At 38.7% G+C, this 144,179-nt stretch overlaps 3 protein-coding genes and 1 long non-coding RNA gene across 13 annotated transcripts; 2 read left to right on the top strand and 2 right to left on the bottom strand.

Moving 5' to 3' along the window:
- Positions 1-15,315: 15,315 nt before the first annotated feature.
- Positions 15,316-51,019, bottom strand: LOC113921008. The gene is made up of 3 exons (XR_003519469.1): positions 50,941-51,019; positions 17,212-17,325; positions 15,316-15,346 (listed from the first exon to the last, which is right to left on the bottom strand). It is a non-coding gene; the product is annotated as an uncharacterized LOC113921008 (long non-coding RNA).
- Positions 51,020-51,148: 129 nt separating this feature from the next.
- Positions 51,149-59,754, top strand: LOC113920434 (regulatory factor X associated protein). Of its 2 annotated transcripts, XM_027590683.2 has the most exons (3): positions 51,149-51,898; positions 56,264-56,371; positions 58,278-59,754. In XM_027590683.2, exons 1-3 carry the CDS (start codon positions 51,416-51,418, stop codon positions 58,386-58,388), a joined length of 702 nt encoding a protein of 233 aa, XP_027446484.2. In that variant the 5' UTR covers positions 51,149-51,415; the 3' UTR covers positions 58,389-59,754. The 2 variants fall into 2 exon arrangements, with proteins under 2 accessions (XP_027446484.2, XP_035582604.1); XM_035726711.1 differs by lacking the exon at positions 56,264-56,371 and having other exon boundaries at positions 58,278-58,406.
- Positions 59,755-68,552: 8,798 nt separating this feature from the next.
- SMAD9 (SMAD family member 9) lies at positions 68,553-143,817 on the bottom strand. 9 transcript variants are annotated; one of them, XM_027589555.2, is made up of 9 exons: positions 143,688-143,817; positions 133,258-133,471; positions 100,672-100,707; positions 94,805-95,441; positions 88,826-89,089; positions 85,069-85,179; positions 83,121-83,342; positions 76,686-76,942; positions 68,553-72,088 (listed from the first exon to the last, which is right to left on the bottom strand). In XM_027589555.2, exons 4-9 carry the CDS (start codon positions 95,214-95,216, stop codon positions 71,945-71,947), a joined length of 1,410 nt encoding a protein of 469 aa, XP_027445356.1. In that variant the 5' UTR covers positions 95,217-95,441; positions 100,672-100,707; positions 133,258-133,471; positions 143,688-143,817; the 3' UTR covers positions 68,553-71,944. The 9 variants fall into 9 exon arrangements, with proteins under 9 accessions (XP_027445356.1, XP_027445350.1, XP_027445354.1 ...); XM_027589549.2 differs by lacking the exon at positions 100,672-100,707; XM_027589553.2 differs by lacking the exon at positions 100,672-100,707 and having other exon boundaries at positions 133,258-133,464; positions 143,688-143,751.
- Positions 140,830-143,527, top strand: LOC113920435 (extensin-like). Its single transcript, XM_027590684.1, has 2 exons — positions 140,830-143,055; positions 143,144-143,527. The coding sequence occupies exons 1-2, from the start codon at positions 142,828-142,830 to the stop codon at positions 143,525-143,527; spliced, it is 612 nt and encodes a 203-aa protein (XP_027446485.1). The 5' UTR covers positions 140,830-142,827.
- Positions 143,818-144,179: the final 362 nt, after the last annotated feature.

Here is a 144,179-nt window from a genome sequence, read left to right as displayed (position 1 = left end):
AACAGTTTCTTGAAAGAAACATACTCTAGGGAGAGTATTTTGAACAATGGATGTTTGAAATTATTTCCATTATTAAATGATCATATAACAGACAATAATGTATGCCACCTGTAACAACTCTCTCATGTGCTCACATTTTAAAAGTTGACAATACATTTTTCAAAACTGTTTCAAATCGTCCACATGTGGAATTTCAGTGAATCTATACCCACTTATAAAAATACATAAAATTCAGGACCTTTGAATGAGTTTGCATAAACAACTGATTGATATCATGGAAGATGGACACCTGGTGGGTGATTATAACTAAAATCTTTGCATAATTGGTGAATGAAATTAAAAAACCAGCATTGTGATTGAGCAGGCATAACCAACAATGTACATCTTCAATCTGGATATATGTGTCTTTGTGAGGTATTTTTCTACCATGACCACCATTAGAAACAACTATGGAAAGAAACTGAGTTTGTTTGTTTGTTTGTTTGTTTGATTATTGAGAGAGGGAGAGAGAATAAGGGCATGAGCAGGGTGATTAGCAGAGGGAGAGGGACAAGCAGACCCCTCGCTGAGTGCAGAGCCTGATGCAGGGTTCAATCCCACGACCCCAAGATCATGACCTGAGCCAAAATCAAGAGTTCACACACACACACACACACACACACACACACACACATACACACACACACACACCCCAGAACATTATTCAGCCTTAAAAAGGAAGGAAATTCTGAACAAGCTACAATATGAGTGACCTTAAAGACATGTGACATGAGATAAGCCAGACACGGAAGGACAAATATTATATCATTCCACTTATTTGAATATTTGAAGTACCTAGAGTAGTCAAATTCATAGAGACAGAAAGTAGAATGGTGATTGCCAGAGGCTGGGGCTAGGGGAGAATGAGAAGCTGCTGCTGAATGGACAGAGAGTTTCAGTTTGGGAAGATGAAAAGTTCTGGAGATGGCTGTACGATAATGTAGATGCACTTAATGCCACTGAACTGTGCACCTTAAAGTGGTTAACTTTTATGTTATGTCTATTTTACCACAATAAAAATAATAATAAAATAATAAAAAAGAGTATATGACTAAAATGTCTGTACATCTGAATGTCAGATGGTGTGGATAGATGATGGAGCATTCTTCCTCCTCAGCACAACTGCAAATGCTCAATTAATGCTTGTGAAAGGAGAAAGGAAGGAGGGAAGGAGGTCTACCTTGGAATTAAGAAATGGAGGCATTATGTCCTGTGTATCTTTTTGAAGGATACAAACATTGGGCACCCTGGAATATACCACCACCATGTTCTAGAACATGGAGACTTTTCTTGACATCTAACCTGCCTTTCTCCATCTTCCCAAATTCTGTCCCCATGGTGTTTTCAACTTCACAATAGCTGCCCAATTTGTAAATGCTAAGTGGAACTTCTGATAACTGAAAAGCATGCCTCAGTGAATACAGTAGGAAATCCATACTACTTTTCCCAAGCTGCAAAAAGAGCTGCATTCAGGCAAAAGTCTCCATTGATATCATGTACAGAAAAAAAGGGAAGTCTACCCACATGCCTAATACCATCCACAGACAGGCTCAATGTAATAAGTATCTACAAGTTTGCTGAGCCATGATCCGGAGCCTAATCATGATGAATTAAAATAAGCAAACTTTGCTCATTTTTCTCCTCCCAAATTCTATGTTTGGGATCTTATTTTAATTGAAATCTTTGGAATTAAATGCTATTAACATTGATATACAATATATGGTAATTCTTTTAAAAGATAATGAAGTTTAAAACTCTGCAGTGGTCTCAACTTAAAATATTATTCTATGCCTAGGGCAAACCTCAAAGACAACAGTCTCCTTTTATTAAAGATCACCTGGAAGACAGATAATATTTAATATGTGTGATGATAAATCTACAAAGAAAAAGAAACATCAAAAGGCTGCTGCTAGAATCTATGGTATCCTAGTGTTTAAACACTGAAAAACAAATAAAATGTCATTTCATATTTAAAGCAAGCATGCTAATCTCCAGATACAGGAGTTCTAGGAATTCTTTCTTCCTTTAAAAGGAAAATGATATTCTGACAGTAACTTCTTATATTAATATTAATGCATTTTCTTTTACAAATAAAATTAATGCTGGCAGCTCTGCTGGCTAGGAAACAAAATTTAAAAGCAAAGGGAGGAAATAAAATAGGAATAGGGGATGGAAGAACCCTTGCTTTGCCATTATTTTAAAATCTCCTCATTTGAAAGTAACTCTATGGGGGCAGAAGCCATATCATTTTGCTCATTTCTATATCCTCTCAACAATGCTAGCACATAGTAGGTATTTCATAAATATTTGTTAAATGGATAAGTAAAAGTACAAAGTTAGGCCTCCATTAAATGTATTTCAAAGAAAAAATTGCCAAAAATAGGCCAAAAAGTTAGTTAGTTACAGAACTGAAACCTCATCTCACTAGGATGACATGATTGGCATATGACTAGTTAGTGGCAGAATTTCAACTTACACTAGTGTCTTCATTCCTTTCCCCAGAAATTTATGCTATAGCTTACAGGAGCAGAGTGAAGACTGTCCCTCTATGTTGCCACATCAGCCCTTCTCTAGCTATTCTCCAACAGCAGAGATAGGAAATGAAACAAGGAAGGATGACTGTCCAGTTTTCTTCAACCACTAAGAATAAAGGGAGAGAGCAAAATGTCAACAGGAGTGGAAGTAGATCTTGAAAGAACAAGGGAGAAGAGGAAAGGACCAGAAAGAACCATACTTACTAGATCTGAAGATTTAGCATCATTTCACAACTCCCTTCATTTGTTCTGAATTAATGTTCTCTGGGGTCCTTCTCAATACTAGCCTTCAACATCAAAGAACTGATTACAATGCTAAATGTTTTTTCCTACACCAAATGTGTACCATATTATTGAGCCTAAAGGAGATGTACCACTATACACCAGGCCAAAAGTAATGTTTCATACAATCAGGATTTTATTTTTCCAACTACATACCAAGGTTACATCCCAAGGTTCCAACTACATACTTTTTTGGTAACAGATGTAGTTGCATCCTTACTAAAATGACTAAACAATTTCTACTTTACTGAAAAAAAATAGAAGTTTCTATTTTTATTAAAAAACATGTCAGGGGAAAGAAAAACAATTGTAAAACACAGACAATATTTAGATGCCAAAGAAAATAGGAATATTGCATTTGCTTTTAAATAAGCTATAAAAAGAGATGATCTAGTTAGAAAGCACTGGTCAGTGTACATGGTAGAAAAGCAGTATCTGTCCTCTGTTCTGTCATCTCTTCAGTTTTAGTAGAGCTAATGCTAAGATTTATCATCAGTCATTACCCAAACCCATCTGTAGGATTTCCTAATTCAGTCATGAATATAAGCATAGAGTTCAGGTACCAGGGAAGCCCTCTTCCTCTATGTTGCAATTATTATTATTATTATTCAAAAGTTTTAAAGACCCTGGCTTAAAGAAAATTAGAATGATTTGTTTGCTACCAGCTTTTCACACTCCCTTAATAGGCTAATGTGAATAGAGAATCTCCAAAAAGGGATCTAATATGAACTGTTTTCCAAACTTTTTTGGCACCTTTTTTTTCTCAAAGCATCTTGGGAAGAAAATGTCTTTCTCTCTTTGCCTGTGTCAGAAAAGGCACCTTAAGCCATCCTTAGCTTTAACTTCCTAGTGGAAATCAATTCTCACGTTACTTCCCTATTTAAAATATGTCAGCAGTTTAAAATACTTCAGGTTAATTTAAGAACATAACATAAAATCCTGATTTGGGCTTGTAAATCTGACCCGTAGCTTCTTCCCTTAACCTCCCCCAGTTAAGCCCCTAGAAGGTGCCCTGCTGTCTCTGCGCACGGTCATTCCACTGCCTGCAAGAGCTGCCTTCCAGGGAATAGCCCCTCCTGGTGACCTGGCCTGGCTGATGTCACTGTGCCCAGTCTGGTCTGGGTTCCTCCTGCCTGTGTTTCCATGCCTGTGCTTCGACCACAGTTCTAGTGACTGTTCACTTCTGTCTTTCACATGCCTTCTGCATAATAGGTACTGGATAAATGTTTGTTAAAATGGTGGATGAATGAAGAGTTCTCTCCTAACACAAATGATGGGGATGGGAGGAGGGATTTAATGTCAACAGACTGTTAAAGAACACTCTGCTGCTAAATTCTTGGTTTTCCATGTGGCATATTGTGTAGCCTATTTAGATCACTAAGGAACTGGCCAGAACCCTACCCATTTATGGTAAGAGAAAATTTTGCTTTTATTTTTAACCATATTAGACATATAAACAACCTATAGCATAAAATCTACACACATATAATCTTCCATCCACTGGTGAGTCATTCATCTATGATTCTACTTCTCTATTACTACTAGATTCCCTTTCTTGACATTTGAGGATTCTAATTAGCAAGAAGCTGAATTTTTTTTTTCAGTATCGTAGAAAAGGGAAAGGAAAAACAACGATTCCAAATAAATATCAGACCACTGTAGAGTGGTACATTTATGCCTTATGAAGCAGGACATACAGGTCCCAATGGGTTCGGGATGTAGAAACTAGGATACTGTCCTATGCAAATGAACTAACATGGCCAAAAGTCTCTGACTGCATGCTTGCATGAAGCCTCCAAATCCTAACGAGCTCCCTCGCTGCAGCCAAGAGCTGCAATCTGACAGGGCTGCCAACAGCACTACCGAATTGCTAATGGATTTTCCTGCTTCTCTGCTCAAGTACAACAGAAAGGTTGTGTGCTAAAACTTCCAATTAGTAAGAGGGAAGAAAAAGAACAATAATTTTCTGAAATCATAAACTAGCGGACTTTTTACTTCCTCATCCCATTGCTTTTGTTTCCCTCTTCAGTTTAATACAATCCTGAAGTCTAATTTAAGACATTCCTAACTTATTATTTATATGGATTATGGTAATCAGAATCAGGATTACACTTATACATGGAGGAAGTAATCATCCATTTGGTGTGACCACCTGTACGATGTACTTCCCTTCTCAAAAATAATACCACTTCTGAAAGCCTGAAGAACTGAGAGCTAGAATATAAGATATTAAAGGCCTATCTTCTTGGAGAAGTCTGTTGGGTTTGGCCTTAGGCAGTATAATACTTTATACTAACATGTTTGACATTCCTGTCTCTATATACACAGTCCCACAAGTATGAAGGCATTAGATACCTAAAGGGTCAAATTGTTTTGGGAAAATAGAACTGTACCCCTAAAGACTTTACCTACTTCATAGTTTTGCTTAGTGACAGAATTTGTTTAAATTACATATGTACATAATTCATTTTTGTCTGCCCATTTAATCTATCATAGTGCTAAGCACTCTCTAACTATGTGGTGAATTGAGTAAATCAATGTTTTTGACAGACAGGATTTAAAAATGTTTAAAAACAAAATGAAGCAAAATCAGAACATTTTTATACAAAAAATGTTAAAATTGATTAGTGTTAAATGTGTCAGAAATTTTGATTCACTGTAACTTAGAAGGATGGCCCTTGGAGTTATGGGATGAGTATGTCCTGATCTTGGGATAATGCAGATCCACTACACTGAAAGAAGCAGGTCTGGTTTGATTCTGCTCTGAGCATAAGGTAATGCCTGGCTGGTTTGTCCAATACCATATCTCTGTGCTAGTTACTGGACAGAACATTGAATTAGGTATGATCTTTGCTTTGTATACACTGATTTAGCACTAGCTCTATTTCACCAATCCTGAAGCAAAGCAAAATATTTCAAGTTGAAAATATTACTCATGACTCTTAAAAACACTTATTCCAAGATGTTGTGGTAGATCGAAAAATGGCTTCCCAAAAGATGTCCATGTTGTAGTCCCTGGAACCTGTGAATATTACCTTATTTGGGAAGAGGGTCTTTGCAGATGAGATTAAGTTAAAGATCTTGAGACAGGGAGGTTATGCTGGATTATCTGGGTGGGCACTAAATGCCATCACATGTAACCTTGTAAGAAAGATATGAGAGGGGCACCTGGGTGGCTCAGTCTGTTAAGCGTCTGCCTTCTGCTCAGGTCATGATCCCAGGGTCCTGGGATCAAGCCCCACATCAAGCTCCCTACTGATCGGGGAGCCTGCTTCTCCCTCTCCCTCTGCCACTCCCCATGCTTGTGCTTTGTTATGCTCTCTCTCTCTCTCTCTTTCTCAAAATAAATAAATAAATAATCTAAAAAGAAAGAAAGAAACAAACAAGAGACAGACACAGACAGGAGAAAGTAATGTGAAAATGGAGCAGATCCTGGAGTGATGCGGCTATTAGCTAAGGACTGCCAACTGCCACCAGAAGTCAGGAGGGCCAAGGGAGGGTTCTTTCCTAGAGCTGCCAGAGGGAGTGTGGTCTTGCTAATACTTTGATTTCAGACTTCTAGCATCCAGAACTGTGAGAGAATTTCATAGTTGTTTTAAGTTGTGTTGAGCCACCAACTTTCTGGCAATTTGTTGCAGCAGGCACAGAAAACTATGGTATAGTTTTCCCTAAAAAGAAATTACAGACAAGGAAGGGCAATAATACAAGTTCTACATAACAGTATGAAGTAGCAAGTCACAAGTACCCCAAGAAAGTGCAGAAGGCTATTCTTGGAAGTTTACTCTTCTAGAAATATATAAGATGGGGGAAAAAAAAAACCTAACTGCCAATAGGAAGATCTCTTTGAAAAGTATGGTTTTACTGCAACATACTAGATAAGTGCCTAAAACTTATCATGTTCAGTTTGAAACACACTAACTGTAAAATGTTGGCAAGACATGTACACGATAATGAAATTCAGGAAGGAGGAAATGTGGAATGGCCCAAGAGAGAAGCTGGGGCTGGACATGTAGGTGGGAACATCATCTATACATGTGATTGTTACAGCCAGTACATTGGGTAAAACTTATAAGAGATAGAGTGTAGAATACTCATTCTTAAGTAGAGAGGGAAGTATGGAGAATGTCTCTCTGGGGAATGCAACAGAATTACCCTGGATTTTTCAAAGATATGCCACTGTGAGTCAAGGTGTTACAGACCCATCCCTCAGGTATACTGAGGAGGAACAAGGCTGAGAGGAAATGGTATAGACAGAGCTTCCCAATCAGCATGTCCATGACACTCTGCCTTAAATGGGCTGCAGGTCTGTGGCAAGAAACTTCAGTATGGTTAGCAGATTTTTTTTCTAGTAGATTCTTGAGGGGTCAGAGTTCTCCAGTCTCCTTCAGCCATGAACAGCTTCAATGTGAAACTCTTTGCAGAGTGGCCAAAGCAGAGCAGGATCCGATGATGTGCCCTGTGGAACCCTCACTCTTCCATGGTAGCCATAAAGAATTTGAAGAGATCATCATTTTTTTTTAAATGGTAGAATTTTTTTTTTTAAAGATTTTATTTACCTGACAGAGAAAGACACAGTGAGAGAGGGAACATAAGCAGGGGGAGTGGGAGAGGGAAAAGCAGGCCTCCCGCCGAGCAGGGAGCCTGATGCGGGGCTCGATCCCAGGACCCTGGGATCATGACCCGAGCTGAAGGCAGACGCTTAACGACCGAGCCACCCAGGCGCCCCGAAGAGATCATCATTTTAAAAGTCTTGGTTAGAGGGAGACAAACCATAAGAGAGTCTTCATCATAGAAAATAAACTGAGGGCTGCTGGAGGGGAGGTGGGTGGGGGGATGGGGTAATTGGGTAATAGGTATTAAGGAGGGCACGTGATGTAATGAGCACTGGGTGTTATATGCAACTGATGAATTACTGAACTCTACATCTAAGACTAATTATACACTATATGCTAAATAATTGAGTTTAAATAAAATAAGTTATTAAAAAAAAAGTCTTGGTGAGGAATTGCAAGCCATCCAAGTTCATTCTATGAGGCCAAGACTACCCTGATACCAAAATCAGGTAAAGACTCCGCTAAAAGGAGAACTACAGGCCAATATCCCTGATGAACATGGATGCAAAAATTCTCAATAAAATACTAGCAAACTAAATCCAACAGTACATCAAAAGAATCATCCACCACAATCAAATGGGACTTATTCCTGGACTGCAAGGGTGGTTCAATATTCACAAATAAATCAGTGTGATACACCACATTAATAAAAAAAAGGATAAGAACTGTATGATCCTTTCAACTGGCGTAGAAAAAGTATTTTACAAAGTACAACATCCATTCATGATAAAAAAAAAACCCTCAACAAAGTAGAGATAGAGGGAACATACCTCAATATCATAAAGGCCATATACAAAAAACCAACAGCTGATATTATCCTCAGTGGAGAGAAACTGAGAGCTTTTCCTCTATGGTCAGGAACAAGACAGGGATGCCCAATCTCACCACTATTATTTAACATACTACTAGAAGTTCTAGTCATAGCAATCAGACGACACAAAGAAATAAAAGACATCCAAATCAGCAAGGAAGAAGTCAAACTTTCACTATTTGCAGATGACATGATACTCTATATAAAAAACCCAAAAGACTCCACCCAAAACCTTTTAGAACTCATATACAAATTCAGTAAATTCGCAGGATACAAAATCAATGTACAGGAATCTGTTGCATTTCTAAACACCAATAATAAAGCAGCAGAAAGAGAAACGAAGGACTAAATCCCATTTACAATTACACTAAAAACATAAGATACCTAGGAATAAACCTAATAAAAAAGGCAAAGGTAAAAAGATCTGTACTCTGAAAACTATAGAACACTTATGAAAGAAATTAAAGATTACACGAAGAAATGGAAAAACATTTCATGCTCATGGTTGGAAGAACAAATATTGCTAAAATATCTATATTACCCAAAGCAATCTACATATTTAATGCAATCCCTATCACAATACCAATGGCATTTTTCACAGAGCTAGAACAAACAATCCCCAAATTTATGTGGAACCACAAAAGACCCTGAATAGCCAAGGCAGTCTGGAAAAAGAAAAGCAAAGCTGGAGGCATCACAATTCCAGACTTCAAGTTATATAACAAAACTGTAGTGATCAAGACAGTATGGTACTAGCATAAAAATGGACACACAGATCAATAGAACAGAATAGAAAATCCAGAAATGAACCCACAACTATATGGTCAATTAATCTTCGACAAATCAGGAAAGAATATCCAATGGAAAAAACACAGTGTCTTCAACAAATGGATTTGGGAAAACTGAATAGCAACATGCAAAAGAATGAAACTGGACCACTTTCTTACAACATACACAAATTCAAAATGGATGAAAGACTTAAGCATGAGATAGGAAACCATTAAAATGCTAGAGGAGAATACAGGCAGTAAACTCTTTCACATTGACTGTAGCAACTTCTTATGACATACGTCTCCTGAGGCAAGGGAAACAAAAGCAAAAATAAACTACTGCAACTACATCAAAATAAAAAGCTTCTGCACAGCAAAGGAAAACAATCCACAAAACTAAAAGGAAACCTATGGGATGGTAGAAGATATTTGCAAATGACATATCTGATAAAGGGTTAGTATCCAAAATACTTAAAGAACTTATCAAATTCAACACCCCAAAAACAAATAATCCAGTTAAAAAATGGGAAGATGACATGAATAGACATTTTTCCAAAGAAGACATACAGATGGTCAATAGACACATGAAAAGATGCTCAACATCACTCATTATCAGGGAAATACAAATAAAAACTATGATGAGATATCACCTAACACCAGTCAGAATGGCTAAAATTAACAACATGGGAAACAACAGGTGTTGGTGAGGATGTGGAGAAAGAGGAACCCTCTTACACTATTGGGGGGAATGCAAACTGGTGTAGCCACTCTGGAAAATAGTATGGAGGTTCCTCAAAAAGTTAAAAATAGAACTACCCTACAATCCAGCAATTACACTATTTACCCAAAGGATACAAAAATACTGATTCAAGGGATACATGCACCCTGATATTCATAATAGCATTATCAACAATAGCCAAATTATGGAAACAGCCCAAATGTCCATCAACTGATGAATGGATAAAGAAGATGTGGTGTGTATATATACAACAGAATATTACTCAGCCATAAAAAATGAAATTGTCATTTGCAATGATGTGGACGGAGCTAGAGAGTATTATGCTAAGCGAAATAAGTCAGCCAGAGAAAGATAAATACCATATGATTTCACTCACATGTGGTATTTAAGAAATAAAACAAACAAACATGGGGAAAAAGGGGAAGAAAACCAAGAAACAGACTCTTAATTATAAAGAACAAACTGAGGGTTACCAGAGGGGAGGTGGGGGGGGGGGATTAAGGAGGGCACTTGTAATAAGCAACACACATTGAAAGTGTTGAATCACTAAATTCTACACCTAAAACTAATATTATACTGTACGTTAACTAACTGGAATTTAAATAAAAACTTGAGGGGGGGGGAAGGAATTGCAAGCCATTCAAGCATAAAACCTATTGTAAAGAAGTTACAGTCACAGAAGCAAACTCCAATGTCTCAATAAAAAGTTTAAAAATGTTTATTTTGGAAGGTTTTCATTCTATTTTTCTTATATATATGTAATATGAGGAAAATACAAGTTGTTTTCTGCTAAACCTCCCACACAGCCACCTCCAAATCCCCTCCTGTTTACTCTCAGTGTGCTATATTATTATTTTATTGGGTGGACCATGATATAAAAAAAGGTTGAGAAGCACTGATAGAGAGAGACAAGGGGTATAAAATCAAACCCAAGGAAGCAGTGAAGACAAGGCACAGAGAGTAAGTATCCAGCATTAGGGAGCCAAGCCCTGCCACTAAAGGTATAAAATTCCCCAAAGGAAATGGATTTAGATGCTGGGCCACCAAAACAGATAATACTTGTCCAAAATAAGCGAGGACTGCCAAATGTCAGAGAAAAGTGAAATAGACTGAATCACTAGAAAAGCTAGCAAGGTCAGTGACAGGACAGTTAAGGAAAGGCCACACAACAGGGAGCTGCGGTATAGATGGGAGAAGGTGTGGATAGGAAGAATAAACTGCTTTTTTCAGAAGGTGATTGTGAAAAAAGTAGTGGAAGTGGAGGGGACCAAGATCAGGGAATAGCAAACTTGAGTGTGTTTCTACCATAAAGTAAATAGCCAGCTCAGAGGCAAGTTTAAAGATGAGATATTTGTAACTGCAGACGAAGGCATATACTTGATAGAGGAAGTTCCTGAAGAAGCTGGAGGAAATGAAATTGAGCCCAGGTAAAAGGACAGATCTTGGATAGATGTCCACTGGCTCAAGAGAAGGCAGACAAGGACAGTACAAATAACTTTACCGATCGGAAATTAGGAAGTTGGGGTGGCTGTGTCTGGGATATCTCTTTTCTCTCTTTTCCAGGGATATAGACAGAGACATATTAGAAATGGAAAAACTGGGTTTGGCAATTAGAAGTTCATTTGTGACCTTTGCAAAGGCAGTTTTAGTGCTTTATTGAGCCAACAGGTATTTATCATACTAGTGAATGGGATGCTAGACTAGAGGTCCTGAGACAGAAGTCCTGGATTTTAGATTTAGCTTTTCACTGAATTAGTTCTTCATATGTAAAGGTACCTTCTTGGGACTTATTTCCCCAGAATGAAAGGGTTGGAGAAAATGATGACTTCAGCCATGTCCAACACTTACAATATTGTCTAATATATATAAGGCACAGGGCTGGCCAAGTATGAAATACAGAGATGCAGTAAGAGGCAGGGATTGGGCCCTCAAGGGCACTGTCACCTCCAAAAGCAAATTATTACTAGTAATAAGTCATCTTGTTCCAAGAAGTGCTCCTTCCTGGGTCAAGGTCAGCTGACATGGAAAAAGCATTGAAATTTATATACAAAAGGAAAAAAATGTGACCAATTTCTAGTATGATTTTTAGACCTCCTCAGTATCAAACTTGGACTGAAAATTTCAAGACCTTTGGCTACCTAATAAGGTTATTTCTCAACATGAGAAATCTGAGAAAGAAATGAGTCACAGATTTAGGGGTCTTAATAAGTGGGAAAATTTGGTATTAATTTCAATACCCTGAGTATTTTCTGACTCTGTCCCCTAGATGTGTAGCACAACACACTAAATGGAAAGTTGTGACTGCACATGTTATATTTTTTTAAGATGAAATAGATTCTGCCAACTCCTGAGCTAAAGGAACAAAAAATATAGGCACACATAATGAAGACTGTTAAAATTTGGTGTAAGAAAAGATGTATTATGTTATCTGATACATCTTCCCATCAACATGTTCATTATAATGCATTCTTTTTTTCTATCCTATTCAGAATTTCTAGCTGTCTGTACATTGATTTTGCACCTCCCACCACAAATCTTAGAAACATTGACAAGCATCTCCCCATACTCTAAAATGCTGCAGTATGAGGAGGAGGACATTTCCATTGCTTTACTCTTCATAAAAAATGCTCACGTGGCTAATTCAGTTACAAGTCTTTGGTATCTTGTCACTCCTTTTGAATATAAGGATGTCTATGATGAGCTCCTTTTCCCAAAAAGGATCCCTAGTATAGCTCTGATTAGATTCAAGGTGCTACCAAGCTCTTTGTAGAAGAAAGTGTACAGATTATTCCAGAGGTGTGTCCATACCATTCCAATCCATCATTATCAGGATGTGCAAATCACCCACCATCGGTAATTAATTCTCTATTGTGGCAAATTAGTTTGTGATCTTTTACCTCACCTCCTCCCAAAGTCCCTGCTTCTATGTCAAACATCTCTGAGATTCTCCCTAAGGGGATGGAGTTGCTTCCCTGTTTCATGTCCAACACATGACTGTGTTGAATGAGAAGCAGTTGGGCAGCCAACTGACTGCAGAATTGAGTTCAGAAGACCTGACTGCAAGCCCCTTTCCTGCTACTTAGTAACCTTATCAATTACTTAATCAGAAACTCAATTTATTCCCTACAACAGAAAGAGTTATAAAACCCACCTGATCTACAACATGGGGCTGCTGTGAAGAAAAGGCAATGATTGACACAGAACATGTTATAATCTATTCTTATGACCTGACTTGCTATGGTAGGACAACAAAGGCAAGCAACCTGAGCACTGGTTTTCTTTCCAAAGTAGACCAGACCTTTGCTTCTGCCTGGACTGCTTCCTCCTTTGAGCAAGACCACCTGGGACCACCCCCTGAAGGTAAATGGATGCAGGGCCCAACCATGCTTCCTACACGCCTATCCTTACATTCTAGTGTTGCTGGGTGGGTTTTTTGGTTTTTGTTTTTGTTTTTGTTTTGTTTTTTGAGTAGTTTCAAATCTTTGTTCTGGAGGCTTATTTTTCAGAACTATGGAAGTCAGAATAGTAATTTTAAACAGACTTTTATCTTCTATACAAGAAAAAACACTGTTCAACAAGGAATCATTGGTGTTCACATCAAACAAAATTATGACATTTAAATTGATCAAAAGCCTCCTGTTTCTGTTCAATGTACTTATTAAGTCAGTGCACAACACCATCTCATTTTGGAATCTGATATGAGACCAAACCCAGTCCAAGAGTAGCAGAACATGACAGACTATTGGAATTTTTCCCACCAAATTCACTGCTGTTACCTCTATATAATCAGATGAGCTTCAATTAAAATTCCTGAAGAAAATTTTCAAACATTCTGAACCCACAGTTATCCCCTTAGTCAAATTAGGATTCCAATGATAGACAAATTTGCTATGTTAGTCAAGATCAGTTATGACTGTATCTGTAGCTATCCCTGGAGTAAAAGTTAAGCCATTACAACTTCAGAAAATAGCATCCAGTATCATCAATGTGAATTACCCTATGAATATGTCTAACTTCTAAAAAAAGAGCTATTGTCTCAAAAATCAATGTTTTTTTAAAAAGTTATCCTGTATCAGTCTTTTATAAATAATATGAGACATTTTATGATGCCAGATTACAGTATACAATTACTTCTTTTAGAAAGTATTTTTATTTTTTTCAATTTCATTTTCACCACAATTCAAAATAAATAGCATTCAATTATAAACAATGCTGTCAGATGTATTACCTCATTTTAATTTCAAATTACTGTCCCTATCTCACAGATAAGGTCACGTCATAGCACAATGCTGGTGTAAAATAGATATCTGAATGAATGAATGAATCAATCAATCAATCAATCAATCAATCAATTTTAAGTGACTTGCCCAAGCTTTAATAGCTAGGAAGGTCAGACTTAAGCCTAACTTTGGGCCACTATTCTTTCCACTGTATCATACCCCCTCTGCTCTTGCTAACAAAAAATGTTCAAACTAATTGTCACATATAATACAGATTTACAAGCACCTGATTATACTTCCTCTTGAGCACACATGGAAGCGTTGATTCCAGATTCTAAGAGCATTTACTCAAATGGAGTTCGTTATGATTAAGAACTAGAAATTCTCTTGTCTTTATCTCTTCCCTGGATATACTCCAAAGAAAGTGTAAATTTTATTATTTTTTTAAAAGATTTTATTTATTCATTTGAGACACAGAGATACAGAGAGAGAGCATGAGCAGGGAGAGAGGCAGAGGGAGAGGGAGAAGCAGGCTCCCCGATGAGTCAGGAGCCTGATGTGGGGCTCGATCCCAGGACCCTGGCATCATGACCTGAGCTGAAGGCAGATGCCCAACCATCTGAGCCACCCAGGTGCCCCGAAAGTGTAAATTTTACATTTCAATACAGATTATTCCCTTATTCCAATCCTAGAACTATTACCATTGTTGAGAATCCCAGCAAATCACATGTAGCCATGCAGTTGTGGGCTCAGGAGTTAGGTGGGAAAGTAATTCAGCAACAACTGCTTTAGAAATCAGCCAGATATGTTATATAGGTTGTGCATCTCTTTCTCAGTAAGATCTAATGTAGGAAGGATATATAGCAATAGCAATCATGGAATAAAGAGACATCACTCTCCTTCCCAAAGAGCAAAATTTCTTCAAAAATCTGAAGGCCATAATTGAGAGGACTCCTTTATCAGGAGTTATAATATCATCACACTGTCATGTTATAATTTATCATGTTATAAAATCATCACACTGAACAGAGAGAGAACAGAATATAAAGCATGATAAGGAACAGAATGACCACTAAGGAGGCCAGGAGTCCAGTTCCTAGCCCTTTCCATAATATTTTAAGTATAATCACAAAGCAATCTGGGCAAACACCAAAATGAAATAAAGTACAGCCTGATACCTCATTACATATCTTTCACAAAATGATCTATTTTCTCCTGCACTAAGGTCAGATGAACAAATAGCACTACATTACCTGATGAAATCACACCCTGAAGAACATAACTTCAAGCATACCTCATTTGTTGACTGGCATTGAAAAGCGGGTAAAATTTTACTTTCTGAAAAAAAAAGATAATCAACAATCTGTATGTGCTATATACATTTTTTTAAATTTTATTTTTATTATGTTATGTTAGTCACAATACAGTACATCATTGGTTTTTGATGTAGTGATCCATGATTCATTGTTTTCGTATAACACCCAGCGCTCCGTGCAGTACGTGCCCTCCTTAATACCCATCACCAGGCTAACCCATCCCCTCACCCCCCTCCCCTCTAAAACCCTTTGTTTCTCGGAGTCCATAGTCTCTCACGGTTCATCTCTCCCTCTGATTCCACCCCCCTTCATTCTTCCCTTCCTTCGCCTAATGTCCTCCACGCTATTCCTGATGTTCCACAAATAAGTGAAACCATACGGTAATTCACTTTCTCTGCTTGACTTATTTTACTTAGCATAATCTCCTCCAGTCCCAACCATGTTGATGTAAAAGTTGGGGATTCATCCTTTCTGATGGCTGAGTAATAGTCCATTGTATCTATGGACCACATCTTCTTTATCCATTCATCTGTTGAAGGGCATCTCGGCTCTTTCCACAGTTTGGCTATTGTGGACATTGCTGCTATGAACATTGGGGTGCATATGGCCCTTCTTTTCACTACATCTGTGTCTTTGGGGTAAGTACCCAGGAGTGCAATTACTGGGTCATGGGGTAGCTCTATTTTTCATTTTTTGAGGAACCTCCACACTGTTTTCCAAAGTGGCTGTACCAACTTGCATTCCCACCAACAGTGTAAGAAGGGTTCCCCTTTCTCCACAACCTCGCCAACATTTGTTGTTTCTTACGCTGTCAATTTTTGCCATTCTAACTGGTGTAAGGTGGTATCTCAGTGTGGTTTTGACTTGAATTTCCCTGATGGCTAATGATGATGAACATTTTTTCATGTGTCTGTTAGCCATTTGTATGTCTTCTTTGGAGAAGTGTCTGTTCATGTCTTCTGCCCATTTTTTGACTTATTTGTTTTTTGGGTGTTGAGTTTGAGAAATTCTTTATAGGTCTTGGAAATCAGCCCTTTATCTGTAGTGTCATTTGCAAATATCTTCTCCCATTCTGTGGGTTGCCTCTTTGATTTGTTAACTGTTTCCTTTGCTGTGCAGAAGTTTTTATCTTGATGAAGTCCCAAAAGTTCATTTTTGCTTTTGTTTCACTGGCCTTTGGAGATGTATCTTGAAAGAAGTTGCTGTGGCCAATGTCGAAGAGGTTACTGCCTATGTTCTCCTCTAGGATTTTGATGGATTCCTGTCTCACATTGAGGTGTTTCATCCATTTTGAGTTTATCTTTGTGTATGGTGTTAGAAAATGGTCAAATTTCATTCTTCTGTATATAGCTGTCCAATTTTTCCAGCACCATTTATTGAAGAGACTGTCTTTTATCCATTGCATATTTTTTCCTGCTTTGTCGAAGATTATTTGACTATAGAGTTGAGGGTCCGTATCTGGACTCTATTCTGTTCCATTGGTCTATATGTCTGTTTTTGTGCCTGTACCACGCTGTCATTTTTTAAAGCAACAGAACGCTGAGATCAATTTTCAAGTTTTTACTCACACATTCATAGACTCAGAGTGAGAGTTAGGACTCACAACCAATTCTTGAAACATATGGGCCAAATGGGATATTAATGAAGCCCTAACTATGACCTTGATATTCTTTATAACCAGTCACCAAACATATTGGATCCACTGCGATGTGGTTGTTATTAAAGACATTCAAGAATGGAAATGTACGATTTTTCACTTTGTCAGAGAGCTCCATCCCACCCTCTCTGCTCCAGTAAAATGTAGAGAAACACTCCATACTTGTGTTGCTCACTTCCATGAGATGTTGCCCTGAGCACTGCAAAGACTTGGACTGTGCATACACTTACAGAGTTCCTCTAAGGAGTGGGCTGTGCTGGGAGAATGCATGAGAATCACAGACTTATGTGGTTTCCAACTGCAAATTTCCTTGGCAGCTTCCTGGATTGGACAAGTGTGCAACCCTGTAGTAAATGAGTGAAAGGGCTATGGTAAGTCTAAACTTGATCCTCAATTCCATATGGAATCTTCTTCCCCTTGCTCCCCTACACACAGAAAAAAGGAATAGACATCATACGTAATACTGGTTCATCCTTGATCTTTTAAAAATTAATGCTGATTGTCAAAATTGTAAAGATTTATTTTTATAAGTCAAAATCAGAGATTAAGTCATATATCTTTTAGCAGCAACAACTATAAAATATGCTATGACCTAACTGAGCAAATTAAAAAAAAAACACACACTTAGGTGACAAATTACTTTGGTTATGGTATTTTCCAGCTAATTAAAGATTTAGCAGAAAACCTTGTTTAAATGCTTGTTGTTTTACATATTTCTACACTCTATTAGTTGTTCTCCTACCTTAATACATATGGTATATTAAAACTGCTCTATGACAGGATTACATAGTTCACAGGAAGAATGGAGATGGTACCATGATGAGTATCATACAAGGTGTTAAGACTGAGTGTAGACTAGAAGCAGAGGATGCCCATCAAACTCAAAGGGGGTAAAGGTGCAGGGAGAGGGTCTCTATGTTTCTAAGACAGTGGTTCTTAATGTTCTGATGGCCATGAATCCCTTCCCTACCAAATTGTATATACAGATGAAATTCTGCATATAATTCCACCTGAAGCTATCCATGAAAACTGGGTCATGTTTCTTTACTCTTAAAGTTCCTTTATTTATGAAATGTATAAAAACTAACTTCCCATTTCCCATTTCTCCAAAGGGTGACACACAGGAAACAAAAACAAAAACAACTTCTCATCTTCATTTCTAATTAATAAAGCATTAATTTTAGCCTTACATTTGCCTAGTTAATTTTCTTTACAAAATATTTATTCAAAGATCCTTTTTAAACTCCTCCAAGAACCCAAAAAAGCAGGTGGGGAAAGCAGTGTTAATTTATACTTCATAGGTCAGACAACAGAGAGCATGGAATTAAGTTTCAGAGATAAGACTAAGGCTCTTTGCCCACTGGCTTGGCTTTCTTTCTGCTAGGTCAGCTTTCAAACTGCCCTCTGAGCACTCCTTTGGGAATCCATGGAGATGGGGAAACTCGGTGTTTGGGTTTTACCCAGGATAGCTACTTGTTTCTTGGTTTTACATGTTGGGTTCCTATGCTAGTATTTGAATAAAGAGCTAAATTTATTTGGTTACATTAAACATTTCTTAATGCACTAATTCTTTATTCCATATGGTATTTATTATTTACTGTATAATGTGAAAAATGTAAACATTTGGGTAAAATATCAAACCTATGATATAAAAACTACATAAAGTATCATCATAAAACCCCAGATTAAAAGAAGCTAGGCCCCTTCCTTGGTAAGATTCCTGAACTTGCAGGAATGAACAAGTTGAAATGAAACAAATCCAAGGACTGATCCTTGTCTCTGGGAGTAGTGGGTGCTGAAGTAATGGGCGAAGTCTCAAGTACTGCTCTCTTTCCTGGATAGATCAGACCAAGCCTACAGAAGGCAGCAACCAAGCCAAAATGGAATAAAGAATCATTAAGAAAAGAAGGAAAAGTGCAGGGAAAACTTAGGCTGGTGTTGGGAGGATGGTGGAGTGTGGGAAAACAGTGCAGAAAATTGATAAGAAGGAAGAAAATCGAAGAAAAAAATAGAAAAATATATGAGGAATTAAACAGGATAGATTTATGACTCATTGTTTATGGGAGGGAGAAGGAAAGAAAAAGGAAAAGAACAATTTCCCCATTTTCAGTTCCATGGACTGGGTACGTGCTGACAACTAAGACTGGAAATAGCAAGAAGTGAGTTTGGGGACGAAGATGAAGAATTTAGCATGGGATATGCTTAAGGTGAGTGGCTGTAGGATACCCATGGAAAGATGTAGATCTGACAATAATGTGTATGAATACCTAATGGAAAGGTCTACTGAGCTGAAGATATTTAGGAGTCACCAGCATCCACATGCCTATTAGAACTATGACAGCAGAGGAGGAAAGCCAGAAAGTATGTGACATGAGCAGAGAGGAAGGTCACAGTGAAAGCCAGGGAACACCATAGCAGGGCCTGTAACAGAAATGATAAGGGGAAGCCTAAGAGACAGAAGAAAAAGCAACTAAGTAGTATAAGGGAAAAGGGCATTTCAAGAAGAAGAAATTCACATTCAGCAGAAAGGATTGTTAAGCATCAAAAAGAACCCTTTGAATTTAGTAATTAAGAAACTCTTGGGAAACTTACTGAGGGGCAGATTGATAGAGTGTGTGGAATGTTGGAGTTTAAGAAATTTGAAATGAAAACTTCAAACGATGATAAAATCCAGTGGGGAGAGGGGTGCCTAAGGGTGCCATTTCCAGAACTGAAAATAAGTAAAATCAACAGAGTTAAAGTCACAGAACATAAAACTAGATGTGCTGTTGAACTATCCCAAGATGGCTGTTTGTGTAGTTGGGAGTGGATGAACAAAGTGCCAAAGTCTCCAGTGGAGGTTGCAGATAACTGGCCCACCTATCAAAAGAGTGAGGAGGAAGGGATAGGGTGTAGTATGGTCACATTGCCTAAACATTAAAAGAGGACAGGAACTGACATGAGAACAGCAGTAAAATAATGGGAATCAGCAAATGAGGAGCCTGGTTGATGCTGAACACTCCTACCCTCCACCACTAGCAGCAAGCCTGAAATTTCTTGGGTGTGGGAGAATAACAGTTCCTCCCACTGGAGCTGAAAAAGATATGGTATCTTGTAGGAATGACAGGTGAAGAGAATGTTCTATGAAGATGTCAAAGAAACAGAGGGTGTTCCTTATAACAGAACATTATTCCCCAGTAGCTAGTTGGAGGATGTGATCCATTAAAGTGTGAGAGTCAGAGGGATGGGGCACTGAGCTGAAGAGTAGTGGGTATGTATACAAGACATGATAGGTGATAAGGATGAGATGTGGAGGAACTTGACAGGAAGCACAGATGGAACTGACTGGCCTCAACCTCCCAACACAGGCTGTTTGGGTGTCCAAGTGGACCTGACATCCCTCATGGCTACTGGACTCAGATGGGATGGGAGGGATGGTGTGCCCCTTCTAGTTGCCTGAATTTCCGTGCTTCTGACCCTGAGAGAAAATGGTCAGAAGGAGAAGGGAGATTTCACAATTGCAAGTTTTGTCTCTAGGACAGTTAAGTAGAGAACAGTATAAACAGAGACCAAAAGTTCATCTCAGCATTTGCACATCCTTTCTATTCCCTTGGGGTTACTTTTTTCCTCCTTAAATCACTATCATGACACTTTTTCATAAAACTGGTTTTCGTTTGTCAACATGGCTTCTTTGAGGTCAATAAAAGATGTATCAGGTATCCATCCCACCCCGATGCCCAGAAGCCAAGGAACAGTAATTGACAGGAGAGGGAGAGGGGAAGGTCAGTGGATTCCTAAGGGGATGGTCTAGATGGGAAGATATCATCATTAGAGGTGCAAGGTTTTTCCTTCATTCCAAATTTTTTATATTTTACTGCAAAGATCAAGATCAAGAAAGAGTTCTCACTACTCTTAAGAGTCCCATTTGCTTTTTCTCATCAAGCCCCTTTCTTCCAGAGTCCTCAACAGTCGCCCACCATCCCCCATCCTTCACGCATATCTCCATACTCACTGGGTATTTTTGCCTGAGCATAGCACTGAGCTCAATGCTGAAGCGAGCATATCAAAATGTCCTTAGTGTAAAGGGGGCAATGACGGCTGAGAGGCAGTGGGGAAATAGAGCTCTGGAGATGGAGTAGGAAGGTGTGAGCCCTCCTATTCCATTTAGTAACTTTATGGACTGGGGCAAGATAGCTAACTGGATTACTTCAATTTTCTCATTTATCCAGTGGAGATAATAGTATGTACTTCAGAAGGATTTTATGACAATTACATGACATGTGCTTTTGAAATTATAAAACCCCTACAATGGAGTATGGTAGGTAGAAGAATAAAAGTCCAAATAGAATTGTTTGGATATTCATAGAAGAGAGCACACTCCCCACTACATGTCACAGCTGATACTTTCCTTATGCTTTTACTATTTATTTAGTTAGTTCGTTAGTTATTTTTAAGGATTTTATTTATTCATTTGAGACACAGAGACAGAGAGAGAGCATGAGCAGGGAGAGAGGCAGAGGGAGAAGCAGGCTTCCCACTGAGCCAGGAGCCCGATGTGGGGCTCAATCCCAGGACCCTGGGATCATGACCTGAGCCAAAAGCAGACACTTAACCACCCAGGCGCCCCATGCTTTTACTATTTATAACAGAAACAGAAAGACCTAAAGTCACAGTTCCATGTAAACAGTCTCAGAATTTCTTCTCAGGTAAAGAAGGCCAACAGTTTGCTCAATAGTATTTTGTAAGCTAAAACTGTAAGTCACAAATACTTATTCTCTATTCCTAGTAAAGGGCTTAAATCAGGCAAGATTCAAATAAATAACTTCATTTATTGAGTCATGGGATAGATAGACCAAAAAGTTCCCATAGAGCTAGGAAACTCTTATATGTCCTTAGCCTCAAAGACCTTTTGATTGTTACCATATAAACGTCATTGTAGGAACTGAACTTTTTCATGTATTGATATCCTAAAACCCCTTACACCATTGTAAGGTCCCTTCCAACTCTAAAAATCTGAATACATGAATAATTTTTGAATTGCAGCAAGTTTTCACACTTGTGAGTAAAAGCCAACCTCATTAAAAAATTGCAAAAGAATACTGATTCCAGTCCAAGAAAGGCACTTTATCTGAATTGCTTAGAGCACTCCTTATTCATAGTTGTGAATCAAGGGTATAAAAATATAGACCAAAAAAAAAAAAAAACCCATCAGAAAATGTGAATGTCTTTAAAAACACCTTTATGTGAGAAATCATTAATGTAAGATGGTGAGGCATGAAGTAAAAATGAACTTCACAGATAAGGATAAGCAGACGTTATTCTTAAAACAACTTACGTAGGATTTGCATTTATTTAAAATTAAATGATTGCTAACATGTACTGACTATTTGCCTTGTAGTAGGTGTAATTATAGCCACTATACCTTTATTAATTCGCCAAATCCTCACAACAACCTTCTGGGTTTGAGGAGCCACCAAGCTGTTTTCCACAGTGGCTACATCATTTTTTTTTACTTCCTTTTAAGGTATTCAGTTTGAACATCGTAAATAATGCAACATAGTATTTTGATATTACAGTATTAACATAGTGCTTGATTAAAGATCTGCAAATCTTTGTAGTAACACATTTTAAGTTGAAAAATTACCTCAGAAGATATATATGAAATTGCCAAACTCACCGAAGCAGAGAGTAGAATGATTGTTGCCACAGGTTGGGAGGAGGGGTAAGATTTAGGAAGGTATTACTCAAAGTTTCAGTTACACAAGATGAGTAAGTCCTAGAGGTCTACTATACAATATAGTGGCTATAGTTAACAAAACAATGTACTATATACTTAAAAATTTGCTAAAATGGTTATCCTTAGCCTCAAAGAACTTTTGATTGTAACCATATAAATGTCATTGTGAGAACTGAACTTTTTCACGTATTGATGTCCTAAAACCCCTTACACCATTTTAAGTGTTCTTATCAAACACACATATAAAACATACAACAGTAAATAATAAGGGCAGGAGAAAATTTTTGGAAGTGATGATTATGTTTATGGCATAAATTAAGGTAATGGTTTCAAGGGTGTATGCTTACTCCAAACTCATCAAGTTGTATGTACCAAATGTATATAGCTTTTTGTATGTGAATCATACTCATAAAATCATGGGTTTGCACTACAAGAAGCAAATGACCACAATAATTTCAGGTATCTATTCTAACTGGTGTAAGGTGGTATCTCAATGTATTACACTGTTGGTGGGAATGCAAGTTGGTACAGCCACTTTGGAAAACAGTGTGGAGGTTCCTCAAAAAATGAAAAATAGAGCTATCCTATGACCCAGCAATTGCACTCCTGGGTATTTACCCCAAAGGCACAGATGTAGTGAAAAGAAGGGCGATATGCACCCCAATGTTCATAGCAGCAATGTCCACAATAGCCAAACTGTGGAAAGAGCTGAGCTGCCCTTCAGCAGATGAATGGATAAAGAAGATGTGGTCCATATATACAATGGAATATTACTCAGCCATCAGAAAGGATGAATACCCAACTTTTACATCAACATGGATGGGACTGAAGGAGATTATGCTAAGTGAAATAAGTCAAGTAGAGAAAGTCAATTATCATATGGTTTCTCTTATTTGTGAAACATAAGGAATACCATGGAGGACATCAGGAGAAGGAAGGGAAAAATGAAGGGGGGGAAATTGGAGGGAGAGATGAACCATGAGAAACTATGGACTCTGAGAAACAAACTGAGGGTTTTAGAGGGGAGGGGGGTGGGGGGAGGGGGTAGGCCAGTGATGGGTATTAAGGAGGGCACGTACTGCATGGAGCACTGGGTGTTATACAAGAACAATGAATCGTGGATCACTACATCAAAAACAATGATGTATTGTATGGTGACTAACATAACATAATAAAATTTAATTTTTTTTAAATAGCCAATAAACATATTAAAAAGAAAAAAATATTTTCAGGTATCTAGATGTTCCAAATGTGAAGTAATTTTGAAAAAAATCAGGAAGCTGCAATATGCAATCTTAATTTTTTTAAGGGATTGAGATGCTTCTAGTTACCTGACAATTCATTTTATCTCCTGTCTTGATTGTTGATATCTCTGGTCCTTCCAAGAGAACACTTGTTAGAGGAGAAATAAAATGATTCTTTCAAGGATCTGAGGGCCTCATTACAATCCAAGTCTGTTGTACATGACTACTATGGGGGTTTTGATAAAAATTCCAGGTATCAGCAGGGGAGTGTAGGTGGGGAGAGTGTTGCCTGTTTCTTTCTGGCACTCCTGCCCTTTCACTGCTTCTATGAAATCCCAACATCCTTCCCATAAACTGTTTTCTATAATCTCAGCCAGAGTGGGCTTCTGCTGTTGTCACCAGAGAAGTCACCATTCTCCTGGCCAGCTCCTACTGTTCTTTCAGGCCTCAGCATAGATGCTGGAATTTTTATCCTGCCTTGTACAAGAAGCAGAATTTCATCTGCCTTTACTTCCATTCCTTTCTTCCCCCACTTCCCAGGCTTCAAATGGTTAATGAGAGGAGTGAACCCATTTTACTTATATATAATTATTCATTCTCATAGCCCTGTGTTTCTTATTTTCAATAGTCTTGTTTTATATTGAATTTTGTGATTACATTCACTGTAGTTATTTATGCCTCAGTTCCTGTACTTCATTGATTTTGGTTTTTCTACTCTTTAATTCTTAATTTTGAATCCCTCAGTCAGCAGGGTATACACAAGTAGTTACTAGGTCTTGGTCTTTGCACAACAACTACTTTGGCTGAGAATGGAATTCTTAATTACATTTCCTCCTTTTAAAATATTTACAAATTTTCCATTATCTTTAGGAAGTCAGTATTGCAAAGAAGTCTGAAGAAAGTAACTTAATTTCAGTCTCTTTTAAGGAAAGCTGTTTTTCCTCCTCCCTGGTTGGATATTTTCAGAATATTATAAATATTTTTGAATTTTTTGACAAGGCATATCTACTTTGGATATTTAGAATTTAGAATTTTCTTTAACTATAATGCACCATTCTTCCAAAGTGATTGCTTTTTTTTTAGCATATTAGAATTATTATTTCTCCTATATCAGTCAGGGTATAACCAAAGATGCAAAACCAGAGGGGATATTTTTCATTACCAGGAGAGAGGCTTTAAAGCCTCAGGAAAGTCTTTCCTTAAAAGAGGCAGAGCTTTGGCTGCATTATTTCTCTCTTTCTACTATGGTTTTTCACCTAAGTTGGCAAAGATAATAAAGTTCCATGTATTTCACAGAATAATGGCATATGAGCTTCTGGCTTTAAATTGTTAATGTCAGGCTCAAATAGGTATTACCAGATCTTACTTCCCAAATTCTATTCTACATTCAGAGCAAAAGAGGGTACTTTAGAAAGATTAATCTTAAATTCATGAGGGCTGCCAACAGTCCTGAGTCACCCCAACTATGCAAACTCAAGTTGGCCCCAAATTTGTTAATTCCATGAGTTCAAACAGGTTTTGAATTTTAGGTTTCACCCTAAAATTATGGACTCAATCATAAAAGGATGATAGATTTTAATAAATCTAATAAAATAAGAACAAATGGGCATTATTGAAAAATGTCATCTTCTTAGATTACACTAGAGAAATAATTGAAAGAAATTACTACTGCTCAAAAGAAAATAAAAATGCTGACAGTTTTAGAATGCTATCTCTAAAGAACATGATTGCCCCAAGTACCACAGTAAAGAAGAGAAATTAAAATAAAGAAAAGGAAGAGACAGGTTATGATAGAGAGAAAATATTTCCTTAGAGTAAGGTTGAATCTTAGGAAACATATTAAAGAGAAATTAAAACAGAAAAGGATATCTTAATGGCCTTCAGGTAGAAAAGAGAAAGGAAAATGCAATAAGGTCTAACTGGTATTAAAGAGGATATCAGATATAGGGAAGATGTTTAGTTATTATTAGGTCAGAAACAATGAGTCCGGAGTTTTCAAAATTATCCTAAAAATCTCTTATGGACTGAACTGTGTCCTAAAATTTATATGTTGAAGTCCTAACCTCCAGTGTGACTATATTAAGAGAAAAGGTCTTTAAAGAGATAATTAAGGTTAAATGAGGTTATAAGGGAGGGTCACTTATTCAACAGGACTAGTGTCCTTACAAAAAGAGGAAGAGATACCAGGGATGTGGGCACAGAGAAAAGGCCATGTGAGGACACAATGAGAAGAGACACCTGAGCGCTCATGACCTCTCGCTCTCTCTGTCCATATGTGCACAAAGAATAGACTATGTGAGCACAAAGCAAGATGGTAGCCACCTACAAGCCAAGAGGAAAGGCCTCAGAATGAAATCTACCTTGCTAGCACCCTGATCTTGGACTTCCCAGCCTCTAAAACTTTAAAAAATAAATTTCTTTTATAAAAGCCATACAATCTGTGATATTTTGTTATGATATCTCTAGCAGACTAATACAAAATCTGAGAGGGGAAAAAAAAGTACACTAAAATAACACTTTTGAGAGAGCTAGGGTCCAGGAAAATATGAAAAAATAGATTCTTAAAATTGTTAATAGAGAATCTATAGTAAAATCAATTTATTTTCTTGTCTCCTATTCTATACCCCTCTATCCACTCATTTCTAAGAATCTGCCTGTTGTCAGTCCCTTACTCTAAACTCCACACGCACACACACAAAAACTCAAACTAAATAGCTTGGAAGATAAGCCTTTCCAATACCTGGTTTCTATGTACCTCCCTGAATTGTTTCTTGATAGATCCCAACCCTGCACCCTGGTTTCCAGTTGTACCAAACTATTTGCAGGCCTCTGAGCATTATTAACTTTATCATATAGTCCTTCTGTCTGATAGGCAATTTTATCCTAGTCTGCATGGATCTTGCAAGACTCAACTTAAGTATCACTTCTATGAAGCTCTTATTTACTCATCCAGATAGAATTACCCATGCATTCGTACCACCTATAACATTTTATTTTTCTTAAATATGTCACATTACATTTTAAGCCACTGGTTACCAAAGATGTGATACAGCCCTCTAAGAGGCATTCTGAAAATATAAGGGGTACTTTTTTTTATTTAAAAAATTTTTATATTTATTTATTTATTTAAATTTTACTCAGTTAACACAGTGCAATATTGGTTTCTGGAGTATAAGTCAGTGATTCATCACTTACATACAACACCCAGTGCTCATCACAAAAACTGTCCTCCTTAATACCCTTCATCCATCTATCCCATCCCCCCACCCACCTCCCTCCATCAACTCTCAGTTTGTTCTCTATTATTAGAGTCTCTTATGGTTTATTTCCCTCTCTCCCTTCCCCCCTTTCCCATATGTTCATCTGTTTTCTTTCTGAAATTCCACATATGAGTGAGATCATATGATATTTGTCTTTATCTGACTGACTTATTTTACTTAGCATAACACACTCTAGCTCTATCCATGTCATGGCAAATGGCAAGATTTCATTCTTTTTGATGGCTGAGTAATATTCTACTGCATATATATATATATATATATATATATATATATATATATATAATGTATGTGTGTGTATATATAAAATGTATGTGTGTATATACACACATACACACACACACACACACACACACACCCCACATCTTTATCCATTCATCAGTCAATGGACACTTGGGCTCTCTCCATAGTTTGGCTATTGTTGATAGTGCTGCTATAAACATAGAGGAGCATGTACCCCTTCAAATCTGTGTTTTTGTACCCTTTGTAGTGCAATTGCTGGGTTGTAGGGTAGTTCTATTTTTAACTTTCTGAGGAACCTCCATACTGTTCTCCAGAGTGGCTGCACCAGTTTACATTCCCACCCACAGTACAAGAACGTTCCTATAAGGGCCATTTTTGGTTATCACGAGATTGGGGGGTTGGAGGAGCACTATAAACATACAATAGGCTGTGCCAGGGATGCTAAACACCTTGCAGTATTCAGACAGTCCTCTATTTAAAAAAAGGCATCATGTCCAACTTCTGAATGTTCTTTTAGATTTTTACGTAGGTGAAAAATTTATTTATAACTATCTGAGCTGAGATTCAAACTCTGGTTTATATATCACCAAAAATATGATTGCATGCTGTTATATAATGAATTCACAGGAATATAACTACTATATAAACTGAGGAAAAAAATGTACTTGGGTTTTGTTCAGAACTTTACCAAGTTTCAGAAAGTCAGGTCACCGCCAGTAGCACTATGAGGGTATTTGAGTCACCAAAACAATACAACTAGATCAGTCCATATTTGTAGCTATAGAATCATGGTGATTCTAAGTAAATTTACAAATTCTCTTGTTTGGATCTTACTTCAAATATCAAACATAAATTTAAAATATGGGCAAATATTCAGTTAAATATTTGAAATTGGGTTTTACAGCTATTTGAACAAATGAATAGTCACCAATGGGCCTTCTTTGCCAACTCATTTTCCTAATCAAGCTAACGAACCCATCAAGATTAAGTGAATATTTTACAAAGGAACATGTTGATCTAATCGGAAAAGATACATATATATTTCATACATATATATATTGAAAAATATATATGAAAACTGCAATACCATCACTGGAATGTTTGACAATGTTCTATGCAAAAGAAGATAGGTCTCATTGTTTCCTTCAGAGCAAAGTAAATGATCACAAAATATGGTATGCTACACAGTATTCAAGAAAAATTAATCTTAACAGCTGTGTAAAAGACTACTACAAAGATGATAAAAATACATATTAAATGATTTCCTCTATTCCAGTGCACTGTTGCCTTAAGAAGTTTACAAAAGTTGAAACCAACTGAATAATAAATCTTTATTACAACTAGATGAAAGCATCCTGTCTCACAGAAAGGCTTTACCATTTGCATATGTCAAGTTTGTAAGGACAGAAGAATTTGTAGAGAAAGTGTTATTTTCAAAATTACTGACAATGAATAAAAAAGAATTGTCAATTTTGAAACCCCCAAAATTACTTAAAAGAAAAAAACACTTTTCCAACATCATTGCTTAAACAGAGCAGTAGTAATGAGAGTTTAGAGCCAATTTTAGAAAGAAGCACACACATACACACAAAACTCTCATAGAAAAGAAGATCAGGACTTGTGATTACCAGAGGCAGGGGATGAGAGGAGGGGTAACTGGAGGAAGGTGGTCAGAGGTACGAACTTCTAGTTATAAGATAAATGCGCACTAGGGATCGAAAAGAAAACACAGGCAGTAATCTCTTGGACATGGGCCTTAGCAACATATTTATGGGTATGTCTCCTCAGGCAAAACAAACAAAAGCAAAAATAAACTATTGGGACTATACCAAAATAAAAAGCTTTTGCACAGCAAAGGAAATCATCAACCAAATAAAACAGCAACCTACTGAATGTGAGAAAATATCTGCAAATGATAGATCCAATAAGGGGTTAACATCCAAAATATATAAAAAACTTATACAACTCAACAAAAAAATCAAAATCAAAAATGGGCAGGCAACCTGAACAGACATTTTTCCAAAAAAGATACACAGATGGCCAACAAACACATGAAATGATGCTCAATATCATTCATCATCAGGGAAATGCAAAATCACAACGAGATACCGCCTTACACCTGTCAGAATGGCTAGTATCACAAAGACAAGAAATAACAAGTGTTGGCGCTGATGTGGAGGAAAGGGAACCCTCATGCAGTGTTGGTGGGAATGTAAATCGGTGCAGCCACTGTAGAAAACAGTATGGAGGTTTCTCAAAAAATTAAAAATAGAAATACCATATGATCCAGTAATTCCACTACTAGAAATTTACTCAAAGAAAACAAAACCACTAATTTAAAAAGATGGATGCACCCCTTTGTTTATTATGGCATTATTTACAATAGCCAAGGTATGGAAGCAACCCAAGTGTCCATCAATAGATGAATGGATAAAGAAGAGGCAGTATACATATCTATATATTTTTATATAGAGATATATATCTATATCTACATACACGCAGCCATAAAAAAAATGAAATCTTGCCATTTGTGACAACATGGATAGGCCTAGAGGGTACTATGCTAAGTGAAATAAGTCAGACAAAGACAAATACCATACGATTTCCTTTATAGATAGAATCCAAAAAACAAAACAAACAAACAGACTCTTGAATACAGAGAAGATACTGGTGGTTGCCAGAGGGGAGGTGATGGGGGAATGGGTAAATTAGGTGAAAGGGATTAAGAAATGCAAACTTCCAGTTATAAAATAAATAAATTACAGAGATGAAAATTACAGCATAGGAAATATAGTCAATAAGTAACACTCTAATAACATTATATGGTGACAGATGGTAACATATAATGTAATAACAATATATGGTGACAGATGACACTTATCATGGTGAGCATTAATACACAGAATTGTCAAATTACTGTGTTGTACATCTGAAACTAATATAACATTGTACGTCAACTATACTTCAATAATAAAAAATAAGTACTAGGGGGGCGCCTGGGTGGCTCAGTCAGTTAAGTGTCTGCCTTCGGCTCAGGTCATGATCCCAGAGTCCTGGGATGGAGCTCCAGGTCAGGCTCCCTGCTCCCTGCTTCACCCTCTCGCTCTGCTCCTCCCCCCACTCCTTCTCTCTCTCTCAAATAAATAAATAAAATATTTTAAAAAAATAAGTACTAGGGATGTAAGTACAAGATGTGTCTATAGCTAACACTGCTGTATGATATATAGGAAAGTTATTAAGACAATAAATCATATAAGTTCTTATCAGAAGGAGAAAATTTCTTTTCTTTATTCTTTTCTTCTTTCCCTTTTATTGTATTTATACGAGAAGATGAATGTTAGCTGAACCTCTTGTGGTAATCATTTCACAATATATGCAAAATAAGCCATTATGCTATATGCCTTAAACTTTATACAGTGATGTATGTCAATTATTTCTCAATGAAACAGGAAAAATATATAGCAGAGACATTCCTAAGTTTCCTTTTGCTTCTAAAACTTTATAACGCCATTGGTTTTAAAATAGTGTGCATTTAGTTCAATAGAAAACAGTACTACTTTCCACCTCCACACATTTAACCCTTAACAAAATGTATGATTATATTAAACCTGTATCTGTAGAGAAGATGAGTTCGGAAAATGAGCTTAACAACACACAACAGTGTGCTTACTTTGGGAGTAAATAAAATGATGTATGAAAAAGTGTTCTGTTACTCTTACTTTCATCAACATGGTGCTGAGCTTTGCCTACCTGTCAGGAATACAACTGAAAATGATTTTAATATCTGAGATATTTCCTCATCTTCAGTCATTCTCATACACTACCACAATGTATACCTTCTTGGGCTACCACCTGGAAGTATTTTTAAATTCAACTCATGTTTAACTCAGCATTTATGTTAAATGCAATAGTCATAAGATCGTGAACTTGATGTGCTAAACTTGTATTACTCATCAAAATAAAACTATTAGTATTAAAATAAATTACAAAGCAGTGATCACCAAGACAGCATGGTACTGGCACAAAAACAGACATACAGACCAATGGAACAGAATAGAGAGCCCAGATACGGACCCTCAACTCTATGGTCAAATAATCTTCGACAAAGCAGGAAAAAATATGCAATGGAAAAAAGACAGTCTCTTCAATAAATAGTGCTGGAAATATTGGACAGCCACATGCAGAAGAATGAAACTCGACCATTTTCTAACACCATACACAAAGATAAACTCAAAATGGATGAAAGACTTCAATGAGATGGAATCCATCAAAATCCTAGAGGAGAACATAGGCAATAATCTCTTTGACATTGGCCACAGCAACTTCTTTCAAGATACATCTCCAAAAGCTAGTGAAACAAAAGCAAAAATGATCTTTTGGGACTTCATCAAGATAAAAAGCTTCTACACAGCAAAGGAAACAGTCAACAAAACGAAAAGGCAACCCACAGAATGGGAGAAGATATTTGCAAATGACACTACAGATAAAGGGCTGGTATCCAAGATCTATAAAGAACTTCTCAAACTCAACACCAAAAAAACAATCAAATCAAAAAATGGGCAGAAGACATGAACAGACACATACAAATGACTAACAGACACATGAAAAAATGTTCATCATCATTAGCCATCAGGGAAATTCAAGTCAAAACCACACTGAGATACCACTTAACACCAGTTAGGATGGCAAAAATTGACAAGGCAAGAAACAACAAATGTTGGCGAGGTTGTGGAGAAAGGGGAACCCTTCTTACACTGTTGGTGGGAATGCAAGTTGGTACAGCCACTTTGGAAAACAGTGTGGAGGTTCCTCAAAAAATGAAAAATAGAGCTACCCTATGACCCAGCAATTGCATTCCTGGGTATTTACCCCAAAGACACAGATGTAGTGAAAAGAAAGGCCATATGTACCTCAATGTTCATAGCAGCAATGTCCGCAATAGCCAAACTGTGGAAAGAGCTGAGATGGCCTTCAACAGATGAATGGATAAAGAAGATGTGGTCCACATATAAAATGGAATATTACTCAGCCATCAGAAAGGATGAATCCCCAACTTTTACATCAACATGGATGGGACTGGAGGAGATTATGCTAAGTGAAATAAGTCAAGTAGAGAAAGTCAATTATCATATGGTTTCACTAATTTGTGGAACATAAGGAATACCATGGAGAACATTAGGAGAAGGAAGGGAAAAATGAGGGGGGTGGAATCAGAGGGAGAGATGAACCATGAGAGACTATGGACTCTGAGAAACAAACTGAGGGTTTTAGAGGGGAGGGGGGTGGGGGAATGGGTTAGCCCGGTGATGGGTATTAAGGAGGGCATGTACTGCATGGAGCCCTGGGTGTTATATGGAAACAATGAATCGTGGATCACCACATCAAAAACTAATGATGTATTGTATGGTGATTAACATAACATAATAAAATAAAATTAAAAAAAAATAAAGTAAAATAAAAAACTTATATAGGTTAAAAAAACCCAACTGATTGAAATGATAAATAAATGACAGATATTACTTTGGGTAATTACAGTTTTATAAGTTTGTTCATTTTTCTAGTAAATTCACATTAAAATAAATGCCAATTTTGAATGTCATCATCAGTATAATTAAAAAGTAAAACCATAGGGAGCCTGGGTGGCTCAGTCGGTTAAGCGGCTGCCTTCAGCTCAGGTCATGATCCCAGGGTCCTGGGATCGAGTCCCTCATCGGGCTCCCTGCTCGGTGGAGAGCCTGCTTCTCCCTCTCCCTCTGCCTGCCTCTCTGCCTACTTGTGCTCTCTCTCTCTATCTCTGTCAAATAAATAAATAAAATCTTAAAAAAAAAAAGTAAAACTATATATATTGAAATATAGCTCTCTACAAAACTAAACACAATTTTTCTTATAGATGTTCCTTACTTCTCATATAACTATAGTAAAATTCTTAACTTAGCAGGGCAATTATATGTCAGATTTTAAAATTATATATATAATTCTATAATACATATATAATATGTATCACAAATGTAGAACTAATTCATTTCATAAATATATTTCTACTTTCTAATGTGTTCTGATCTATTATGTGTCATTAGTATTCCCTATAAATATCACAGTTTGCAAATAACTGAGGTGCATCATATATACCTAATACTTAAATTGAAGAACTGATTTTTCACAAAATGTATGTCCTAAATAGAAGAATAAAAGTATGCTTTTTGTATGTATACCTTATACTAAATGATAACTATATTTGCAAGTCTGAATATTAAAGGAAATCAGGAAGAAAAGCACCAAATGTTTTTAAAAAGTCATTTTGTGGGATGCCTGGGTGACTCAGTTGTTAAGCCTAGGCCTTCAGCTCAGGTCATGATCCTAGGGTCCTCGGATCAAGCCCCGCATCAGGGTCCCTCCTCAGTGGAAAGCCTGCTTCTCCCTCTCTCACTCCCCTTGCTTGTGTTCCTTCTCTCGCTGTGTCTCTTTCTGTCAAATAAATAAATAAAATCTTAAAAAAAAGTCATTTTGTCATTCATCAGCAATACTTAATCACTAAGAATTATTGAGATAAAGTCCACAGATCAATGAATGTTCAAAAATAATCCCTTCAATGACAGATTACCCAAAATCTATCAAATGTCACTGAAGAATCTGAATGTCTTATCCAAATAAGATGGTTCTCTAACAAATTAAAAAAAAAAAAAGATTTGGCTCACATTATGGAGTTCTGTGGAATTTTTGATATAATAAATGAAAAAATAAATATCAAATCTGAAATAATGCAAAAGAGTGAGGTATATCTTCCAAGCAATATTTGAAAAGGTCCTTCTCTTTATTCAATTTATAATTATTTTAATTTACATTTTATATTTTAATATGTATATTTTTTAAATATACAGAAAAGCTGAAAGGCCAGGACAATAAACACCTATATCCCCACTACCCAGATTCAACAATTTTAAGTATTTTGCCATAATTGGGTCCTATATGTATGTATGTATGTATGTGTATTTTGGCTAACACATTTCAAAATAAAATGTAGATATCATGCCACTTTATGCCTAAATTCTCAAGCATAAATCTCCTACATATAAGGATATTCTCTTACATGGCCACAACAGCATTATCAAATCTATGACAATTTGGAATAATTATCTAATGTCATTTTCAAATGTCTCCAATTGTCCCCAAAATACCTTTTATAATTATTTTTTGTTGTTTTTAACAGGGATCTAATCAAGGTTCACAGTTTGCATTTGTTTGTTATACAACTCTTCCAGTCTCTTTTATTCTAGAAAATTTCTTGAACCTATCTTTAAAAAAAATAATTAACACAGTTTTTTCCACTAGGCCACTTGTGTTTTACTATTCCACATTCTGGATGCTTCTGATTGTCTCCTTATGGTGTGGTTTAACTTATTCCTCCCTCTCTCCCCTGTAAATAGGAAATTCATTCTATAGGCTTAATTAGATTCATGTTAAACATTTCTAACAGAACACATCATATGCGATGCTTATCCTTCATATTCACTCACATAGGAGGTAGGAAAGAGCAATTCTTACCCTATTAAACTTAATGCTATCTCATGGGTAAAGAGGAACAGTCAGATCTCTCCATTGGAAAGGTACATTTATAACATCAGTGAGCTCCTTCTTAAACTTTAAGGAAAGGGGACCAATCTCATTAAAATTGAAGGGAATTCTTGTGGCTTTTTCAACAAATGAAATACTTAAAAATAACTTGCTTACTGGGGATTTTTACAGTTTTTAGCTTTGCAGTATAATCTAACATGAAGACAGATTAAAAGATACTTGACTCAGAAATATATTGCTCTCATTTGGATTCAATGATAATTAGACTCAAAGACAGTTAACATGTTACAATAGCAGACTGGGTGGTTTTAAACAGATGTGAAATATGTCAGCTAGCATTTTCAAAAGAAATTAATTGATCTTCAAAAGGACTTGAGGACAAACCATGATTTAATCAATCTAATTAAAAAGGTTTAAGATCCAGCTAAGACTTTCACACCCACCTATTTGAAAATAACCCAAATGATGACAGCATTTCCTGCTATCTATATAGTTGAGAGTGGTTTCAGTCAGTATGCTCACTGCAAGTCATGAAAACCAATTGCAAAGATGTGACAGGACATTTTAAACTAGCTTTAATAGACTCCATAAACAAAATATTAAAACACAGACATCTCACTGAATTTCAATGAAAGTTTTCAAATATTTCCTACTTACATATGTTAAAAAAATTTTAAGTACTCTTATAAGACATACATGTTATAAACTTACATTTTGAAACTATGTGTTTTATTTTTTGGTTACTTGTTTTGTTCTGTTTTGTTTCTATTTAACTCTGATATTGAGGCCCCAGAGAGAGGCATAATCTCACCATAGCCTCTGTATGACTACTTCTTTTACCAATCTATTTTTATTCATTGCTTCTCATTAAAAAATAGTCTTCAACATATTTTTAATTTCTAGAAGCTAGGTATATAACTTAATAAATTATGGAATCTTTTTTCTGAGATACTCTTACTAGTACTCCATGTCATAATATAGAAAATTATTTCACCATTCATTTATAAATAATGCCAACTCATTTTTTGTCATCTTTTTCTTTTGACAGCTTGACAGCCTATAATTTCTCTTCACATGTTTACCCCACTTCATTTAAATGTTTCTCCCTCTTTCCTATCACATACAAACAATTGGTTTGTTTTAGCTTATCCTAAACTATTCCTATTCTGGGGGCCACCCATGCCTCTGCTCTTTTTTGTTCTGTACCCCTTGTAGGGGAAGGCTTCTAACCTTCTTCATTTTAGTAGATGAAAGCATCTGACTACATCATTATATTTTCCAGCCTAATTGTGCCTGAAAATTAAAATGTTGGATACAAACATTATTTTGTTATATATTACTTTCTTTTTATATCTCTTTTATATTATATTTAGGACAATGTTGATTCTTTTAAAATTGTGGTAAAATGTATATGACATAAATTTTCCATCTTAACTGTTTTAAACATACATTTTAATAGTGTTAAATATATTTAAATTGTTGTCCAACCAATCTCCAGAACATTTTGATCTTGCAAAACTGAAACTCTATACCCTTTAAACATCTCCCCATTCCTCCCTGTCCCAGCCCCTGAGTAAAATGTTGATTTTTAAACTATGTGCATAAGTAAATTATGTTAAATGTTAATTAAATTAGATTAAAATTCCTTTTTGGGGTAGGAAATGAATTTTACAAACTATTTTTTTTAAGGAAGGAAGGAAGGAAAGAAAGAGAAAAAGAAAGAAAGAAAGAAAGAAAGAAAGAAAGAAAGAAAGAAAGAAAGAAAGAAAAGAAAGAAAGAAAGAAAGAAAGAAAGAAAGAAAGAAAGAAAGAAAGAAAGAAAGAAAGAAAGAAAGAAAGAAAGAAAGAAAGAAAGAAAGAAAGAAAGAAAGAAAGAAAGAAAGAAAGAAAGAAAAAATGGAAGAAAGAAAGACCCAACCTTGGGTCTAACAGGGTGTGATGGTTAATTTTATGTATCAAGTTGGGCTAAAGGATAACCCAGATAGCTGGTAAAACATTATTTCTGAGTGTGTCTGTGAGGATGTTTCTGGAAAAGATTAGCATTTGAATCAGTAGACTAGGTAAAGAATATTGCCCTCACCAATGTGGGTGGGCACCATCCAATCCACTGAGGGCCTGAACAGAAAAAAAAAAAAAGGCCGAGGAAAGGTGAATTTGCTCTCTTTTGAGCTGGGACATCCATCTTTTTCTGCTCTAGGACATTGATGCTCCTGGTTCTCAGGTCTTAGAACCTAAATGGAATTACACCACCAGCCTGCCCAGTTCTCCAGCTGGCAGAAAGGAGATCATGGGACTTCTCAACCTCCATAACTGTGTGAGCCATTTCTATAATAAATCTTGAGAACTCTAATACACAGGGTCAAGGACCACTACTCGAAGCTACTTGAAGGAAGAGTGTCTTATTTATCTTGGTATTTCCAAGGCTTATAGCACTGTGTAAATAATACAAGTTCAATAAATGTTGTTAAAAACAAAACCACACACTCCAAATGGCATCACTTAGGTTAAAGATAGACATCACAAGGTCCCAAGTCAGTAATCTAAGACTTAATATCTAAGTGTAGTTTCAACCCACCAGAAATACAACCTTTAACCAGTCAACATGGGGATTTCCTGGTCAGCACTAGGAAATTTACTGACAGACCCCTTTGATTCTCCTTAGGAGGGTGACTTTGACTAAAACTATGGGTTGTTTGTTGGTTTTCTTTTTTGCTAATAATTTCTTTATTTCCACTCCCTATCATTAAAAACCTTTCCTCTTCTGTAGCCCCTTAGAACTTTCCTCTTCTTGCTAGATAGGACGCTGCCCAATTCATGACTCAATTAATAAAGCCAATTAGAGCTTTAAAATTTAATCAGTTGAATTTTTATTTAACAATTTTATTGAAAAAACTAATTTTTGATATGCTAACTGAAAGAAACCAATCACAAAACATCACACTTTGTATGATAGCATGTAATGAAATGTTTAGAATATGAAAATCAATAAAAAACTTGATCAGTGGTTACCTGGGCCTGGGAGAGGGAAGAGAAGAGAAAGAATGGGGAGTGACTGCTAATAGATATTAGGTTTCTTTTCAAATTGACAAAAATGTTCTAGAATTAGATTATGGTGATGCCTACATAACTCTAAATATACTTTAAAAAAAAGCTGAAATGTATACTTAAAATGGGTGAACTTTATGGTATGTAAATTGTATCTCAAAGTTTTTTAAAAAAAAAGAATTTCTGACTGATTGAATAAACTGTATCACTTGTAGTTCCCATCCTTGACAAGTCATCTAGGACTTTATTAAACTCTGGCCAATTACGATTTTGTAATTTCATTTGAAATGTTAGATATTCTCAGATTGTAAGATATACAAATACATTTTATATCCAAAGCAAAATATAAATTATAATTTTATTTTACTTAGCCATTCAGAATAAACTTTATTCAATGCACCAACTCAGCAGGATAGTGTACATTCAAAAGAAAGGAAATATGGAGTCATTTCCTCCTCTATCAATAACTTACATGAAGCTCAAGAAAATTATACTTAAGAAGTAAGGAATAACTTGTCCAAGGTGGATGCCTTGCAGGTAGAGCTCCACAGAAACCTGTTATAGCCAAGTGCATGAGGAATAAACCCTGGTCAGTTACAAGGATTAAATCCTTGCCTCTGATATTACCTCAGGAGAGTGTGTGTTCCCAGCTGAGCTGGAGCCAAGAGTCTGCTGAGTCACACTTACATTGGGTTTTAGTTCCTTACCATGCCAGGGGAGAAGCTGGTGCCCTGTGCTTGCAATTTAAAGCCCCATAGCCCAAGGGCCTTAGTTGGATCCCTCTCCCAGTATCTGGGAGGTTAAATAACATGCTACTAATCAATGAATGGGTCAACCCAGAAATTAAAGAGGAAATCAAAACACACATGGAGACAAATGAAAATGAAAACAGAACAGTTCCAAATCTTTGGAATGCAGCAAAAGCTGTCCTAAGAGGGAAATGTACAGCAATACAGGTCCTCAGCCAGACTTATCAAAGAAAAAAAAGAAAAGAAAGAAGGAAAGAAAGAAAAAGAAAAGAAAGAAAAGAAAAGTGAGAGAGAGGACTCAAATAAACAAAATCAGAAGCAAAAGAGAAGAAATAACTGACACCACAGAAATACAAAGGATTATAAGAAAATATGAAAAATTATATGCCAACACATTGGACAACCTAGAAGAAATGGATACATTCCTAGAAACATATAATCTACCAAAACTTAAGCAGGAAGAAATAGAAGATTTGAAAAGACACAATTACCAGAAATGAAATTGAATTAGCAATCAAAAGACTCCCAACAAATAAGTCCCGAACCAGATGGTTTCACAGGTGAATCATACCAAACAGTTAAAGAAGAGTTAATACCTATTCTCCAACTATTCCAAAAAACAGAGGAGGAAGGAAAGCTTCCAAATTAATTCTATAAAACCAGCATTATCCTGATATTAACATCAGATAAAGACACTAAAAAAGAGAACTATAGGCCTATATCTCTGATGAACATAGATGCAAAAATCCTCAATAAAATTTTTTTAAAGATTTTATTTATTTATTTGACAGAGAGAGAGAGACAGCGAGAGAGGAAACACAAGCAGGGGGAGTGGGAGAGGGAGAAGCAGGCTTCCCGTGGAGCAGGGAGCCCGATGTGGGGCTCGATCGCAGGACACTGAGATCATGACCTGAGCTGAAGGCCTAGGCTTAAAAATTGAGCCACCCAGGCGCCCCCTCAATAAAATATTAGCAAAACAAATAAACAACACATTAAAAAAATCACTTACCACAATCAAGTAGGATTTATCCCTGGGATGCAAAGGTGGCTCAATATTTGCAAATCAATCAATGTGGTACATCACATCAATAAGAGAAAGGAAAAAAACCACATGATCATTTCAATATATGCATAAAAAGCATTTGACAAAGTACAACATCCATTCATTGATAAAAACTCTCAACAAAGTAGGTTTAGAGGAATTATACCTCAAAATAATTAAGGCCATATATGAAAAACCCACAGCTAACATCATACTCAATGGTGAGAAAAAAACTGAGAACTTTTTCTCTAAGATCAGGAGCAACATAAGGATGTCCACTCTCACCACTTTTATTCAGTATAGTACTAGAAGTCCTGGTTACAGGAATAGGATAACAAAAAGAAATAAAAGGCAGCCGAATTAGTAAGGAAGAAGTCAAACTTTCACTATTTGCAGATGACACGATACTATATATAGAAAACCCTAAAGACTTCACCAAAAAACTACTAGAACTGATAAATGAATTCAGTAAGCTCACAGGATACAAAATCAATATACTGAAATCCATTCTATTTCTATACACTAATAATGAAGTAGGAGGAAGAGAAATTAAGAAAATATTCCCATTTATAAGTGCACCAAAAATAAAGTATCTAGGAATAAACTTAAGTAAAGAGGTGAAAGACCTGATGCTGAAAACTATAAACCACTGATGAAAGAAATTAAAGATGACACAAACAAATGGAAAGATATCTCATGCTCATGGACTGCAACGATATTGATAAAATGTCCATACTACTCAAAGCAATCTACAGATTTAATGCAATCCCTATCAAAATACCAACAGCATTTTTCACAAAACTAGAAAAAAATAATCCTAAAGTTTGTATGGAACCAAAAAGATCTCGAATAGCCAAAGCAATCTTGAAAAAGAACTAAACTGATAATACCTCAATTTCAAGATATACTACAAAGCTGTAGGAATCAAAACAGTATGATACTGGCACAAAAACAGACCTATGGATCAACAGAACAGAAAGCCCAGAAATAAACCACAATTATATGGTCAATTAATCTGCAACAAAGGAGGCAAGAATATGCAATGAGAAAAAGACAGTCTCTTCAATAAACGGTGTTGGGAAAACTGGATGGCCACATGCAAAAGAATGAAACTGGACCACTTTCTTGCACCCTACACAAAAATAAACTCAAAATGGATTAAAAACCTAAGTGTAAGATCTGAAACCATAAAAATCCTAGAAGAGAACACAGGTAGTAATTTTTCTGATATTGGCCAGAGCAACATTTTTCTAGATACGTTTCCTGAGGCAAGGGAAACCAAAAATAAATAAATAAACTATTGAGACTACACATCAAAATGAAAAGCTTCTTCACAGCAAAGGAAACAGTCAAGAAAACTAAAAGACAACCTGCTGAATTGGAGAAGATATTTGCAAATGGCATATCTGAAAAACGACTAGTATCCAAAATGTATAAAAAACAAAATAATGAATATATAAACACCAAAAAAAACAAATAATCCAATTAAAAAATGGGCAGAAGACATGAACAGACGTTTCTCCAAAGAAGATATACAGATGGCCAACAGACACATGAAAAGATGCTCAACATCACTCAGCATCAGGGAAATGAAAATCAAAACCACAGTGAGATATTACCTCATACCAGTCAGAATGGCTAAAATCAAAAACACAAGAAAGAATAAGTGTTAACAAGGATGTGGAGAAAAAAGAACCCTCTTGCACTGTTGGTGGGAATGCAAACTGGGACAGCCACTGTGGAAAACAGTATGGAGGTTCCTCAAAAAATTAAAAATAGAACTACCATATGATCCAGCACCCTATTGGGTATTTACCCAAAAAATATAAAAACACTAATTGGAAAAGATATATGCATCTTATGTTTATTGCAGCACTATTTACAATAGCCAAATTATGGAAGCAACCCAGGTGTCCATCAATAGATGAATAGATAAAGAATAGGTGGCACACAATGGAATATTACTTAGCCATGAAAAGAATGGAATCTGGCCATTTGCAACATGGATGGATCTAGAGAGTATAATGCTAAGTGAAATAAGACAGAGAAGGACAAATCATATGATTTCACTCATATATGAAATTTAATAAACAAAATAATGAACAAAATAAAAAAGAAACAAACCAAAAAAGAGACCCTTAAAAATAAAGAACAACCTGATGGAGACCGGAGGGAAAGTGGAAGGCGGGGAATGGGTGAAATAAGTGACGGGGATTAAGAGTACACTTATTATGATGAGCACTGAGTAATGTACAGAACTGATGAATCAGTATACTGTACTGCTGAAAGTAATACAACACTGTATAGTAATTACACTGGAATTAAAATTTAAAAAAATAAAAATAAATAAAATTTCCCAAATTTAGACACTTAACAGCCATTCATCATCCAAAAACATACTAGTGCTGCCTACCTGTTTCTCTGTCACCTGTCCTTCTTCCCTCACAAAGAGGCTGACATTTGCTTAGCTTGAAGACTGACCCCATACAAAGTTTCAAAAGAAGGCAAGATTGGTTTTCAGTACTCTACTTTTCACAGAAAGTCCCCTATAATTTTGAAGGCAGACCTTTTGATCCACAGGATAAAGGGGTTTCTCTGACCTTGCAGGAACATTCGAGTAGTATTTTGACTGAAACCAGGTCTGTGGGTGGTATGGAGTCAGTGTTTTGGCTTGGGTGTTGTAAGACCAATTCATTTTATGTGTTTGATGGATTCCAGAAAACTCTCCTCTTCAATTCACTCTCCAGAGAGACATTTCTCTCAGTGGGTTGATTCCACCCTGCTCTGTCTTCCAGAGTAAAAATTACATGTGTTGCATACTTTCCAAGTCACCATTTGTACGTTCTCAGCTCCCTGACATATTTCTGTAATCGACCTTTGATCACCTTCATCTATACAAGATTATTCTCTAGTGCTCAGACCTCCTGGGAGCCTTCAGAATATTGCATTTCAAACTTTTCCTTGGTCACACTACTTCCATAGGGAGTCCATTATTTTTAGTCAGAAGGTCCCTATTCCCAGTTTAATTTGTTCTAGCTGTGTCTCTAATCTAGCCTCATATTCTCAGCTTTCCTCTTGGAATCACTGTATTCCCTACTGCTTTTGTGTCTTCCTAAAAGGTAGTATCTTCCTTCTCAGAGATGAAGGTCCCTTTTCTAAAGTCCTCTCATATGTAACTAATGAAGAAATTAGTCCTCTTATGGTATGGTTTCTAGGCTCAGCAGGTAGGGACTATCTGATGGCAATGAGGGGCCTAAAATATTTTTATTACCTTTTTATTACTTTCAAATTCAGTATTATCTCAAACTATTACCTCTCTCCTTTAGTGCAATTCGTGCAAAGCTGTCTGCACAGATTTGACGATAATGATGATAGTAACATAAACTGAAGGGACTGGGATTGCTGGTGGTGAATGGTATACAAACTGGGTTGATGAAGGGATGACTTAGCATTAGAGCCCTCCTGAATGAAAAATGGCAGGGATGAATGAGAAAATAACAGACCATGAAAAAAATATATGGACAATCTAAGTGGCTCAAGCTGTGACTTCCAAAATTACAACTACTTTCCTTCCTATTGTCTCACAGTTCCCAGTGAGCCCCCAAAGATGAGAACAACAGGTGGTAAGTGCCCACATAGGTGCCAGGACACCAATGAGGTTCCAAACTGGTTCTGTAACCTGAAACCCATCCCCCCCACTTTACATATAAGAGAAGTTAAGAGTGTAGCAAGAATGAAAAAGATTGAAGAGGACTTTTTTGAAGGGAGTTGCAGGTGAACTATGTGTTTCCCTCATTGCATCTTTCAAGATGAATGTGCTGAGCTTAAAAAAAACATTTCAGAGAAAGTGCACATATACCCTAGAGATTAGGGGGTGACAGGGATTGTTAACTGACTCTTCCTTAAAAATGCCTGAAGCTGTCTCCCTAACACAGTGAAAAGCTGGAGCAACAGAAACCAGCCACTCTTCTATCCATGATGGGGCAAGGTGGCTGGCCTTGAGTTATCCTGAAAGGACTGTGTCCTGTGTGCTGAGGTATACTGATCCACCAGCAGAAATGAAAATGGTATCACCAAAATCAGGAGAAAAGAACTCACTGAAGCACCCACTAGAAATAAAGCCAGCATTAGGGCATCTGCTACATGAAGGGCTCTAACTGTGGATTACAATAACACCTGCCACATAACCTTTTGTTCTTCAAAAGTTCCCCTTATCCCTATGCCTGACTTGGAGGGGTCAGAAATAGCAATTGTAAATAGGGGAGAAAGTGGAGGGTGTGAAAATAAAGAAACCAAGCACACTTCTGCCCACCACCACCCCCCTGCCCCAAACTTCAGTCAACCTTGAGTTATGGAGGAGGTGAGAAACTTTAAATGGAGAAAAAAATGAAATTTTTAAAAAAAGATTTTATTTATTTATTTGACAGAGAGAAACACAGTGAGAGATGGAACACAAGCAGGGGGAGAGGGAGAAGCAGGCTTCCCGTGGAGCAGGGAGCCCCATGCGGGGCTCGATCCCAGGACCCTGGGATCATGACCTGAGCCAAAGGGAGACGCTTAACGACTGAGCCATCCAGGTGCCCCAAAAATGAAATTTTGATATTAAACTTTCTTGGGGTTGTTAAAATCTGAAAATGAGACCATTTATTAGTGAACAGAAAAACAATGGGATATTCCCAAAACACTGTCCAGGGGTGGGAAAGAGCAGATACATCAGGTTTAAAGACCGTAGCAAGAGAACATGTTAGTACTTTCCAAACCCTACCAATTCAGCTCATTTAACAAACTGCTTATCCTGATGTTATCCTTAATTGAGCACTTACTAAGTGCTAGAATCTTACGTCACTTAATACTTACAGTAAATCTATGAGACAGGCCACTTCCCACAGTCTCCTGCTTATTTAGGAATAATATTCTTTTGGAGCTTATTAAAAAGAAATCTTAAGGGGATTTCATAAAGAAAGAAAATGTAAAGATGAGCTCCAATGATGAGAAGCCAGCACAATCATGTTTTTCAAAAGCTTGGATAATAGGTAATCCTTTCTCTAAGATAATTCCAAACCCAATCCTCCTAAGTGGACCCTTAAACTCAAAAGATTTCTTCTCTGAGAGGCAAAGTACTTATCTGGACAAAGTACTTATGAATCGAGGTGGATTTACACGCAAATGATGATGGCTAAGCTCCAAGTCTTTCCCTTTCTTCCTGTCCAAGGCTGGGAGGGCAGGCAGCAATGTATTGACATGGGCATATATTTTTGTAAAATTTGCAAAAGAAAGTAACTGATTTAATCTTAATTGAGACCCCTTGTCTCTTTCTACTTGGACCTTCCTCCAGTCACATTTCTTCTTGTACTGGGTAGTGTTGAAGAGGTTCTAGACATGTGGGGGAAGTTGAGTTGTGATACAGTTAGTTTGGGTTTAGTGAGATATATTTATGTGGTTCATAGTCAAGGGACTGCTAACTCATTCTGTCTCCCACTCTCCCATGTAGCAGAGGTTTTTAGGAATGTTCTTACAGCCTATACTGTACTGACTCATTGGGCATCAAGACAAGAAAGTCCTGTACGATCAGAGGTTAAATCACAATATAAATGTGACAAATGTGTCCTATGGTTTTTTTTTTTTTGATGTCTGATCTTATTTATTTATCACTCATAGAAAATCTCATTTTTGACTGAAGTCAGAGGTAGAAGCTCTCAAAGAGGACAGCCTCCGTCTCTTGCAATATGTTCCTGGTGTTTTTCTTTGGCCTCCTTCATTCTCTTGGCCAAAAGTTTAGCATATTCTGCAGCCTCTTCCTTATTTTTTTTTTTTGTGCGCTGCTTCTTCAAAGCAATACGCCGACGCTTGTGCTGGAAGACGTGCAGTAACAAGACGCTGAATCTTAGGCGCTTTGGTTCTAGGTTTCTTACCTTCTTTGTTTAGGGGCTTTCTCACAACATACCAGAGGAAATCATCCTATGGCTCTTAACATGAGACACTGGAGGAGAAAAGTGGTTTGAAAGGTATGGAGCCAGAAACCAATCTGTGGAAAATTATTCTAGTTATCAAATATGTCAAATCATAAGCACAGATTTGGTTTCCATCAATAGCTAGTCAAACAGAAGTTCTCTCCTGTTATGAAAATGGTATATGCAATTATAAACATAACATGTATTTTTTCCCTTTTTTGATGGGAATTGTGTAAGACAGAATTTACCAGAATGCTGTGATTTTAGGCATAAACCTAGCGATACTACCAACAGTAATTACATCAACAGGTGAAATGCATGTTTCATGGATCATATGATTGTGACTCTTTCCCCAGTTCCCTATTATATATCATGTGTCCTTTCAAATCACCTCAGATTCCCTTGATGAAGCTGTCATGCTAAGACTTATTCCAAAATAGAGCTTAAGGCCACCAGATTGAGGTGTCTCAGAACAAACATTACTTCATACATGTGCTACCAGAGTTAGCCTCTTTAGTCTGTAATTAGAATGTTTGTTTTGTCTAAAAATTATCTACTAGAATGGACTTTTGATAAAGTAACCTACCCATACTTCTGAAGATCTCTCATCTCTGGAAAAAGTAATGTTGCTATAAACTGATGGGGTGTAATGCCTTATTTCAGTTAATCTTAAAAAATCCAAATTAGAAAAACAACTGAGTTGTATAATTTAAATTAAATCATGAAACCTCCAGGAGTTTTTTATATCCTCCCCATCTCCACACATAGCTCAAGAAGGATGAGAAGATAGCCTGTTTCTCAATGGAACCCAGACTTTTACTGCCATAGCATATGGGTCCAGTTGCTAGCTCTACGTTCATATAGATCAAGTCCTGCCTCTCATTGTTCTTCCAGTCACACAATTTGCATGACACCAAACTTATCTGAATTACTTAGAAATAATTTTAAAAATATTTCCCTGCTTATGTTCAAATGAGGACTCAGCTTGGTAGTGTATCTGATAACATCACAAGTGTTATGAGTACATATCACAGGGGATAGAGGAACTCTCATTGTTGTAAAGGAACCAGAGAAGGTCATCTGGTAGATATTTCCCTACTGTTCTGTATTTTATTAATATTTAGGTAATACATTTGGTGACATTTATGTTAGACTAGATTCAAGGATGATTTGGAGTATGAAAGATCAAATACATAGGTATTTAACCTCTGAATAAAGTCAAAACGTCAGGCACTAATATCCAGGAATATTTCCTCCCTTAAAGGTTCTCTACTCTTACACTGATAATGTTATTATCAAAGTATTATGTACCCAGCAACTCTCCGAAATCATCTTTCAAAGGAGGTTATCTTCTGGCTCTCCTAAACAAAATGCAAACAATATAACTGGAAGTCTAAGCATAGTCTGTTTTTTGCTATAGTCATGCATTATGTATGGACTGGTGGGTGCAGAAATACAAATATGGGCTCATTTTTATTTTCTTACTATGCCTTTTACCTTTCTGGAAGTAAAGGATAAATTATTTTTTAAAAAACTCATTAAATAAAAAACTAACATAAAATATAACATGAAATATAGATTGTCATGAACAAATTTCTCATCTCATGATGACTCGTGTCATCAACAGAGTTCTCCTTGGGAAGAAAGAAGATACTAATGTGGAATGGGGGAAGGCAAGAAAGACTACTGGGGGTAGTATCTGAATTGGAGTTATCAGTAATCAGCATGAATTCATGATTAGATATAGATATATACATACAAATATACACATATTTGGATTGTTTCCCTGTATCTCTATCTGCTAAAAGTGCCTAGGAACAAGGAGCACATCTAGCACCCAGATCTTGGTGTCTAGATATCATTCCCTATGAAAAGGAACCAGAGATCCTAAGAGAAAGGAGAAATGGACTGGAGCTGGGAAGGTACAAGACAGGTCTGGAATATCTTCTTGTGCCACAGAGCAAGGGAGTGCTCTAAAGGATATAGGAGGCAGCTTGAAGGACTACTACCAGCCAAATCTAGGAAGTCCAGCCAAATCCAAAACAATTTGAGCAGCAACATCAATAAGGTAAGTAAGAGATTGCAATCCATTCAAGAAAACATTAGGGGCGCCTGGATGGCTCAGTCATTAAGCGTCTGCCCTCTGCTCAGGTCATTATCCCAGGGTCCTGGGATTGAGCCCCACATCGGGCTCCCTGCTCCACAGGGAAGCCTGCTTCTCCCTCTCCTACTCCCCCTGCTTGTGTTCCCTCTCTCACTATGTCTCTCTCTGTCAAATAAATAAATAAAATCTTAAAAAAAATAAAATAAACATTAATTCACGAGTCCATACTGATAGTATATAAACAATAAATATATAAAGTAAAAGGGAAGGCTTTTCCTTACAGTAAAATGCCAACTCGTAAATACAGAGAAAGTGGTAGAGTTGAAAATGATCATTTTGTAATGATCATAATATTCAATCAATACCACAAACATGATATATAGTACAGTTAAGTACTTATTTTCCTCTGAAATAATAAAATAAAATCCAAGACCTAAAGATTTATTTCCATACAAGTCTTCTTAGATAAAAATGAGGGTTATAATTGCTTTTAAGATCACTCTAATATGCTGTAATAACAATGATAAAGTTCTCTTCTGGTGAAAATTCGTACTCTGTGAACACCAAGTTTCATAGTTTGAAAGAACACTTAGGGTGACTGAAAAAAGGAAATTAGAATGGTTCTTTTTCTAAGTTCCCAACACACAGCATATATTACTTCTCAGGAAAGCATAAAACTGTTGTCTGAAAGCAAGAAAAGAAGAAAAAATAAGCTAGAGAAGGCGAACTAGTCTACAGAGTTTGAAATAGAGGAAAACAGATGTGGAACTCTGGTTCTAGGTGTAAAATAATTTATTTAAATTACAAATCACATAAAAATTAACCATACATCATTTTCTCTTATTTCGTTTTTATTTAAATTCTAGGTGGCTAACAAATAGGGTAATATTGGTTTCAGGTGTAAAATCTGGTGATTCATCACTTACATACAACACCCAGTGCTCATCACAAGTGCCCTCCTTAATACCCATCACCATATATCATTTTCTTAAGCAAAGGAAGAAGCCTAAGTCAGAATTAAATTACATTAACGTTGAAAAATGGAATATTAAAGCAGTACTACAGGTGTCAATTGGTCCCTGTTGGCCTATATCCATACGTTGTATGCTTACCATGGGTGGGCTTCATGATATGTAAATTCTCTCTCAATAAAATTAAAAAAAAAAAACCTTGTTGTCATTTATTGAATACCATAATAGGAATTTGTACTAGGATTTAAATAGCACTGCCCTCAGTGATATGCTGGTAAACTTTTAAAAAAGAGTTAACTGATAGAAAAAACGCTTAGCACATGATTTACAAATAATGATAAAAATCACAAGGCTCTTTATTGTAAATTCCATACACCCACACTTCAGTGTGACTTGCTACTTGCAAAATCCACTGTCAGTTTTTATAATTATTTCACCAACAGCAGTGTCATGAATTCAAACTATAAATAAATGCTTGATTTTTATCCAAATCAGTAAAGAAGTTACTCACATTACTGACAATGTAGTTCTGGCATGAATGTTGGCTGATATTTTTGTTTATATTGATGAGTAAGACAAAAGTGAAACAATGAAGATGTATGCCAGGACTTCACTTGTTCTTCAATGATGTAAGCAGCTACTTTGCTGAAATCATGATAGTTTTCATATACTGAAAGAATATTTCCTCAATTTTGGGAAGCTATTGACAATGTGACAGCCACAGATCAAACATTTTAGGTTTAATTTTCATTAACACTTTTACTATCACTTTAAGTCTGAAGACAAATGACAATAAATCAAGCTCTGCTTTGTTTCATTTGACAGTTTCCATACTGTAAATACTCTCACCATGGCTAGTTTCAAGCAACCAATGTGACATCACCGAATGCAGAGTTGAGAAGAGATGTGCAGTATCACATCAAGATCTCCATAGTATTTCCACATACAGATACAATAGACATAAATATTCTTATAAGCGTGGCTAATAGTAAAACATTGGAAAACAATTAGAAAGTGATGAGTTTTGAGGTTTTTAACTTTTGTTTTTAAAATAATTTAATTGTTGATATAATTTAATTTTTAATAATGAAAGTGTTTAACCTCCAGCTCATTAAACTCCTGATATTTTAACAACTGGCTCTCATCAACCTGGTCCAGCACACCACTGACTGCCCCTTTCACCACTGAGAAAGCCAAAGCTCAGACAGGCTGTCACTAACTAGGCCTGGTCACACGGGACAGTGCCACCCAGGTCTGTCGAATTTCAAACTTTCTCCCATCCACTGTGCCTCTCTTTGAAATGTAGTTGGCGATCTACTCACACATCAACACCCAAACACCTTAATGTGAGTGGATTTATCATTGGCTGGACAGTCATTGCTTTCCTTAGCAACAGGTGGAATGCAAAACCCGACTAGGCAAGGGAGGCGGGAATATACGGAAAGAGCACAACTCCTTGACAGTTTCGTTCAAGACCTGGCAGGATCGGTTCCCCCATGAGATTCGGTTAAGATTTAGCAACCAGCAACCGTGCAACAACTGGTAAAAATGATAGATCATTTATTGTTTTCTTTTTTCTGTTTGTCATTCATTGTTGCTCTTCACACATTGTCACTGTATTTAATGAAAACGTTGTTAAAGACTTACCTCAGCGGTCATAGCAAAGGACAAATATTAAAAATCAAATAAATAAGTTTCCAGGAGAGAAAGACAAATTTATCAACAAATCACTTAGCTCTCAACACAAATAGAACTTTGGCCCAAGTCTGGCCCACTCCTTCTCCAGCATATTATTTTCAAATACGCCGCCTCTGCCGTTCCTGACTGCTAACTAGCGGTCCCAGGCTGTGACATCACCACATCCCAGCGTCACACCTCCCACTTCAGGCAGTTAGGGACAAAATATTATGATAATTAGCGTCCGAACGACACAAGTCACAAAATCGCTCAGGAACAATCCTAATTTACGCTGTGGAGTTCCAGTTCACAAGTGTTTTGAAACGTTTTAAACACAGTAGGTTCCAGCAAAAAAGCGCCGTCTTACCGAGCGCCCCGGCCGCTTCACCTTCACACACACACAGCCTCCGCAGCGGCGGCGGCGCCAGCGAAGCGCTACGCCTCCCGCCAGCGGCAGAGCCGCGCTTGCGCAGTCAGTTCCTCCGCTGGCGGCTCGGCCCCGCCCTTCAGAGACGCCGAGTTCCCCGAAAGGCACCCGGCGTGGAAACGCTCGCGCGCAGGCGCAGTCGCGCTGCCTTCGCGGAGCTGGAAGGTTTTTTTTCCTGTCGCGGGTCCTGGGTCTTTGGTTTGCGAAGTGCCGTTGGGCCCTGCAGGTGCTGAAGGGCTGGGGTCGTGGACCCCCATAAGGTGTCAGCAGCACGGAGGTGCAGGGTGTTGTCGAGGGTGTGGGGCCGGGAGCTGCCAGCGGCGCCCTCCGCCCCGGGGCCCCCGCCCCTGCTCTGGGCCAGGCCCCGGCTCCAGCCCCCGTCCCGGCCCCGGGCTCGCAGTTTACTCTGCTGGTGATGCACCCCTGCGGAGGGCAGGACGACTCTGCGGCCGAGGGCGTCCTGAGGCCGACTCCGGCCCTGGGGGACGGCGCCGGTGCAGGCAAGCCCATTAGGTACCTGTGCGAAGTGGCGGGGGCTGGCGAGGAGGAGGCAGGAGAGGACGAAGCCGACCTGCTGGACACTTCCGACGCCCCAGGGGGAGGCGAGAGCACCGCTAGTTTGGAGGATCTGGAGGACGAGGAGACCCACTCTGGGGGCGAGGGTGGCAGCGGGGGAGCCCGGAGACGGGGCAGCGGCGGGGGCAGCATGAGCAAGACCTGCACCTTCGAGGGCTGCAGCGAGACCACGAGCCAGGTGGCCAAGCAGCGGAAACCTTGGATGTGCAAGAAACACCGCAACAAGATGTACAAGGACAAGTACAAAAAGAAGAAAAGTGACCAGGCCCTGAACTGCAGTGGGTCCGCCCAGCCTGGCAGCGCGGGAAACGTCAGACTGGAGGTATCAGACCTTAGCTGGGGTCTTGGGGAGTGGGAGGTGGTTAGAAGAAACTCCACTCTTACTGCGAACCGTATGGGCCAGGTTGCTGGGGCTGGACTTGTGGTTGAGAGTGAGTGCTTGTCCTGAATTAAAGTTTATAAACACGTGTGCAAAGCCTTAACAGTTCTGTTGCATCCTTGTGATGGATGAATAAATGTCAGTGGAAATGATGTGATATACATCAGCAGATCTGTCATTTCAAAGATCTGGGATATGGGCTGGAAGGACAGATAGTAGGTGATTGAGCTGGTTCATCGCCAAAGGAGGAGGCAAAGAGACTTAGGAACCTACATGAAATTGTAATTTGGAGAAGGTAATCTCTTCCTGATTTCATTACCCTATCCACAGCATACTGTTATCAGTACCCCTATTCTTAGTAAGCTGTTCTTAGTACCCTATGCTTAGTACAGTGTTCTTAGTGTCCTGTTCTTGGTTAATCTTATTTACTCTGTCAGTAATTCTATTCTCAGTAGCCTCATACTTAATAGACCTGTTCTCAGTACTCTCATGCTTAGTACCCTGTACTTTTAATACCTTGTTCTCAGTATACCTGTTCTTAGTACCCTGTTCTCACTAGCCCGTTTCTTAGTGCCCCTAGAAAAGAAAATGGAATAATAATGGGGTGTAAGTCTCAGGAAGATTTTTGCAATGTTTGATTTGAACTGGGTTGAAGGTTAAAGCCAGTGCTTTGGTGTTGGACTTCTGTCTACAAATCCTAATTCCAAATCCAAATCATTTGCTGGCTGTGTGGCCCTGAACAGGTTATTAAACTCTTAAGCTCAGCTTCTTCATCTGTAAAATGGCTATTAAAATGGTACCTGCTTCATAATGTTGCAGTGAATATGTGAGATATTCCATATTGAGTGTTCACACAGTGTGTAGCAGATAGTAAAAGTCAGGAAATCTTAGCCACTATTGTCATTATTAGTGGTATACTTTGAAGTTGTTATAGATAAGCAGATGTTTCATCCTGTGTGCTTTCCTCCTTTTAATAAAAGCTATAATCCCGCAGTACATTTTCATTGAAAAATTGAATCTTGTTAAAAATGATCCAGAAAATTTTTTAAACCGAAAGCTATCCTAGTATGTATTCTAAAACTCTTTAAATTTCTTAGTTTTTGCTGGACTTGAACAGCTGCCTCATTGCTAAAATTTTAGACTTTGGAATTGTTACAAATGTGATGTTCTTAATATTTTTAAAATTTATAGTCATCAGCATGTCACAATTCACACTGATTAGGGTCTGCTTTTATCCCACGGAGTCTTAATCTGTTTAGGGTAAAAGGACTTAACTGAGAATCTGATAAAACCTAATGAACCCTTTTCCCAGAAAAATACACATAGGTAGGTAGGTATTTAATTTTGCGTACACATTATAGAGTTCAGGACCCCTGTGGATCTTAGGTTTAAAACCTGTATTCACATCCTTGTAAAATACATTTTATCAAATCTTGAATTACAAGTAATTATGGAAATAAGCATCTCACTTATTACAGAATGAAAGTTAGTAAGGGTCATTGTTCTCTGTACATTCCAAATTCACATCAGAATTCTTCACAGAGGGAGAATATACTTCTTTTCAAGAAAATAAGTACTTTATCTATAGCTACCTTCTTTTAACTGTCCAGTTTTGCATCTACAGTTTGAGGAACATGTATAAAAGGCAAATAGATACTGAATTAAGTCTCCCCTTCCCCCTCCCACAGAAAGGATTTTCCTATTCTAAAATAATTTGCTTATTCTAAAATAATTTGCATGACTTTTTTAGGAAAGAGAAGTAACTGCTATAAGCAAAAATTAATACCCTCCTATACCATTTGTCTTATGTTATGGGACACTTGACCAGTTCTGAGGAGATTTCCAGAGCTGTCTTTGTCGAACTGAGTGTAAAGAAAATAACCAGCAGTTACCATCGGGATATAATAAGGGCCAACTGTATAATATTACTTTAGTAGTGGAGAGGAGGATAGATCATTATAGGCTGAGATACTCTGGAAAGGTTTTGCAGAGAAAATATAACTCAGTATATGCCAGAAAGGGTGGCTAATAGTTTAAGCTTAATCAGCTAAGTTTCTTATATGCCAGGCACTGTGCTAAGCTGTAAATGGAGTCTCACACCCTTCAGCAATGCTACATAGATGCTATATTTTACATGCATGGAAACTAAGGCACAGAGAGGTTCAGTAACTTGGCCTAGGTCATACAGCCAGCAAGTATTCAAACCCAGGCAATCTGATTTTAGAGCCTTCACTCTCTCCCCATATTATACTGCTTCCTTAAAATTTTGGTAGATAAAAGAGAAACACATCTTAGTAAAGAAAAGGAAGTGGGAATACAGAAGACACTTTTGGGAAGAAGCAAGGGGACGATTCTAACTAAAGCAGAATATTTAAGTGGAAAATTCATGGAAAATAAATTCGGAAAGAGAATTTGTAGCCGGTTTCTGTATGGTATTGAATGCCAAGCTATAGGATTTGGGTTTGGAGTCTTCAAACGAAGTTCCTAATTAGGAAGTAACAGGGGCTGTACTCTAAGGCCTGTAGATTTAGAGATTCTTTAGGAGATCATTATAGTAGGACTGATAAGTGGTGATAGGGGTTTTCTGTAGTGTGAAAAGCAAGATTAGAAATTAAGGTATTTAAAATCATTTACATAAATCAAGTTAAATAAGGAACAAATGTATATGACATTTAGTCCATGCACCAAAAAATATGCTATAGGAGAGACACATAAAGGAACTAGGGATAAAAGAATAGACTTATGGGAGTAATCATTATCCTTAAATATCTAAAAGGCTATCATTTGGAAGAAGCAGTAGGTTTATTTTGCATAGTTCTATGTAACGAGGACTTTTAAGTAAAAATCACAAGAGATATATATTTCAGCTCAGTCAAAACAAAAGCTTACCTAAATGTTGGATTTATTTAAAACTAAACGGGATGCCTCAAAAGTTGGTAAACTCCTTAGGGCAAAAGGTGTTGAAAATTTTTGAAAAGGGAATCCCCAAATTGTAGAAGTTTGGACTAGCTGACTCAAGGTTATTTCTACTACAAGTTTCTGTGATTTTGTGACATTAACATTGTGAATCTGCATAGTGCTTTATTTGGGGTTGTGAGAATATAGGGTACCCTGCCATCAAGTCAGTTTTGTGATTCCATTTCTTGTGCAAATAAAAATGAAACTGCCACACATAGTTAATCCTATGGGGAGAGAGGAAGAAATTATTTTTGTTTCCTTTGGGTATCAGAATGCTCTTTTTAGAGTTTTGTTTGTTTTTGTTTTTACATTTCGCAGTCTAAAATGTTTAGGGATTGAACATTTTTGTCACATTGGGCTGATAAACTTCCCATAATGAAAGAGAGAAAGTGGATATTCTAAGAGAACTCAGAGGCCAGGAGAGAGAGGTCGAGAGAAGAAAACAGCTTCAGTAACCATCTAAATGAAGAGCAAAGAGAGAAGAGTCAATTTATATATGACATGGCTTTATGGTAAAACATTTATAGTTTTATATTTGCTTAGTCAGCATTTTTGGATGTGATCAGTATTGTATCGTGGTTTTGTAAGAGTCAGAATATCTCAGTTAACTACAGTATTTAGTTATGCCAGGAAAATTGCGAATACTTAAGATTCTGTCAAGGAATCGGAGATCCGTATTTGGCAGTTAGGGCTGCTGAGTTTGTTTGGGTAAGGATGTCTCAGAGCATGGTTTTCATTTTAGGATGGTGGTAGGAGATTATTTATACCAGTGCTTTCCAGTCTTTTCAAAACCAGTTTGTCATTTTCTTCCTAGTGACTTCCAAATTTTGAAAACTTTGTCTATCAGTTGCTTCTTTAATATTTTACTGTCTACCCCCCTGTTTAATTGTTGCTGTTAACTGGACAAAAAACTATCAAAGTGTCTCTAGCAATATGTAAATTGCCTTTGAGTTTATGTCTTCCATCCAAAGGCAAGCAAACTTTGTTTTGGCCTGGAAAACTTCATCTAAAGAGAATGTTCAATTTCCACTTGGCATTTTTTGTAATATTGAAAATAGCTCCCAAGTAACTCTTTTCTCCTCCCACCTCTGCCTCACTATTGATTTTGAGAACTTCAAAAGACTGGAGATCTGAGGTTGGAAACTGTGGAGGGAGAGGGAGTGAGGAGTGTTCTATAAAATTAACTGCCAACATTTTATCTATGGGGGATTTTCCTAAAGTTTCACAGGGACTGGGCAAGAAGGAAGAGAAGCTGAGGACCCATTCATTACATCATTGAAAGCATACAATAACAGATTATTATATTATGTTAATTGTTAACCCTGTTTGCATTTTTATCATTTATCCCAGGAAAGTACAGATAATATACTCTCCATTGTTAAACAAAGAACAGGAACCTTTGGGGATCGTCCTGCAAGACCTACTCTTTTAGAACAAGTGTTAAATCAAAAAAGACTAGTAAGTATCTGTAAAGTACTTACAAATTTATTATCAGAAGTTGTTAAAATTATTTAGATTTTTGAGATTTTAGAATTTGCTCAGCTGGTCATCTGTTCCTCTGCCGGTACGCACTGGAATCTCATAATGCTGTCCCAAGACAAACCTTTATTCCTGACTAAACCTTGAATATCTGAATTCTGTGGTTTATGGAAAAATGCGTTAGTGATACGGAAGTAGAATGACACCAACATTTAATAAGGATCTCTATTCTAAATTTGCTAGAAGGCATCAGAATTCAATCAGAAAAGGAGAGATTTTTCAATAAATATGGAAATAATTGGGTAATAATTTTAAGACAAAAAGAATTTATCATGTCACTATACATCAAACTAAATTCCTGATAAAGATGTTTAAAATTAAAATTAAAAAAATAGAATTGAGACTTAAAAATCTTTTTCTAGCTTAAATAGAATTACAAAGAAATGAATACTGTAGTCAAAAATGGTGGTAAAAATGCAAACTTCAAACTAACATATAGGAAAAATATTTGCAACCCATATAAGACACTAATAGTTAATGTGGTTGACATTTTTAGTTTACAAAATAGTCATATAAATTGATGAGGAAAAAATGTTGGCTTCAAGTACATTGCAAAAAATATAAACAGGAATAAAACCAGAAATGCTACCATTAAATGATGTGAAAAGGTATTCAACATCAGTAAAAATCACAATAAACAATACAACAAATGAAAATTATTTAAAAGACATCACAGTGATGTTGGGGGTTTCATGAAATGGGCACTCTCATTCTGTTGGTGGTATCGTATATGTATCAGACTTCTAGAAAGCGGTTGGGCAGTGGTATCAGGAGTCTCTAAAATGGTCATCCCTTCAGCTCAGCAGGAAATAAACCCTATATATGGATAAAGTTAAGCATAAAGATGTTGCCAGAACTCTAATTATCACAAATAGTAAAATAGTAGTTAAAACAACCTAAATGTTCAAGTTTTATAATAGCTGAGTAATTATTGTGCATTCACTTAATAGAATATTGGTACATCTTTACAAATAATTTTTTATTTAAGTATAGTTGACAATAAATGTTTTAAACAAATAACTAGAAAATGTACTGTGCTCTAATGTTAAGTTTTAAAATCAGTGTTTAATGATAGTATTTCCACCTTGCTTGGTTTATCTTTTTTAATTTTGGGGGACCAAAGTTTTTTTTTTTCCCTCATCAATTTATAGAAGTATTTTATTAAAGTAAAAGCATATTAACTATAGTCTGTTACATTTGTTATATGACTGTATTTAGAAATGGTAGGTGTACAAAACTATTTTTTTTAGATCAGTCATATTCTGTCTTTTCTGAAATTTTTGTAATGTGCTAATACTATTTTTATTAATACCTGTATACACACACACACACACACACACACACACACATTCTTTTTAATTTCTTCAGAAAGACTTAATAGGCTAGTGGGAGAAATTGAATCCTTACATGGATTTCCAAACTGGCATCCAACTGCTATTTTCACATGTGGCCCCCGTTTCATATCCTTGTTTTTCTTGCTGTAATCCTGGGCCAGTGCTATTCTAGGCTGTTTGCCCTTATGAGATAGTATATATGCTGGCATAACATAAAGCATTTCCTTTGTGTACAAAGTCACCGATAAGATTAGCTTCACCCATTACTTTAGGTTTTAGTATTTTGATGTATGACATCAGATTTTATTATTACTAGTTTGCACTTTAACACACTGCATCAGGTGCAAGTGTAATTCAATTCAGGCACGTTTTGTTTTGTAAGCGTATTGTGCCTTGTATAGAGACATATCAGAGTAATTTTATAGCATGAAGACAATCTAATCCCATAAGAATAATGTTAATAAATATATTTTTTCTTTTTTCTTTTCAAGTCATTACTAAGAAGTCCAGAAGTGGTGCAATTTTTACAGAAACAGCAACAACTATTAAATCAGCAAGTTTTGGAGCAAAGACAGCAGCAGTTTCCAGGAACATCAGTGTGAAGGAATTTATCAAGACGATCCACATGTTTTTTATTTTGTTATAGAAGATGGACATATTTTTATAATAAAGATAAATGGGGTTAGATATGCCAGTAAAACATAAACAGTCATTTTCCTGTAAATGTATGTGTGCATTTGGGGGTAACTAAGTATTGCACTTTGTGCATCTAATCCTTTCAGATTACTATGAATTTGAAGAAACAGCTTACCTTTCCAAAATAACATTTAATTACAATTGTTTTTTTAAACAAAGTATTCCTCTTCAGTCATCGTTACTGAAGGTAATGAAGCAGTTACTTTCTGTGGAAGTCACAAAGTTAATAGATATTAATTTTTGATCATTTAGTTTAGTGGTTCTTATCAAGGGGCAGTCAGAAATGGATGAACATGTTTTTGGTTGTCACAGTGATCTTGAAAAATCCTGGTTTTTAGTGAGTGGGTCAGGAATCCTAAATGTTCTACAGTGTCTGGAATGGCCTTTCACAACTAATAATTATTTCACCCACAGTGTTAATAATCCTCCTCTTAAGAAACACTGACAGTTGTGATGCCACTTGTGATGGTAAAATGTAGTTGGGGCACCTAAAATTGGGTTCTTGAAATAACTTTTTCTTTACAGTTAAGACTGGAGCTGTCAAAGAGGTAAGCGAATTTTAAATGTATAAGGAAAATGATCATTGTTAATTATCTGTGAAATTAGGATGTGCGTTTCTTCTCAGAGATGTGCTGGTAAAACCTAGGAAAGGGGTTAACTAAGTACACTGGAATGAAAGCATCTCCTAAAGTTGGCCTCTCATTTCATGTTACCTATTAGTGTTCTCTCTTTTAAAGCAGACTTGTGTGTTGAACTTGTGTACAGTATAGATGTATCTCATTCCACCAGTGTCAGGACAAAAACGATTTTTTAATATGAATTTCCTTTTCAAAAAGAGATTCTGAAAGTAAGAATAACACTCCAGCATTTTGTCAATGTTTTTAAAAATTGAGCCAATTTAAGATCGTGTTATTCCTAAAATAATGTTCAAAGAATGATAGGTAATCTGGATGGGTACTTTTTTCTTGTATTGTCTCCTAGGAAAACTTTTAAAAGGCAAACCTTCCAATAAGAGTAACAAATCAAATGTCAAGAGAGTATTTCCAATGTTAGATAATAAATTTATGTCTCTTAAATGTAACTGTGCAAAAATGTGTTCATTTCTTGGGTTTTAAGCCCTGAAATATATATCAAGTTAAACTTAGTCAAGGCTGTTCTAAGAAGTACTTAAGGAGAGAAAGAATCTTTTCATCTTTTATGTGTGTTTTGTACCTGTGTATCTGTGCAAAACCACAGATTTTACCAAAATTATTCATTAAAGTCCAGTTGTAGACCTTTCAGTTGTCTGATTCACTTATTCTGTTTAGTTTTTTCATTCTGGATGCAAAGGAATTCATTTACACTTGTTATTAACTATTAGTTCTCTTACTCATGGTGTTGGAGCTTTATTGAATTCCTACAGTATAATTTTTATAGTGGAAAAAAAAATCAGGGGCGCTGGGGTGGCTCAGTCAGGTAAGCATCTGCCTTCAGCTCAAGTCATGATCTCAGGGTCCTGGGATCAAGTTGCACATTGGGCTCGCTGCTCAGTGGGGAGTCTGCATCTCCTTCTGCATGGTTAGCCTTGGGAGGGGGCAGAGTCCAGGAGGAGACATGAGGATGCTTCTGGGGTTTTGGTATTACTCTTCTTGTCCTATATGCTGGGTATGCATGTGTATTCTCTTAATGAAAGTTCAGCAAGCTAAACATTTTATACATCATATACATGTGATTTTTACATTTTTCCGTATTTTGTATGTCAATTTTTTTTTTTTTTTTGAGACTATGTCGGCTGCCCTTGCAGCTCATTGAGACCACGTGAGTAAGTTAATGGCCAGTAGGGTAGAAGCAAAAATGATGTGTGCAACTTCCAGCTAGTGCCCTCTAAAAGGAAGCAGGCAGCCCACTTTCCCCCTCCCTCTATCTTGCTCCTTAGAATGTGGACCAAGCAGCAGATCACCTGTAAGCCAAATGTGGGTAATTCACTGAGGATGAGGGAACAAGAGAGAAGGAAGCTGTGTCCTTGGATAGCCTCAAGGAGCAGAGCTACCATCCTAGCTGGAAACCGACCACCTGCAAGAGAAATGGAATATCCTGTGTCTGCCATGATCATTATGATGTCTTCGTTACATGCAGCCAAACTATAGCCTAAATAATACTGCAGGTGAAACTATATCCTAAATAATACTGCCGAATGGCATTAAAGATTTGGCATACTGGAAGCCAGGACTCTCTAATTCTGCATTCTGCAGTTACGTGACACTATTTCGTGGGGCTCAACCAGCCGTCATAGTAGGAAAGATGTATTGCAGGCTTGATCTCGGGTTCATTTAGTGGAAGAAGAGGACGGTATTAGGATGCTTTTGAGAGAGTGCTTTCAGTAACAGAGTTCAGGCTGAGCAGAGGAGAAACGAGGCCAACAAGGAATGGGGTTTTCTATGAGATTGCCAACCAAGTGTCAGAAGAATGAGCAAGCACGAGATATTTAAGCTAGGAAACTAGCAGTACTCATCACAATGGGTTAGCGATGGCCCCAATGTTATTACACTCCGTAATAACATATGTTTCAGTAAATCAAGCTCTTTGAAATCTTATAAGACCATTCCCAGGCTTCTACTTGAGTGTGATTCAGAGGGGTGGGTAAACAAGCCTCCAGGATTTAATGACAGAAACATCACTCCAGGAGGGCTCACTTCAGGGAGAAACCCAGAGGGATTTACTTCAGCTCTTCAGCTCATCAGCTCATCAGCTCTAGAGTATTGCAAAAACTTGCTAAAAAGTGATAACAAAAGAAAGAAAACTAAAAAATAGATCTTTTGCTTCCAAAGTAGTTAATCCAAACTACTGTGGAGAAAAAGAAGACGACCAACCAGATGGTTCTCAAAAGAACAGTCAATGGCAATATTGGCCAAAAATTATAAATGGTCTATAGTCAAAGACTTAATTATGAATAGGCAAATGCGAAAGTTTCTAACAATCTTACCAAAAATTATATATAAAGATATACACACATACAAGCTTGTATACAAAACTGGGAGTTGCTTCCATAAGGCAAAATTGGGGCACTGATGATGTAGAGTAGCAGAATGGGGGCGGGGTTCAGTGGTTAGGAGACCATTGTTTATCAAATAATCCTTTGTACTGACTGAATTTTTACTAGTGCATGGATAAGTTTTTCAAAAATGTTTTTATTGCAAACTGAAATCTTGTTACAAATTAAGAAGAGTACTCTGTTTATGCTTTTTTTCTTTGCTTTCTATTTCAGTTTACAGGAAGAAATGTTTTTACTAATAAATCTTCATTTCTATATATATAGTGCAGTTTCCCCCTGGAGTTTCCTACCATCCATTCTGAGGCCCACATGTAAACTTCCCTCCCAGAGGTGCATGAAGAAATAGATTATAATCTAAAGACAGCATGACAGAATGATTTTCTAGCGTTTTATAATTTTCTAGCATTTTATAATTTTCAAAAAACAATTCCGGCCAGCAGTTTATAATTTTCTAGCATTTTATAATTTTCAAAAACAATTCCAGCTACTTACCCTTCTGACAATCCCCTAGAGTATGCACAACAGTTATTTTGTAGATGTAGAAGCAAGCTTACAGAGGTTGTCACTTGCCCAAGACTGCACAATTAGCTGTATTCAAAACCAGGACTTCTGACTCTAAGTTACTTACTGCACACTGTTGTAAGTCGTGTGAGCCGTGTACGTAATCATGGCAAGGCCAGTGCAGTTTTAATATGGACTTCACATTTGACAGTAGATGCACTATCATAAATAAATAAAGCCTTTGTACACTAAGGAATGTGTTTAAAAAAGACAAATATTACTTACACCCTAATTATATTACTTTAGAAAGTACTTCCATGTGCTAATTCATTTGAACCTCAAAAATGGTAAGTATTGTCCCTGTTTTTGGATGAGGAAAGAAACTCAGGAGAAGTGACTTGTAAAACAGGTCTAACTGTTGGATGCAGAGCCAAGACTTGAATTAATTCTTGTCTCCAAAAATGATGCTCTGCCCACAGTAGAATGTTGTTGCTAAAGTAGGAGCTAACACTTCTAAGTGCCTGGTTTCAAACACAGTAGGCACTTCAATATATGCTAATTTTTTTCAAGTTTCTGTATGCACACATATAATTTTATATAAATACATCAATGCCATCATATTGTGTATACTGAGGATTTCTGGTTTAGGTTCTCCCTTTTGTTTCATTTTTTGGCTTCCCACCCTCAGTCTTCCACGTACTGCCCACCTTCCAGTATGTCAACAACCTAGCATGTATTCTTCCTTATGTTTTGTAAATCTTAAACACATAGGCACACATATAGCAGCTGTCAATTACATAAAAATGTGGGCATATTTACATGTCAGCATATTACTTTTTTATGCTCCAGTACTGTGTAGATCGAAGTCCCCCCAAGTCACTTCTATAGCTCTGATTCATTCTTTTAGATGGCTCTAGGGCATCTCATGATAGGAATGTGTCATCACATTCAATCATTCCACTGTTGATGGCATTCACTTGGTGTCCAGTTTTCGGCCACTATGAACAATGCCACCTCCCTGTAGTGTATCCTTATGTATTGGTAGGTACTGGTGGTTCAGTGGTCTTGGAATAGATTCTCATAATTGTTGGGTGGAGGGAAATATATAGATATGTGTTTTCTTTAGATGTATTTCTTTCCCCCAAAAAAAGCTCTAGCACTGCAAATGTCTACTAGCAACAAGGGAGAATTTCTTTCCCTCCTATCTTTGCCAACAGCAATTACTGTTCTTTGTTAACTCTTCCTTGATAGATAGGTACTGCTAATTGTTACATTTATTAACATTTCTCTGAATAGTGGAAAATTTGAGTACCTCTTCATACATGCTTGTTCATTATTTAGATTTGTTCTTCTGTGAATCAACTAGTCATATATTTAGGCTCCCCTTTTCTACTCAATGTGCAAAAGTCTGGTGAATATTATAAAAATTAACCCTGTCTTGGGTGCCTGGGTGGCTCAGCCGTTAAGCGGCTGCCTTCGGCTCAGGTCATGATCCCAGGGTCCTGGGATTGAGCCCCACATTGGGCTCCCTGCTCAGCAGGGAGCCTGCTTCTCCCTCTCCCACTCCCCCTGTTTGTGTTCCCTCTCTTGCTGTGTCTCCCTCTGTCAAACAAATAAATAAAATCTTTTGAAAAAAACCTGTAATTTTTTCAAAAGATTTTTTTTGAGAGAGAGAGAGAGTGCACGAGTGGGGCAGGGGAGGAGCAGAGGGAAAGGAAGCAGCACACTCTTTGCTGAGCAGGAAGCCCAATGCTTCCCAAATCTAAAATTTGCCAATTTACTTCTTTTGTGGTACTTTGCCATACAAGGTTTTAGTTTTTGCATATTTTAACATATCTGATACTTCTTTTGTGGCTTTTGGGTTTCCAGGGTTGGTTTAAAAGATCCAATTTGGGATTTCAAATGATTGTTGATTTATAATTTCCTGTTTCTTTTTCTAGAATTAGAAAACATAATTAGTACAGGTATTGTCAAACTGTCCTAAGTTCTTTTGTGTAATTGACATGGAAAATTTAGTATTCTTTTCTCATTGTGACTCCTTCGGCTCATTTTCTTTAGCTATGAAAATGAATATTATAATCATAACAGATACTGTTGAATGACACATACATTCACCTGTTTTCAGATAGCAATTTATTAAAAAAAAAGATAGTGATTTATTTTAAAATGGGCTGAACTGCCCCACTATAGAAAAAGATCTGATTAAAATGCTGCTTTTATTAAGTTTTAAAGTTAACAAATGTTTTTAAAACTATCTTAGTGAAGATATTTGAACTGTTTAGTAATTAGATGAGTTAATCTCATCTCCTCAGGACACGGACTACTTTCCCCTATTATCCTAACATTTATTACTTACCCTCCAAATAATCATTTGTATTATTCTAAAGCATTAGAGATTAATGGTTTTTTGCTATTGTATACTGCAGCAAAATAAACAAATCTTCCCTCTTCATAGCTTTAGCCTAGTGATATAGAAACGCATACAGCCTTTCTTAAGATGTGAAAAACAACCAGAAGAGAAGTTATGACTAGTGAGATTTTGTTTTCCTCTCTTATAATTGCACCTTGTATCATTTACAGTCCTCAGATTGGAGACCACAGTCAGCACTAATAAGATTTTATATCAATTGCCTTTGAAGATCTAATAACAAACAGGATATATTAATAGTATTATATTAATTAATATTAAGCATTTCCCAAAAATGTATTACTACTTATTATAATTATATAAAAATACACGTACATACCTGAACTTCCCCATCATGTTGATTAGGATCATCTGTGGGGGGATTGTAACTGGAACAGCATCATTTCCTTCAGAAAGTGAGGGAATCGGAGTCTTACAGAAATCAGTATTTTTCTAAGATCATCAAAAGTTGTCTGCTACTATGAAAACGCAGGTTTGTTTTTAGCAGGGTAGTGCTCAGAGACCGTTTTTTTCCAGGCTCCTATTATACTTACAAAGCTGGCCTTTTCTTTCTAAAAGAGACTTCATGGGGGGGGGGGGGGGGTGCCTGGGTGGCTCAGACAGTTAAGTGACCTACTCTCGGTTTCAGTTCAGATCATGATCTCAGGGTCATGAGATCCAGCCGGTGTCCGGCTCTGCGCTCAGCATGGAGTCGGCTTGAGATTCTTCGGCCTCCTTCTCCCTCTCCCTCTGCTCCTCCCCTTGCTCACACTCCCGCTCTCCAAATAATTTTTTTTTTTTAAATAAAATAAGGGGCACCTGGGCGGCTCAGTCAGTTAAGCGTCTGCCTTCGGCTCAGTTCATGATCCTGGAGTCTTAGGATCGAGTCCCACACATCGGGCTCTCTGCTCAACAGGCAGTCTGCTTCTCCCTCTGACCTTCCCCCATCTCATGCTTTCTCTCTCTCTCTCTCAAATAAATAAATAAAATCTTTAAAAAATAAAATAAAATAGACTTCATGGCATGAACACCCTTTGTGCTAGTGAGTGGACCCCTGCGTCCAGGAAAGTGAGAAAAAGCCAAGCATTCCTCTCATATGGAGGTACCCTTTTCTCTTCCTTACAACTGAAACGATGTGTTACTATGTTTCCTGGGTCTTTTCTATTTCTCCTTCACACCAGTGAACAGCAGCAGTTGAAATTGTCCTATACTCACTAGCCCCAGACATTTGCTGCCTGTAAATAGGGCATAAAGTCCATCCAATATCTTATTTCTCGAACACTTTCGGCTTTGTCTGTAATTGGGCAATGACTACAGTCCCTGCCCAGGACGGGCATTGCCTATTCTAAACCAGTACGAGAACTTAAAACTGAGACACAGGGAGCAACTCTCAGGTGCTCACTTTGGAGAGGAAGGCTGGGTGCTTTCTGACCAACAAGCACCCGGCCCTGAACTCTACTAGATGCAAGCTGAGGGTCAGATGCTGGGGTCACCAACACATCAGCGAAGGGACAGCAGTGTCCTCAGAAGCCAGTGCTACCTTCCTGTCTACACTGTACCCTCGCTGGGAAGTGGAATAGCTCACCTCTGCTATTAATAATTGGAAGCAGGAATTGATCTCTTTCGAGCAACCAAAATAGCAAGCCTTCCCACGTAGTCTAGGAGAGAGATGTAAGTATTTTGAACAGAGATCTCCTACACAGCTGATGTACTGGCAAATCATCTCGAGCCAGGATACTGACCAGAACCAGAGTAGCAACCGTACAATAATACATGGGCGGTGCTCTCAAATAGGCATGCCTGCACTTTGTGAGAAGAAGCAACTCTCACCTGAGGCCTCCTGATGAATCAAAGACAAGGTCTCATCAACATTCCAAACAGAAGAACGACGGTGAGGACTACCGTTTCCGTTATCCAACACACCACACACACCACCTCAAAGCATGATGGCTTAAAATAACCACCTTTTTGTTGTTGTTGCTCACAGGCTGTGGGCTGGCTGAGCTCAGCTGAGGGGTTCTGGTGGTTGGGCTTGGGGTGTCTCATAGGCTGCTTACAGAGGGGAGCACAGCTGGGGTTGGTACACTCAGGGTGGCCTCTCAGTCCTCCAAGCAAGACTTGTCAAACTATGACACCCTGCCCCAGGCCGAAGCCGAAGCACAGCCTGTTTCTGTTCTGCCGCAGGCCAAGAATAGTTTTTACATTTTTAAATGGTGGAAGAAAATCTAAAGGAAAACATTTCATGACATGTGAAAAATATTGAGATTCAAATTTCGGTCTCCATAACATTTTCCTGGAGCCCGGCCCCGCCCCGCTCACTGTTCGCATACTGTTTACAGCTGCTTTGGCACCGCAATGCTAGAGCCACATCAGAGTTCCTTAGGCTTCTTCCTAATCTTTACCGAAATTTACATTTTGAAAAGAAGTACTTGGAATAAAAACAATTGTAACTGTTTAACTGTCAAAGCTACCTTTCTTTGCTACTGCAGTGCAGCTGAGAATCTATTTCCAAACCAAATCATAAGCAGGTTTCTCTTATCCCACCAGCTACAGCATGCAATTGGAGGCTTGCAATTATTTTATTTCAAAGAGGAGAAATGAGGGGCGCCTGGGTGGCTCAGGTTATGGTCCCGGGGTCCTGGGATCAAGCCCCAGGTCAGGCTCCCTGCTCATGGGGAGTCTGTTTCTCCCTCTGCCTCTTCCCCCTGCTTGTGCTTGCTCTGTCTCTCCAATAAATAAAATCTTAAAAAAAAAAAAAGGAGAAATGAAATACATGCTGATTTTTTAAAAAGGGGAATTGGAAACAAATACCATTTCTGGTTTTACAATACGAACCCCAAATGCCTTTCTAAACAATAGCCGGAAAACGATGACCATGAATAGATACAATCCCGTCCCTTAAAGAACTCCGTCTGGCAGACAGTTGGACAAGTAAACAGTGTGGTGCAGGAATTAATAACTGACCATTGAGGAGCACAAGTATGATGGCAGCACAGAGAGCAGGCACCCAACCTGGCTTAGGAAGGTCTTGGGTGACTTGCTCAGGGAACTGATGGGAAGGAAGACAGGCTGGATTGTCCCAGAAACCTTCCCAGGTAGCCCCCTAGGGCCTGATGGAGAGCAACCAGCCACAACCAATGATGCACTGAACTTGACTGGCGTACTCGTTCATCTTCCTCCACAAAGTTGTAAATTCCTTTAAAGGCAGAAACTGTGTTATTTGTCATTTCATCTACAGTGCCTGCTGTGTATCTACAGGGGCTGATGCATTAAGAACAACCTGATAAATGAATATGCACAGGTTTCTAGGATGAAAATATCTCTTCTCTAAGATAGGTTACTGTTTAAAGACCATGTATGTCTATGCCATGATATTTAAAAAAAAAAACTGTACTAGTGAGTGTTTGAAATGCCAATACCAAATATTAGAGTCAGGAACAGGATCGGGAACCATGAAGATGCAAAAGCAGACAAGACATAATCAATGTTCTCCATAAACTCACAGCTTAAACGGGAGGTCTCACAATCCCCGCCTACATCTGAACCAGAATAGCCTTTCATTTGTTTATAGTTTGGAAGTCAACAAATACCTCTTTTGAATAAAGGGAGCATTTCTTAAAAAAATTAAAAAGGAAAACCTTGATCAAGTTAATGAGAAGGTTAAGCTTTCTTGAAATAGTTACATATTTTCCCCCACCATTTTAAGACTAAAAGGAAATGGAGGGAATTAAGAATTTCCTCCTGGATTTTATCTTACTTTTTCCTCACTAGTCATCTTTAGCGCTTTTCCTGATACTTAATATATATGTACAATGAACAGATGTTTACAATAATAAAATTGTTCTTTCCTGTATGTCACAATATCACTTAATATTTACCACTCTCCAGAAAAAAAGCTTCTATGCATATCCTCTCTAAAATTACCACAAAATATCTCCAAGATTTTATACTTAATGCCAGGGATACCAAGATGTTTAATTCAAAACCATTACCTAATTTCTGTATAGCATGTTAGATTTTAAAATCATCTCATTTTCAAAATAAGATGGTTTAAGATCACCTTAAAGACCCATATACAATGACCTTTCTATGATGTTTGTAGGGAAAAATGAGCCAGAACCATATAGGTACAGTACTGTTTATTATAAACAATCACATAACAGTATAAGTGTGCATTTGAAGGATAATTGAAGCCTAGATATGACCATCAAAAGCATTACTTAAATAGAAATGGTTTCTTTTCTTGTTGGTTTGTGTTACATCAATTTGAACATGTCAGGATCCCCTAGTCTTGTCATACAGTTCAACTGCTAAATCATAACAGGGGAAGACAAATTTGGAATGCACGTTATAGTTTGCTTTAGTTGTTGAATATACATACCAAATATTCAGGACACATTCAAAGTTAAGCAGGTGCTTAAAGTCTAGCAGGTAATACTTAGAAAATGCTTTTGTTGTTGCTTCTAATCCCTTAGAAGACAATGAAAAGGGGATTCTAAGTGCTAGTGCTATGTTGTTGTTCAACTTTTCCTGATTATACTGAATGTAAAAAAAAAAAAATAAGGTGAATGTGTTGAAAAGTGACATCTTTATAGTTCCAAAGCACTGGCAGATAGTAAAATATCATCTAACTAAAACAAACTCCTCACATCTCAATTTTTAAACAGGAAAAGAACAGAAAACAGGCTTGAACAACACCACAAATGTTCTGGGTCTTCAGAGCAGGCCAAAACGTTGTTCTGTATTGCACGACCCTTGTCCATGGCAACCTTAAAAATGTTTGGCATTATTGGTGCCTTTAAATGGCTTAGCATGTCCACTTTGCTAGTTATCCTATAAAGGAATGCTATTACATTTTTGGGGGATTGTCCATCTAAAGGAATGAATGCTACATGAACAAATGTGGAAGTCTCAAAGAAAATGCTACATTACAACTTTGGACAATTCCTGCCAGCAAAAATGTTAAAAGCCTGATGAGAATGTGACTAGTTACAGTGACCGAAGGGTTAACTTTTCTGAATTTCACTCCTATCCTAATGCGGACTTTTGGTGAGACAGGACCAGTGATGATGCAAATGTACCCCACTTTAATCATTTGTTTTTTAAAGGAGTAACACAGGCTCGCTGGAATATTTTGTCCAGGTTTTACCAAACCTGCATGAACATCCAGGTTTGTTAACTTTTTTTAAGTGTAATTTATAAGTGACCAGTTATGATTAATTCTGTAAAGGTATAAGGTTATCAGAAGATGAGTTTGAGCATTTGTGAAGAGATCCAGAAAGCTATGTTAGGTCTTTGGAGCAAAAACCATGTATATTTATGCTCTCACAGAGCTGTATTCATGTGAGGAAGACTCATCGTATTAATGCCGTTTCCAAGAAAAGAGAAATGGGAAAAAAAACTGGAAAACAGGGAAGGGGAGAAAACAAACAACTTTGGGGCACTGAAGAAAAGTAGAATTTCTCCAAGGAAGACTTCATCTCTTACCTGATTGCTCAGAAGAGAAGGGAAGTAAGTTTCAAAATAGAGATAATTAAGAAATCAGTTATATTTTTTCGAGCGAAAGAAAGATCGTAGGTTTGGTTTTGTTTTAAAAGTTGTGAAACATGAAGATGTCTACACAGGTTTACTAACAAGACTCTCAGCTCCAGAGTCTGGGGCTGTCTCTGGTTTACATTTGATTCCACAGTACCTAACACTGTACCGGGCCTGTACAGGGGCACAATACAGAGTTGAACCAATGAACTACGGGGTTTTCTAAACACTAAATGGACCACCTAGTTTTAACGTAGAATGTACTATTTTCTATTGCATATATGAAAGTTTCTATTAGATAACACTAGTCCTTACAAGAAGTGACAGTAGGAGCTCACTCGTATATATCTTTTTCACAGGATCATGTCTACCTTGAATACAATTTAATGAGAAGCAACTATTGTGTGCACTAATGCTAAAAAGAGTTGAGACAGAATGCATAAATGAAGAAACCTCTTGGATTACTGAAGTACCGTCTGTTACAAGCATAATTACCTTCTTAAATTATACATTTTTAAGAGGGTGTGAAATATTTTTCGAAGCAATGCAGTGTTTAGTGGGTGAGAACTATATATATATGTATATACATATATATATATATACTTATATATGAAAGTACCTAGAAATGTGGTGAATTATCCTCTCCTCTATCATCCAAGAGTAAATAAGAACAGGTTTTTAATACCGTACATATATATTTTAAATGTCCCACTCTTCAGTACCACTGTTCCCCAGAAATTATAGGGGTCACGAAATTATTATTTTACTTGGGAAGTTATTTCCAGGTATGAGGCTTCAGCTTTATAAGAGGCTACCAGCTGTGACCAGCAGATCGAGACACTAAGTTATATAACTCATAAATTTGACCCTAGCAATGTGTCCAGATTTTCCCAAAGGCTTCACCACTGTTTTAGTCATCTGTAAATAGTACGTGCCAACATGTAGGGGAAAGGAGGCAAAAGGAGTGCCCTCGCCACGAAGTCTTCCAATGGGAATATGAGAAGGTGTGATTAAACATACGATGCTTTCGTCCAGCCCGCTTACTTTACTGCTTTTTCCCCACCTACGATTTACACACACGGTCCTTTAGCTCACTATGCAGACTCGGACATCGCCAGATTGCTTGACTGGAATAACCAGGAAATCGGGCCCGATTTCCGATGTGGAGGTCTCCCTGGGTGATTCTTGGACGAAGTTCTGGTCTTATTTTGCAATTTGGGAACACAGCTTATTTCATGCTATTTTCATATGAATCTTCCCATGTATTAGACTCATTATTTTTATTTGTACAGTGGTAGATCATGAAGCAACATGACTCCCAGCTTCACAGTCTCTTTTCCAATCACAGTTTAAATCTGTTTCAAATGTACCATTAAATCAGCACAACAGTCCAGTTATAGGTATTTCAACTTGGGAAATAAAATAATTTACGTGACTTATCTTACAGAATTAATTTTACAAGCTTGATGTGTGTGTGTTTTTTTTCCTTCTTGCCAATAGCACTAAAAGTGAGACTGTTTAAATGTTACGGGTTTGACTGCTTTCTTTTGTCTGAAAGTGTCACTTTCTCTAGTGCTGCTAGTACCCTGATTTGTAAGATATAAACAGTTTTGATATTTTTCTGGTAGGCCACACAACATGCCTTATAATGACACGGCTGACTATCGCTGCCTTTTTTTTCTGCCAACATTTTTCAAATTCTATTGACGCAATTGCCTTTCATTTATTTTCTCCCACAAAAGAAGCCGCTTCTTCGTATAGCATAGGCATGAAAAATCTGCTTTTCTAATCACGTTGTACTGGCATCAGGTTGACTAGAAATTCTAGCACAAAACAACTGGTGATAAAAAATATGAATAGTATATATTATAAGTATTTACATTATGTACTTAGAAATTTCAGTTAATTGCAAATCTGAAATGCTATATAAGCCACTGCCTGCAATAGCATCTATTCTATAGAAATGTAGGTTAAGACATGACTGGCTGTTAAGACACTGAAGAAATTGGGTTATGTGGAGAGCCCATCTGAGTCAGAACTTTGTCCAACCACTGCAGTGGTCCATGAAGATGAATTTCAATCCAGCAGGGGGTGCTTGTGACATCCTGGCGATGATACTCAGCTCCCCAGCCCTGGAAAGCAAGAACAGAGCCAAGAGTGATGGGGCCAGACTTTTGGGTCAGTCTCTAGAGGTGTGAGACAGGTGTCCGTGCACAAAGAGCCCACACACCAGAGCAGCTCCTGAGACCCGGGAGAACGTGGACTCCACCTTCCTGTAAGTATAGGACAATTTTTGCATCAACCAGACACCCAAAGATGAGTCCAAATCAAAGGATTCCCTCTGAGCTCACAGCTCAATACATGGACCTCGAGTGGTCTGGTCTCTAGTCACATTGGAAACACTGGCAAATCGTTTTGTCTTCCACAAGGGAAGGAGCCTGACTTTACGTTCAATCCCTTCCTGCTGAAGACAGTGTTTTGCACAAAACAGATGCTCACTACAGACAAGTGAGTGGATCTGAAAGGTGTAAAGACAGAAGTGAGGGTGCTCTTGATTATTCAGGGTTGGCTAACAAAGCGTGTTTCTCCTCTCTCTCTTTTTGTCTCACTTTTAGCAATTTCCCATTTATTACCATTTGTGGGAGAGACAGTAAAAATAAATAAAAAATAAATTGGTCTTTTTTCTCTGTATGTTATACATCAGCGACAAGTAATTTTTAAAAAATGAAGAGACATAACACATCACTGTTATTGGGAACAGTGATTATCTGTAGTTCTTAAAAAACTGGATTTCAACACAACCATGCTGCCTGATCACACTTTACAGTCGTGACCACAAGCCTCAAGTGCATCTCTGATGCTACCTGCAATCGAATGACACTCTCCCGGTCCCTGTGCTCTCCCACTACCCCCCCACACCCCAAATGACTGCTCACTCCTGCTTCTGTTCCCTAAAATGGCTAACACCTACTCCCCAGTCTGTTTGCGAATGATAACCTTTTTAAAAAAAATACTTATTTAAATTCAATTTAGTTAACATATACTGTATTATTAGTTTCAGGGGTAAAATTTAGTGGTTCATCATCAGTTGCATATAACACCCAGTGCTCATTACATCAAGGGCCCTCCTTAATGCCCACCACCCAGTTACCTCATCCCTCCCCCCCGCCCCACCTCCCCTCCAGCAACCCTCAGTTTGTTCAGAGTTCAGCATCACTTATGGTTTGGCTTCCTCTCAATTTTCATCTTATTTTAACGAGACATGAAGCAATCAGAAGAGTTTCCACAGCACCTGCGCCAACATACTCAGCCTTTCTACTTCTCACCACAGATTAATTATCCATCTTCCAAATAAGCCAGTCCATCCAGTTGTTCATAAGGCTCTACTGCCTTCCCAAGGACATCATTCCAGCAAACCTTCCCATTGTCTCCTGCAATATTTTGTTTTCTGCTGGATCATTCCCATCAACATAGGAACATGCTGAAATATCTCCCATCTTCAAAACACTTCCCTTGGCCCTACCACTCCCACCACTTACTGCCCAAATTTTTGACCCCCTTTCTAGCAAAAACCCTCAAATGAGTTGTCCGTACTGGCTGTATGGACAATTCCTCTCCTTCCATTCTCTCTTAATTCCATTCTGATCAGCATTTAAACCCCAGCCTTCAGTGAAACTATTCCTGCTAAGATCAAAAAGGTCCTCTACATGCTAAAATTAATGATCAGTTCCCAGTCTTCCTGTTCCTTGGGCAGTACGTGATCCAGTTCGTCCCCTCTCCTCCTCAACATACTTTCTTCTTTTGGTTTAAAGAGCAACTTACTTTTACTTAGTTTTACTACAACATTGGTTACTCTTTCTCAGTTTTCTTTTCTGGTTCTTTCTCTTTCCCCCTATCTTCTAAGGTTGAAGTGTCCTAGGGCTCCGTCCTAGAAGCCCTGATCTTCTCTGTTAAACTCACACTATTGGCAATTCCATCCAGGCTCATAGATAAGTACTGTGCAAACGCTTACAATTCCTCAACTGAATCTCCAGCCCAGCCCTCTCTCATTAAATCCAGACTCGTACATCTAACTGTCTGCTCAGCATCTCCGCGTGGATGCGTGTCAAACACCACAGAGTTATTCTCACTAAAACTGAAGTCTTAATCTTCTATCTACACCTGACCCACCTGCATCTTCTCCCTCCCGGGTGGAGGCAACTTCATCTCTCTAACTCCTCCTTTCACTTACCACCCCCCCCATGGAATCCACCTGTGCAACTCAGAATCCTTCCCCTTCTTACACCTTCTATGAGGATGCTCCTCCTACTGGGCGCAAACTTCAACTCTCATCTGAATACTGCAATGGCCTCCAAGCTGGTCTCAAAGGCTTCCATCCTTGCCTGCAGAGTATCTGCAACCCACATAGCAGCTATAGTGATCCTTTAAAAATATAAGTCTGGTTATGAAATTCTCGGCTCAAATCCTTTCAGGGGCTCCCCATCTTGTTAGAGTAAAAGCTGAAATCCTTGCAGTGGATCTCATCCCCCCACCTCCACCCCCGGCTCCCTGACTCATGCTCCTGACTCCGGCACCCTGGCCTCTCCGCTCCTACAAATGCCAGGGGGTAAGCTCTTGCAGTATGGTTTGCCCTTCCTCTGTGTCTGCTGCTTTCCCTCCACATACCCTTATGACTTAACTCCCTCGTCTCCTTCAAGTCCCCACGGGGGCCCACCATACCCATCTTTTTAAAACTTGCAACCTACCCCTACGCCAGCACTCCAATTCCCCATATCCTGCCCTACGTTTCTCTTTCCATTCACATTCTTCATTAGAGCTGTTGTTTAGTCCCTGTCTCTGCCTACTGGAATATTGAGTCCATGAGGGCAGAGACCTTGAGGAATCACTGATGGATCCTAATACCTAGAATGGCACCTGGTGTGCTCCATAGTAGGCACTCAGTAATATCTTATTGACTGACCGACTGAGTCCTGGAATCAGCAAAAAATCAAAGATAAAAGATGCTTCAAAGATGATCCAGTCCATCACCTCTCAGTGGTAGCCACCAGTCTTTAGTCCTATAATTTCTCTTTTTTAAATTTAATAATGTGTTTTATTCAATTCGATCTATCTAAAATATTATCCTATCAATACATAATTGATATGAAATTACTAATGAGATATTTTACATTATTTTTATATGTACTGTCTTCCCCCCCGCCCCGGTTTTGTTGAGATATAATTGATATATACTGTGTACGTTTTAGGTGTACACGTAATGACTGGATATACACAAGATGATCACAATGCATTTAGTTAACATCCATCCCCTCACATACTTACACATTTTTTTCCCCATGATGAGAACTTTTAAATTTCTTTTAAACTGATTGTCTGTTGTGATATTTGCAATGTTACTGTTTTCTGTGAATTGTATAGCTTTATGAAATAGCTCTAGCTGATCTTAGGATAATCAGATGTCCATGCAAGCTTATGTGAGTGAAATAATTACCTCTGACGTACTGGCATTTCATCCTAATTTAAAAACATGGACCTGGAAAAAATAACTATGAGTCAGATGATTTTTCTTTAACGGCAATTTAATGCCCTCTGCTGGCTCCAAAGCATCAGAACATTTGGAAAGATTTCCAGGTATTTGCTAATAGCTTTACAATATAAAAATGCTTTTAAAGCTTAGCAGTAAGTTTGCTTTGTCATCATGAAAGAAATGGTTTCAAAAAGCCATTTTTAATTGGAAACTATATTCTTGATGTTATTTTTAAAATATTTACTAAAATTATAAATACAATAAAAATTAGAGTATAGAAAAATAGGACAATTCTTTCTCATGGTAATCTTAAAGAATTAATAAATTTTACTTTGAAAAAAACCTGGAACAAGCCATACTGATTTCTTGGATGGATATGCGGCAGTGTGAAAACGGTCACACAGACCCCAGAGTTTGATAAACAAGCTCAGATTTTGAATTGTCAGAATTATTTGCAAGTGCTTTGCAAGAGATGGAACCGCCAAAGCCTTCAGCGTGCAAATCCAGTTGGTTTTCCTTCCCACTAACTTCCTCAGTTCTCCGAAACCTTCACATCAACGTTAGTAAGATCTAATTCGAGAAATTCAATAAATATTCATAAAAGGAACATCTACTACTCGCTCAGAGTTAATCATACCCAACATAATATTTCTATCCCAAGTTATTTATGCCTTAATAACAGCACTTAATGACACTAATGTACACCACCACTGTCTATTCTGTAGCTTATTTATAAATATGATCTCCTCTGTTGGCCTGTATGCTAAGAGTAAGGGCAATGTTGTATTCAATGCAGATACATTCAACAACATTTATCGAGAGACAGCAGTGCTCAGGAATTTGAGAGATGAAAAAAAATAAAACCCTCTGTGGCATCAAATCCTATAAAATTATCATTGTCACTTCATCTGCATGAAAAAAAAACCAGATTACTACCTTAACTTGTTCTTCCTTCAAAAGTAAAACGCTTAAGAATTTCCTTGTAACTGCTAAACAAGAGAGTTGATACTCCTAGAGGAGCTCTTCTTGGAAACAACGGAGCCAAGTTCCAAGAGAAACCCCCCGAAAACAACAACAACAAAAAGCCGGTTGCCTACTTGAACTGGAGGAATAGCTGCCACAGCACCCAAGGAATGCTCTGGGGGTTGTTTTATTTTGTTTTTCACCTTCCAGCTTACTCTCTGAAAGCAAGCACGCCTCACCTTAACAAAGCTCATGCGGATAGTGCACATCTTAGTCAACTCATATACGACTTCAAATCCGTGGTGAACCGACTGAGCCAGCAGCTGAGCAAAGAGCTGGTTGTTGAAGATCTTGAGACTGCAGCCGCTAGGGATCTTGCAGACGGTGGCCGGGTGGAAGCCGTGCTGATAGTTGCAGTTCCGGCTCTGTACAAAAATGCTGCTGTCGCTCACACACTCGGCGTACACCTCACCCCCGACGTAGTATAAATGCACACCTACGAGGTAAACACAGCGTCGCTCAAGCACCAGCGGCGTGTTTAGTTTAGGATTCCCTTCTCATTGCCACCTCAAGGTCTGTGACTATCTACTGTGAAATTAATTTCTATCCCAATTTGTTTATGCCTTTATAACTTTATAATTATGAATTTTGAATTAATTTTAATATCACCAGCCATAGTAAGAAGTGTGATCGAAATGCCCACTTGTTCTGATGATACTCTGTGGTTTTTTTTTTCCATGAGTCCATTTAAAAGTGGATTGCACCCCATGTTTACAATGATTGCCGAGCCTCTCGTGTACTGCTCCTTCTGTCACTCTCGATCTCATGCTTATTCACTCCAAAAGTAAGTGCTCATCATATTAGAGGCAAAATAAATACATAATGCAGAAAACATCACAGAGTCCTTCGGGTCCATGTATCAACAATAAAATAGAAATTGGGCACAGATAGTATCGTGGAAATGTCACTGACGTGCATACACTAAACCCACTTCAGAGGAAACAATAAATGAAGTTTACACTTTATTCCAACAACAGTTACGAACCCATTTGTCTTAATAAATACCTCAAAGAGATCTATTTCATTTTAGAACTTGTCACCTGCTATTATAGATCACAGAAATAATGCCTGTATTTTACTTAGGAACAACGAAATTCTTGCCACCTTTTCAGATAAAAAGACTCACCATCAAAATGTCGCTTATTTTAACTTTACCTCACATTTTTGGACTTAAGAAGCAAAACACCATCCTGAGATTGGTGCTGTGCACACTAATTTTCATTCCAGGTTAAACCTGAGCTGACTCTCTCCCTCCAAGTGTCTGGGTTTAAGACTTAACATACATTTATAGCCTTAAGGGACTGGGGTTAGATAAAACAAAGATGTTCTAGTCTAGTGAACATTAAATCTCAGCACAGGTTTCCTCCAGCCTTTCAGCAGAAACCAAATTCTCCAGCATTAGGGGTCAACGTGATTGTAAATACAATCGCCATGCGGTCACAAGGGGTTCATAGAAAGGATCCAGAATACACGTAGACAGATAGATTTTGGGTCCCCTCAAACTGAAAATACCCATTTTTAAATAATAGAATTTATAGACCTCTGGGGGCTTCTGCATAGCCTTGCATTTAGGAAACCTCACTGAGAGCGCCAGCTGCTGGCTGCCCCTGTCAGGTTCTCAGGAGCACCCGAGGCGATGGTGCATTAGCTGTGACTGCCTCCCAGCGTATTTATTGTTTCCGTTTCCCATCTCCTTTCCCTTAATAGAATTTTAGAAAAGAATGGTTTTCAGCGTTGCGTATTCCAGCCACGTCACTGGAGACTGGTCAGGAGTCACAGAGTTGAAGCACAGCACTGGATGCTCAGTCCAGGCGGGATGCTCCTCACCGACTGGGACATGGCTACCCGGCTGCACTGACCCATTGGAGGGGAGGCTGGGGCAAATACAAGCAGACTTCCTTTCCCAGTCCCCGTGAGCTCCCCGGGTGAGGGGGCGGGGAAGGCCTGCCCCTGCGGTGGTTATGGTTGTTCAAAAAGTGGGTGAGCCGGGGTGGAAAGAGCCAGAGAATGAGATGGCCCAGTGTTCAGGATGTATTTGAATTAAAGGACCTTCAAATTTATAATCCTCCCAGAACCTAATTTGAATCGATAGGATTTTTGTTATCTGACTCTGGTCAATAATTATTAGGGGATGATTTTCACTCCTGTGAAAGTATTATCCGCAACCACAGACAGAATAAGGAAAGCAGAGAAGAGCCTGGGCAGACAGGCAGGAGTTTAGTGTCCTGAGCAAACAGAGGGGGCAGAGCCAATGGGATGAGCACATGGAGGCCTAAGTCGGCTCTGAAGGGCAGGACAAGGGTAGAATTCAACCCCATTGTGAAGGAGGCTGCTTTGGCTAGAGACAGTGGCATCTAAATAAAAGTCAAGGGTGCCTGGGTGGCTCACTTGGTTAAGCGACTGCCTTCAGCTCAGGTCATGATCCTGGAGTCCCAAGATCGAGTCTCGTGTTGGGCTCCCTGATCAGCAGGTAGTCTGCTCCTCCCCCTGACCCTACCCCCTCTTATGCTCTCTCTCTCAAATAAATAAATAAAGTCTTAAAATTAAAAAGTCAAATAGGCAGATGATTTTATTTGCACCCACTTGATAAGCCAAAACAGTGGCTTTAAACGATTTGTATTTTAGATTCAAAATCTCCATAGAGAACAGTGAACAATAGGATAATGCCCTTCCTGAGATGCCAAAGAGGACCCGGGCAGCGTGGTCCTCAGGCAAACTCTTCCAACATCTCTTGGGCTGCATCCCTCTCTACCCAGGCTTCCCATTTGTGTGTGACTGCCGCCCGCGTTCTATAAGATGAGGGAGTGTGGAGTCCTGTGTTGTGGTTACTTAGGGCCAGAGCCACTGTGGTTCTGATTTGGGTCTGCTAAGTCAGACTGCAAGTGTGTTCCCTTTGGGTCCTCTTCCATAGTCTTGAATGACAGAGAAATTACAGGAAAGACTGGGAGGAAGGTGGGTTGCTTCGGCTGGTGAGACGGTTCTGAGGTAACAGAAGAAAGAGAAAGTCAGAGTCCCAGAGTGGAAGGAATGCTGACTGGGAGGAAGGGACAAATACCAGCAAAGACCGTAAGTCTCATTACCCCATCACCCCGCTCAGACTCTGGTGCCTCATCATTCCCCTTAGAATAATCCCAAACTTCCTGGCACAAACTCAACACCTTATCATGAGTTTGTAATCGATCTCCCCCTTGCCTTTGTTGCCCTGTGTTCTGCACACCATTTTAAAAACCTGGCTGAATATCAGGATCATTCAGAGCTTTAAGAAAGTGCCCATTTCTGGGTGTAATAATGGTACTTTTATTTAGAAATCCCTTATATAAATATATAAATACTCAAATCTATGAAGAAAGGATATGAAATCTGAGATTTACTTTAAAATACTCTCACAAAAATACTGTGGAGAGATAGAGGCTAAGAATGCACAGAATGTGAATCATTACTGAAGCTGGAGAGGGTGATATGAATATTCATTACACGATTCTGTCCACTTCTGTATATGTTTGACATTTTCCAAAATAAAAAATGTTTTAATGTATGATGAGAAAAGTAATAATATAAAAGCGCAGATTTCCAGATCCATGCCAGGGCTTTGGTTCAGAGGACAGGCCCTTGGTAGAACGATGCCCGCTGTTGTGCACTGCACAACTCCAAGGTGTCCCTCATAGCCTTCCAGGATTTCTGTCATCATTATAAAGCTTCTCCAGAAGATGGCAGTAACTTCTCTAGAGAAAGAGACTCTCCGTAATTCATACAAAGCCATCGCTAGGCTGGAGGCAAGGTCAGTCCCCCAAATCTGAACCTGAAAACTTTAAGTCTCTTTGGACAATATGATGAGCGAACAGGTTGGGGCCCAGCTGAACTCCATGGAGTGGCCCACCTCAGTACTCACACTCAGCCGCTCTGCTGGGCTGGGCTGCACGGAGGGGCTTCTCAGCACCGCTGCAGCTATCCTGGCCTGCCCTGACAGGCCACGGCCCACCCCCGCCCATCCTCACATGAGCAAGAAAGCCCATGAGAGACGACTGAGAAAATACAGAGATGCAGAGATTAAAACTCAGCCACAAAGTCACAGCCCAGAAATAATCAAAGCTAACATTTGTTATAGAACCTTTCAATTTTCTCTTTCGTGTGTGTTTTTAAACCTTTCACCCTTCCCCCACTAAACAGTTTAATTTTACTGTACTAGCTTCAAAAGGGAATCCTTTTAAAGTAAAAATTCAGATCTGTAAACTCTTGTGACCTGGTCCTACCCCCTCCTCTTCTACAACTTCCCCAATTCCTTACCCATTGTATTCCACTCACCCTGGCTTCCCTGCTCTTCTTACAAGGTATGTACCAGGCAGGCTTCAGGGCCTTTGCACCTGCTGCTCCCTCTGCTTCGAAAGCTCCCCCTCCATGTGGCTATTTCCCTCTTTCCCTTTCTGCTTAAATGTCACCTTGTCAGGAAAGCCTTCCCTGGCTATCCCATTCTACTTTAGAACAAGCTCTCCTCAATCTCTTCCTCTCCTGTGTTTTCCTCTAGACGAATCCTTAGACATATATAACATTTTTCCTTCTCTATCTTTCCTTAGTTATATGTAACCCATGAAAGCCAGATTTTTGTTTTTGTTTTTGTTTTGTTTCTTTGTTTCCAAGGAAACATCCCTAATGTTTCATCCCTAATGGTGGGACAGTCTGGCTAAGAATAGATGCTCAACAAAGATTTGTGAGATGAATGCCTAGCTCCAAAATCTAAGTGTCTTGATTAATTAACTCCAAAGAACAAGTTAACTTATTCACTGATCTAGGAGGCATTTTGCTACAAACTTATTCAGGAAGCCATGCTGCTCAGAACCAAATAATCCAAGGGAGCACCCTAGAAACAGTCCCCTGACCTCCTAAGAGACTGATAGTTCTTCCTTTATAAATATTCTAAGCCGATTTTTTCCCCATGCTCTATGGCATGGCTTATAGCTCCTCTAACTTTTTTTCTCAGTAAAGCACTTCCAAAACTGCTTTCTGAGAATAGGGACTTGGCAGTGGGGACCACAAGAGGGCGGAGTGCCCTTCCATCCAGTGAGCACTTAGGTGGACGTCCTGGTTTTCGTAAGAAGCCGTCAGTCCTAGCTCTTGTTCCTATGGTTTCTTAACTCGGGGATTAGCTCTCAGCCAGTAACACGCAGAACCTCAGCTCCCATGTCCGCATCAGCAGAACCTTCAACGAGCTACTTGCAGAAAGATTCGCAGAAGGCATTCAACACTCCTTTCACGTTTGAACCCTATCTTTGGACCAAGTGGCAGCAGAAGTCTCATACACAGACCAACCTGGAAAGCCCCTCAGCACACAGGCCCACAATATGATGTTTTAATGTTCTGCCTTTAGATTTCACCTGAAGATTCTTATAAAAATCATTTGAAAGTAAAACTGTAGGAACTGAGAAATTTATTTAAGAATTCAGTCAAAGGGAAAGTATTATTTCCTTTAAAGAACGGCTACGTTTCCTCCTTTGGGATAAAAATTACATTACAGTTGTGTTTCCGCTTTTTGCCCTCCCCGTCAGGAAACCGAGAGCACAATTTTAATCACAACCACAATGCTAACCTTTAGTTGTGTTCTCCTTCCCTGCTGCCCCCAGCCCCCAGTTTCTGATTTTCTATTTTTCATTTATCATTTCACTGCCAAGGTTTCCCATAAGCCACCTCAAAGCCATTACGGAAAAATATAGGCTATAAATAAACAAATATCACCACTAGAACATCAATGAATAAATCCAACCTGTTTCTAATCAATGGCTTATAGGTTTTCTACAACAGGAGGCATTTAGGAGGTATGTTAGGAAGAATATTAGAATGTATCACCAAGTACAATAATGAATCTCCCCTGGAAATCTAAAAGAAAAGATTTGTGTCTACCTTCCCGAGGTGGTCTGAGGGCTGGATGGAGAGAGAAAAGATAAAATGACTCTAAAGGCCCTGTATAACTTGATTCCACGGTAGTCTGACATAATAGTGGACAACCAGGTATCGAACACTACCAGCTACTCTAATATAAAGAAGATGATTTAAAGATACACAATGAGACCTCACACTCAGCTGGGATTTGCTACCATTGATCACACCGATGAGACAGACTTCAAAGCTTCATTGGCCAGACCTCAGGGAGGCCTGTGTCCATCTGGCTTCCTAACAAGCCTGACCACGGGAGAACCCCAATTGCTACCAAAGGTTTCCCTACATAAATAGTCATGATTTTCACTACCTAGCTTCTAATCTCCAAAGGTACTTTACCTGATATATATAATCACCCCGCCAGAATTCCTCCTCTGAAGTTTTCTTACTCAAGCATCTTTAAGGCAATTCGAATATAATTCATGATACTTCTATTTAATAATTTCATCATGCTTTCATATTTATCCTCTTGTTTGTCTTCATAATACTAATCCTATGCCACCCTCCGAAAGATGCTTTGCTGACCCTAGAAGCAGAGAGACCACGAGGCTGCAAACCTCGGTACCTTCTGCCGGCTCACCAGCCTGCCACCAGCCTGCCAGGTTACGTGGCCAATACGGGGCTTGTTTCTCTCCCCACATTTTAGCTCCGAAGAACACAGAAAGGAATGACATATTTGCCTTTACCCTTTCCTATGTGTCTCCTGGTGTTTTCTATTGTTGAGTTTCTGTTTACATTAGAAAGAAGTCCAAGACAGAATCGATTCCTGTTATTTGAAGGGTCTGTGAATCCATCGATAAGCACGCTTCTGGAGGAGGCCTGGAACGTCTCCCCAACTCGGTTGTTGAGTTCATAGTAGGCGACTGAGCACCAGTGTTGCGGCTCCTCATAGCAAACTGGCCGAAAGTCTGGAAGAAAAAGAACCAGAGAGCACATCACTCCCGTTATGCCCGGCTTCCCATCTCATGATCCCACCTGGACACTTACATTCATGCTGTTAACCAGGAGAGGTGGCTGCGAGACGAGGATGTTCTTCGTGATCTTTCCAAACCTGTCACTTGATGGAAGATCTGTGTGGTGAGCTCATCTGGTCACCACATGTGAGGCACAGAGGCCCCAATACCTGTGACTCTCCCACGGTTAGAGCATTTGTACTCATACTCATTAATATTGGGAGGCTCTGACAAACAACGCTACGAACAGATCAGTGTAAATCCCATCACCCCGAGAGGAGACAGCTCCAAGGAAGGGGGCAGGTGTGCTCTCTACATACGAAAGAGAGGGTATTACTGTCACTGGACCAAACGGAGTCCCGGTGACAAGAGCATCATTTTCTAACAAACTAAGGATGAAAAGTAATAGTTTGGATATGATGAAAGCCAAATCAAAAACACTGGACAGGACTTTAAATTATTTAAGAAAGAAAAAAAAAACTTCCACATAGAGTCACATTCTCCACTGTATACATATGGAGTACTTATATGTCATAAAATATTTTAAAGACAGCTGTATGTTTCATTAGGAAATCCATGAACATTATGTTTTCACCTCAAATTTTTCAAAGCTAAGTAAGTTGCCAGTAACTAACCAAAGTTCAGAGTTCTTTCTTTGCCACCCACATTCTTTCTCTGTCTTTTGACTGATTATATTAGCTCTCTTTTCTTTGAATATTCTAGTAATTTTTGTATCTACAGTGTGTTCCTATGTGCACTAAAACACAAATTTATGAAAGATAAATTTAGGGGTTATTATTTGATTTACCAAAGGACCTTTACTTATAAAAGACTTCACCCCGGCAGACTTGAAATCGTAAGCTCCGTTAGACCCTCTCTACTCAGTGTGGTTCCTGAACGGCTCTGCCTCACCTGGGAGCTTGTGAGGAATGCAGATTCTTGGATCCCACCCCAGATCTAAGGACTCAAAATCTACATTTGCCTAAGATCACCCTGTGGTTTCTATGAACATTAAGACTGAGCAACATTTATTTACCTAGCCTATTTTAAGAAACAGATACAATTCTGTAAAAACCCTATCTACATATTTATGTATATTTCTAAGAGCACCCCTCTAAGCTAAATCAAAGACACCACTACAAAACTATAGTATAAACACAATTGGGACAAAATTGCTAACTTAAATACCCATTTCTGTACTAAACATCAAGAACTACAAACGTCTAGGAGCGCCTGGGTGGCTCAGTCGTTAAGCGTCTGCCTTCGGCTCAGGTCATGATCCCAGGGTCCTGGGATGGAGCCCCGCACCGGGCTCCCTGCTCGGCGGGAAGCCTGCTTCTCCCTCTCCCATTCCCCCTGCTTGTGTTCCCTCTCTCGCTGTGTCTCTCTCTGTCAAATAAATAAATAAAATCTTAAAAAAAAAAAAAAAGAACTACAAACGTCTAAATGTTAGGTTAGAATAAAAAATTAACTTATTCTAGTAACCAGGATGATAAACAAACATTCACTCTATGGTGCTGAGGAATGCCAAAGTTAAAATGCAAAGCCATGCTATCTGCCCCTTCAAAGACATGTAAAATAGCAGGCTAGCACATTTTTTTTTTTTAATTTGTTTTGTTTTGGGGTAATAGGAAAGGCTCTTGGAAAACAGCTACATTGAGCTGTTCGTCTACAAATTTACCTCCATTAGGCACTGACAGCACTAAATGACTATCAGCTGTGGCATCTACGGGTCGGCCATTCTGGGTCCCTGGGGCTCCTGTGGCATGATAAGGCGGGGGTGGTGTGTCAACTAAAAGAAAGCAGTAAAACAGAAGCATGTCAAACTGATACACTACACAAAGACAGTCAGATCCAACCTTTGTTGCTGTGAAACTCCTGGGCTTGGTGCATAGTGTTATTGCTCGAGAGAGGCCAGTCATGTCATAAGGCTATTCCGCGGTGACATTGTGAGTGTCACACAGAAGCAATCGATTGTCCTGACATCCTCACTAAACGGTTGATTAGTTTTCCCTCTGACTTGGAAGTTATCTAAGAGTTTTAAGTTCCAATGACTGCATGATAAGATTTTCAAATCGAGGAGCTATTCTCCTAGCTTTCTCAATAGCGCAGGGTCTATCGTCTGGCTTTCAAAACAGAAAGCTAAACCTTCTTTGAGCTTAGTTTTTTTAATTCCTCTATTGTCATGGATTGTACAATGGCCACAGGGATGCACTGTCTCTGAGATTGTTGCAAATACACCCCCAAAATGCACAACAGCTGAAACCTGATTATAACCTTGTGCCCAAAGCATGCGGAGAAGGGCTCCCCTCCCCACATATCAGTTCCTGTAATTGGACAGTGATCATGGTTAGGCAAATGCTGTGCATTCAGTAGATAATTTCGTATCAGAAAGTAATTCACAACACAATAAAAACTCCTGCAGCAGAGGGAAAACTCTTTAGTGAGAACCTCAGAATAACTGAGCCTTCCTGTATACATTCCTAATGTCAGTTCAGAATCGACTTGTTACGTTAGCGGTGGGTGGAATTCAGTGGCATGAAAAGTTGAATCAGTCTGCTTTTGTTGAACTGAATTTTGTCCATCCAAGTAGTTCCCACACTTAAGTGTGCATAAAAATCACCCGTGAAACTTGTTAAAGATGCAGATTCCTGGTCCCACCCTCAGAAATTCTGAGTCTGGAGATCAATTGTTGGATGTAGCCATGTACATTTACCAGGCACTGCTGGCAATTCTAAAGCACACCACATTGTGCAACCATGGATAGGCATTTCCTTGTGAGAAAATAAACTATGAGCCTGGTGGAAAAGGTATAGAGCAAGGTGGCTCTTCTGCAGGTCCTTGAGTAAGTCTATCTATAAAACTCAGGGTTTGAACACAGAGTTACCATATCACCATATCTGCTCCTAGGCACATGCCCAAAGGAGCTGAAAGCAGGGACTCAAGCAGATGCTTGCATGCCAGTGTTTATAGCAGCATTATCCACACTAGCGAAAAGGTGGAAATAACCCCAATCTCCATCAACCAACGAATGGATTTTTTTAAATGTGGTATATCTATATAACGGAATATTGTTCAATCACAAAAATGGAGTAAATAACACAGGCTAACAACATAGTTGAACTATGAAAACACTATGCTAACTGAAATAAGCCAGACACAAAAAGACATATATTGTATGATTCCACTTTGAGGTACCTAGAATAAGCAAATTCATCGAGACAATAAGTGGACTGGAGGTTGCCAGGGGCTGGAGGAGGGGCGTGGGGGAGAATTGGGAGCCACTGCTAATGGGTACAGAGTTTCTGTTTAGGTGGGTGAAAAAATTTTGCAAATAGATGGTGGGGATGGTTGCACAGAACTGTGAATGTCCTTAATGCCACTGGATTGTACACTTAAAATAGTTAAAATGGCAAATTTTATGTGATATATATCTTACCACAACTTTAAAAATTAATATATGAAAACCACCACGTTGCACACTTTAAGTGTGTGGGCTGTATGACGTATGAATTATATCTCAATAAAACTGGTAAAAAAAATTAAGGGGCTGAACCAGTTAATTTCAGAATCTCCTTTTAGTCTCACTTATCCAAGGGTCTGTTATTCACGTTGCATTTTGTGGCTAATCGTTCAGAAAAGAATTATTTTCTTTGAAATTAAAAGAGCCATTCCCTCCATGAAAACTAACCAGCTTCCGCATAGGTGTTGGGGTCCATCCTTCATGGGTGGGAAGAGGGAACAATATCAACCTGTTAGTTTCACCAGTGCAGGAAGACAAGGCCAGTACGGGTGATCTTTATAGCACAGGTATGTTTCAAGTAAATACATATTCTGTGACATGATTATACTCCTGTCCCTTAACCATGGCTCTGTCTTCAAATGACTTCTCTTCCTGTTGTGTCCCTTTCTCGGTGAATCCGGCCCCTTGTAAGACAGCAACCATCTCCCCCTCCTCTGTGTGGATGACTCCTGAGCTTTCTCCCAGAGTCTCAGCCTTCACCCCCGCATCAAGTTCTGTTGAGTCTACCTCCTCAAACTCATTGTCTTCTTTCCATCCCCACACCCCTTCCTTAGTTTAAGTCCTTATCATTACCTGCCTGGACTGCAACAGCCTCGTCGCTTACTTACATGATTGTTCTCAAGAGTTATTACCTCTTGAAGGTCAGAGACTATTGTCAGAATCAACCATCATTGTACCTCTTGCAGTAGCACAGTGCCTGGCACTTAGCAGGTGCTCAGTCAGTCATTACTTACTGACTCAGTAACATCAATAGCTATAACCCTGAGCTCTAGCCCAGTTCCAAATGCCAGTGTGGTGATCCACTTACTCGGCAATCAACTGATGAGCAACTACTGTGTTTCGGGGTCTGTGCTACACATATAAAAGAGAAGATGACTGGCAGTTGAATGGGGGAGATATACAATGAGGAATTATCTAATGTAGTGTGATAAATGCAATAGTAGATGTGTATGAAAATAGTAGGTGTATCACTGAGGGGGCAAAAGAACTGACTAAGAAAGGAAGGGGCCACTCCTTTTTTATCTTCCCACATTTTATAAGTTCTGTGAGGACAGGGACAATTTTTACCAATCTTTTAATCCTCCTTTCAGCTCCCTAAGGCAATGCTTGTGTATAATAAACGTTCCATAAATATCTGTTAAATAAAGGAATATATGAACACATGAATGAGGCACCTTGTAACATCTAGCACCAAATGAGTTTATGCATGCCTCTGAGACTTTGTCACTCAGGATATGACTTATCTCACACTCCTGAGGTGCATATAAATCTTTTCTTCATGATCTAACTTAGACCCACTTTACAGGTGTGGCAGCACGTGGAACGAACTGTGACAATGTTCTTGATTCTCCCTTTGGCACAGAATTTCCCTTCCAAAGGCTTTTTCAGCTCAGCAAACGTTTACTGAAGAGCTCCATCTTCAGGATGCACTGGCTAGGTGAGGCCTGACTCTGCCCCAGGGAAGTTATGCATACTTCTTTTGGAGGCAGGGACTTCCTGTGGTTATTCAAAGAGACAGCCAGAAGAAAGGCCAAGCAAGGACCCCTCACATTGCTTGCCCTCAGGCCAAGTCTTCTTGCTTGGGTTAGAGAAGTATTTTATAATCTTATTTCTGCTACCTTAAAAAAAAAAAAAAGAAAAATCCCTGGAAATTCCCAGAGATGCTGTTCAAATCCATTTAGCTTCTTCCAGAGGATGAGAACCAGAAACCAGAGCAAAGATATGCTGTAGCTCCAGAATAGCTGCTCCCAAATGGCCCTGATCTTAGAGGGCAGGGTCTGAAGGCCCACAGGACATGGCCATGTAAACGGCAAAGCTCCATATGAATCTAAGAGTGACTGTAATTATGATGGTCCCACCATAATTGATCGTGTTGGCTCATACTCCATGTGCACGGACAGTGGTTTTTACTGACCTGAGTGTTGATAGGGGCTCTCTGGCTCCGAGGGGCTTCCTGGGGAGTGAGGGTAGCCAGCGGTGCATGGGGACTGTGAGAACACGTGCCCGGGCCCGGGCGAGGGAGGGAAGGCAGAGCACGGAGGCTGCTGGAAAGAGTCCGGATAGGTGGCGTTGTGCGGCATGAGAGGCTCACTGTGGAGGGAGGCGCTGCGGAACTTGGCCAGAAGGCTGAGCTGGGGGTTATATTCACTGTGCCTTGGCACGAGGACAGGCGGCAGCACTAGGATGAGAAAGGACCCAGTGGATTAGAATTGAGCATTGGCCCATCGGCACAAAATCTAGGGGACGCTTGCTCTTTGTGTCTGTCCATTTTTTTCATGATCAAACTCTGTTTTCTGGGAACTGCCCATCCACTATTCTTTGTGCTTACTGTAAAACTGCCAATTAAGGTCCCATCATTTCCCAGAAAGTGAGCTGGTGAAGCAAGCTAAACACCAATGTTTAGCTCTTAAACACTCTTCTTGCAAACTGAATATTAAACAGAGTATCATAGTAAAAAGTTTAGAGGAGAATCATTCTGATGTCAGCACTCTAAATGGACTGCCTATTCATTCCTACCACAGAAATTACCAGAGCTGTCCTATTATCTGGCCTTCTGCAGGCCTAATTGTTTGTGTCTTCCTTTGATTCTGCCAATAAAGTGGTTTGTTCTTTTTTAAGGCAAAATTGGTTTCTAAGTGATGCCCAGAATATTTTTCTTTCAGAGACATGTTGAATTATTCAGACGGCCAGCCTAAATTTCAGGCTCAGTAGTGCTGCTAAAGTAAAAAAAAAAAAAACAAAAAAAAAAACATCTACTTGTCTTTACCAGAAAGATCTAAAGGTACCTAAAAATTATTAAGTAAAGTATAAACAGAGTAATAAAAGTGAATAGGTAAAAGATAAGGATCAATAAGAAAACTTGTAAATAAAGCCCTATGTATATTTCTTCTGGGTTCCATACTTAAAAAAAAAAAAAGTGTTTTTGATCCTGAATCTATACAAAAAGTTAGGAATGGATGCAGTTCTCAAGGGCAAGTATTACCCAGGCATGCCTAGTTCCTATTGACTTCTAAAGTGTCACAGTGCCTGGCAGAAAGAAGATAATCAATAAATTTTGTGGTGCAACCTGTGACCAACGTAAGTTCCAGGAAGAGAAGCAGAGAAAACAGGGAGGAAGTGGTCAAAGGCAATTGCAAAGCTCTTCTAAGGGAAAATAATTCTTACCCCCAGCTCCTATGATGGAAACAAATACAATAGCCAAAAATTAACATAAGCCATAAGCTGAAATATAGATATCAGAGATTTAAAAAGAGGAAGAAAGAAGTTAATATAAGTTAGCTAAATCTTTTATATTAGTGAAATTATCTCAAGGTGAAAAGTTTAGAAACAGATATATAAGCATATTATGTAGGATTACCTCCATAATTTCTAGTAATTAATGTATAAACATATTGTCTAGGTGTAAAAATATGTTAACTAGAATTATCTCCATAATTTTTAGTGATAATGGAGGAAACATGTAAAAGAACTAGCCAAGAATGATTAAAAGAGGTTGTTTCTGGAGATGGATGGGCTAACTCTTGTTTTTAACAACACTACTGATTTGTTACCACATCCAAGTATTGATAAAAACTTTCATAAAAAATAAATGTTTTGGAATAAACAGATGACAACGACAGCGACAAAATCACAATAACATCAATCACAAAGCCTACCACTTCCCTGCCATCATACATTTACCTCTTTCTTAATAAGCAATAGTTTTCCGTTCTACAGGTAGAAAATAAACTCAAACAGGTAAATGACAAGTTTTAAAACTAAATGACCACAGTTGAGGGTGGCAGAGAAGCAAATGATTTCTTCCCTCTTTAAAAGCCAGTATGTGCATCTACGTGTGTAATATATGACATTACAGAACACTCAACATCATCATCCAAAAATGAGCTGGATGATAAGCCATTACATTTCCTTTTATGTGTTCCATGAATATGCAGGAACAAAAAGACGACCTGCTTCATGAATAGTCTGAAAAGGAGGGCCCGACAGAGTAAATGGTATATGGCTTCTTCTGCAATGACACTTCTTCATCACAACGCTAACAAGGTTCAAACAAACACTCATTTTTCTTTTTTGGATGAAGAAGAATTGGAATAATCTCTGTGACTTCAGTTGTAGCGTAAAATACCTATAGTGTATTCCTAATATTGTTAAACATAATGCCTCACACCCTCTGAATGCAGAGACTTCTATTTCTTCATGGGCCGGAGATCTGAGACATTAAAAGAAAAAAAAAAGGGGGGTTAGTTTTCTTTGTTTGAAACAAAAGTCTTCAAAACGTATTTTTACCATCCACATAAAACCAAAGGCAGTGATTTCTGTAAAGAAAACTGATGGTATCATCCTGGTTGTTATTCGTCTTGACTGGCTAGTTTACCTTAGATTTGCCCTGATCATATTTTTAAATACTTCCACTCCAAACATAGCTGTCTTAGTCCATCTGGGCTGTTATAATAGAAATACCATAGAGTAGGTGGCTTATAAACAATAGAAATGTATTTCTCAAAGTTCCAGAGGCCGGAGTTCTGGGGAAAGCTCTCTTTCAGGCTGCAGACTGTGATCTCTTGTGCCCTCACATGGTGGAAAGGGATGAGGGATCTCTCTGGGGCCTCTTTAAGAAAGGCACTAACCCCATTTGTAAGCATCTGTCTTCATGACTGAATCCCCTCCTAAAGCCCCCCACTTCCTAGTACCATCACCTTAAGCATTTTTGGTTTTCAACATATGAATTTGGGGGGGAGGGCATAAACGCTCAATCCATAGCAATAGCTATTCTTAATTACTAAATTCTATTTCTAGATCATAACTGCTGCTTACAAATATGACATAGTGAGATTACAGACATTGGTTTCAATTTTATGCCACCTTTTAAATACAACACTATCTTAACAACTAAGCATTACATGGTGGAGAACAGTGGCAGGAGTTACTCCGCATATGGGGTGCCAGGCAGAGCTAAAAAAGCTTTTGTTATCTCTTTCAAAAGTCATGTGGTTTTTATATATGGGTATTTTATGTAAAGAAGAAATTATACTCGTGAAATAAGCTCCAGTTACATAGAGCAAAATCATCACACACTGCAAAAACACTTTTTGCATAGAAGCTCCAAGACCCAAGCCATGCAAAGTGAGATTTGGGGACTGGTAACACTTTACCAGATGCTAGGTACCAGTCAAGGAAGATACAGTATTGAAATTGAGAGTGAACGTTTAGAAACTTTAATAGCAATTTGACAGAGTAATTTTATATCTGTTAAAATGTAGATATAAAATATACTGTTATAGTAAAAAAACAAAACAAACCTAGACTTGCATTTGTAAGTCTTCTTAAAATTTCATTTGCCTAGTAATTCATTTGTATTACAAACGTATTGATATTTAAAGGATTGAAAATTTAAAAATTAAAACTTGTCCTTCACTACAGATAGTTAGAAAAGAACTTAAATAAATGATATAAATGGTTGTATAAGTAAAAAGAAAATCAGAGTGCAGCCTTCAATGTTCCTAAAATGGGGGGTGGGGGTGTCAAAATATTTGGATTTCAAATGCAAAACTTAATTAAGCTTTATGATAACTAGGAACCCAGTAAACTCACTTAATATTAGCATCCTCACTGTTCTCAAAATATTTAATTTAAACATGCCCAGAAAGTTAAATATAAATTTGCTTTTTCTAATAAAAAAAAATCAAAGTTAGGAATAAAAAAATCCTGGAAGGCTTAAATATTACCTTAAAATTAATACAATCTCCACCCATCTTTCATTTTGGAAACTCAAACCTAAAATATAATGATATGAAATCTATCTGCCATATGTAAAAATATTCACATTATCATTTCTAAAAGAACCTTACATAAACTAAAATTCCAAATAAGCCTTTAAATTTAGGTGTTCTAGGGTGTGCCTGGGTGGCACAGTTGGTTAAGTGTCTGACTCTTGCTTTCAGCTCAGGTCATGATCTCAGGGTCATGAGATCAAGCCCCACGTTGGGCTCTGCACTCAGCTTGGAATCTGCTTGGGATTCTCTCTCCCTCTGCCCCTCCCTGCTCGTTCTCATGTTCTCTCTCAAATAAATAAATCTTAAAAAAAATTTTAAGATAAAATTAGATTTTCTAGTATTCAAAAAGAAAACCAGATTTTTAACAAGATACTTCTCGCAATGTACCTTTTACAACTACGTTCCTCAGGAAAAGAGAAATGATTTTTTTTTTTAAGATTTTTATTTATTTATTTGTCAGAGAGAGAGAGAGAGAGAGAGCACAAGCAGGGGGAACAGCAGGCAGAGGAAGAAGCAGGCTCCCCTCTGAGCAAGGAGCCCGATGTAGGACTGGATCCCAGGACCCCGGGATCATGACCTGAGCCAAAGACAGACACTTAACCGACTGAGCCACCCAGGCGCACCAGAAATGATTTCTTAATGAACATTTTTTTCATTGGGTATATTCTGAATGCTTAATATAACTCAAATCTTTGAAACAAAAAAGGTATCAAGTCATTGTCATAAACTTGGACCTGAATGACTTTTTTTAGTATGCCGAGAGCCCAGAGAGAAGCTGAAAGAAAGGAAGAAGGCTAAGACCCATATGATCTAGTGAAAACTCATCAGATTCACCAGGACTTTCTCAACAGTCTCATACTGGGACTCGATCCCGGGATGAAGTGACCGTGAGAAGCATCCACATCCAGGCAGTTTTACAACACGACGGCAAGATCTAGGAGCCTGAAAGGTCGCCTCGCTAAGACCACTGGCGGCTGGACACGACTTCTCCATTATTGCTGTAAGGTTAACTGAACCTTGGAGCCAGGCGGCAGGCTGGACTCCCACCATGGCCTGCCTACCTAGACAGAACCATCTTTCAGTGGACATGGGCCATTTCCCAGAGCTCGTGTGCCACCCCTCTGGTCTCCTGGAACAAGGCAAATGGCCAATCAGGGAGAGGAAGCTCCTATTAAAACTGAATCCCTGTAGCCACAGAAACACTCAATCCAAAGAGAAATGGAGTCAAAGTCTTACAGCCAGTGTGAAGGACAAAGGTAAACACCAGAAGTCAAAAAGGGGGGGAAATATGTGCCCATGCACACACATATGGGTGTGTGAAGAGTTTCAGAACGATACCGTCTTACTTTTAAAGCCACATTTAAGAACGATTGCCAATCCTTCCTAGCCCCTGGTGCTTCCATTCCTAGGAGGATTTCCAGCAGTTCTTGCACTGGCTGTTTGCAGACCCAGGGAGAAATACTTCCACGTACCTGAGCTTGCGGAAAGTGGCAGCGAAAACCCTTCTTTAGCTTAGTCCGGTTTCATTGAGGGAGAGAGGATGGGAAGGAGGATGTTTATTTTTTACAGTTAATCATATCAAGGCCATATTAAGACCTTCAAAGACCCCAAGGACTAGAAAAAACATGATGATAACTCCGAAATACATCCAAACTTCATTTTTCAAAATCACACAAAACTTACATATATACTGAAAGTATCTTCTTTTTAGATTTTTCTGACTACAAAAGTTTGGATTACGTCCTCAAAACTGAACCTTCCTCTCTTCCTTTTCTTTTGGTGGTGGTGGGGGGGGGGGGTCTTTGTCTTGCTGATGTCCCATCACTCCTCAAACTGGGACACATTTCCTCAACTTTTAAAATAAACCGTGATGGGCGCCTGGGTGGCTCAGTTGGTTAAGCGACTGCCTTCGGCTCAGGTCATGATCCTGGAGTCCCGGGATCGAGTCCCGCATTGGGCTCCCTGCTCAGCAGGGAGTCTGCTTCTCCCTCTGACCCTCTTCCCTCTCGTGCTATCTCTCATTCTCTCTCTCTCAAATAAATAAATAAAATCTTTAAAAAAAATAAAAAAATAAAATAAAATAAAATAAAATAAACCGTGATATCAGGAAGAAAACTCACCTGGAGTCTCCACTCGGCGGTAGTGATAGGGGTTAATGCACACCTCTTTCTGCTTGGAGCCAAATGGGAACTCACAGCACTCCAGCGGCTTCAACTCGTGGTGAGACTGGAGGTCAGGCCAGCGCCACACTCGGCAATAAATGACATGGGGCAAACCCTTGCGGTGGGACACCTGTAGCCGCCCGTCCAGGGACCGGGGAATTGTCACACATTTGCTGGGCTGCCCTGGACAGCTGAGGGCCCTCTCCAGCTCATCCATGGCTCCTTTCTTCTTCTTTAATTTCTTCACTAACGAGTCTACTGCCTTCTCTGCCCACTTTTCCTCTTCATCTCCTTGCTTCCAGCCTAGCAGTCTCTTCACTGCTGGGCTAGTGAAGGAGAAGAGGGAGCTGATGGGGGTGCTGGAGTGCATAAGAGGTGAACTGCAGGTGTCCAGGGCAAACAGGAACTGGACAGACAGCCCGTTATTGCCTGCAGGGCCTGAGGGAAGATCGCAGCAAGTAACACTCCAGGGATGTCATAGGTAAGAACTCTCCAGGGATGTCATAGGTCTTTCTTTTCTTCTGGAAGTAACTGACCAATTACAGTTGGGAACTGGGTTGATTTTCTCTTAAGCTCTAGAAGGGGCTGGCCAACTCTGAAAAAAAAAAAAAAGAAAAAGAAAAGCAAGACAAAACCCTAATTAGCTTTACTGGGATAATTTTCAGAAAAAATTAAAGGTTGGATATAAGGGAGAAAATACTCTTCAAATGTTTTAGACTTAAAAACTCTTAGTCATCTTTGGCTCTTCCCTCTTTACATCCCCTTGGTAATTCTTTCAAAATGTCTTTCAGATTTTGAAATTTCCTCTCCATTTCCACCAATATGTGAGGCCTAGCCCACTTCACCATGCTCCTGGATTATTGCAACAACCTCTGAAGTAGCTCCTCTCTTCCAATTCTAATCCATTTACTCCCCAATACAATTTTTACCAAGTCATTTTCCTATTTAAGAAATTACAGTGGCTCCTTAATTTCCCAAGTATAAACCTCTCTGCCTGGATTTTGAGGGTTTCTATAATCTTTCCTCAACATGCTCAGGCTTCTTCCACTCTCAATTAGAGTTTGTACAAGTAATCCATCTTTACTGTTGGCAAAATATATAAGTGGAATAGAAAAAAATTAGGACACTAATAATCTCACCACTTATATATATTCTTCCAAACTACATTATAGGACAGTGGTTTTCAAAGGACCAGGGAGTTCCCTTCGGGGGCTCTAAGGTCCTATCTTTTCTTCAACTTAAAAAAATTTATCACAACAGATGATATGCAAAAACATATGAGAATCCAAGTGTCATCTCTTAACCAGGCATTAAAGAGATTTGCAGAGATATAAAACTGTTAACAGTCTTTTCCATAATTCTTTTTAAATATTGTTTAAATAAAAATGTTTTATTAATATATAATGGGTTTATCATTCTCTTTTAACGAATCAATAAATATTTTTAAGTTTCTCAGTCTTAATTCCCAAAATGGTAAAGATTGATAGATATAAGCTGCATAAACAAAGGTTTTTTGGAGTTCTCAATAATTCTTAAGAGTAGAAAGGTGTCATAAGACCAAAAAGTTGAGAACTGTATTTTTTAGAAGTTACACACAGTCATGGTACATAAACGTGTACACAAAAAAGTACTGCTGTCACATTTGTTATTCTGCCTGAAAATCAGTTGAATGCTTCTTCGCCCTGTCATCCAAAGGAGACATTCTTTCCCAGTTATTCAGCAGTCCCATTTAAATTTCCTGAGGTAGAACCGTACTTCCTCTTCTGCGAAATAGTTGGCTGAAACAAAACCCTCTCTTTCCAGATTTTGGAAACCAGCTACCTTATTAACGTTTAAAGTGTCTGTTTGTAACATTTTAGAGCAAGCAAACTCATTTTAGTATTTTAGAATCAATCTAGCTCAAAATCTCTTAACGACTGCTTGTTTAGTATGCAGTAAGTATCATTTTCTCTTCTGCTTCCCTGGACAGAAATTTGTACCTGAGTACAATTATATAAACTTCTCCCGGGGCACCTGGGTGGCTCAGTCAGTTGAGCATCTGCCTTCGGCTCAGGTCATGATCCCAGGGTCCTTGGGATGGAGCCCTGCATCAGGCTCCCTCCTCAGCAGAGAGCCTGCTTCTCCCTCTCCCTCTGCTGTTCCCCCTGCTTGTGCCCTCTCTCTCTCTCTCTGTTGTCAAATAAATAAATAAAAAATCTTATATAAACTTCTCCCAACAAAGGTGCTACATAAACCTCTGCTGTCGTGATAGGTGCCAGGCACCCCCAGGGGAGGAGGAAGTCAGCCGGGTTACACACAAATTGATAAGTTTAATAAATATAAAGTAACACCTGAAGCATTTATTCTTCATATAGACTTTATTTAGCATTGTACAGAGAGGTAAACTCTGATGCAAAGGAGACTTGAGAGCTGGGTTTTCTCACTTGGCAGTTTGACTTATACTCAGTTTTATTTGGAAAGGTTGATTTTGTGGCTTAACGATCATGAATTTATAAAAAATAGTTAAGTCACTGTGTTCAAGTTCTGTTTATTTAATCAAGACAGGCTGCCTTAAAGCAATGGTTGAAGAGGATTAGGAGCTTGAAAGAGAAGTAACACGATGAAGAATAACCTGAACCCCCAAAGAGCTTCGAATTCTGCTTAGTTTTACATGGGACTTCTATGTATAAATTGTGAAATAAAGCTTTAAGTTTAGGTCAGGGATAGATAAAAGCTTTTTATAAAATGTTCAGCAACATTAAACCAAATACACCCTTTAAAAAATGTTTGCTCCATGAGACAAATAACGGTTCTCTAAACCAGGGTTCACTGTTGTTTTAAACCATGGGTTCCTATCTATTAATGACACGTGAAATCAGTTTGATCAAACAAAATAGCTTTTGTACAACAAAACAGACTATATTACAGTGAGGCTTACAAAGAAAGGGTATTATTTCTTTAACACCTTCATTCACAGGTATGTGCTCTGTGAGTGTGCATGTACGTACACGCGCATATGCTGAGGGTCACTGTGCAATTTGCAATGCACAATGCAATGCAATTTGCTACTGTGGGTTACAATCAAGAAAGACTGAAAAACACTACCCTTAAACCAGAGATCCTCAAACCATGTCTGTTTGAGGTTCACCTTGATGAGCGACTTTCTGGGCCACCATCTTGCCTCATCCCTTGGGGAAACACACAAGACTGGTCAAGAATGTAAGGTCTCTGAAACCCTGGCTCTGCAGTCTGATCTCACTGCCACATTTGGAATCTTTATAATAGTCTCAAGCGGCTCCAAAACTATGCTTTTATTGCTACAAGACCCAGTGCCTGTTGCATTACACAGAGGCCCTGGCATGGAGGGAGACCCCAATGAGACAAATTCAGAATCTCAGTATTTAACACCAAATGTGCAATAAAAGCCTCTGGGTAGGGAAGAAAGATAGAAAAATATCAAAAAGTTAAGGTTTAGTAAAGCTGATGGCTGGCTATGCAGATGTTCAAATAATATTCTCTACACTTGCTCCTATGTTTGATATATTTTTTTAATAGAAAAAGTAAATTCAAAGACTGAATCAGACCCGGACTCTCACTAACACTAAGGTTTCAGTTCCTATTTGTCCAGGCTGCCACTTAAGGCTCATTAAGCTACTCCATTCTCACTCATATAAAGTTTTTGCCACTAGTAGAACAAAGGGCCCCTTGTTTATTTCTAGCTGGCCACCACACTGACATCAACAGTGTAGCCAAACTCCCCCCACCCCGTGCCCCATGCAAGCTTGTTTATTAGTGTCAACCTGGCTCAGAACAGCTTTCCACTGTCAGATAATTTCAATGCCCATAGACTATCTGCTCAAACTTACCATGACTTCCCGAAAACACCACTGCCTAGGCTCACCCTAATAAGTAAAATAGAGCGCTCCCAGGGAGGTTATTAAAAAACAGTTCCACAAATAGGAGGGGGTTTGTTAATGTTACTGGTAATTATTCTATTTCTATAATGTACAAAGAAGAATGAAGCAAAACAGACTATAAAGATGAATGTATGTGAAGGATTTATAAAGAAAAACCTGACCAGATAATTTCTGCAAAATCTAACAAGAGCTATGGAAGAGAGATGCTAAAGGTGGTTACACGAGGAAGAGTCCTTGGCCCAAGCCTGGGGGTTCTAGAAGGATTTTGGAGATGATAACTGAGTTGCACTTAGAAGGATTTAGGTCACAGTTAAAAAATAAACTAACTCGGCAGATTAGGATAATTTTCTACTAATCCTTTTTGTGATTAAATTCTCACTTTCCTAAGAAAACTGTCTATCCCTTGCCACAAACCAACTCTGTGGTCTCTCTGGGGCCCTCATTTCCTCATCTGCAGATCAAGGGGTGCTCACTCTCACTGTAAGGGTCTGTCTGGGCAAGAGTTCCATGGCTCCAAGGTTGTTTTTTTTTTTTAATTTTTTTTATTTTGTTTTGTTTTGTTTTGTTATGTTATATTATGTTATGTTAGTCACCATACGGTACTTCATTAGTTTTTGATGTAGTGGTCCATGATTCATTGTTTGCGTATAATACCCAGGGCTCTATGCAATATGTGCCCTCCTTAATACCCATCACCAGGCTAACCCATTCCCCCACCCTCCTCCCCTCTAAAACCCTTAGTTTGTTTCCCAGAGTCCATAGTTTCTCATGGTTCATCTCTCCCTCTGATTTCCCCCCTTCGTTTTTCCCTTCCTTCTCCTAATGTCCTCCATTCTATTCCTTATGTTCCACCAATAAGTGAAACCATATGATAATTGACTTTCTCTGCTTGATTTATTTCACTTAGCATAATCTCCTCCAGTCCCATCCATGTTGATGCAAAAGTTGAGTATTCAACCTTTCTGATGGCTGAGTAATAGTCCATTGTATACATGGGCCACATCTTCTTTATCCATTCGTCTGTTGAAGGGCATCTCGGCTCTTTCCACAGTGTGGCTATTGTGGACATTGCTGCTATGAACACTGGGGTGCATATGGCCCCTCTCTTCACTACATCTGTGTCTTTGGGGTAAATACCCAGGAGTGCAATTGCTGACTCTATGGTTTTTGGCTGTACCTGACATGTGGGACAGTGTGACTCATTTAGCTGCCATTGATGCTACATTGATACTCCCCTCCCCCACCCACCCCCAGAATAGTCCAGTCTGAGACTGAAACCTTCACTCATGAAGCTATATTCTAGAGAGCAGGGCAAAACAACAATTTTTGCCCCCAACAGTTGTCAAATTGACCCTTTTTATAGCAAATGTCACCTGCCAACACCACATGAATTTCACTTTTCTTTCCATATTTTTGTTTCTTTCTAGCATTGTTTTTATTACCACAAAGGAATAAGAGTGAAAACATATGCTTGGCATTACTGTGTTTGACATCACTTGCAGCACCTTCATCAAGGACGTCCTCACCCCAGATCTCCACAAATGCCATCTGTTGGCCCACTAGAGCTTGCCTTCTGTGGACGGAAGGACAAAAGAACCATGCCTATCCCTCTTTCGTTTCACTTGTGGTCCACTTCATGCACAGCACGAAACAGGACTTTCTTTTTCGGGCATATGAGTTTTACAATAAACCCCAACTGAGGGAACAAAAATACTTCTCATTTTCAAGTTTTTAAAATAAACAGGACCACTTAAAAGAAGAGCAGCACTTGACCACATGCATACACCATGATTTAACTGTACATAATTCTACCTTAAAATCCAATTTGCCAGGCTGGATAAAAGTTTGAGAGACACGAACCTTTCATTTTTAAGCTGTCAGTTAAAATCAAACTCTTGTTAGCAGTTACTCAAGATTATTTTTACTTACTGGCCTCCTTAGAAGAGTCAATGGGCGATTTTAATTCTGAAGAAAACAAAATTCAAACAATTACCATTTAAGATGAATATGTTGGCTATCTGCCCTGGAGCATGCCTATGCACTGCACACAAAGAACCTCTGAACAATCTTTCATGGGCACTGCTCCTTGGTCAGTGTGGCCAAGAAAAGTCTACTTCATCTACCAAGGCTGTACACTATAGTCAGCCCAGGGGATCAGGAGGCATTTTTCCATTCTGCAAGGGCCCACTCCAGAAACACTCACCATGACAAAATGTTATTCTTTCATTATTTGCTTTGTTTTTTAATTTTTTAATCTTACCAGTTTTGACCTTCTCATCTATGGTATCCCTTCTATAAAACAGTGTATTAACCAAATTCAGAACTAGAACACACATGCCAAAAGAACATTTAATCTCCTTACAGGAAAACACTGTTTCCTTGACTATTTTATAAGCACTGTTTGTATACTAATAATTAATACGGTGATAACAAGTGCTTTAAAAGTATAAAAACAGATCCAAAAAATGTCTACCTAGAAAATAGCTGGCTGTTATTATCCATATATATATATATATATATATGGATATATATATATGTATATAATGTGTTATTACTCTGTACACCTGAAGAGAAGCCAGGCTTCAAACACACACACACACACACACACACACACACACACACACACACACACACTCAAATACACTGGATATATATTTCATTAATTTGACCTTGTCCTCACTTAAATTAGTCTGTCATCCCTATGTGTTTTAAATGAGTGGCAATTACAAGTTTGCTTTGTAAAGTATAAATAACTACCCCATACACACACCAGTTTAGTGTCACCAGATAAACATATCAGTTGTGTAAACATGGAAATGGTATCATGATTTCATATTCTGAGAAAGAGGCTTTTCTAGCTGTATTCAGAGCTTTCCTACAAATCCGTGAGAGGGCAATTCCTGTTCACAGTCTAGTTAGCATCCTGTTGCAGGAGAGAATATCCTCTGACTGTAGTACCCAAGGAAGCGACAGAGATGCATCTTTATAAAAGAAGCTTTATTCAAGAGGGCCATGGTGAGATTTGGACATCTGAATTGTCTGCTCATTTTGAGTGATTGTGCATATATGGATTTTTCTAGAGAGACAGTCCATAGGTATATTTCTGCAAATTCTTAACAGAACCTGGGACCTCCAAAAGGTTAAAAAAAAAAAAAAAAGCACTGAGTTAGAAGAAAGAAGAAAAGAAGGTAAGAGAGATAAGGGGAACAAGCTGAAGGGACTAAAGAGAGTTGTTGACTATTCTAACTAAGATGGAGGAGGAGCCTTAAAAAGACTAGAGTTGGAGGATTTTGGAAAGATGCTGGAGTATGAAGCATCAGAAATCTGTCTCCCCATCTAGATGATGATTGTTACACTAGCAAGATCTGTATAACATAACTATTCTAGAACTCTAGAACCAGTTGAAGGATTACAGCTTCCACAGGAAGGGCTGGATGGTAAATGTGGCTAATTTGGGTTAATTTCAGTTCTTAGCCCAGTAGCAGTGACCAATACCCTACCCCTTGGCAGGCAACTGTGCATGTGTTCCTGCAGCACCCTGCACTCACTTTGTAGGAGCCAGGGGAGGCAAAATGGACCCTGTCCTTCAAACATCAGGGATCTGTGCTCTGACCACTGACTGCTATTTTTTGGGAGGGTAGCCACTGCAGTTGTACTTACCCCACACTCTTGCAAGTCTCTCCTCCTCTGGCTAAAGTGACTTCCAGGGCATTTAAATAGGGCCAGCACACTTCCCCCACCCCTTCTTTTTTCTTTTTCTTCTTTCAGGAGCCAGACATTAAAGGCTAGGATATTGAAAAGCAATTGCATGTTTGGGGAAAATTAGAAAGTGACTATGTATATCTAGGGAAAGGAGCAGGCTCAGAGAATACTTGAGAAGACCTTGAATTTATACCTCAGGCTGATCCTTGGCACAGAAACAGCTTACAATATTAAAAAAAAAACAAAACTAAAAGCAATAACAAAAACCCACAAGCCCTGGCAAAGGAAGAGAATCTGATTTCCAGATTTACCACATCATCAGATTCAGATGTTCAGGCTTTGACAACAACAAATCACAGGCATACAGAGAAATAGGAAAGTATGGCCCATTCAAATTAAACTGTTCTGGAGAAAGACCCAATGGCAGATCTACTAGACAAAGATGTTGACCCAACCATATTAAAGATACTCAAAAAAAACCTAAAGGGATATTTAGAGAAATTTAACAAAATGATGTATGAACAAATGGAAATATCAATAGAGATAGAAAACCTAAAAAGAAACCAGTAAGAAATACTGGAGTTGAAAAGTACAATAACAGAAATGAAAAATTCACTAAAGGGATGCAAAATGGGCCAGTAATATTCAAAGTGCTCAAAGGGAAAAACTATTAACCAAGAATCTTATATCAGGCAAAACTGTCCTTCAAGGGTGAAGGAGAAATTAAGACAGTCCCAATAAAGAAAAGCTAAGGGAGTTCATTACCACTAGACCTGTCCTGGAAGAAAAAGAAATGATCAAGGGAGTCCTGCAAGGTGAAATGAAGGACATGAGACACTAACTTGAAGCCATATGAAGAAATAAAGATCTAAATAAAGGTGAACACATGGGCAATTGTAAAAGCTAGCATTGCTGTAACAAAGGTTTATAACTTGACTTTTTGTTTTCTACATGATTTAAGAGACTAATATATATTTTTTAAAAAATATTAGTCTTAAAGCTAGCACTACTGTAACTTTGTTTTGCAACTTCACATGTAGCTTTCTGTATCATTTAAGAGACTGATCCACTTAAATATTAGTTTATGTTTTGAGGCATACAATGTATAAAGATATAATTTTGTGAACAACTGAAAAGGATGGGCCTGGAACAATAAAAAGCAGAATTTTGTATGTTATTAAAGTTAACCTGGCATGAATTCAAATTAGAGTGTCATAACTTCGAGATGTTTAAGGCAATTCCAATGGTAACCAAAAAGAAAACAGCTAAAGAATATATACAAAATGAAATGAGAGAGGAATTTAAATATTTCACTTAACAAAAAAGATCAACATAACACAAAAGAAGACAGTAATGCAGGAAATGAGGAACCAAAAAAAGCTATCAGGCATATATAAAACAAATAGCAAAATGGCAGAAGGAAGTCTCTCATTATCATTAATTACTTTAACTATAAATGGGTTAAACTTGCCAACCAAAAGACAGAGATTGGTACAAGAGTAGAGAATAAAGACACATGATCCAACGAGACCCACTTTGGATCCGAAGACACAAACAGATTGAAAATGAAAGGCTGAGAAAAGATATTTCATGCAAAGATCAACCAAAAGAGAGCAGGGTTAATTGTACGAATACCAGACTAAGTAGACTTTAATCAAAAAAGCTTACAAGAGATAAACAAGAACTTTATATAATTAATAAAAGACTATATATGGCAAGAAGATATAACAACTATAAACACTTATGCAAATAATGGCAGACCAGCAAAATTCATAAAGTAAAAACTGATAGAATTGAAGGGAGAACAAGACAGTGCTAGGATAAGAGCTGGAGACATCAATACCCCACTCTCAATAATGGATAGAACAACTGGAAACAGAGAACTTAACACAATAAACCAACTGGATGTAACAGACATTTACAGAACAGTCCACCCAACATCAACGGCACACCCACTCTTCTCAAGTGCATTTGGGACGTCTTCCATGGTAGACCATATGTTAGGCCACAGATTAAGTCTTAATATATATAAAAAGACAGATTTCATACAAAGTATCTTCTCCGACCCCAACAGGATGAAGTTAGAAATTAACAACAGAAATAAAACTGGAAAATTCACAGATTTGTGGAAATTAAACAATACACTCTTAAACAAGCAATGGATCAGAGAAAAAATCACAAGGTAAATTAGAAAATATTTATAAATAAATGAAAAAGAAAATGCAAAACACCAAAACTTACAAGATGCAACAAAAGCAGTGTTAAGAGGGAAATTTATAGCTAAAAACACATTAAAAATTAAGATCTAAAATCAACAATCTAACTTTACAATTTAAGGAACTAGAAAATGAAAAATGAACTAAACCCAAAGCTAGCAGAAGGAAGAAAATAATAAAGATTAGAGTAGAAATGAATAAAACAGAGACGCAAACCAATAGAAAAAAAAAAATCAACAAAACCAAGAGTTGGTTCTCGGAAAAGATCAACAAAATTGACAAACTCTTAGCTAGATGGACTAAGAAAAAAGAGAAGACTCAAACTACTAAAATCAGGTGGTGGGGGGTGGGAGGGATGGGGTGGCTGGGTGATAGACATTGGGGAGGGTATGTGCTATGGTGAGCACCGTGAATTGTGTAAGACTGTTGAATCACAGACCTGTACCTCTGAAACAAATAATACAGTATATGTTAAAAAGAAGAAGAAGAAGAAGAAGATAGCAGGAGGGGAAGAATGAAGGGGGGAGGGAATCAGAGGGGAAGACGAACCATGAGACTATGGACTCTGAGAAACAAATTGGGGATTCTGGAGGGGAGAGGGGTGGGGGGATGGGTTAGCCTGGTGATGGGTATTAAAGAGGGCACGATCTGCATGGAGCACTGGGTGTTATACGCAAACAATGAATCATGGAACAGTACATCAAAAACTAATGATGTAATGTATGGTGATTAACATAACATAATAATAGTAAAAAAAGAAATGAAGGTGCAGACATACTATTGACTCTACAAAAATTAAAGAGTATAAGAAAATACTATGAACAACTGTATGCCAATAAATTGGATAATGTGGATGAAATGGACAAATTCCTAGGAACAAAAAAGCTACTGACTAAATAACAAAGAAATTAAAAAATATGAACAGATCCATAACTAGTAAAGAGACTGAATTAATACTCAGAAATCTCCCAACAAAGAAGAGCCCAGAACCTGTTGGCTTCACTGGGGAATTCTATCAAACATTAAAGAAAAACTAATACCAATCCTTCTCAAACTTTTCCAAAAAATTGAAGAAAAGGGAACATTTCCTAACTGATTCTATAAGGCCAGCATTATCCTGACACCAAAGACAAACAAAGGCACTACAAGAAAAGAAAACTATATCCTTTATGAGTGTTGATGTAGAAATCCTCAACAAAATACTAACAAACTAAATTCAGCATATTAAAAGGATTATACACCATGACCAAGTCGGATTTATTCCTGCAATATAAAGATGATTCAACATACAAAACACAAGCACTGTAATATACCACATTAACAGAATGAAGGGGGAAAAAAAACATGATCATCTTAACTGATGCAGAAAAAGCATTTGACAACAATTGACAACGAAAGCATTCAACACATTTTCATGATAAAAAAACATTGAAAAAACTAGGAATAGAAAAAACTACTTCAAAGAGAATAAAAACTATATATGAAAAACCCACAGCAAACATTTACTCAACAGTGAAAGACTGAAAGCCTTCCTCTGAGATTAGGAACAAGGCGAGGATGTCCACTTTTGTCGCTTCTATTCAACATAATACTGAAAGTTCTAGCCAGAACAATCAGGCAAGAAAGAGAAATAAAAGGCATCCAAATTGGAGAGGAAGAAGTAAAATTATCTGTGCTCACAGGTGATTTGATTTCTATATGGAAAACTCTAATGATTTCACATATACATATCAACAAAGAAATGAACCTGTTACAATAACTAAATTCAGCAAAGTAGAAGGCTACAAAATCAACACACAGAATTTCCAAACACTCACAATGAACAATCTGAAAAGGAAATTACAAAACAATCCCATTTACAATAGTACCAAACAGAATAAAATACTGAGAGGCCTCAGCCCTCACCAGAAACCTGCTGCTCTTATCTGGTCTGTTGTGTTGCTTCCATTCTTCCCAAGTGCTTGGTTGTCTGCAGCATTTCCAAGAGTAGATGAAGCCTTTCCTCTTCAAAATCATTAGGAAAATATTCTTCCCTTAGCTAGATGCTGTGCAGCAGGTGGAGGAGGCCCTGAAAGCTGCCAAAAATGCTACAAATGAGCAAGACCTTGCCAAGCCCCTTAAAGAGTTGAGGAAAAAGAAGGTGAAACTTAAAGTAGCAGCAAGCAGACGAGAGAAAGGAAAGGACCCTCACTGCTGGGAGGAGATGGTAGCTGTGGTGGAAGAACACCACAAGGCGGCACAGGGCCTCCCAAGAGTTTCTCCACCACCCAAATGTTGCTGCCAAAAGAGCCAATTGAGATTATGTGTTTATAAAGGTCCAGGAGGCCACTGCTGGCATCTCCAATGCTGCTCAAGCCACCTTGCCCACTGATGAAGCCAAAGGCCATAGGGGTCTCAGTGAGCTGAATGAGGCTATGAATGAGTTTGGTAGTAAGATAATCCTGGACCCTATGACATTCAGTGAGGCTGGGTTCCAGCCCTTTCTTGAGTAGAGGCTGGAGAGCATCATCAGCCCCTTGGTGCTCACGGCCCTCTGGTCCCTCCTGTGGTGACGGGCATGAGGGGATCATGGCTGAGTAATAACACCCTCCAACAGGCCCTCTAGGACCTGGCTCAGTGAGTACATCAATAACCACTGCAGAATGTAGAGATGTAGGCATCTAAGGATCTTCAACAACATTGTCACAGATGAAGATATGGATTCCTCACAAGAGAATGTGTATTCCTAGGAATGTATTGTGTTCTTCACCCCGATCTAAATATCATTATTGTATAGACCCCAAGGAATCTTTTGATTTCACACAAAGCCTGACTGGGGAGAGATATTCATGCAGTGGGATTTAGAAGAATTTGAAGTCTGTGTATTAGTACAGGCTAAACAGAGTATGTTACTTTTGAACATGTAGGGAAGATCTTGTATTTGTAAAATACACACACATTCAATGTGTATCACATCACATTCAATGTTTTGTTTTGTTTTTTAATAAAACATGATCAGTTTTGAAATTCAAGAAAAAAAAGAATAAAATACTTAGGAATAACCAAGGAGGTAGAAAACTTATACAAATGAAAACTACAAAACATTGTTGAGAGAAATGAAAGAATACATAAATAAATGGAAACACATTCCATGTTCATGGATTAGAAGGCTTAATATTGTCAAGATGTCAATACTTTGTAAAGTGATCTACTGATTCATTGCAATCCTGACCAAAATCCCAAAGAAGTTTTTTGTAGAAACAGAAAAACTCATCCTCGAATTCATATGGACTCTCAAGGGACCCTGAATAGTCAGAATAATCTTGAAAAAGAAGAACAAAACTGGAGGCCTCACACTTCCTGATTTCAGAACTTACTACAGAATTACAGAAGTCAAAACATGTGGTACTGGCATAAAGACAGACATACTGACCAATGGAATGGAATAGAGAGTCCAGGAATAAATCATTGCATATATGGTCAAATAATTTTTGACAAGGGTGCCAAGACCAGTCAACAGGAAAGCACAATCTAGCAAACAAACGGTGCTGGGAAAACTGAATATCCACACGCAAAAGAATGAAGTTGAACCTTTATCGCAGACCATATCCAAAAATCAACACGAAATGGATCAATGACTTAAATATAAGACTTAAAACTATAAACAACTTTTAGAAGAAAACATAGGTCAAAACCTTCATGACACTGGATTTAGCCACAATTTCTTGAACATGACACCAAAGGCACAGGCAACAAAAGAAAAAAATAGACTGCTCTTCATGAAAATTTTAAAAATGTGTGCATCAAAATAAAAAGGCAACCCACAAAATGGGAGAAAATATTTGGAAATCATGTCTGATAAGGGATCAATATCCAGAATAAAGAGTTTTTAAAGCTCAACAACAAAAATCCAAACAACCTGATTAAAAAAAACGGACAAAGGACTTGAACAGACATTTCTCCAAAAAAGATATGCCCAATAAACACATAAAAAGATGCTCGGGGCACATGGGTGGCTCAGTCAGTTAAGCGTCTGTCTTTGGCTCAGGTCATGATCCTGGGATCCTGGGATTGAGCCCCGCATCAGGCTCCCTGCTTCTCCCTCTCTTTCTCCCTAGCCCCCCTCTCACGCACTCTTTCTTTCAAGTAAATAAAATCTTAACAAAAAAAAAAAAAGATGCTCAACATCATTAATCATTGGGGAAATGGAAACCATAACTACAATGAGATACCACCTCACACCCATTAGGATGGCTACTCTTAAAAAAAAAAAGGAAAAGATAAAATGTTGTCAAGAATGAAGAGAATTCAGACCCCTTGTGCACCTGCTGGTGGGAATGTAAAATGGTATAGACACTGTGGAAAACAGTATAGCAATGTCTCAAAAATTTTTAAATAGAATTACCATATGATCCAACAATTCCACTTCTGGGTATATACCCCAAAAAATGGAAGCAGAGATTTGAAGAGATACTTGTAAACCAATATTCACAACAGCATTTTCACAATACCCAAAAGATAGAAATAACCCGAATGCCCACCAATGGATGAATGGATACACAAATGTGATATTACATACAATGAAATGTTATTCAGCCTTTAAAAGGAAAGAAATTCTAAGACATGTTACAATATGAATGAACCTTGAAGACATCATGCAAAGTGAAGTAAGCTAGACACAAAAGGACAAATATTATATGATTCCATTTATTTGAGGCATCTAGAGTAGTCAAATTCATAGAGAAAGTAGAGTAATAGTTGCCAGAGGCTGGCGGGGTAGATGGTGGGGAGGGATGGCAAGTTATTTTAATGGGTATAGATTTTTAGTTTTACAAAATAAAAAGTTATATAGGTGAATAATGGTGATGGTTGCACGGTAATATGAACATTATGATGGTGTATAATGTTATGAATGTATTTAACACCACCAAACTGTTCACTTAAAAATGGCTAAGATGGTAAATTTCATGATACGTGTACTTTACTACAATATAAATATTTTTTTAAAGACGAGAGTTAATGGAAATGATGAAAACAAAGCAGAGGCTATGGTGGGCTTATGGTGGGCTATGATGGGCTCATGCACTGAGTATTACCATGGTAAGTTTTCACCTGTATTTCCTCACTGAATCACTGCAGCAGCTGTGTGTGGTTACTATAAGCCCACTTTATATTTCAGAAAACTGAGTGAGGCACATTGAAATTAAGTAAATTCTCCAAGATCACACAACGAGTAAGTAGTGGTGCCCAAAGGAGATGGGAGGAAAGCAACAATGGGTGTCTCCCCTGCCAAATGCTTCGACTGGGATCAAGAGAGCACACGAACCCAGAGCTGAGTCTGAACTCTACTGAAATGGAGGATGATGACAGAAGAGGCATGCATGATAGGAAGGCAGGATAAAAGCCCTCTAAGGACTCTTCAGTCTCCAGAATAATGTGACTCCAAAGGGAAATGCAGTTCCAGTGAAGGATTGGCTTTCTGTTATAAAAGAACAAGCTCTGTATCTAAACCATAAACCAGAGCCAAACTTCCATTTGTTAGCCAGCATTCACTCATTTGTGTATTTCAAGAAAAATACCTACCATCAATTACTTTGTGCCAGGCACCGCCTAATGATAAAAGAAAGACATGGTCCTTGTCCTCACAGAGCTTAGAGTCTTGTCTGAATATTAAACAAGCAAATATTAACAAGCCATAAAGTACAATGCAGGAAACACACACAGTGTTGGGATAGAGCAAAGCAGGGGAGAGAGCAAAGGAGGGGAGAGAGCCCTTCTTGGACCCACTGGGGAAGACTTCACTGAGGAGACAATAATTAAACCGAGAGGAAGAGGAAGTGTCAGCCTTCCTAGAAGCTGTGGAGCGAGAATTCCAGGCAAAAGATCTAAAAGGATGGCACAGGCGTGGGCAGAACTTGGTGCCCTTGGGAAACTGAAGGGAGGCCCGTGTAGCCAGGGAGGAATGGGCAAGGAGGTGCACAGCCAGAGGTGAGGCAGGACCCGAGGGCTCGAGGCAGCTGTGCTGGACCTGGAAGACAATGTATGGAAAATGGGTTTTATTTTAAGTACAAAGGGGAGCCTTGAATGGATTTTAAAAACAAGTAAGTTTAGTGATCTAATGTCCTCTTTTTTTTTTAAGATTTTATTTATTTATTGACAGGAAGAGAGACAGCAAGAGAGGGAACACAAGCAGGGGGAGTGGGAGAGGGAGAAGCAGGCTCCCTGCTGAGCAGGGAGTCCAATGCTGGGCTCGATCCCAGGACCCTGGGACCATGATCTGAGCTGAAGGCAGACTCTTAATGACCGAGCCACCCAGGCGCCCCTATCTAACATATTCTTAAATGATCACAATGGCAGCTCCTGTGGAGAACAAATGGGATGGGAGGGAAGGCAGGGAAACCAAATAGAAGACGTCGTAAAGTTCCGGTGAGAGACTGTGGGAGCTCTAAAGGGGCCGTAGCTGTGGAGGAAGACAGAATCACCACTGTGGTGCTTTGTTTGGTTTTAAAAACGGGGCTTCTAAAGAGTATCTTACAGATGAAGAATCAATCACAAAAAAGGAGATACTCATGTTGCAAAAGACAGAGAGGAAGTGGGACCACGGATGGAAGAGAAGAGTAAGAAGACAGTGCAGGTCTGTCCATCTGGTCACGGGAAGAACGGGGGTATTCCCTCTGAAAGATTCTAATGCCCTGATGAGGTCTGAGTAAGACTGGGAGGAGCAGGGGTGAGAGATTTGAGGAGCAAGGAAAAGGTGGGAAGTAGGGAGAGAGTGGGAAGGCAGGAGTGTGTTCTGAATTATGGGATAGAAAACAAAAGGCGGGGCGCCTGGGTGGCTCAGTCGTTAAGCGTCCGCCTTCACCTCAGGTCATGATCCCAGAGTCCTGGGATCAAGCCCCACATCGGGCTCCCTGCTCGGCGGGAAGCCTGCTTCTCCCTCTCCCACTCCCCCTGCTTGTGTTCCCTCTCTCGCTGTGTCTCTCTCTGTCAAATAAATAAATAAAATCTTAAAAAAAAAGAAAAAGAAAACAAAAGGCATGCTCCTATAGAGGCCAGTCAGCCAGCATGACTGACAACAAAGACTTTCTAGGGTCCTACTCCAAAGCACCTCAGGAAAAAAAAACAGACCTTCTCTTGGAAAATGAACACTGCTCATTGCCCAGTCTGAAACCTGGCTCCTCTAAGCATGGGGCTCTTTCCCCTTTATGATACAAGAGGTGACGAGAGCCGGGTAAAGAGGCAGGACAGCCAAGCGTGCGCTTGGACATTGTATCTATATAAGGGTCGCAAAAATATCACTACAATAAACTCTCAAAATATAAGCTGGTCACATTGCTTCTGAAGTAGGCAGTACCCTCAGGTGGGAAAAAAAATAACACCTACAAATGTTTTTTGTGTGTGTGGTGCGCATGCTACTCATCAGCCCTTGGCAGTCAGGAAGACAGAAGAAATTCTGAGATAATGATACACAGTATTTGTGTTCCTTACAGAAAGATGTGATTAACTTGGTTGTCTTTTGAACACTTTAATATAATAGCTTAGAGGAAGGGGCTGGAGATAAATACTTTTCTTACTCGTGAAACTGACATCATTTGCTTTGGGGAAAGAACTACTGGTGGCTGGAAGTAGTACTTCTACTACTTCTGTACTTTTTTGCATTTTGTGTCAACTGCAAAATACCTCCAGAGTCAGAAAGATCCCAACAGAAAACAGAAGTGAACTACAGAAAAGCAGAAAGTATTCTGCCCATTGTTATTCTGAGCACTGATTTTTCATACTTGAATTTCTTTCTGTATAAACTTTTTATTCTTTATTCATAAAGAAGTATTATGTGGTAAGCAGTACCATATAATGAGTCTCTCTGAGGGACTCCCATATTTTGGTTCAGCTCCTGTTAAAATTTTAGCAAGACCGGATTTCCCGTATCTATTCAGAAAGTGGTGTACTATCACTCTAAAATGTGGTTCCATGTTTCCCTCACTCCCCAAATCAGCCTTGCATTCCCAGTGAGACAGTAGATGGCAACTATCTTCCAAACAGGGATGGCCCAATCATCAGGAACACTCACACTTGTCCTAAAACTTGAACTATAGAGCCAGAACTCAGCAGAGAGCCAAGATTATAAAAACAAAGTAAGCTTTTAACTCAGAGTAGGACCCAAACAGATTGGTAGAGCCTGTTCTTAATTTATACCCAATTCTAATGTGCTTTATTATTTGCATTAGAGTACTTTGATTAAAAATTCACTAGGCACAAATGTGTATCATCGCATTACTGATAGCGCAATTCTTTCTTCTCTCTATATTTGTAACTCTTAATGTGTTTATAAAACATTCCACATTCTCAAGGAGAGTAAGAATCAAGGCCAACTACTTCATCATGAATGATTTATCAATTACAAATTGAAGATCCTTAGAAATCTATTTTTACTGAATTGTTTATATACTGGCGAATAACTGCTGCTTTAAAAAAAAAAAAATCAAACTTTCTGTCCCTTAGCAACCTCAGAAAGAATAAAACAGGTCTTAAGCAATACAAGGCATCTTAAAGGTGTCCTTACTCCAAGTAATCCTGACCCATGAAAATCTGGGTTTACCACAATTATAAATTTGAGAAAGACTATTGGTCTGACAAAATGAATCATAATAAATATAAAAGTATTAGTCAATTTAGAAAAATCTGATTCCTATAATAGCTTTTTCAGGAATAAATATCTTTCCATTTCACACATATTTACCAAGTTCTTTATGTTGCGGTTCCTAAATACTAAACCTCACAAAGTTTACTTCCAAACATACCTAATTTTTTAGTCAGAAACAATCTAGACTCTTTAGTAGAATTAAGAGAACTCATTTTACCTTCCTACATCTAAAATATAAGTCTAATTTTTAAAAACATATTCTGCCGGGCACCTGGGTGGCTCAGTTGTTAAGCGTCTGCCTTCGGCTCAGGTCATGATCCCAGGGTCCTGGGATCGAGCCCCGCATCGGGCTCCCTGCTGAGCGGGAAGCATGTTTCTCCCTCTCCCACTCCCCCTGCTGGTGTTCCCTCTCGCTGTGTCTCTCTCTGTCAAACAAATAAAATCTTTAAAAAAAAACAAAAACAAAAACATATTCTGCCCACCTTATCTAAGTGTTTTTGTTCGGCACTGAAGAATACCTTTGTTAACAAACTGTGGAACAAATCAGTAAAACTCTTTGCTCATCAAAACACCAAACTTTAAACTTTAAGAATTTTATAACTGTTCCAGCTTTTTTGTAAGCAATATAGTATTATTTTACTGATGTAGTCAATAAGCCACTTTTTTTTTAAATGTTCCCAGCACGTCCTTCAGGAAACAGATAAGCTGTACTATTCTGATATTCTAAATATCAGATGATATCCATGTGGACTAGCTTAGCACAAATCTAGAAAAGGTATATTTCCCTTTTAAAAAAAAAAACAGATGTTTTAAAATTGGTTTTATAGGTAATGAGGTATATTTCCACCTTCTCATTGTTGTAAAGTCACCTCAGGACGGCTTGGATGTTATTTTTTAACCCTGAGGAGTGTTTGGGACCAACAGAAATGAGCTTCCCTTCAACAAATACAAACTTTCATTATCATATTCTCTCTCCCTCCCTTTCTTCTTCCTCCCCCCCCCCACCATCTCCCTTCCTTTCCTCCCTTTCTCTCAAAAAATGCAGTTCAGCCCAAATATGGGGGAATGTGATCACGTGACACAGCAGGAATAGTACATCACAGCCACATTACACAGACGACCAAAACATGTTTTCTTTTAATTTTCCCTATTTTTCATTCAGAGCCTCTCATACGTCAACACACAAGTAATGCATATGAGGCATACTAAAAAAATTTTTTCTTATTAACTTTCGTTAAGTCCAGTCTGTAAGTATTTTAAACACAACAAATGACCTTTCACTTTTCCTCTTTCCCATTTCCTCTGAGAAATACCAATCTACAGAAGAACGAATGACTTACCAAAAACATTTTACTACCCTCCCTTGTGCTTAGGTGCACTACAAAAAGTAGGAATTATTTATAAAAAAAAAAAAAAAAAAACTCTTAAAAATATCCTCTGCGAAGCCATCCTGAAGTAATTTTCAAAGTTTTTAGATTTAGTCTCTACCATGCACTGGGTGCTGTTGCATGTGTGCTAAAACTACACAGTAGCTTCCCAGATTAAAAATCTTCATTACCTAAGGAATTAAAAGAATTTAAGTCAGGATACAATGCCATTAAACTGCTTCAAAATATTTAGAGTCCCAAAAATGTAGTGAAGGATACTTGTGGGGCTATTTTAGGCATTACTAAATGGTTTATGGAATGGCATTGTTTTATTTTATCTTTATTTTAAACATAGGTGGCAACAGAGTGATTTCATCATAGAGGGTCTAAAACTCTGGCCCAGCCCAGAAGTAATGTGTTTTCTTCATTGTACAGGTCTGGTGAGACCCACAGTTGAAACTGATACCCAGAGGACTGTTTCCCGGTTTCCTAGACCAGAGCTGGATGTACTCTAGAGCATGAACTTGAGCTGTTCCAACTTGTTATATTTTCTCCAGGTGGAATGCTCTGCAAATGGGGACATGGTATAACTGAGGACAGGACACCAAGAGTCCTAGTATTTCTGCAAGGAAATTCATCTACTCCTTCCACCCCCACATCTCGTGTGTTAACTGCTACTTTCCCACTGTGCAGGCAAGTGCTTCTTTAGATGTACAGTGTGGATTCTCACTGTTGAGAAAGAATTCCAGAAACTAAACACAAAACAAAAAACTGAATCTGTGCTGGAGGAAAAGTAAGCTCATCCATTGTAATGAGCTCTGTATATTCTCAAGCCAGAAAAACAAATACCTGAAAGAATGACAGAGTGCAAGACCATGCTGCAAAAATTTCTGTCAATGATGATGACAATTTTGTTGAAATATATACAAAATGGCATTATTGGGTGAGGAAGCTTGATTGTACCAGTGACTTGAAAGATTAAGCTGTAGGGAAGTTGGAGCCACCTACAACAGATAGGCATAAGAAAAGTGCCTTATAGGGGCGCCTGGGTGGCTCAGTCATTAAGCGTCTGCCTTCGGCTCAGGTCATGATCCCAGGGTCCTGGGATCGAGCCCGCATCCGGCTCCCTGCTCAGCGGGAAGCCTGCTTCTCCCTCTCCCACTCCCCCTGCTTGTGTTCCCTCTCTCGCTGTGTCTCTGTCTGTCAAATAAATAAATAAAATCTTTTAAAAAAGTGCTTATAAGGTTACAGTTGAGCACCCATAAACCAAGAGGATAGCCATGAATAAAGAAGTTAATCATTGTGCAGAGCAAAAATTCTTCCTATGTAGATTTAGTTACTGCATCCAAACTAACAAGTAGATTTTTACATGCTAACGAATCATGAAACACAGCAAAAGCCAGGAGGGGATGTACCAGCATACAGAAGCACTACCTTAGCAAGCGTGAGGAAAATACCAGGAAAGACATTCTCCATCTTAAAATGATGGCAAGGCCTACAAACGAGCTAAATAAAGTTCTTACTAATGCAGTCTTAGATTTAAGCCTGGGACTATAAGGCCACATTTTGACGAGACTGAACCAAAACTTTTCATTGAACAGCCTGTTTATATACATTTAACCAATCCTTTGAGCTTTAAAATTGACATCATCAACTGTCTATAAAAATTTCAGTCTTTTTAGGATGAAAAGTGTCCTACTACTCGGGACAACATCGCTATTTTCTCAGCATGCTTAACGTTTACTTAGCAGATAATGTCTCAGTAATGCTTAACTATAAAATAATCAAGCACAAGGCCACAACTGAGATAGATCAATAGTTGCACACTTGAGCAGCGAAGTGAAGAGAATAACAAGGAAGATGTACTTGTAAGCAAAGAAAATGTGAAGACATCTTTAGGCAAACTCTCAACAGAGTATAGGACAACTCAGTATTCTCCAGTCTTCTAGAAGTCCTGGCACTTTATTTTTTATTTTTTATTTTTATTATTTTAAAGATTGTATTTATTTATTTGAGAGAGAGAATGAGAGACAGAGAGCACAAGAGGGAAGAGGGTCAGAGGGAGAAGCAGACTCCCCGCTGAGCAGGGAGCCCGATATGGGACTCGATCCCGGGACTCCAGGATCATGACCTGAACCGAAGGCAGTCGCTTGACCAACTGAGCCACCCAGGTGCCCAGTCCTGGCACTTTATTAAGCAAGAAATTTTTAGCTGTAAAATTAGAACATATGTAAAAATAATTAAATGTATAAATAATTAATATATCCTCATTTAGTTTACTTAGTTAATAGACTTCTTGCTGAAAACCTAATTTTGTCTGAAATGTCAAGGGTTGGTATAAAATCTCACAGTGGAATATTATATAGTAATAAAAATATATTAACTATACCCGCAAGGATTACTCTTAGAAACATAATGTTAAATGAAAAAGAAAGTATGCTTAGAAGACTACACAGAGCATGGAATCATTTTTCTAAAGTTTAAAAACAAAATTAAATATCATGGAGATACATATGTATGTGAATAAATTATAGTTAAACTATCAGAGCAGTGAAAACGCAAAATTCAAGATAGTAATAGTTGAAGCAAAGGAGTAGCACAACAGGAAGATGTAGCATTAGTAATGTTGATTCTTATATTATTATATTACCATATATTATCATAATGTTCATAATTTTTATACATGCATCACATATTCTTTCGAAAGTATCAACGATTACATAATAAAATATTTAATTCATTTAAAACAAAATGTCAGAGGACATGTGTAACATGGTCCGTCTTGTTAGTTAACAATGATATTTCTCAGCAGATCAAAATTTAAGAACCAAAGTCCAATCAAAGATTATGAAAAAGAAAAGATCCTAATCTACAATCAGAAGAGCCTCAGAGCAATGAACAAAAAGATTAAGAACAAGCATCTCTTAAGCATCCACTAAACACAAGTTAGAAACTTACAAGCCACCCATGGAACACTGAGTGAGCATCTAAGAGTTAATTATTTGTTATGGATTATTAGCCCTTCCTGGCCCTCTGTCTTCATTCTCGCCTTTTGTACTTCCTGACCCCAATCTCCCCTCTTCAAAGTTCAGTCCCATCCATAGAGTCTTCCTGATTCCCTACCTGAATGTGATCCCTACCATTGCTCTATCCTTCCTATATGTCCCTCACCCCATGTGACCTCACACTGATTCAGGTCCTAGCAGAGAACCCACCTCCTCTGAGGCTGTGATCCCTTTCACCTCCACGTAAAGTCTCCCTAGAAATCCTGAGCCAACCCATTAAAAGATGGCAGTGAGGGGCGCCTGGGTGGCTCAGTTGGTTAAGTGTCGAACTCTCGATTTTGGCTCAGGTCATGATCTCAGGGTCCCGAGACTGAGCCCCACCTGGGGTTCCGTGCTGAGCGTGCTGAGTGTGGATCTTGCTTAAGATTCTCTCTCTCCTTCTCCCTCTGCCTCTCGTGGCCCCCAGCCGCAGCTCACGCTGTCTCGTGCACTCTTGCGAGCTCTCTCTCAAAAATACATAAATAACTAAATAAAAAATAAAAAGATGGCAGTAATCTAAGCCCTTGCTGATACATTTACCACCCCATGAACACTCCTTGGCTGTGATTTATGATCAGCTCATTTACATCGCTCTTTTTCACATTCACGGCAATGATGGCTGTCAGCGTTCTCTGCATGATCTGGTAGTGAGGGACTCCAAGCGGCCTAACTGCCACACACCCCCCATCTCCTGCAGTCAGTACCAGCCAGCACTGTTAGCCTTAGGTCAGATTAACCAGCTAGATCCCTCTATCACTCCATCAACCTTAAGTCCTCAAATCTACGTCTTCCTCGGTTTCCCAGGTCATCCTTTTTCTAATGAATCCCAATGCTCTACATCCATATAGACCAACCATTCCTCTACTATAAACAATATTGTAATTATCTGGATATATATCCCTTACTAAGCTCCCCTAAGGGTCTAACACGGGTTTCTCAATCTCAGCACTACTGCATTTTCTCCCTTTGATTTTAACGATTTGTGTGTGGGGCTGTCCTGTCTGGCAGCATCCTTGGTCCACTATATGCCAGCAGCATACCCCTCTGCAAGCTGCGACAGCTAAAAATGTCTCCAGATATTGTCAGGTGTCCCCTCTGTGTCAAAAACCACCACTGGTTTAACATAAGTCATAATTCTGCTCAATAATCACAAAATCTTAAAAAATTTGGATTTAGATTATTGTTAAATGAAAATGAAATCGAATTCCAGAGAAAGATGTGTTTACTGTGGATTTAAATAATCAGAGGGAGGGAACTTACTCTGCTAATGGCTGCACATTAAGTTTTGAAATCTGGGCATAGAAAGTTTAGTGCTTTATTTATTTATTTATTTATTTATTTATTTATTTATTTATTTATTTTAAGTTACCCAGGGCAGTTGTTTAGGCTGAAGACAATAGAAGGATTTGGATCATGATTTCTGTACTCAGATATTAATCCACTTTAAAGAAATAGCATTTTCCTGGGCAGCTTGAAACTCTGTGATTTAGTGTTATTTTGAACCACCTTGGCAAAAGCCAAAGGGCTCAGACATGAGTTTTTGTCACAGAAAGAAGAATCACAGTTCTACCCACATCAAAGAGTAATGCAGTTACAAAATAGATTTGAAACGACTTGGTTTTAAATTGACAAATACAGAAAAGAGAAAACTGACCTCTCCCTCATTCTCTCGTTCCAATCCCACCCACCCTCTTACCAATCCTGTGGACTGCTTACTTTCTAAACATCTTTCGAAACCATCTTTTCCTCTCCATCCCTCCCAAACCTCTTCTACCAATCACCAGGTTTCTGACACACATCTCTACTAACATTCTCATTTAAAAATGTACCAGAACTGGGGTGCCTGGGTGACTCAGTCATTAAGCGTCGGCCTTCGGCTCAGGTCATGATCGCAGAGTCCCGGGATCGAGCCCCGCATCGGGCTCTCTGCTCCACCGGAAGCCTGCTTCTCCCTCTCCCACTCCCCCTGCTTGTGTTCCTTCTCTCGCTGTCTCTCCCTCTGAAATAAATAAATAAAATCTTTAAAAAAAAAATAAATAGGGGCGCCTGGGTGGCTCAGTTGGTTAAGTGACTGCCTTCGGCTCAGGTCATGATCCTGGAGTCTGGGATCGAGTCCCACATCAGGCTCCCTGCTCAGCGGGGAGTCTGCTTCTCCCTCTGACCCTCTTCCCTCTCGTGCTCTCTCTCTCTCTCTCAAAAATAAATAAATAAATAAGTAAATAAAAATAAAAAAAATAAATAAAAATAAAAATGTACCAGAACTCTCTGCAGCTTGTTTGCAAATGCTAAGAATTTCCTATCTTCTCTTACCTTCCCTGTTCTGTCTAGCCTTTCCTTCTTTCCTTTCTCCCTTCCTTAATTGGATAGAAAGGGAGTTTTCTCTCCTTGATTTAAAAAACAATTTGTGTTCGTTAATAAAAAAAAAAAACCTGAAAATGGAAAAAGAAAGCTCAAATAACCACTGTTCATCCACACAGAGATAATAATCATTGTTAACATTTTTGTGAATTTTTAAATCTTTTTTTATAAATAATATTTTAAAAGAGCGTTTGTTTATAGATATGTCTCATATTCTGCCTATTTCAATGAATGATATATTGTAAGCATTTTCATACTATTAAATATTTTGGTTTTAAAGTTTTTTGGTAGAGTAATAGTCAACTTTTAATTTTATTTCTAAGTTGCATTTTTACTTCATTTGTAATACTTTCTTTGCCATAATTTGGAAGAACAAAACAAAACAGATTTAAAGCCCTCCCTGTACAGATTTTACAAGCTGGCTTTCTAGAGTTTCAGATTACTTGCTGAAACAAAAACAAAACCAAAACCTAGATGCATTTTGCCTTTAGTCATATGTAAATCAGTTAGGTCACTTTACAGTTCTAATTATGTAAGTTTCACTTCAAGCTACTGTTCTATCAAAAATTAAAACATTATAGATAAGGTTAAAGTTCATCTGATCATCATCCACAATTCCCAAATCTTCATGTACTTCTTGATATGACTACTGTTACAAGTTTGAACTTATTTTTAGGTGTTTTACTCTGCATATTCATCCACAGATAGGTACAAGAAAGTATAGTATGAGTTTGAATCTTTAAAAATACTTAATCATTCTGCAATTTGCTTGAGAGTATTTTCTATGTTGGTATTATATAAACTTACTTCATTCTTTTTAATTGCTGCATAGTATTCTATCGTATGACAAAGCCCTTTTCAGCTTAAGCTCAACCTGCCATTCAAATAAGTCCACTACAGTGCAATAAACCTAAAATATATTCATACCTGTCTGTTTTAAAACTGGCATCAACTTAAGGAATGTGGGATAACCTGAGAAGAAATTCTAAAATAAATTTGACTCTTAACTATAGAGAATAAACTGAGGGTTGCTGGAGAGGAGGACGGTGGGGGATGGGCTAGATGGGGGATGGGCATTAAGGAGGGCACTTGTGATGAGCACTGGGTGTTGTATGTAAGTGATGAATTACTGAATTCTACTCCCGAAACCAATATTACACTATACATTAATTAGAATTTAAATAAAAACTTAAATACACAGATAAATAAAACAACAATATATAATAAAACTTACTACACATTTTTGATGTTAACAGATGTATATAGTATGTATCTCTAATGCAATTGCTTCACAATTTTGGTTTTTAGATTACTTCCCATTTATCTTTATTTTAAATAATGTTACAATAAAAATTGTTTACCTGCCAAAAAAAATGCAGAATTTGATAACCCGTTTTAGTAATCTAGAAGAATTTCTATTTTTTTAATTTCTATTTTTTCCCTATTTTTTATAAATTTTTTAAAAGGTTTTATTTATTTATTTGACAGAGAGAAACACAGCTAGAGAGGGAACACAGCAGGGGGAGTGGGAGAGGGAGAAGCAGGCTCCCCATGGAGCAGGGAGCCTGATGTGGGGCTCGATCCCAGGACCCTGGGATCATGACCTGAGCCGAAGGCAGACGCTTAATGACTGAGCCACCCAGGCGCCCCTATTTTTTTTAAATGTTAATGAAATAAAGCTAACATGTGATTGGTAAAAAAGGTATATTACATTCACATTTTCAGTTATAATTGCTTAATACATACAGAGCCTGAATTACAAAGACTTATTTATCCAAAGTTCATTAGTGGGAACATTTGGGGATGATGGAAATGTCCTACGTCTTAACAAAGGTGTGGGTTACACGGATGTATACAACATAGTTAATTTTTGATTTACAGAGAAAGAAGCTGAAATTTTGAAGTGCCTTATATTTGTTAAAGAAATTGAATTCACAACTAAAAACCTTCCCTGGAAGAGATCAACAAGCCTAAATGCCTTCACTGGCAAATTCTATCAAACGTTTAAAGAAGAAATAATAGAAAGACAAATATTTCAGAGTATTGAAGAGGAGGGAACCTTCCCAACTCATATAATAAGACCAGAATAATCCTGAAACTAAAATCTGATTAGGATGTCATAGGAAAACATAAATATTACTCAGGAACATAGATGTAAATATCCTTAACAAAATATAAGCAAATCTCATCCAGCAGTATTAAAAAGTTTAATACCTCATGACCAAGTGGGATCTAACACAGGAAATGAAAGATTGGTACGACATTTGAAAATAAATCAACATGCTTCATCATATAATCAGAATAAAAGAAAAATGCCATATTATCATCTTTTTTTTAAAGTAAAATAATTTAGAATATAAAATAAGTCTTCACTGATGGGATTCAGAGACTAGGAAGAGTCCAGATTTCCTGGGCACATGGGTGATGGTATATCATTCATTAACAAATTCAGGAGGAATTGAAGTTGGGGGTCAGATAGATGCAATGAGGTCTATTTTGGATATACTGGATCTGAGGTGGTAGTAAAGTGGGTAGAGGGTCAGGAAAAAAGCACTGTATCAAAGTGGATTTCAGTAGGCAGTGAGGTACAGGATTTGGAGCTCAGAGGACAAGGCTGAACCAAAGGGACTTAGTTCCAAATTTATCAGCACTTAAGGGGGAAAGGAAATGATAGTTTGGGTGAAATTGTATAGTATGAAAAAGCAGAGTCAGGACAACATTTTATTAAATTATAATAATGGCCTTCTAAGTAGTCTTCTTGCTTTTACACTTGGTCCTCATAGTCTGATCTTTTTTTAAAAATTTTTTGTTATGTTAATCACCATACATTACATCATTAGTTTTTGATGTAGTGTTCCATGATTCATTGTTTGTGCATAACACCCAGTGCTCCATGCAGAATGTGCCCTCTTTAATACCCATCACCAGGCTAACCCATCCTCCCGCCCCCCCTCATAGTCTGATCTTAACACAACAGCCTGATTGACCCTATTAAGACATAAGTCAATTTCATGACCCTTCTCTGCTCAAAACCCTCTGAAGGTTTTATTCACTCCAAATAAAAGCTGAAGTCCTTCCAATGGTCTACAAGACCCTGCAGCACTATATTTCTCAACCCTGGTGGCATGCTGGAATGACCCTTCCTTGAGCATCCACCCGTTACTTCCCTGACCTCTTTTCCTTCTACTTTCTCCTTTGCTCTCTCTACTCCTGGCACAACTGCCTCTTTCTTTGCCTTCAACATGCCAGCCTTGCAACTACCCCAGGGCATCTCTGTTTCTACAATGCTCTTCCATCATGGGGCTCTCTCCCTCATCCATCTCCTTCAGAATTTTACTCCTGTAATCTCAGAGAAGCCTTCTCTGTTTCCCCCCTTTATTTTATTTTTAGTTTTTAATTTACTTAATGTTTAATTCAGTATAATTAACATACAGTTTTATATTAGCTTCAAGTGTACAAAACAATGATTCAACTATTCTGTACATTACTGTGTTCATCAAGATAAATGTCCTCTTTTTCAGTTTCTCTTTTAATTCTAGCTAGTTAACATGCAGTGTTACATTAGTCCCCTCTATTTTTTTTTTAAGATTTTATTTATTTGAGAGAGAGAATGAGAGAGAACATGAGAGGGGAGAGGGTCAAAGGGAGAAGCAGACTCCCTGCTGAGCTGGGAGCCCAATGCAGGACTCCAGGACTCCATCCTGGGACTCCGGGATCATGCCCTGAGCCGAAGGCAGTTGCTTAACCAAGCCACCCAGGTGCCCCTAGTCCCCTCGATTTTAAATTGAAGCTCTCTCTCATTTTCTCTCACCCTTTTCTGCTTTATTTTTCCCTGAGCAGACTTATGATTAACGTACTACATATTTTACTTGTTTCTCCAAATTTTGTTAAGGTGAAGTTCACATTACATAAAATCATTCATTTTAAAGTGAACTATTCAGTGGCATTTAGTACATTTACAATGTTGTGCAACTACCTCTAATTCCAAGTCATTCCCGCCACCCCAAAGTAAAAACCCATAGCTATTAAACAGTTTCTCCTTATTTCCTGGTCCTGCCCCCATCCTCAAGCCCCTGGCCCTGGTAATATTCTATTTGCATTCTATTTCTATGGATTTAACTTATTCTGCATATTGCATATAAATGCATACAATACCTGGCCTTTTTGTATCTGGCTTCTTCCACTTGACATGTTTTCAAAGTTCATCCACATGGTAGTAGGTATCAGTATTTCATTCCTTTTTATGGCTAATATTTTTTCATTGAGTGTGTGTGTATACACAATTTGATCATCAATCCAACCATTAATTAACCTTTGAATTGTTTCTACTTTCAGGCTATTATAAATAGTGCTGCTGTGAACATCTGTGTACAGGTATTTATTTGAGCCCCTGTTCTCAATTTTTTTGTGTATAAACCTATGACAATTGCTGGATCATGTGGTAATTTTATGCTTAACATTTTGAGAAACTGCCAAGCTATCTTCCACAGCAGCTGAACCATTTTACGTTCCCAACAGAAATGCATGTATTCCAATTTCTCCACACCCTCACCAACACTGGTTATTTTCCATTTTTTGTTTGTTTATTACAGCCACCCTAGTAGGTGTGAAGTGGCATCTCATTGTGTTTTAATTTCGATTTCCCTAGTGATTGATGGTGTTGAGCATCTTTTCACATCTTACTGGCCATTTGTATATCTTCTGTTTTTTTAATTTAATTTTATTATGTTAATCACCATATATCACTTCATTAGTTTTTGATGTATATTTGTATATCTTCTTTGGAGAAATGTCGGCTCAAGTCCTTTACCTATTTTATTTTAATTAATTAATTAATTAACTTTTTAAGTGGGCTCCACAGCAGAGCATGGAGCCCAACCAGGGCTTGAACTCACAACCCTGAGATCAAGAGTTAGATGCTTCATTGCTTAACCAACTAAGCCACCCAGGGGCTCCCCCTTTACCCGTTTTTTAAATTGTGTTGTTTGTTTTCTTTATGTTGCATTATAAGAGGGTTTTTTTCAATATATTCTGGATATATAGATACTGAGATATGTGATTTGCAAGTATTTCCCCCTTTCTGTATGTTGCCTGTTTGCTTTCATGATAATGCTCCTTGATGCACAAAAGTTTTTAATTTTGATGATGTCAAATTTATTTACTTTTTATTTTGTTACTTGTGCTTTTAGTATCATATTTAAGAATCCACTGCCAAATCCGAGGTCATGAAGATGTATCCCTCTGTTTTCTTCAAGGAGTTTTATGGTTTCAGCTCTTATATTTAGGTCATTAATCATTTTCAGTTAATTTTGGAAGTAGTGTGAGGTAGGGGTCCAACTTCATTGTTTTACATGTGGCTATCCAGTTGTCCCAGCACCATTTGTTGGAGACTATTCTTTCCCTGCTGAATGGTTTTAACACCTCTGTCAAAAATAAATTCGCCACAAATGTTCGGGTTTATTTCCAGACTTTCAATTCTATTCCACTGATCTCTATGTCTATCCTTTGCCAATTCCACAGTTTTCATGACTGTACCTTTCTAGGATGTTTCAAACTGGGAAGTATGAGCCTTCCACCTTTGTTCTCCCTTTTCGAGACTGCTTTGTATTTTACTTATTTTTATTATTTATTGTCTCTTTTTCCTCCCCACAACCTAGACTCTATTAGGATGTGATTTTTTTTGCCCACCGCTGTACCCCAGCACACAGAATAGAACCTAGCATATAGCAGGTGTTTAATCTTTGCTAAATGAAGGAATGGGCTCTTGAGAAGATCGAGTCATTCACAGCTCCCAGAAGAGAATGGGGGGTGCAAGGAGGACAGGTGAGGAGAGGAAGAGATAACCATGGTTGAGCAATTCCTGTCAAAGAAGAGTTGAAAGGGCAGGAAGGAGGGGCGATTTAAGGCCGCAGGCTCCAGTGCCAAGGGTCCATTTCAAAACCATATTGGCAGGAGAGCATGAGCAGCAGTATCCTTTCTGTGCGTGAGTCAGTCTTTAGCAATTCAAATGTCCTAAAACTAAAAATTATGTAGTTACTCTCATGTTGAACATTTTATATTTTTCAAAAACAAACCAAAAGATAAGATGAAACAGAATGAATAACAACGAATTGTTTTCTGTGAACTGGAAGGGCAAATAGCTTTTGCATCTTATCTCAAGAGTCTCCACAGCTTTTAGTCTATTTAAATAAGTATTCTTGATAAGTTAATGTAATTTTACAATCGTATCACACAACATTCCCTGAAATGTGAAAGTACCATACTGACCTTTAAAAAAAATTCTGAACAAAATCTTAAATAAATACATCTATCACATTTACTCAAATTAAATACCTGGGTAGTGACATCAGCAAGTCTGAACACTATTGTTACTAATGGGACCGAAGCCAGTGAAGAAAGACCAGGGCTAGAGTACATACATGCAGGGCAGCTTACGATAAACGCACTGGCAAATTTTCTTTGGTGTTCATTACTTTTTTTTTTCAATTTGCAAAATTTTTAAAATGTAAATCATTAAGGAAGGATGAAGAGATCACTCCTGTTGAGTATATATTATATAAACTGCTACTGAATAATTGTTATTTTTCTTACATAATAGCAAATACTGCTGCCATGAGATTAAACAATATATGGCCACTCCACAAATAAAGCCACATGGTTCCATCTGTTTCTTGGTTCCATTACAGTACACCTACTGGTTAATAAAAAAACTGTTAACCACAGGATGCAAACATGCCTCTTATTTAACTGGTTCAAAATCAACAAAGTGTGATCAATATAATTTGGCAGAGTTTGACTTATTGCGGGATTTAGATATGCATCTCCTTATCCTCTTGGCGCTGATGATGATTTGACACAATATGTGAAATATATAAACTAGCACTAAAACTGCATAGCTCTGGGATTTGCCACGTGCTAATTGCTCTACTCAAGCCTCAGGGAAAATGCAAAGTTGCCCCAGGCAGTCATCATAGGTTTAATTATGGTCTGGGAGTTTTATTCCCTGGACAGTGGTGACAGCCTGAAGAGAGCTTTGCCTCAACTTGGTCTTCATCTTAGCAACTAAAAAAATGACCACAGGGCAGTTCAACACCTCCCCTGCAAAGTCCACTCCAGCAGGCAAAACTGCTATTTATCCTTCAAATGCAGCTTAGGTCTCATAGGCCTCTGTGACTTCCCCAGATGGAATTCTCTTCTCAGTCAGTACCTTATACACATGACTATTTTCACTTTGGATCATAATTTGTTTGTTCATATATCTCTCTTCTATTAAATGACAGTCTTTTTTTTTTTTTGAAAGGTTTTATTTATTTATTTGACAGAGAGAGACAGTGAGAGAGGGAACACAAGCAGGGGGAGTGGGAGAGGGAGAAGCAGGCTCCCCACTGAGCAGGGAGCTCAATGCGGGGCTGGATCCCAGGACCCTGGGATCACGACCTGAGCCGAAGGCAGAGGCTTAACGAATGAGCCACCCGGGCGCCCCTGAATGACAAAGTCTTTAAGAACTTGACTGTCTTGTTCATCTCTGTAGTTCCAACCCTTTGCGTCAGATTGGCATTTAATAAATATTTATTACTAATTATGTTAAATGACTATGTCACCTAGTGCTGGTGCCTGGGAAATAGTAGATGTTTAATAAATTTTAACTACCAGAAATTTTCTTCCTCTCCTCTACTCAAAATTTCGCTTCCCTCCCCACCCCTTTCATCACCATTCTGCTGTTAGAACTCAGCTCAGGCTCTCATCACCCTAGACTAATGGTTCTCAATGAGGAATGACTTTGCTCCCTGCGAGTCTCTTGGCAACTTCTGGAGACATTTTAGGCTGCCACAAGTTGGCTGGAGAGAGTGGGTCCCACTGGTATCTAAGGCATAGAAGCCAGAGATGCTGCTAAACATCCTACAACTCCGAGAACAGCGCCCACAACAAAGAATTAACCGGCCCCCAGTACCAGTAGGTGAGACACTTCTCCTAGATTTTCATTTCTTGAAATTGACTCCTGGTCATTCCCCTTTAATCCTGTTCTTTCTCTCCTCTAATCTGTTCTTCCTAAAATCTCCTTTGAGATATAACTGACATAAAACGTTATATTCATTGCAGATACACAACATAATTCACTATTTGTATATATTATAAAATGTTCACCGCAATAAGTCAAATTGACATCTGTCACCATTTTTTTCTTGTGATATAAACTTTTTAAGATCTACTCTCTTGGGGCGCCTGGCTGGCTCAGTTGGTTAAGCGTCTGCCTTTGGCTCAGGTCATGATCTCAGGGTCCTGGGATGGAGACCCACATCGGGCTCCCTGCTCGGCGGAGAATCGGCTTCTCCCTCTCCCTCTGCCCCTCCTCCCTGCTCCTGCTCTCTCTCTCACTCACATACTCTTTCTCTAAAATAAATAAATAAAATCTTAAAAAAAAAAGATCTACTCTTTTAGCAACATTCAAATATACAATACAGTATTATTAACTATCTCACCATTCCATTCCATTCCATTCCATGGTTTATTTTATAACTGGAAATTTGTACCATTTGGTCCCCTTCACCCATTTTGCCCACACCACATCCCCAGCCTCTGGCAACCACGTAAATATTCTGTATATCTGTTTTTGGTTGTGTTTCTTTTTAGATTCCACATATAAGTGAGACTAAAAATATTTATCATCCTTTTCCTGTTCAAAAGGTCTTACACATTTTTTCATGTCTTTAGTTTTTGGTTTAGTTGCTGCTGGATTTTCAACGCAATCAATACATCAATATGTCAAAAGCAGAACTGGAACCAAGTCTAAAAATTCCTATTTCTAATGTAGGTGCTTTACAACTCTCACGAACCCTTTTAAATGAGGAGGACACTGAGGGGGAAAAACAGACTCTAAGAGATGGCAGCTAACTCTTCTTCATTGATCCAAATTTCTAAACATACAAAGGCCAAATCTCCCTTCTACTTTCATTTGCAGTTTAAATGCTGTGTCACTGAAAGTTATACCACACACTGAACTGTTATCTCTTAGGCTGGCTAGATATCCTCTAATCTAACCTTGACTTGTTCAAAATTAATGTGATCTAAGACGGGGAGGCTTTAAAAGCAAAAAATTTTTAAAAATATGTGATTCCCTTTATTTATATGACCATATGTTATGAAATTCCACAGAATTAATTCTTAAATGTAAAAAATCACACACAGAAGTAGGTGGAAAATATATTTACAAGATCTTCTAGAAATTTGCCATTAAAAATAGCATTCCATGTAACTCATACAGCTGATAAGGGATTCACATCCTGACTATATAAAGAACTCCTATAACTCAACAACCAAAAACAAACAATACAATTCAAAAAAGTGGACAAAGCACTATGAGTAGACATTTCTCCGAAGAAGGTATATAAACGGTCAACAATATGATTGCATGATAACATAACATCAATAGTCATTAGGGAAATATAATCCAAACCACAACGAGATTAGCACTTCACAATCATTAGGATGGCTATTATCAACAAAACAGAAATTCACAAGTGTCGACAAGGATGTGGAAAAAGGACAATCTTGGTGCATTCTTTGTGAGAATAAAAAATGGCTCAGCCAATGTGTCAGTTTGGCAGCTCCTCAAAAATTAAATGTAGGATTACCAAATGACCCAGGAATTGCACTCCTAGATAGATACACACAAAGGAATTGAAAACAGGTACTCAGATACTTGTACACCAATATTCACAGTAGTATTATTCACGACAGCCAGAAGAAGAGAAACAACCTGGGGTGCCTGGGTGGCTCAGTCGTTAAGCGTCTGCCTTCGGCTCAGGTCATGGTCCCAAGGTCCTAGGATCGAGCCCCGCATCGGGCTCCCTGCTCAGTGGGAAGCCTGCTTCTCCCTCTCCCACTCCCCCTGCTTGTGTTCCCTCTCTCGCTGTGTGTCTCTCTCTGTCAAATAAATAAAATCTTAAAAAAAAAAAAAAAGAAGAGAAACAACCTAAGCGTCCATCAACAGATGACTGGATAAACAAAATGTGGTAGGTGTGCAACATGCAATATTATTCAGCCTTAAAAAGGAAGGAAATTCTGACACAGGCTACATAATGAATAAAACTTGAAGATGTCATAGGGATGAAGTGAGCTAGACACAAAAAAGCAAATTTTGTTTGACCCCACTTATAGGAGGTAACTAGGATAGGCAAATTTGTAGAGATAGAAAGTAGAACAGAGGTTACTAGGAACTGAGAGAAAGGGGAATGGGGAGTTCTGTTTGATAGAGACAGAGTTACAACGTGGGAGGATGAAAAAGGTCCGGAGAAGGCTGGTAGTGATAGTTGCACAACAATGTGATGAATTTAATGCTATTGATTTGGATACTTAAATGGTAAAAATGGTAAATTTCCTGTATTTTTACCACAATAAAGAAAAATCACACTCCAAATGTTATAATAATTTGCTTCATCACTACCTTCAAGGGATTTTACAAATAAAGTCTCCCTCTACCAAAATCTGAGGTTTTGTTTTTTTTAAATCTAATTTTGAGATGGAAAATAATGTGCCATTGGTACATGGAAGCCTTGAAAGAAATTAGAATCCCCCATAACATAGAATGCTAGGAAATCCCACACTCCCCAGGCCTAATTATATAGGAGAATCTCCTTCCAACAGTCCATACTCACTGAAGGACACTCATAGTTTTGTGCACTCCCTGGCATTCTGCCTGCCTTTCAGATCCTTTCTTCCACTTAATGCGGATTCATGTAAACATATCAATTTTCTAGCTTAGGAGAGAAAGGAAGTACTATTTTTAAAATATCATTTGCTTCTACACTAAGAAAAAGGGGAAAATATGGAACAATGTCCAGAAAGATTATTTTTTTAAATGAAACCTATTTTCTATCCCAGGATCAACCAATAGCAGTTTTACAAAACGTCAATCAATGTTATTGAGCTTTATTTTCTTGGAATTTATGTTATTTTTATATTATAAACTATAAAATTCCTTCAAAGCAAATAATTACATTCAACAAACATCTATAGATCCAATAACTGTGAGCCTTCTGAAAGAAAGCAGAAATATAAATCATTTCATGCACTAAACGCATCTGGTATTTATTTATTTATTAAAGATTTTATTTATTTATTTGAAAGAGAGAGAGCATGTGCGTGGGGTTGGGGGTGGGGTTGCGGAGGTGGAGCAGTGGAGGTGAGGCAGGGAAAGGGAGAGGGACAGGCAGACTCTGCATTGAGCAGGGAGCCTGAAGTGGGGCTTGATCTCAAGACCCTGAGATCATGACCTGAACCCAAACCAGGAGTCCAATGCTTATCCAACCAAGCCATCCAGGCGCCCCATATCTGATATTTAAAGTTGTATTAAAATCTACTAAGACTCCAAAATCTGTATGCCTTCAAATCCATTAGAGGGTCCACAGATTTTGAAATTCACTCTCTCATAAAACTGACTTTACGATCCCTCCCGGAATAGGAATGTAACAGAATCTGCTGCATGAAAATTTTATTGGGTTAATAAATTTATTCTACAGTACACAACAAAGTACAAGAATATTTGAAGTTGGGGCACCTGGGTGGCTGAGTTGGTTAAGTGACTGCCTTCGGCTCAGGTCATGATCCTGGAGTCCCGGGATCGAGTCCCACATCGGGCTCCCTGCTCAGCAGGGAGTCTGCTTCTCCCTCTGACCATCTTCCCTCTCGTGCTCTCTATCTCTCATTCTCTCTCTCTCTCTCAAATAAATAAATAAAATCTTTAAAAAAAAAGAATATTTGAAGTTAATTTTTATCATCATTTCTGGATTTGGGTGAACCGCGGCCCAGAGTCACTACGTAATGACCGCCTGAGGCTCATCCAATAAAAGCCCACAAATATATCAAAACCCTCACAGTGCATAGAGCACACGCGCACTCTCATTCTAAAACAGAACTCTAAAAACAGCTTGATTTCTTTTTATATTGATACTGAATTTCACATAAAACAAAAGGCCCTGAATAAAGATGATATATGTTGCCTAAACCAAGACAGGGTTATAATAGGCAGCCTTGTGCTCACGACGGGAGGTGCTGAGATAAACTGGTGTCATCGGCCTTTATACCGAATAAGCCACCGGGAAAGTCTTGATTTACGTTCACCTAAATCCCCGGGATATGGTTCTCTCCACCACTCATCTAGTTTGATTTTTCACCTAAAATGTCAATGTAACAACGTAACGAGTGCCTCCCAGAACAAGATACAACATGGTATAATGACTATCTGGAGGAAGAAGACCTGAGTCTGAATGCTAGCTCCATCACTAAGTGTGACCTTTAAGTAATTAACCACTTGGATCCTGTTTCCTCTTCTGCAAAACTGAAACAAAAATCCCTACTTTTCATGCGGAGAGGAAGTGTGCAAAAGCAATTTGAAAACTGTAAACTAATGTAACGATACTATTTTTTATTATTAACAAGTAGTTCTATTTCCGCTTATTCCTCCTGGGTGCCTTACTGTAGAAGAAAAAAGTGCCAAAAAAGAAAAGAAAAAGTAAAACAATCTCAGAAAAAAAGATCAGAGGCAAAAAAGAAAAAAGAGGATAAATGTTCACATAAAAAGAAAAACTATCTCAACATATTAGCATCGCATTAGGAATCAAAATTATGACATTTTCTTCCGAGAAATGCTACTATTCACTGAGCAGAGCTGGTGGGTAGATATTCCTGAGGCTATAATATATACCTTCTATAGAATTCCAGGCAGTCAGGAAGAGGGAGAAGGCGAGACGATAAAGGGACCCCAAGAGAAATGAGGTGACCACTGTATAAAATTTGACCATCCAGCAGTTCCATCTCAAAACCTAATTGAGAACAAGCAACAAAACAAAAAAGGTTCTACCTGCCAAAGTAGGTGTTACCAAGTCTATACAGAAAACATCACACAGGACCTACTTGCAGCTATTTTTGGCTATGTTTAAACAAGCATGTTTATACGACCGATTTCCAAGTTTACAGCAAACCACAACAGCACGCTGGGAGAAGGAAGACGAGATGCTACTAGGAGGCCCACGACAGCAAAGTGAAATCAAAGCTGGCAGCTGGACCCCAGGAAAGGGACCAAAACAAGCTGAACAGAGGAAAACAAACAAACTACTGAAAAACAGACAGCAGGTTTCAGAAGCACAAGAGTTTGAGGTCGCTGCATCTGGGAACGACCAGCCCTTCCTTCCAGCTCCAGACTTGCTTACCGTGCAGTCTGTAAACGGTGTTCTTCAGAATTCTGGAGACAGCAGAGAGACTCAGTCAGTGGCAGTGACAAGAGAGCAGCAGGGCAGAGCTGGACGCCAGGGGAAGGGCAAAGCACTCAACTCTGTCCCTCTGCAGATGCCACCGTCCACCAAAGCAGCCCTTCTTCATTCAGCTTTACTTAATGAGGCTTCTTTGATGAAAGGGCCCTGTTGGCTTAAAAAAAATTTTTTTTAATTAAAATTTGACCACCACTGACTTCCACACTTCAGGATCCTTAAATGCAATACGTTCCAACGTAGTAATGGACTCTAGGCCAGGAGTTGGGGAGAGGGAGGGACGGACAGGTAGAGCAGGGAGGACGTTTAGGGCAGTGAAACTATTCCGTATAATACTACAGTGGTTGATACTGTTATTTGCACATTACACATCTGCATAAACCCACAGAATGTACAACACCCTATGTACTTGGAGTGATAATGATGTGCCAGTGTAGGCTCATCAGTCGTAACAAACGAACCACTCTGGTGGAGGACATCATATTACCTTAAACTATGCATGCGGGGGCGGGGGGGGGGGGTTGGGCAGGAGGTATATGGGAGCTCTCTGTACCTTTCACTCAATTTTTTCTGTGAACCTAAAACTGCTCGAAAAAATAAAGTTTACTTTTTTTTTTTTAAAGAGAAAGAAATGGAACCTACGGAACCTATTAGCTTTCTTACACCAGTTTTTCTTCCTGCATTCCTTATTTTCTGGTAGCACCACTCCCAACAACTTGACCAAGTGAGAGACGCAGAAAAACCCCGTGGAAATCTTCTTCCTCAAGCCCACATTCAATAGGTCATTAAATCCCGTGGATGGACCCTCTTACATATTTCGTAGTTGTGCCCCATCCCAGACGTCCCTAATGGGTCTGCTCCATGCAGGCAGCTCTGTCCTACTGGGCCTCCCCCAGCCACCCACCCAAGAGAGTACCCTCCCTGTTGGGCCCCTAATGCCCTGTCACTCCAAGTCCAGAGCAGATCCTGTCACACTCTTTAGTGACATACTTGCTGTGAGACTGAAACAGAATGGGACACTAACTATTTCCAGGGGTTGGGATTAAAAGTATTTTATTTGTGCTTTAAAATCTTTGTCAAAAACAGGGCGCCTGGGTGGCTCAGTTGGTTAAGCAACTGCCTTCAGCTCAGGTCATGATCCTGGAGTCCCGGGATCGAGTCCCACATCAGGCTCCCTGCTCTGCGGGGAGTCTGCTTCTCCCTCTGACCCTCTTCCCTCTCGTGCTCTCTATCTCTCATTCTCTCTCTCTCAAATAAATAATAAAATAAAATCTTTAAAATCTTTGTCAAAAACATATATATAAATTTGTCACCAAATTTCTTTTTTTTGTTTTCTAAAGATTTTATTTTCTTTTAAGTAATCTCTGTACCCAACGTGAGACCCGAACTCACAACCCCGGGATCAAGAGTTGCGTGCTGCACTGACTAAACCAGCCAGGCACGCCGTCTCCAAATTTCTACTATGTACATGCTTTTATATATTTACCTGAAAAAAAAATGAAAAAACAAAAACAGTATCCTGGGTAAGATTTAATGCTTTTAGTGTCACCTTCAAACCAGGCTCTTCACAATCTTCCTCCTCAAACTACATTCCCTTCTCAGCAACCCTCATTCCTTTGGTCTTTCACTGCCTCCCCTCTGCCCTGAGGCCTATGTGCAGCTACATCCTGGAAACCTTCCCCACAGCCCCAGGCAGCAACAGTAATGAGCTCTCCACAGCTCCTCTGGGCTTCCCCAGCACCTGGCATATACCTTCATGAAAGCACAGAGGACGCTCGCTTCCTTACATTTGTTACTTGTTTTCCCCAGAGACACCCAGCCCCTTGGGAAGGCCACAGGCCATGCCACAGAGTGGTCTGAACTGTCAAACACTACAATAAATGTTGCTTGAATGAAGGTAAAATCCAGCTTTATCAATAACGTTAACTACCGTATTATTAAGCCCTATGTAATTAGGCTACCTTTTGACCTACAGCCCATTGTTTTGCTGATGCAATAGAACAAATTCCTTTGACAGGCAAAAGCATATAATGCACTCCCTCCTTCCTGTGCATTTAATAGTTTTTCTACTTAAGGTGCTGTTATATGGCACACTAACCTGGACATGAATACCTGCAAAGTGTTAAATGGCTATAAATAATATTTTAAATGTTTTTCTAAATGGTTATGTGGGTAATTTTTTTAACATTTTATTGATGCGCGTGTGTTGTGGGAGGTTGAGTTTCCTGGCCAAGGGCTGCTTGAGTGGTGGAGGTTATAAACTGATGGAGAAGAATCACTCGTAACTGTGTTAAGGATTGCTGTATGGGGTAGTTCAGATTTTTAATTGCCAAAGATATTCATGAAGCAGTGGAGATGCCGTCAACACCATCTCACCAGCTTTGCTAGGTGTCCATATGGCTATTTAGAAGCACCACGCCCCTTCAATTTGTCTTCAATCTCTTTCAAACACATCTTTGATGATGTGATTCTCCTGTTCAAGCCCTTTAGTATTTCTCTTTTGACCACAGGTTAAAATTTAATAGTTTTCTCTTGCCTACAGATTAAAATCCAAATGCCTTATCCTTCCTTCTGCCTTATTCTACAAAACACCAAAATATGTTAGGGAAGAGTAAAGGACAGTGGTTGAAGGAAGAAACTAAATGTAACAAGTATCAAGGATGAGCCAGACACCTATGCTAAGTGCTGGCCCCTCTCCAATAGTATAGTCTACAGCCGGAGATAAGAATCTAAACACATTATTGCCAGGCAGGTGATATGTTATTATAACTGCTATTAAAAGGGCCAGGGGCGGTTTCCTGTAGGAGGGGCCATGCACACCCACTCTTGAACCAGTAGAGGGTAAGAGGGAAAACCAGAGAAGCAAAAACTCTTCTCCTGACAGACACAGTAGTACAATTCCAGGCCCAGGGATGTCTTCAGCATCCTTTAGTTCTAAACAAGCACCTACTGCAAGAATCTCTATTCCCCTTACACTTTGTATTTCACTTTTATTTAGAGTCCTAAAACCCCAAATGGGACCATTGTAATTATCTTTGTCAAGGCTGACTCAAAACACACACACAGTAAAAATGGAATTCTAGCCAGGAAAAATATAGAGAAATCCAAATAGATTACTTTTTTTTTTTGCATAAAGAAACTATCGGATAAATATTTTGCTATTTGCTTTCCTGACCTCTCTCTTTCTGGCTATGAAATCCTGATTTTATTTTCTTTTAGTACTTTATTTTGTTATATGGTCCTTAGGGTTTGGGGCTTTGTAGGCAGTGTAATTACAATAGGCAGAGTAAAAATGATTGAATGAATAACTTATATAAGCCCCCCAAATTTATAAGTCCCACTTTCTAGCGCAATGACTACATCCACAAAATCACATTTTAAAACCCCAAACTTAATCCATACAATATCTTGAAAAAAATTTAAAATGTATATTTGCAATCAATTTAAATCAATGACAACAGAAAGGAAGTGCCACTCCTCTGAAGTAACACCTAGGCACCAACTTGCCATTGTTTGCAAACACAGCCAACATCCAATGACTGTTTTGTGTAAACACAATTAACCAATAAGCCCTAAGGGAAGCATTTCTGTACATAAAGGTTTCTCTATGACAAACACCTGATCTAAATTTTGCTCCTAGAAGTGAAATTCTACTATCACCAGAAAACAGGGAAAGAATGGTATCAATGCACCAACAAGTGAAGGAAAACTACAGGAGAATTAAATTCTTTTTAGCTTTAACACATTTTCTCATCTTCCACATTCACTGGCTTCTAATAGTCACTCATATCATTAATCATAACCGTAACAATAATCTCCTATCATTCATCATAACCATTAATCCCCGGCAGTGTCACTTTATGAACAAGTCGTGCCAATTTCTGGGTAGTCATTTGGAAACTGGAATTCATTTTCCCAGAGAAACAATGTTCTGAGTGTTGACAGATTCCCTGGCCAGCCCACTGAGACCCTCTGAACTCCTAATATAGGCACCTTTAATACTGCTAACACCAACTCAAATAAGCAATGTGTGCCTTTGGCATGAGTAAGCTTGTTCAAGCTAAAGTGTCTCAAATCCTCACAACCGTCCCAATGCACAAACTTTTCTTTCTTTTTTTTTTTAAAGATTTATTTATTTATTTTGAGAGAGTGAGAATGAGAGAGAGAGAGAGTACATGAGAGGGGGGGAGGGTTAGAGGGAGAAGTAGGCCCCTCGCTGAGCAGGGAGCCCGATGCGGGACTCGATCCCGGGACTCCAGGATCATGACCTGAGCCGAAGGCAGTCACTTAACCGACTGAGCCACCCAGGCGCCCCCACAAACTTTTCAATGAACTCCTCTTCCTACGCCAGCCAAACTCCAGTTCTCTCCTGTGTGATTCCCAGCAAAGAAAAAAAGCAATATGGATTAGTGGATTTATAATGAAACATGAATAGAAGTCAAATATTCTACCATGAGGTGGAAAACTCTGATGGAATCTGTGAATCCTTTTTGGAGTTATTTTCTGAAATGTGTGGCTCCCAATCAGTTAAATTTAGATACAAGAATTCAGAAAGCAACTCCCAGCACTTCAGCTGAATTTCACCATCCATCAAACTCTGCGTTAAAAAAACAAAACAAAACAAAACAAAAACAAACCTGCAAATCTGCTCCAGACCTTCCACAGCCGGTTAATACTTAGGACAAACTCCTTCAAGGCTTCTGATAAACGGTCCCAAACGACAGTTCCGGATCTATCTCCTACCCTACCCATGTAACAATTTCTGCATTTCATCAAATCAAATCAAAACATAGAGTTAACATACACACTAACCAAAGCAAATCTACATTTGATCAGCTTCCAAGCAATTTAACAGATTAAAGTGAAAAATATTAGGCTACTCGGAAGAAGATACTCCTCACGATACAGCGGGGTTGGGATCCAGTGGGCTCACGGCCCAGTCCCCTGGGGAAGCGCTCTCAGGCGCAGTGAATGTAAGCTGTTGCTACTCACAGTGTTCACACCTCCATTACTCCCAATGCCTCCCTCTAAGCTGTTTCAGAAGAAATCTCCAATGTCAACCGTCTGGGTGGCCCCCAGAGGCACATGTGCACTTTACAGATTATTTGTCCAGTGGTCAAAAACTGGAGTTTTTGCCAGGTCACTGGAATTCTAGGATGAATGATCATCCCTAGTGATCTCAGTGTTTAATAAACCAAAGACTGCTTTTCACTAAACCCATTTCATGACTAAGGAATACATGTTTTCCATTTATAGTCCTTCAAAATTAAATTTGAAAAAGGGGAAGAGGAAGTGATCATATATTAAATATTACATATCCCCAAGGGGAAATTCATATACTAAAGCAACGACACCAATGATATCAGGTAATTCGAATACAAAAGAGAGAGAAAATTTGATATTTAGTACGCCCCCCCCAAAAAAAGAAAATCAAAATTATCTTTATAGGAAAAATCAGATTTTGTAGGACTCCTTTACATTTATTTTTTGGGTTAAATTTCTATCTTTGAATTAAATATGGGTTAGAGAATGAAGGGGAAGAACCAAAATCTTTTCAGTGTTTATGACTTCTAAAATGATACAGAACGGTACACATACATTTGTAATTTGTTTCTTACTATTTCTGCATTTCATCTTAAGTTCTGAATTTAAATTTTATGTCAGTGTCTCTGAGTCTTAGAAAATTGGTTTTGAGTTGATTAGACTTCCCAATTAAAACTGTAAAACTGAATGTATTATAGAGGCATGATATTTATACACAAATTATATTTTTTACATTACACTATCTCTATTAATTCTGAGTCACTTAACAGAGTATGACGCATTTTAAGAAATGATTTAGTATTGCTTATTAATACAATGAGCACTGCACAGAAGGGAGATTCAGCTCTCTGACAAGGCCGATAGGAAGACCCTTCATACATCCAACCTGACCAAAACAGAAGCTCATCTCAGTAGCGGTCTGCTTTTTCTTTGGTGAGCATAGTTTGAAACATATACACTAAAAATGCTATCAATTTTTATGTGGCTATGGGGGGTGGGGAGAGGGGTCAGCATATCGTGTTAGCGATTTTCTGTGGAATCACATTAGAGTTTCATTGTGGTAGCCATATCACATTAGAAACTGTTTTTTTTGTTGTTGGTTTTTTTTTCTCCCCCTAAATGGTTTCCATTGTGTATTTAGTGAATCTGATATGGAAAATTGCTAATGCAATAAGAGTATCACATAAGCTTTCCTGACTGTAATGCTCAGCCACAATATTGAGAGGAGGCTCAACTGGACCAGAAGCGTTTCAGGGCTAGCTCTCCACAGCCTCTGAACAAAGTCCTCAGCTCAAGTTCAACACTGGCTTCTTGAAAGATGGACCGCTAAGACCTACTATATGGGGGGGGGGGGGCGCCTGGGTGGCTTAGTTGGTTAAGCGACTGCCTTCGGCTCAGGTCATGATCCTGGAGTCCCAGGATCGAGTCCCACATCGGGGTCCCTGCTTGGCAGGGAGTCTGCTTCTCCCTCTGACCCTCTTCCCTCTCGTGCTCTCTATCTCTCATTCTCTCTCAAATAAATAAATAAAAATCTTAAAAAAAAAAAGACCAACTATATGGGGGAAACTCTTTTACAGATTTTATTTCAGAAAAAAACATGGGTTCAGTGAACGATGTGTCACTTAATTAATATTTATTGACTGACCACTATGCTGGTCATTGTGGTCGGCATTAGGGGAATGAAAAAGATAGACAAAACATGGTCCATTCCTTCACAGATTTTGAAAGCACTGACCGATTAGAAGAAATAAATTAGCGCATGAGTAACTTAATACAAGGAAAAGAAAATGCAAAGAGCTGTAGCAGCTCAAAGGAGGACACACCTGAGACCAGGGCCATCAAAAAGTTCTGTAAAGGCTGCACCTGGTCAGGACCATAGAACGTGAGAAAGATGCAGATAGGGCGCCTGGGTGGCTCAGTTGGTTAAGCGACTGCCTTCGGCTCAGGTCATGATCCCGGAGTCCCGGGATCGAGTCCCACATCGGGCTCCCTGCTCGGCAGGGAGTCTGCTTCTCCCTCTGACCCTCTTCCCTTTCATGCTATCTCTCATTCTCTCTCTCTCAAATAAATAAATAAAATCTTAAAAAAAAAAATACTGCCCATTGACTAAAAAAAAAAAAAAAAAGAAAGATGCAGATATATCGGAGGATCTGATGCTAGGCTGGGAAGCAGGGGATGGCATTCTAGGCCTTAGCATGTGTAAAGATGCAGAGAAGAGAAAAGCCAGGGCATGACGGGAAATTGTAATTCATTATTTTAATGACAGCATAAAATCTGGAAGGAGTGGGATGATAAACCTGGAAAAGTGGTCTGGAGTCAGCCTGAGGCTGCCACCGAAGCAGAGTAGTGCAGGGTGTTCCAGAAGGTTCGGGGTGGAAGTGTCAGGACGCAGTCCACTGGCAAGATTAACACCTTCTGATGCTAACAGATTTTGTGAAATCTTAAACTTTAGTTAGCACACATTTCTTAAGACACAATTTATAGGAATATTTATTTTCAAAGGTTAGTTTGTTGCCAAGGGATAATTGTTTATTTTTTGTTATGTGACTACTCATGACATGGACATTCATGAGCTTAATAGAAAAAGAAATCTATAAAGCATGCTCAAACTGTTATAACTGCTTATGAATTTACTGTTTGCCCTTTTTTTTTTTGCTTTAGAATAACTTTTCAACTCACTAGCAACAGTAACCAAGGAAATATAAATCCAACAGCCTAGAATTACAACTATTTGAAGAGATTCATGCTTTCAATGTACTGCTATATTTATTCTTTTATTCTGGACACTTCCCTGTTTCTGAATTCCTCTCCAAATGTTAGAAGCAATAAACAAAATCTGCACTAAGGTTTGTTAAAGGCTTATAGTATGTTTTGCAATAAAAAAAAAAAAGTCTTCATTTTCCATAATCTTTACCTTCCCTTAAAGCAAAGTACACTCTGTGGATAAGTATTATTTCTGACATAATAAAGCAGAATATGATGAAATATTACAAAGAGAATGTTAGATATAAACTAGTTACCCAAGTGCTATAGACCACTCCTGAAACATCAGCTCTCCAAAGGAATTTGCACTCTCATTAATCAGAATTAAACTATTTGTAACACTGAAAGTGAATATTTTAATCTTTATGAAGTAATTTCTCGACAGATTTTTTTTCTCCTCCAACTGACCACGTGCACAGAAAGGATAAACAAATTTGCCAGTTGTTTATTACTTATATATATCCTTGGCAAGGTTTCATTAAAAAAAAACAAAAACAAAAAAACCTCTTCTTTCTCATTCCATGTCTTGGGCAATCAGGGATGCAGTAGTTGATATCTGTGAACATTCTCTGATTAGCCATTAACTGAAGATATAGAAGCAAAAGAAAAATATTTTAGAGAGAGAAAAGTCAAATAGTTCATGCTGACTTTAAGATACTGATGACAAAGCTGTGAGAATTATAAAGTACGTAGGGGTTTAACCTAAAATTTGTTTATACCTTTGATCTTAGTAAACACTGTACTGATAAAAAGGAGTTTGTTCAGATCAAGAATATGCTGGCATTCTCTTAAATAGCATAAAACCACAGAGCTGAAGCATAAAACAACTTGGACAAAGATAGCCAGTCAAGCATAAAAATGGGAGTTGGTTGTGTCAGAACAGATTAAGAGGCTGAAGGCTGTCCGCTAAAGACAGTTGTCTTGCCATCAATGAAGGCAATTATCATCACTAAAAGTTCTTTTTCTGATATATTATTTTAAACTTTTGTCATATTATATTTAAAATGCTCCTTATTTATAAACTATTACATCATTTTCTTATCTGCAGTGTCCTTCTTGGGATAACCACAAATTTGAAAACAGTCCAAAATCTTGTTCATGGTTTCCTACAAGCATAGAAAGACTCACTTATTGTATCTGGAGTTAGGAGAATGTGTTTGGGTTTTACTTTTACTTTCTTTTAAAATATATATCGCTATTTTAAAAATATAAACATCCAATGGCATTCCCTCACACCAAAATGACTCCTAAGGCAGAAGATCTGTTTGTAGCATGAACATTTCACTCACTCAGAAGGATGCCCCAAAAGCTCTGCTCAGTTATGGCCAAGGAAGTAGCATTATTAAATGCCTCATGACTTGACAGTTATCCTCTATTATTCCTGCTAAACCACACTTCCAAAAGATCATCCGAGAAATCTGGCAAACCACTGTAATGACACTTGTAAATTGGATCCATTAAAAGCAATCCACAGTGTCCTGTGGGTGGGCATCCGACTGTTAATTACTGGGTAAATAATTTACATGCAACTTTATTCCGAAACTAGATATACATTATTTGTAGGCTATTTCTCAGGAGCACCAGTTCCAACCCAGGAACAAGTCAACGGAGTATTTCTAAATTATCATTTGAAATTTCCACTGTCAAGGGTGGGAGGAGGAAGGAACAGTAACGGGAAGACTTGTCAGCGATTAGCCATCCATAAAAATGTTTTCCCCCACGCTCCTCCTTCCGATCACAATGCTGGCGTCAGTTAGTCTCCTGTATCTGTTCCCCACCTCGCCCCCCTCCCCTCTGCGGAGAGCTGGCACCGAATGGCAGGCGAAGGAAAAGACAAACATCCCAGCTCCCAACACAATCCAACCGCTAGCCCGGAGACACTTGAACAACATTCCTAACTTTTTTTTTTTTCTTCCCACTTCGCGTGCTTCAAAGGTAAGCAGAGTAAAAAAGCCTATGAGACAGAAGGCCAGGGAGGCCAGCTGAGTCACAATTACTACCCTCCACCCCGATTTCTCCACAGCCCCCCACTTTCGGCCACAACAAACGGTTACTCAGCTCTGAGTCTGCGTCTCCACCGCGCCTGTCCTCGGTGCTCGACCCCCGCGCGGTGCCCAGCCCGGGTGCCGGAGAGCTAGCGCGCATCCCTGCCCACGCCCTGGGCCACAGCCCCGCTCGGCCGGCGCCCCCGCCGCGGGACGAGCATCCTCCTACAGGTCCCAGGTGCCCGCTGGCTGGGCGGCTGCGGCGGCGGGGAGGGCGCGCGGCCAACTCTCCGGAGCTGTCCCCTTCGGCCCCACCCCACCCCAAACAGGCTCCACCAAGAAATACGGGGATGGAAGAGTACAAAGAACCAAGCCACACACCAAAGGGCCTCGGAGACTTCCCCCGGGGAAGAACAATTTAGCCGCACAAGCACACACACACGCTCCCGCCCAGCGCGCGCCGGGGAGGGCATCTCTTACCTGTCCCCACGATGCCACTCATCCCCCCCCATCCCAGGTCTAGCTGCCCCCCCGCCCCCCGCCGTGGTCCCCAGCCGCCCGCTCCAAGCGCCGCGCACTCACTGCGTGGCTGCGCGCGCCCAGCGGCTGCAGGGCCCGGCGGCGGCGGCGGCGGCGGCGGCGGCGGCGGGGACCGAGACAGCGGCTGCAGCGGCGGCGGCGGCGGCGGCGGCGGCCCCAGCCGGCGTCAGTCAGACTGGAGCCGCGAAGCCTCATCGCCCGTATTAGTGCGCCGACCTGGAAAGCGGCCAGAAGCCCTGCGCACGGGTCCGCCCCCGCCCGCCCGCCCGCCGCCGAGCACCCTGGCCGCTCCCGGAGCCCGCGAGGCGGGGGGAGCGCGGCCCACCCCGCGGCCACGTGCGCGGAAACTTGCGGCCGGGGCGCCTCGGCGCGGCTCTGCGCCGCCCCCCTGGTCCTCCTGCGGGACCCCAGGCTAGACTCTGTGGGTGATCAAGCCCCGCTGGTGGGCCGCGGTGGGGAGGCTCGGGCCAGCGGGTCACCTCGCGTCTCTCTCTCTCTCTCCCGCCACCCCTGAGATTTCTTATGTCCGCCTGG

Source organism: Zalophus californianus, chromosome 3, assembly GCF_009762305.2.
Source record: "Zalophus californianus isolate mZalCal1 chromosome 3, mZalCal1.pri.v2, whole genome shotgun sequence".
NCBI lineage: Eukaryota > Metazoa > Chordata > Mammalia > Carnivora > Otariidae > Zalophus > Zalophus californianus.
This window is presented reverse-complemented; position numbering and strand designations above follow the sequence as displayed.

Bases quoted from the DNA above. Each gene is read 5' to 3' on its own strand.
- SMAD9 (XM_027589555.2), bottom strand. From the start codon at position 95,216: ATGCACTCCAGCACCCCCATCAGCTCCCTCTTCTCCTTCACTAGCCCA. The intron at 83,343-85,068 runs GTAAATTTGTAG...TTTTTCTTCCAG, and splicing joins GCTGTCAGTGCCTAATGGAG to ACTTTCGGCCAGTTTGCTAT. The intron at 76,943-83,120 runs GTAAAGGCAAAT...TTTACCTCGTAG, and splicing joins CAGGAGACACATAGGAAAGG to GTGTGCATTTATACTACGTC.
- LOC113920434 (XM_027590683.2), top strand. From the start codon at position 51,416: ATGCACCCCTGCGGAGGGCAGGACGACTCTGCGGCCGAGGGCGTCCTG. The intron at 51,899-56,263 runs GTATCAGACCTT...CATTTATCCCAG, and splicing joins CGGGAAACGTCAGACTGGAG to GAAAGTACAGATAATATACT. The intron at 56,372-58,277 runs GTAAGTATCTGT...TTTCTTTTCAAG, and splicing joins TGTTAAATCAAAAAAGACTA to TCATTACTAAGAAGTCCAGA.
- LOC113920435 (XM_027590684.1), top strand. From the start codon at position 142,828: ATGTTTTCCCCCACGCTCCTCCTTCCGATCACAATGCTGGCGTCAGTT. The intron at 143,056-143,143 runs GTAAGCAGAGTA...ATTTCTCCACAG, and splicing joins CCACTTCGCGTGCTTCAAAG to CCCCCCACTTTCGGCCACAA.